Source organism: Solanum verrucosum, unplaced genomic scaffold (genome assembly GCF_900185275.1).
Source record: "Solanum verrucosum unplaced genomic scaffold, falcon-dt-bn FXZP01000182.1, whole genome shotgun sequence".
NCBI lineage: Eukaryota > Viridiplantae > Streptophyta > Magnoliopsida > Solanales > Solanaceae > Solanum > Solanum verrucosum.
Window position 1 is genome coordinate 6,907,529 of NW_026020378.1, and position 124,657 is coordinate 7,032,185.

General features: G+C 31.3%; 6 protein-coding genes and 3 pseudogenes across 6 annotated transcripts; 6 read left to right on the forward strand and 3 right to left on the reverse strand.

Moving 5' to 3' along the window:
• The first annotated feature begins 951 nt into the window (after positions 1-951).
• LOC125838659 (uncharacterized) lies at positions 952-2,922 on the forward strand (annotated as a pseudogene).
• Positions 2,923-3,002: 80 nt separating this feature from the next.
• On the forward strand, positions 3,003-3,952 carry LOC125838660 (uncharacterized). The gene is made up of 2 exons (XM_049517704.1): positions 3,003-3,407; positions 3,524-3,952. Exons 1-2 carry the CDS (start codon positions 3,003-3,005, stop codon positions 3,950-3,952), a joined length of 834 nt encoding a protein of 277 aa, XP_049373661.1.
• Positions 3,953-4,721: 769 nt separating this feature from the next.
• LOC125838661 (uncharacterized) lies at positions 4,722-8,652 on the reverse strand (annotated as a pseudogene).
• A 6,285-nt stretch (positions 8,653-14,937) lies between these two features.
• Positions 14,938-26,140, forward strand: LOC125838845 (peroxisomal fatty acid beta-oxidation multifunctional protein-like). Its single transcript, XM_049517876.1, has 17 exons — positions 14,938-15,028; positions 20,628-20,699; positions 21,540-21,599; positions 21,741-21,797; positions 21,879-21,946; positions 22,044-22,125; positions 22,212-22,267; positions 22,395-22,691; positions 23,133-23,219; positions 23,332-23,506; positions 24,031-24,152; positions 24,287-24,450; positions 24,527-24,781; positions 24,943-25,064; positions 25,162-25,283; positions 25,391-25,539; positions 25,970-26,140. The coding sequence occupies exons 1-17, from the start codon at positions 14,938-14,940 to the stop codon at positions 26,118-26,120; spliced, it is 2,130 nt and encodes a 709-aa protein (XP_049373833.1). The 3' UTR covers positions 26,121-26,140.
• Positions 26,141-47,109: 20,969 nt separating this feature from the next.
• LOC125838839 (peroxisomal fatty acid beta-oxidation multifunctional protein AIM1-like) lies at positions 47,110-52,864 on the forward strand. The gene is made up of 18 exons (XM_049517868.1): positions 47,110-47,224; positions 47,609-47,680; positions 48,877-48,939; positions 49,024-49,080; positions 49,170-49,237; positions 49,324-49,405; positions 49,492-49,547; positions 49,649-49,936; positions 50,128-50,214; positions 50,337-50,511; positions 50,612-50,733; positions 50,880-51,043; positions 51,162-51,416; positions 51,546-51,667; positions 51,839-51,960; positions 52,063-52,211; positions 52,323-52,461; positions 52,560-52,864. The coding sequence occupies exons 1-18, from the start codon at positions 47,128-47,130 to the stop codon at positions 52,572-52,574; spliced, it is 2,133 nt and encodes a 710-aa protein (XP_049373825.1). The 5' UTR covers positions 47,110-47,127; the 3' UTR covers positions 52,575-52,864.
• Positions 52,865-53,717: 853 nt separating this feature from the next.
• Positions 53,718-58,590, reverse strand: LOC125838843 (uncharacterized). Its single transcript, XM_049517873.1, has 13 exons — positions 58,362-58,590; positions 57,393-57,469; positions 57,230-57,310; positions 56,896-57,024; positions 56,734-56,820; positions 56,279-56,332; positions 56,057-56,147; positions 55,910-55,980; positions 55,756-55,825; positions 55,549-55,601; positions 54,835-54,928; positions 54,610-54,707; positions 53,718-53,922 (listed from the first exon to the last, which is right to left on the reverse strand). Exons 1-13 carry the CDS (start codon positions 58,444-58,446, stop codon positions 53,833-53,835), a joined length of 1,080 nt encoding a protein of 359 aa, XP_049373830.1. The 5' UTR covers positions 58,447-58,590; the 3' UTR covers positions 53,718-53,832.
• A 5,889-nt stretch (positions 58,591-64,479) lies between these two features.
• On the forward strand, positions 64,480-66,929 carry LOC125838662 (uncharacterized). Its single transcript, XM_049517705.1, has 3 exons — positions 64,480-64,598; positions 65,089-66,488; positions 66,571-66,929. Exons 1-3 carry the CDS (start codon positions 64,480-64,482, stop codon positions 66,927-66,929), a joined length of 1,878 nt encoding a protein of 625 aa, XP_049373662.1.
• Positions 66,930-66,944: 15 nt separating this feature from the next.
• LOC125838664 (uncharacterized) lies at positions 66,945-68,949 on the forward strand (annotated as a pseudogene).
• A 22,871-nt stretch (positions 68,950-91,820) lies between these two features.
• Positions 91,821-96,545, reverse strand: LOC125838665 (L-gulonolactone oxidase 3). Its single transcript, XM_049517706.1, has 3 exons — positions 95,868-96,545; positions 93,783-94,038; positions 91,821-92,668 (listed from the first exon to the last, which is right to left on the reverse strand). The coding sequence occupies exons 1-3, from the start codon at positions 96,543-96,545 to the stop codon at positions 91,821-91,823; spliced, it is 1,782 nt and encodes a 593-aa protein (XP_049373663.1).
• Between the last annotated feature and the right edge of the window lie 28,112 nt (positions 96,546-124,657).

Below are 124,657 nucleotides of genomic sequence, written 5' to 3' on the forward strand. Positions count from 1 at the left end.
TTAAAACTACCCCACTGAATTCATTATTGTAGTTACGAATAGTCCAAAATACCCATTTAAAATCTATCGAAAAATATTTTATGAAATAAAAATCTCTAGTACTCAAAACAACCAAATGAGTCGTTACATATTATTAAACTCTACCTAACATATTGACTTCACCAACTTAAAAATACATATTTTGTTGTGTTATAAAGTCAGGAGCCATTTGAGGTACTATGACGTTACTATTGCAACGTAAGCCAATCAGATTGAGTCCTTATCTTGTCTATCAAAGAAAAAAAAATAAGTGGTCATCTCATCTTGTCAATCAAATCTACTTTTTTTTATTGTGATTCATTTTTTGAAAAATATGTTTGGCAGGACACTATGTTAGTACGAATGACACAATCTTATTTTGGGGTGGGGGGGGGGGGGGGTAAGGTCGTAATTAAAGGAGGCGGGTAAGGGTGTTGCTGTAAATATATTTTTTCTTGCACCCAAAATGCCCTCTAAAGGTACACCACTAAAAAAAAGTCTTAAACCACTAGATGATTTCAAGAAATTACATTGCCCAATAATTTTTGTAGAGATTAAAGGAATCTCATAGTGTAAGATATAAATTACATCCTATCCCAACTAATTTACATTTTACAAAAAATCCCTTAAAAAGGTAGGCGAATGATACCTAGCTACCATTCTGATACATTATAATAACTGATACAAGGTAAACAAATTATTGTTGTGCTAAAAAAGGAAAAAAATGTAATAATTAATTCTGTTAATTTAACTAGCTTGATTTTACGCCTAACTGATCCTAAACAATCCATATCTTAATAGGTAATCTACTCAGACATTACAAATTTCAAATTTCAAAATTATATCTTCTACATTGAAGAACAATTTGTGAACATCCATCGATTTAGAAAAAGTGAGAAATACGAATAAAACTCTAAATTTTGCTGATACAAGATGAATATATCAATTTTACTGATGCATTCAGGAACTTGGGTTAGCGAAGTGAAATATGAAAGTTACAAAAGTGACGAAATTGTTGTTGGACAATCAATTTCATTTTTGAATCTCAAAGCAGCAATTTCAGCCGAGTTGGATATCGATGTATCAAGGAAAAACATTGAAATCCGTTACATCGTAGAAGGTACTCATCTCCGATGAAAATTAAGAATGACATAGGTGTTAAACTTTATTTAGAAGTGAAAAAAGTGAGCCAGGATTTCCAATGTATCCATTATGCATTGACACAAGTGAAAAGATTGGCGGTGATGTACATAACTTTGATGGAACATGCGGAGAAATTACGTGTGTAGAAGGCACATCACAGGATACAAAAGCTCTTGTGGTGAATCAAGAATTTGTGATTCGTATTATATTCCAGAATTGGAAGTTACAAATTACATAATTGATTCAAATAGTATAGAGATGAAGACAGGTTAGTTATATAAGGATAAAACAACACTTGTAGATGTGATGGCGAAATATAAGATAAAGAACAACTTTCATTGCAAAGTAAAGAGATCTGATAGACAAAGGTATGGGAGTATTTAATTTGTTTTGTGAAGAAATGTGTTTGGATTCTTTAGATCTATAAATGGTGGTACCATTATTTTGTTTTAATGTATGATACATTATTAATTAGAAAGTCTTTGATTTTGATTTTTGTTTAGTTTGTTGAATATGATTTGTGGTCGATTGATAATGATACATTATTTGTTGACACATTAAGTTAATAGTGTTGATACGTTAAGATAATACTGTTGAAACATTAAAGAATTTAATCGCAATAATCATGTAGCCGATATATTCCAAAATTTTGTGATACATGATTCATTATTTATTTATTTTTTGAATCTGATAAAATATAATTGTGTTGGTCGTTAATATTGTTGATACATTGAGTTAATACTATTGATACGTTAAGATAATACAGTTGAAACAGTAAATAATTTAGTCCCAACAATCATGTAGCCGATACATTCCAAAATATTGTGATACGTGGATAATTTTTTTTTCTGAATCTGATACAAAAAATACACTAAATTAATTGTGTTGGTCTTTGAAAACTATTGATACATTAATGTACATCATTCTTTGATTACTTTGAACATTAGTGTTTTATATATTATAACATGTAACTTCTAATGTATTAATATGATGAAAAAAATTGTACAACTATGTGTTGGTATGCTTTTCGGATGATTGTGGTTGAAATATGAAGGCTTCCTGCAGAAAAAAATCTGATATTTTCAAAGTTAGATACTTCAATAGTGAACATACGTGTCCAATTCGGGATAGGGTACTAATCAAAGTCCAAGCAGCAGTCGGGTTTGTAAGTGGTATGACTGCTCCCAAATTGGTCAACCATAAATGAATTCATACTCCAAAAGATATAATTGCTGATATTAGAGAATTCTATGGGGTTCAAATATCTTACCAGCAGGTATGGTGTGCTAAAGAACGTGCACTAGAAACGATAAGGGGTAAATCATCTGCTGGATATAGACAGATGTCGATATACATATACATGCTAAATACTGTGTATCCAAATTCTTATAAATGGATGCAGAAGACTGAGGAAGATAAATTTATGTATCTGTTCGTAGCCTTAAGACCATTGATTAGGGGGTTCGATTACTGCAGATCAATAATTGTTGTCGATGGTGCACATATGAGAAGAGATTACAAAGGGACATTTGCATCAGCAAGCACACTTGATGGGGGCAGGTATACTTTTTTGTAGTTGTGAGGTGTTTGTAAATGTTATGTATCAAATGAAATAATGTGTGTTACTCTGTAATTAGGTTGCATATTTCCATTGGCATATGGTGTTGTGGACATTGAAAATGACTGTTCGTGGACATGGTTCTTCGAACAATTCAAAAATGCATTTGGAGAGCGCAAAGAAATGTGTGTTGTATCATATAGGAATGGAAGTTTTATGAAGAGTGTAAGGACTGTGCTCCCAAATGTACCTCATTATGTATGCATATGACATCTTTGGAAGAATGTTTGAGGAAACTTCAAAAGGAGCAGAAACCCTAAGTGATCTATTCTACTCTATGGCTAAAGCATACAGAAAGGAGGATTTTGATAAATTGATGGCTAAGGTTGATAAAGTTGATCACAGGGTTAAGGAGTACCTTGAGGATGCAGGGTATGAGAAATGGTCGAGAATTCATTCAACAGTAAATAGAGGTAGAATGATGACTTCGAACATTATGGAATGTATCAATGGTTGTCTTGTTGAAGCACGACAATTGTCTATATTAGAATTCTTGGAAGAAGTTAGAATTCTATTTGGTTCTTGGCATTGTAAAAACAGAGAAATAGCCTCTTATACAAAGGACACATTGGGGAGAAGATTTGAGGAGGTGTTGATTATAAACGCGTCTAAAAGTTCAAAGATGGAGGTATGTGTTATGATATATTATTTTATATTATATGTATCTAATTCGGTGTATCATTCTTCTGTTTGAACATTATTTCTTTGAAATAATTTTATAGTTGACTTTTTTAATGTACGCAGGTTGCTCCATCATCTGAATTTTTTTTCTTGATTTATGAAGCTGGAAGAAGATACATTATTTGTGTTGAGCAGAAAGTATGTTCTTGTGGAAGATTTCAACTAGATGAGATACCTTGCGCACATGCAATCGTTGTTTTAAAGGAAAAGAATGTTAAAGATATGCATCCATATTGCTTTGATTACTACAAGTCTAATGCATTAGCAAAAACATATGAGATTCCAATGGTTCCAATGCCAGATAAAGAAGATTGGTCAGCTCCTGAGGATGTGGTAGCAGAAATTGTGTATCCACCTAGATACAGACGATTAGCTGGACGACCAAGAAAAAAAAAAAAGAATGCAGATGAAAAGATTACAGTGAACACAAATTCTTGTGGACAAGAAGGTCACAACAGAAGAACTAGTACTTTCTTCCCAAAAGAAAAGTGAAATCATCATAATGTTTATATGACATTAATGTTTTTGTTGAATAATGTTTCACGTAAACAGTTATCAATGTTATTAATCAGTATTGTTGTTCAAAAATAATTAAATTGTATTGTTTACATTTGTTATTAATCAATATTGTTGTTCAAAATAATAATTTGTTATGATTTGTGTATCAATGTTAATTCTGTTAAATAAATTTTAAGGTGCAGTTATAATTATAAATAAAATGTTGGGTAATGTATAAGCTAATGTATCATATACATTAAATAATAGATAATTTCATTAATATATCATATACATTAAATTATATAACGTTTGTTGTATCATATACATTAATTGGTTACTGTATCATTTACATTAAATAATACACAACCTATATGTTAGCAATAAGTTATTATGTGTAATAATTTATATGATACATACATTAAACAATTAAGTTTGTAAACAATTTATTTAACAATAACTATGAATCGTGTATCATATACTATATGTATTATGTTTCATGTATAATATTAATTATAAATAATAAATCATATACGTTAAATTTTCAAAAACCTATGTATTAGTAATAGGTTATTATATCTGATTACTGATAAGATACATAATAACAATGAAAAATATGTATCGATATAGTATATGTTATATACTGCACTTTTTCTTTATGTAATGCAATAATGTGTCTGTAATTTAACTTTTTATAAGCAAAGTATATTGGTCCATACAGTATCAAAACACACTAAATAGTTGTCTATGCATAGATACTTAATTACTACACTATGTGAACCAAATCTTCTTCTAGTGGTGGTGTGACTACACCCTTAGGTTTTGGTGGATCATCATTCTCACTAACGTATGCACCCTTAGCCTTCTCGCTATAACTCCACAGCAATGCTACATATCTTTTGCGTAGGTGTTCAGGAAGGAAATCAACTAATGATGTTTTGATTTGGTCGCTCAGATACTCCGCAAATATAGCAACATATAACCCACAATCTCTACAAAAAATGCAGAACATCATTTATAAACTTAAATCATACATGATTCAAAAACAATAAAAGAACAATACTTATAGGCAATCACTATTTTGTTGCTTAATGTCTTGGGCAAATTCAACCATGAAAGGAACTTGTGCCTCCAAAAGTGAACCAGAATTATTGTCCTTGTACGCATCACAATCACCAAAGTTTGTTCGCTCAGTTTTTTCAAAGAATCCACTGTCCATGAGGTAAGAAGGAAGCATTTTATACAATATTTTTATCTCGTGCAGAATTGCTTATCACTCTGTTTTTCAACTCAACAACAGCTAACACCCAATGAAATTGTCCACCACAATTAACCGAGATGTAAACATCGTCTACAAGATTCCATGGTAAAGCAGCTGAAATTTCAAACCCTTTGATGATGTTAGGATTGACCTCTTATATACAGATACAGGTGAAGCGCGATCAATGTGTTCTTGGGTACTAATAAGATCATCATCATTTGCCAGGTAATACCTTTCATAGGTATTTTTAATGTGTGAGATGAACAAGCAGTTGACTGTTGTGTATTTGTATTGATTCATGCTGCGGAGTTTTGATTTTTTTTTAAGATAGTAAAAAACAACATCGATGTGATATAAAAAAAAGGATAAACAGAATTAGAAACTTGTAAAAAAGGTCTAATGGAAGAATTGATATATTAAATCATAATCTAAGCAAATACTAATTTGATATTTTGATGCTTTATTTGAGTGTGTTCAGAAGGATATTTTGTATCGTGATGTTCTATACCAATGTATCTGATACACGCTTAAAAGTTTCATTAAGAATTTACCTAATCAGTCCAACATTTATTTTGTTGTGACATGGCATAGAACCAGTTCTTGTTAATTGGAAATGCAACAACAAAATCCATTATCTCAAATTCAAAAGAAGATGCTTTTGATCTGTATTTATCCTCCGATGATTTCTTGTGATAATGTTTGTATTATCAATTGGTTATATCAAAATAGGTTAATCCAAACATTTACAAAATATATGTATAAAACTTACTTATTAGCATGATTTTTGAGAATCCCCCTGGTTAACCACTTCATATACTCATCAATTAGTTTAGACGAAGCTTGATATGTAATCCCACATCCTTCAAATGGGAAATACAGACGAACATCGTCATCCAATTTCTCTTTTCCCTTGTCGCTTGACCCAAAAGAAGTCACGTATGGAGATTGAATAATTCTTGAAGGCATCATATTTCTAGGCGTAGGAGTCTTTGAATTGCTTCTAACAACAATCTCGGTGGTTGGAATATCAGTGGGTAATTGACTATCAGATAACAAATCATGACTGCTAGTTAAATCCTGTGGATTGTAAACACAATGGTTTAGCAGGAATAGGAACTTTTCCTAGATCGGATATAAGTGCATCTATTGATGCTTGAGTTGAGGGCGATATTGTTGTTGATGTGGAAGAATCCTGTATAGTATGATATTATAATTTTTTTAGTAAAATTGCATATTATGAATGTTAGTGTCATGATGCATAATTGATAAATTTACCGATATATCAACTGTTATTTTATCAGACACAAAATGACGGATATTGCATTGAACTGTGTCAGCACCATCTTCATCCATGATTACTTTATTTAAATCTTGTGGGGCTTGATGTACTTCATCATCCTAAATATAAGCATGTTGTATGTATCAGTTACCCCTTATACTAATAATGTATCATATATATATATATATATATATATATATATATATATATAAAAGAGGATAATGTATTAAAGAAAATTATAATGTATAAAGTTTTGATCATACTGATACCTTCTTAGGATCATTTGCTTCAGTATCAACATGAGTACTTTCATATGTAGGTTGGAGTTCTAAAACATGCTTCATTTGTTGTTGGTTACTGATGGTATGATCAATTTATATTTGATTTTTCAATAATAAAAAAAGTGTTAACATATAACTTAAGTGATGAATATAAAGTTGAAATATATAATTGTTTAATGAGATAGAAGATTCGGTGAATCACCTTAACTATATACATGACTTATTTGTGCTGACACATATGATTTTGATTCTTAATGCATACTTAATGTATGAGGTATAACGACAATTACAAACAATGTATCAGATACATACCTCTGCATTGACATTAACTTTATGTCCACCCTCATTAACAGACACACCAACCTCACAATCAGCTACACCAACCGCATCAGCAAGATCAATTCATATATGTGGAGATGGTTGTTTATTGCTTGATTGAGGATCGACATTGTTGTTTTCCTTGTGTCGAGATCGCATCAACTGTGAGTGGTTTTCCTTTATCAAGATTACAAGTTCCTCAAATTTCTTGTCAACCTATCAAAAAATTATTAAAAAAACAACTACAATTAAAGTCAATATAAAGAAAAAATAATAAAATCAAAATAATTACTTATGTAATTCTTCAAATGATCTTTCAGTTCTTTAATATCTGGAACTACATAGTTGACTTTTTGAGCATCTGCAGAACCGTGTACACTAGCAGCCGGTGTTGGAGGACCATCTAGAATAGAAAATGGTTGATTTAATGACACATTGGATTGATCTGGCTGATTGAGTTTGACACCTTTATTTTAGGTGTATCCCCTTTCTTACTTCTTTTTTGTGGTGGTGGAGATGATGTATCAGACACTCTAGATGATCTCCTTAACAACTGTTCAAGAGGTCTTGTGGAGAAATCATCGAAATCAGCAATGTCATTCAGTTGAACTATTTTGGGATTGACAGATGTTGTGGGGGGTGAAGAAGAAGGAGCGTGTTCATCTTCAGGTAAATCAAAGGCTGCAAGTCCTCCGGTGTTGGCACAATGTTTGAATATGCATTCTGGAAAACAAAATATTTTTTAATATTAAGACACAAAATTATGTATCCTAACACAGAAAAAAATGATTTTAAAAAGACAAACTTGCAACCTTACAACTATATACTTAATTATGTATGAAATGTAATATAAAATGGGATTCAATGTTACCTCTTGAAAAATGCTAGACATAAGCATTTCAAACTTTGGCTTTAAAGCCACAACCCTCAAATTGCAAATTCTAGCGATGACATCCCGTTCTTTGACAATAATTTCAGGATTTAATTGGGATGCACATTCGTATGTCTATACGTTAAGTGCATAAGGCATTCCATATAATCGATACAACTATTTGCTAAGACTGAAATTATGTCGGAGTGAATTCATGAGCTTTTTGAATGCAATCTATCCCCAAGGATATACTTGATATCTACCATCTTCAACCATTAAAAATTCATTAACAGATATTGAAGAATCACCAGTTTGAGCCAAAATGAATGTATGGAGAAAGTACAAGATAGCCATCTGGAGTGCATCTTGATTGTTCTCCCAGTTGCCCATCAGAAATCGTTGGACTAGATGATTCTTGCTTATACTATTAACTGCACCAGGAAAATATTTTTGGAATATCCTACAGGGAGTTGATTCTGGGTAGTCTTTGATATTGCCTTTACATTTAAGACAAGTTATTATTGCAAATTCTTTGATACCAAATTTCAAGATACCCTCGTTTGCATGCCTAATATGCAATACCTTTGAGTTGCCTTGTTTTAATTCTAACAACAATAAACATTGACTAATTTGACCCTGAAAATTACATTTAGGGATGTCTAAATAGGGTCCAAAAATTGTAGCTCTAAACAGTTCAATTACATCATCCCCTATAGACTTCTGAAACTCCTCCAAAAAATTTGTGTTAAAAAGGACACCAAACCTTATGGCATGTGTTGGTACCTTTTTTATAACATATTTGATTGACTGCAAAATGAAAAGAAAAATTATACTATTTATAATGATATCTTATGATACATAAATAAAAACACCAAATCACACTACACAACAAGTAATGATACATAATAAAAACAAGTTGATACATAGAAAAATACATGCTACCAGACTTTAACAAAGTCGTATATAAAACTTGATACATTATACAGAAGGATGCCCTATCTGATACATCAAAGACTTTTTTGTTAAATATGACAAAAATCTTTTTCATATTGGGGTTTGTCATGTATCATTTTTTTCGATACACATATAAAACAAGGGTTTTATAAGTGTCGACTAAATCTCAAATCAGTAGATATCAAACTAAGATAGGGTTTTTGCATGTATCATGATTTAACCCAATAAACAATATAACACATCTAATTAATGTATCAGTCAATTTCAATCTAAGATAGCAAACACAATACAAATCGCAAACAAGTTTAACAAAGATTAAAAACACATACTCTAGGCAATGAAGGTCTGGAAATAGCGGGTGCTGCATTTCTTCCCCCTTTTTTTTTTTTTGGGGGGGGGGGGGTTTGCAACCTTTGGTTTAGACGATTTTGGCACATATTTGGTCGACTGATTCATCAAGTTTAATGGGTCATGCAAATTTTTTGATCTAATTTCTGCCCAATTTTCATCATCAGAGTCGTATATTGTTCGATTAGTATTAGAAATATTTGATGTAGGTTCTGGATCCATATGTATCAAGAAGAAAAAACTGAAACAAAATAAAAAGGAAGAAGATGAAAATTACTATGACAGACTTTAGGAGAGAGGACGGAGAAGACGAAGTTTGAAAATGGTTGGATTGAGAGAGGAAATTTTTGAAAATGAATTTGGGATAATGATTTGTAACTAAAAAGATATTTGAGTGAATTTAGGGAGAAAAAAAAGGAGTGACATAAGGAGTGGTGAAACGTGGGATGTAAAAGTGAATCATATATCTGGCAGATTTGATATTTAAGTGAAATAAGCTATTTAAGTAATTTTAAAAAAAAATAGGGGAAAATAGACAATAAGAAACTTAAAGTTGTGTATTTAAGTTATTTTTCCATAATTTTTTCTTTGCAATAAAAACACAGCCTAAAAAAGCATTTATTTATATTCAATTCAATACTCTATTCACACTCTTTCTTCCAATTTTTTTTTATCTTTAATTGTTGTTTATTCTTCCATTCTTCTTCCTTTTTAATATCCCTTGTTTTTAATGGAAAAAAACAAGGTATATTCGTTAAATTTTAAAAACATTCTTTGAAATAATATTTATTAATTTATTGATTAATTAATACCTCTACAAAATGATAATATTTTATAATTTCAATAATTATATTTGTCTGTCAAGACCAACCCACCGAGCCATGCGGGCACCTACTCTATCACCTAAGTAGGAGAACCCTCAATTCCCAAACAGTTAAAGACATACGGAAGATTAAGAAAACTAGAGATAAAATAACATTCATGAGATTTTTATTAAATAAAGAGTTTTTCCACCGCGCCCATTTACTTGGTCTGACATCGCCAGAGCGGCAGAATTCCCGCTGAAACGAGGCCGGTGTGGCAGAAGCTCTTCAGTTGTGGCGAGGGATCGAAATCAGTTTAGAAGGGGGAAATGGAAATGGTTTCCCCATTTCCTCCTATTCTTATTCCAAAATTTCCAAAACTCTCTCAATTGCTTTGCTCCGATCGTCAATCTCAAGGTAATGTTCTTGCTCCCTACTCTTATTGCTTCATTACTTACTTAACTACGATTCCATGACACCAAACGATTGGTTAGAATCACTACAAAAATAGTGTGAATTACATGGAGATTTTTCTGGGGATTAGTATGAAAATTCGGAAGAAACTTATTTTCCTGCAAATTTTTATACTAATTCCCAGGAAAATTCCCATGTAACTCACAGTTTTCTTGTAGTGTTAATGACCTTAGGGTAGTTTTCAAAACCATGAAAGTAGTTTGCTTGATTTGCTAGAAAAACGTAGCATGAACACTTTCTTTATGTTCACAACGTCTCCACAACGTTCTGAGCGTAGGGATTTTGTGGAATACGGTCGAAACAGTTCCGAAATGGGTGGGGGAAGTTGAAAAGTTTCTTGAGTCGGATTCAGGCATATCATTTAAGGGTTGTATTGCTAGAATAATTGTATATATAAGTATTAGGGTACTTTGGATACTCTGATCTGATGAAAAATTTATTTATTTTTTGAATGGGGAGGGTCGGTGTACAAAGTAGGGTAAGAAAAAAAAATTGAGGAAAATAAGTTTATTTGAAAAACATTTAAGTTAATCAAACATGAGAAAATTAAGAAACATTTTCTAGAAAGAGAGATAAAATGAGTAATTAAAGAAGAAAGTAAATAAAAAAGAAAAGTCAAAGGTGGTTTTATTTTTTTGGAGGCAAATTTAGGTAGTTTTAGAGCCAAGAGGTTATTGTTGTCATTTGCACAATTCAATCCTTCCATTTAGTTTTACTGTTCATTTTTAGTCTGTTTAAAACAAAAATATATCTTGTCCATAAAGAAAAAAATGAGTAAGTTGTCCTCTTATCTTGTCAATCAAATCTAGTTTTCCTTATTGTAATTTGTTTTTAATCTGTTTAAAAAAAATAGGGATAATGGTCTGAAAAATACCCAACTTTGGTCGAATTTGTTGTTGAGATACTAAACTTTCATAAGGACCTCTTACCTCCCTAGACTATTTAATACCGTATTTTTTACCCCCTGGACTATTTAATAGTGTATTTTAAAGGTATATATATGCCCACGTGGACACATTATTATTTATAATTTTGCATTATTTTTTATGTCCACATGGGCAAATATATATGTTTAGAATATGGTATTAAATAGTCTAGGGAGGTAATAGGTTCTCATGAAAGTTTAGTATCGCAACAGGAAATCCGACCAAAGTTGAGATATTTTTCAAACCCTTATCCCAAAAAAAAAATATATCTTGTCAATAAAAAAAGAGAGTAAGTGGTCCTCTCATCTTGTCAATCAATTCTGTTGTTCCTTATTGTAATTCATATTTAGTCTGTTTAAAACAAAAATATATCTTTTGTAAAATTTATTTAATCTTGTTTTAATAATATTTTTTATGAAATTGAAGCCAAAAGGACAATAAAATAGATCAAAAATTTCAAATGGACAAACAATTTAATGAAGAAACCAAAAGGACAACTATTTTTTTTTTATGTCAATAAAAAGAACACACAATTGATATAACAAATAAGGGTAAAACGTTGTCAAATACCCTCACCACTTACTTTTATTTGTCTATTATATTGGGAAAAAAATTGCTTTTACTTTTCACTTTTAATATATCAAGAATTGTAAAAAAATTAAATTACTCATAATATGAATATTATATATAGAGTATGAATATGAAAATATTTTACTCTTAACATTAATTACTTATTTCAAATTATATACTATTTAACATGATTCTTGGCTTATTTATATCATAATAATTAACAATTTTAAATATCTAAAAATCATATTAAAATATTAATTGATTATCCAAATTTTATTTATATTACATAAATTAAAATTAAAATAATATAGTAATATTAGACTCGTGCTAACACGGATATCAATGCACTGTCTCCGAGATTATCTAGTTGTTGAGGTTTCGTTTTCAGCCACGTGCGTGTACGGTTGTATCCAAAATGTTGTGGCTGCAATTGCACAATAGTTTGCCGCAAACACAAATATATTTTCATGCATTATAGGGTGTCGACTCACGCGGCAGACTCAACAACATAGGTGTCGACTCACTATTTTCTACTTATATTATTTCTCTTTAACACTTATAATTTAAAAAATAAATATAAATCATCAATATCAGAATACTTATTATGTGTCAAGAAAGTTCAAGGTTAAGACAATAAATTTTTTGAATTCTCATCACCACTAAAGAAATTAAAAATATTTTCATATGTTTTAATTGGTTCAAATCTATTTTGAAGTGAAAAAATAGTTTGATCTACTCTATACATATAAAGCAATCAACTCTAAAAGATCCTTTAAGGGACTTTGTGATTTCGTTATCAATATTTCCATCAAATTGTTTCTTACGAAATTTAGATTTATATTCATCGCATATGCAATTTCCTTAGTATAAATCATAGCACTCATTGTATATATAATTTTTTTTAAAAACAGTGACATATATTATAAGTAATTGTTTTTAAAAAAAATGGGGACCCCCAAGTGATGGCTTTAGTGTTCTAGGGGTTAAGACGACCTTGTCGACTCACTCTAGAGCGGCTTAAGCACGTTAGTAATCTAAAGTAAAAGATGAATGGGAAATTTTACATTTTTGAAAAAAATTACTCTTTTTGTCGTAATTTATATGATATCTTTCATTTTTTTGGAGTCAAATAGTTTAAGTTGATCAGAAATTTGCGAATGAAATCTTTAAATTTAAAAGTACTATAAATCACAATAATTTAAAATTTAAAATATTTAAAAAATATATGAAAACTTTACGGTCAAAGATAGACTTGTTTAATCTCGAAATCAGAAAAGTGCCACATAAATAGAGACAAAAGGAGTAACCTTTTTTAAAAAAATTTGGTGGTCTACTCTATTAAACTTTTAAGATGTAGAGTTATTAGTATAATTCTAAATATATAAATTTATGGCTATAATAAACTTCATATTTTTTTTAAACAAAAAAATTAAAGCTTTTATTTAATCGTGACTTTAGACCACAAAGAGTCGCCTTAGGGAGTGATTGTTTTTTTTGTGTGTAAATTAATGCAGACACGTAGAAGGGAACTTTTTCTATAAATATAAGCATGTGATGCAATATAATTTTGTGATTGAGCACCTTTATATATTGATTGAAGGCCATAATTAAACAGGTGCAGTCCCTTTGTCCTATTTCATTTTTTAAAATTATTTTCTCACTTATACCTTCATCTTATCTTAATTAGTGTATACGTCATATAATATCTATTGACCTAAGTTAACTACTTAATTGTCTTCTGCAAAATAAATTATATATGTTAGTAAAATCACCAAATTCTATAGCTTATTTTTCAAGCTAGGCATTAGTATGAAAGAATTATTCTGTTTTTACCAGAAATCTGCATGGTTCTAATATATATCTCAACTCCATTCTTTCATTCTTTGTCTCTATATTTATTTTGGGTTTAATTACTACACTCAAAATGATTTTTAATAGTAATTAATTAATGATAATAACTAAATTACCATCAAATATGTTCTTTTTAGAGGTAATTACTAGCGACAATTATATTTTAGCATTCTTCGTAAATGTCAGTAAAGTCTGTAGCGATACTGAATGTAATGACAATTAACTAATGTCGTGAAATACTTTAGCATTCTTTGTTAATATACATATTTATTGCCGCTAAAAGTTATTTCTATTGTAATGAATTAGGTAAGACTTTTTTAAAACAATATTATTTAATACTTATAATTAAATATGGGATGGATATAATTTTAAATTTTATATCACGATAGACAAGATGAGATTATTTAAATGGTAAAATAATCACCTCTATATGGATTCAAGTCACCAATAAACAAAAAGATGATAGCTTTTGGAGGGGATAAAATAAAAAGCTCTTGAAGAGGGATAAAATGAAAACTATGTCGCAATCAAAATCAAGTTAAGAGTGTAAAATCTCCGATATTAATTAAATATTATTAGATTTGATGTCGCTATATATAGGCTTTAACATCATTTATAAAAATGTTAAAATGTAATTGTTTCTAATAATTGCCTCTGAAAAGAATTAACAGTGATTAAATTATTATCGTTAATTAATTATCGTTAAAGATTATTTTTGGTGTAGTGTATGCCACGTATATTCAATTTAGCAATTTATCTTTTCAAGCAATCTAAATCTGTAGCTGTAAATTCTGTGGTGATTTGTTTGTACTTTTTAATTGGAAAGATAAGTTATTATTTTTTACTAATAGTTGGAAACCAACAACCAATTTTATCCATTTACTTTTCTAGCAAAATAAAGGCTAGCTAGCTGTAGCTATAAATTACTAATTATGTGATGGAGTAATTAGTTAGTCTTTTTATTTGGAATTATAATAAAGTAATTTTAATTAAAAGGTGGAAAGCACAAATTCATATATTTGAGTTTCAGAATTTGCAGAAATATAATGGCCCAATTAGTGAGCATGGAAATTGGAAAAGATGGAATTGCAATTATCAGAATTTGCAATCCTCCTGTTAATGCATTGACAATTTCAGGTAATTAATTAATTTATATATATATGCGCGCGCGCGCACTAGTACTATAATTAATTTTCACATTATTTGCAATTAAAATTATTCATCCAAAATTATATTCATCCAAAGTTATTTGGTGAAGAAAAATAATGATGCTTGCATATATGTGTGAACCTAACTAAAGAAGCTCAATCAACACCATGAATGAGAGATTTAGAAGAGAAGAGAAGAGAGGAACTTTTTATTTTTTGTATGAAAAATGTTAAGCGTACATGATGAGGAAGTAGCTACTTATATATTTCTGTAACTAACTTCCAGAAGGTAGTTATAACAACTTTTACAGAAAAAGACTAATCTACCCATTCTGTTGCTAACTAATATCAACCCTTAATGTCACCTACTTTATATCACAATACTCCCCTTCAAACTAGGTGGTGCAAAGATATCTAACACTCCTAGTTTGGATAGTAGGTGTTCATGTTGAAGTCTAGATAATCCTTTTGTCAACACATTTGCAGGCTGGTCACTTGTGGAAATATAGCTCACAGTGATTAGTCCTTGTTGTAATTTCTCCCTTATAAAATGACAATCGATCTCAATATGCTTCGTCCTTTCGTGATACACTGAATTTGCAGCAATTTGAATGGTTGTTTTGCTGTCACTATACACCTGCACTGGTAGTTGGACTTCAACTCCTATTTCTTTCAGCAAACCAAGCAACCACACTAATTCTGAAACAATGGAGGCAATGCTCATATATTCAGCTTCAGTTGAACTCTTTGACAATATCGTTTGCTTCTTTGCCTTCCAAGAAACTAATGACTGACCAACCTTCACCATGTATCCTGTTACAAACTTTCTGGTCAACACACAAGAAGCCCAATCAGCATCACAAAATGTTGTCACCAAACCATCTGAACTGCTGGATAATAATAAACCTTGTCCAGGTTGTCTCTTGATATATTTGATCACTCTTAGCGCAGCATCAAGATGTGACTTCTTTGGATGGTGTAGGAATTGACTAAGAGTTTGTGTGCTAAATGTTATGTCTAGTCTGGTCATATTTAGATACAATAACTTGTCAATTAGTCTTTGATACATTGTTTGATCCACAAGTGGATCCTCTATCTCAGCTTGTTCCTTCTTTACATGCTCATCATATAACTTTGATGTCAATTTAACATTGATGTCAATAGGTGTGTCTGCAGGTTTGGCTGTTGTCATGCCAGCTTCAGATATCAGTTCAAGAGCATACTTTCTTTGGTGCATCAATATACCATCAGTTGATCTAGTGAATTCAATTCCTAAGAAATACTTTAATTCACCTAGATCCTTCATCTTGAAAGCTTGTTGTAATGCTCCTTTTGTATCTTCTATTAGTTTTAGACTGCTACCAGTGATCAACATATCATCCACATACATAAGTACTATAATGATCCCATCTTCTGTTTTGTTAATAAACAATGAATGGTCATGTTGACTCTGCTGAAACTTTAGTTTGAGAAGTGCTTCAGTCCAACTTATGGTTCCACTGCCTAGGTGCTTGTTTGAGACCATATAGGGATTTGGTCAGCCTACATACCTTTTCCCTTTGACTGACAAAGCCCTGTGGCAACTGCATATAGATCTCATCATCTAGCTCACAATGTAGGAAGACACTAAACACATCCATCTAATGAATATGTCAATGCCTTGAAGCAGCAAGAGAAACAATAGTTCTAACAGTAACCATCTTCACAACAGGAGAAAAAGTTTCCTTGTAGTCTATTCCTTCCTGCTGACTATACCTCTTAGCAACCAGCCTAGCTTTGAATCTTTCCACTTCTCCTGTGGATTTATACTTCACTTTATAGATCCATCTACAACATATAGGTCTCTTCCCTTGTGGTAGATCAGTGATCACCCAAGTGTTATTACTTTCAAGGGCCTGAATTTCAGATTGCATAACATCCACCCACCTTTTATCTGTAACAACCTCGAAGTAGGTATCAGGTTCCCTTATGATAGAAGTTGCAGCAATGTAAGCTTAATAAGGAGAGGAGAGATGATTATAACTCATATAGTTGCACATAGGGTAGGGAACAAGTTTATTGAGAGTACATGAAACAAAATCCTTCATCCATAATGGTAATTGTTTAGGCCTAGAAGATCTTCTAACAACAGACAGTCTAGAATTTTCATCAACAGAATATGATGCTATAACATCAGTATCTACTTCAGGAACAGGTATGGCATGACTTAAGGCAACTCAGACTCCTGTTGTTGATCACCATAAGGATAATTAGTAGTAGGAACATAGGGAGACATCATGTGATCTAGTCTAGGACGCAGAACTGTAGAATCAGGCATGGAGTTTGGAAACACCTTTTCAATTGGACTAGACATCTGAGCAAAAGAAAATTGATCCTCTCTAAACAGTACATCCCTACTAATAAAAAAGGACATGTTACTTAGATCAAGTAATATATATTTTTTTTGAATTTCTGAATATCCCATAAGAACAACAGACCTGGATCTTGGTAGTAGCTTGTCAAGCTCAGTCAGTTGTTTAGCATAGCACAAGCATCCAATGGTTTTGAGATGAGTCAATACTGGTTTTCTACCATATGGCCTTTCATAAGGTGTCTCAAAACCAATCACACTACTAGGTAACCTGTTAATGAGGTATGCTGCAGCTAACACACATTGACCCCAATAACTTACTGGTATACTAGCCTGAAACTTGAGTGCTCTTGTGACCTCAAGTAAATGCCTATGTTTCCTTTCAGCAACACCATTTTGCTGAGGAGTATAAGGACATGATCTTTGATGCATAATACCCATATCTTTGAACATATTAACACATACAGAGTTCACAAACTCAGTACCATTATCAGACCTCAATATTTTGACTGCCTTCCCAAATTAAGTTTTAACATACACAAGAAACTCTTTAATAGAAACAAAAACAACTAATTTATGTTTAAGCAAAAATAACCAAGCCATTCTAGAAAAGCCATCAACAATGGTAAGAAAATACTTACTACCATCAACTGTAGGTACAACATAGAGACCTCAAACATCAACATATATCAAATCAAAGCAGGCTACAATTTTAATACTACTCATAGGAAATGCTAGTCTTGTTTGTTTGGCATAAGGACATATAGAGCATTTAGACAAAGTACATAAATTTTGTTAATTCACAGCAAACATCCTTGCAAGAACTGCAAAAGATACATGCACTAATCTTTGATCCCATAACTCCATGTCTACTGGTTTTATATTGTTGACAGCAAATGCACATTCCTTCTCACTGCTGGTACTTGCATTTTTATTTGTTCAGTGCAGCTTTAGTAAGTATAAACCACCCTCTTCTTTACCAACTTCCTTCACCTTTCCACTATAGAGTTCCTAGAAAACACAAAAATTAGGAAAGAATGTGACAGAACAACCTAACTCCTTTGTGATCTAACTGACTGATAATAGATTATATTTGAAGTCTGGAACATGTAATGCATTACTGATGATACTTCTGGCTGATAGGACACATGAACCAACATGAGAAACTTGAGTGGTAGTACCATTTGGAAGATACACAGGTTTCAATTCTGGAAGCTTTGACACTGAACCTTTCACCATCATATCTAAGTTAGAGACCATATGATTTGTTGCACCTATATCAATAATCCATACTCGACTATGATCAACAATAAAAGAGTCCTTACCTGTAGTACTAGCAGTAGTGCAAGTAAAAACAGTAGGTGCATTTGACTTCTATTGAACCATCTTCAAAATATGATCATACTGATCCTTTGTAAAAGTACATCCCTGCAGTATCTGTTGAACCTCTTTCTCAGCTTTACTAATTTTGAGGTTGACATTAGATCCCTCAGAAGAATGTTGTTGTGGATTAGATGGAATTCCCCAGCCTGGTGGGGGAATGTTGGTGTTGAGACCATATGTAAAGTTGGCCTGAGCTGATGGATACTGATTGGAGTGATTGCTAGTTGGGGAAATTGATCCCCCTTGCACCTTTCTTTTTTACTTAAGATCATGAGGAAAACCTACCACTTTGTAGCAAAACTCTTTGTTGTGACCTTTGCATTTGTAGAAATCACATATTAATATTGAATTCCCTTAAACTTCTAATTCACACCTGAGCTATTACTAACACCTGAACTGCTACCAGCTTTTGAGTACATAGCAATAGATGGATCTGAGCTAATAGAAGTCATTCCCAAGATAGTAGTACAATTCACCACAACCTTTTGACATTCATCCCCAACTATCATAGAGTACACATGATTGATTGTTGGTAATGGATCTAGCATGGGAATTTGACTTCTAGCTTGCTGATACGATTCATTTAGTCCCATCAGAAACTGATAAACCTTCTGCCTGTTCATATGAGTTACAAATCCCTTTGAAACCTCACAGTTACAGCAATGAGTTGGTACTAATATCTCAAACTCATCCCACAGAGTTTTGAGTCTTGTGTAATACTCAAAGACAGATGCAGTACCTTGTTGCATAAATGCAATATCTTTGTGCAAGCTATAGGTTCTAGAACCATCTACTCGATCATGCATCTCTCTTAAATCAGTCCAAACATCAAATGCACTAGAGGCAAAAGCAAGTCCACTCAATAACCCTTTAGATATAGAGTTTAGTAACCAAGACAACACAGTTGCATTCACTCTTTCCCAATGTCCCCACAATTCTACACTATACATCTCTTTCTTAACAGTTCTATCAATTAACCCAAGCTTATTCCTTCCTAACAATGCTAGTCGAATAGATCTACTCCATAACATATAATTTTTTATCCCAAGCAGTTGAAACGAAATCAAACTAATACCACTAACATCAGCAGGATTAAGAAACAAGGGATGATTGTAGTCAATACCTTGACCTTGCACAGAGCTACTAGTTTGAGGAACAAGTGGTGCAGATTCATTCTGAGGTAAATCAGCAGAGCTACTTCCAGGTGCCATTAATGATCTACTTGAGCTTCTTCTCGCGGAAACAATTAACTAACAGTTACCATAAGATACATAATCCAGCCTTATCTCAAGCTACGATTTGTATCCAATTTTGATACAACTCTATGAATCAATCAATTGATTCTTTGATCCTTTGGCAACTACCAGCTTCAGATCTTAATTAGACTGAAGCATGAAGCTCTGATACCATGAACGTAACTAAAGAAGCTCAATCAACACCATGAATGAGAGAGATTTAGAAGAGAGGAACTTTTTTATTTTTTGTATGAAAAATGTTAAGCGTACATGATGAGGAAGTAGCTACTTATATATTTCTGGAACTAACTTCCAGAAGGTAGTTATAACAACTTTTACAGAAAAAGACTAATCTACCCTTTCTGTTGCTAACTAATATCAACCCTTAATGTCACCTACTTTATATCACAACAGTGTGATTAAAAGTTTTATTATAACTCATGCATACTCCCTCCGTCTCCGTCTCATTTTAACACCGTTTTAGCAGTATTAAAAAGAACTACTTCTTTAATGTTAAGAATATAGTAAATAAAAAACGATTGCCAAACTTTAGTTTTGAATTTAATTGCTAATATTCATTGCTATATAGAAGTATTAATTTTTTGTGTCTTTTGGAACAGTGATAGGTGGTTTGAAAGAGCAATATGAAGAAGCTGTAGAACGAAACGATGTCAAAGCTATAGTTTTAACTGGTAATTTATTAATACTATAATAATGTGCATGTATATACCTTTTTTTCTTGGGAAAATGCATATTAAGTTCCTATTACCCCCTGGACTTATTTTATATGTAATATTCTACCCCTTTTTGGCCTACGTGGCACTATCTTGTGGGCCCAGCGCATGTTGACAAAATTTTCAAGGATAGTGCCACGTAGGCCGAAAAGGGGTAGAATATTATAGATAAATTAAGTTCGGGGGTAATAGGACCTTAGTAAATGTTAGGTGTGTCTCTGGGATTTCGGGTATAGGCTGGGGGTACTTATGCATTTTTCCTTTTTACTTATTTAAAGATTTCATCTCATATTTGATTATTATACACTACTTGATTATTTGATTCACGTATAATACTACTGTTTTAAACTAGACTCTTCTCGCAAAAATAATGGCATTTTGCCATGGAATTTTGTAACTTTTCTTTTAAAGTTGAACTCTGAAAAATACATTTGGTCATAATTTTTTTTTAAAATTCAAAAAATGATGTCATTTTTTTCCCGCTCTATATTGCTCACAAAAATGAAAAAGAATTCTAATTTATATTCATGATCAAATATAATTTTAATTTTTTAATTTTCTTTGTAAAATAGCTATTTTTTTTTCAATATTTTACAATGAATTATGACCAAAGCTCTAACACTTGGGAAGTACTTTAATTCGGACACGAAAGTGCAAAGCGTGTATTTCCTCAGATCAACCCAATAAACATTACATAATTGAAAATAATTTAATTTTTATTTAGTCCATATTAAAAAATATTTTAGTAGTAGTAGTTTTTATGATTTACAAATTTATTGGAGTCTTTCAACATTGTAGGAGATGACAAATTTTGTGGTGGGCTTGACATCAACATCATTCAGAAAGTTCAAAAGAATGGTATAATCATAACTCAACACCTTCTATTTTTATTTTTATGTATAACTGTGGAGTTCGGGTCAGTTCGAACATAACTCAAAAGACTTTGTTGTAGTAATTTATATTGTAAAATGACAAAATCCTTTTCTTGATCTGTCACAGGGGACACTTCATTTCTACCGGATGCATCGGTTGAACTTGTGATTGACACAATTGAAAGTATTTAACACAATATACATTGATTTCATTTATTCTCAATATATAACTTTATTTGTCCTGATTTTGGTTATTGTAATGTAGATGGTAAGAAGCCTTCTGTTGCTGCTATTCAAGGATTTGCCCTTGGTGGAGGTTTGGAATTGGCTATGGTTTGTTATTTTTGCCTCAAGTTGAGTTTCATGGTTTTACACCTTTGTAGCTTTTAGTATTTAACCTGATATGTTTATTATTGTTCTTTTTGTTTAGGGGTGTAGTGCTAGAATAGCAACGTCGAGGGCTGAACTTGGTCTACCTGAACTGAAGCTTGGACTTATTCCTGGTTGTGGAGGTAAACATGTCTTGTTTTATTATATATTAGTGTAGCTTGTTGATATATTATTGCTATTGTTGATAAAGTCACACATATGGTTGAAGGCACTCAGCGTCTTCCACGGCTTGTTGGGACATCAAAGGCTATTGAGATGTTAATGGTAAGCCAGATTACATTCCATTGATTAACTTGTTAGTTGGAGTTAATAGGTTGTCTAATATTGGGAGTTTGTCCTTTTTCCTTTTCACCTATCTTTGTACTAAACACTAGTTATTATAATGTGACAGTCATCCAAGATCATTACCTCAGAAGAAGGGAAGGAGTTGGGCATTATCGATGATGTGGTATCTTCTCATGAAGACCTCTTAACAGTTTCTTGTCTCTGGGCATTAGATATTGCAGAAGGGCGGATAGCCCGTACTCATACACTTCAAAGGACAGATAAAATTGAACCTATACATGAGTCATCTGCTATCTTGGAAGTTAAAAGACAACAGGTTTTGAAGACTTCTCCCCATTATAAAGCGTGCCTTGATGTGATAGAAGAAGGTATCATTTCTGGAGGATATGCTGGAGTTTTAAAGGTGAGGCTTAAAACACACAACATAAAGTTCTTTCTTAGCATGCAAAAACTTGTAGCAAGAAATATGAAAGTTCAAGTTTATGTGCTTAGTCATTTTTATCATCCTCTACTTAGTATGGAACCAATTACACCGTTATAAAATGAGTGGAAGTTTCAACTAATAAGTGCAAATTCATTTATTATACATTCACAATCTAAGTTCTAGTCGAGCAAGGGAAGTAGAAATGTTGTCGACTTGTTGATATAAATTTGTTTCCTAGCTGTCTTTTACAGGATAGCTTTTTATAGTTTCACTTAGGTCTGCTAAATGAGTCCTTATTTTTTTCTATTTCTACTATTTTCTTTGTGGTTAGTTTGATTGTCTTTCGGATATTTGTTTTGAGATTTTCTGGTATGGTTTAGTTTGTTAGTTCTCGAGTTAATGAGTTTCTGCTATTTGTAGGAAGACAAGGTTTTCAGAGAACTAGTACTCTCAAAATCTGCTAAAGCTCTGCTGCATGCTTATTTTGCTGAACGTGCAACATCAAAGGTAGAATCTCAATGTTATTAGTTTTTTGTAAGCCATTCCCTTTTAATAACTACTTTCAAATGTTGTGTTGCCGGTCATCCTTTGATGCAATTGGAACTTCTACTATGTACAGGTACCAGGCATTACCGACTGTAAGCTTAAGCACCGGAAAATAGAGAAGGTTGCTGTTATTGGTGGTGGTTTAATGGGCTCTGGTATTGCCACAGCTCTTATACTCAGTTCTATACAAGTCATTCTCAAAGAAATCAACTTCGACTATCAGCAAAAGTCACTTAAATCAATAGAAGGTACCTTTCCCACTTTCGGAATGTCTTTTTCATATTACACAGATATAAGTTGTAGTAATTTACACTTTTTGGTGGCAAAGTGAAGCTTTTCTGTTAATAACTTGAAGTGCAAAAATGTAAGGACTTAGAAAACAATGAAAATGAATCAGCACTAAATATGTTTAGGAGTTCATTCACAAGAGAAGAAGGGCATACGAAGCACAAATATCTAATAGACAATGTCGATCAGGCTTTGGATGCTTCAATCAGGACTTGAAAAACCTCCATTACTTTAGTCGAGCTGAGAATTCATTTTTGGTTGTTGTGTTTGTTCATTTATCCTGAAGCATCTTAGGGGATTTTATTGCTCTCCTCTGTTTCTTCTTTGTATATGAGAATTACGAGCTGTGATATCTATGTATAGTCTTGAGACAGAACGTAACATGTTACATTTCCTAAGAAGAAGAACAGACTAATATAAAATATTGCATTTCTTCCATAATATAGCATTAAACTGTTGCTGATGCATATAATTTGTGCCACAGTAAATCTCCAAAGCCTGGTGAAAAGAGGAGAGTTGTTAGAGGAGAAAATGAAGAAAGCTTTTTCCCTCCTCAAAGGTGTTGTGGACTATGAAGAATTCACAGATGTAGACATGGTCATCGAGGTTACTCATCGGATCCATACTACTCTTTGTTTAACTTTGCATCAATGCATTTTTATGTTCAATGGCCTTGATTAGTCTAAAATCAGCTATAACTTTTACAATTGTGGAAACCTTCATCTCCTATTCTCTCTCAGGTGGTAAATGAGGAAGTATTGTTGAAGCAATCAATTTTTGAAGAAATTGAGAAGATCTGTCCTCCTCATTGCATATTCGCGTCAAATACATCCACCATTGATCTTAATCTGATTGGAGCAAGGACAAAATCACAAGATCGCATTGTTGGCACACATTTATTCAGGTATATAACCTACTTCAATTTAGCTATCAGATTTCCTTGTGTTCTACTGAATTTTCTGACTTGTCTACTTCTGCAGCCCTGCTCATGTGATGCCACTCTTGGAAATTGTACAGACGGAAAACACCTCTAAACAAGTAATACTCGACGTTCTTAAATTTGCTAAGATCATCCAAAAAGTTCCTATAGTGGTGAAAAACTGCACCGGTTTTGCTGTCAACCGGACATTTTTCCCATACATGCAAGGAGCTGAGATATTGGCAAACTTAGGCGTTGATGTTTTCAGAGTTGATCGAGTTATCACTGAATTTGGCATGCGAATTGGACCTTTCCAGTAAAATCTTCTCTCCCAATTCTATCTCTTGATATTATGTGATTCGAGTGAGTGCTTAAAGTCTGTATCAAACAGTTACAGTAGAAATGGATGGTAAAATGAGACATTGTAATTTGGCTGCTATAGTGTCTTTCCGATAAATACTCATTTTAATATTGCAGGCTTTTCGACTTGTCTGGATATAGTATATTTCTGGCAGTAGTCAAGGAGTTCGCTGCAGCATTTCCAGATCGCACTTTCCAGTGTCCATTAGTTCAACTTATGATGGCAAATGGTCGTACAGGCATGGATGATATATTATTACTCGCATTCAAATTACTACTTATTTCATAATATTCTTAGCAAGGGCTTGCTTTAGGAAACTAATTTTAGAAATGCAGGCAAGAAAAACGGACGAGGCTACTACTTATATAACAAGGGAAAGATCCCTGAACCAGATCTCTCTGTGTTGCAAATAGTTGAAGAGTCTAGAAGACTTGCTAGCATTATGCCGGGGGGAGAGGTAAAAAATGTGTCTTTATCTTCTTGTGATCCTTTTTCGTCGTGATCATTATCTATGTAATACTTCACTGAGTACTCTAACATGTTTGCTGTATTGCAATTCGACAGCCAATATCTGTGACGGACCAAGAAATTGTGGAAATGTTATTTTTCCCTGTGGTCAATGAGGCGTGCCGAGTAATTGAGGAAGGAGTTGTTGTGAGAGCATCAGACCTTGATATTGCTTCTGTCCATGGGATGAAGTTCCCTTCAGAGAGGTATATATATGACTATAAGAGCTCTTTATCAATTCTTAAGATTGTAGACTCAGGTCAAATGTTTGCTTGTATATTGCTCAACCTTAGACTATCATCAATCGATTGCAATAATTTACAAAATATTCTCATAAGATTTTCAGTTTGCTCAAAAGGAATTTTTATATCGTAGTTTGAAAGGTCCATAAGTTGCATGTGGAAAAAAAAAAGGCATTTTCACTTCTTCATCAATGGATAGGGTGATGTGACGCGCAATGGTTAAGTAAGTAGGACTTAATTATGTTGTAGGAGTTTTGAGCACGACTTAACACTCATGCAGCATCGAGGACCTAGGACAACACCTATATCATATATCTAATAACAAAGTTGTTTATTTCCCATTTACATTTAACATGTTATTTAATTTATTAGCTTCTAAACTTTATGTTTGCAGGGGAGGTATTATGTATTGGGCAGATTCAATTGGAGCAGAGTACATATATGCAAGGCTGAAATATTGGTCAGAAGCATATGGTAATTTCTTCAAGCCATCACAATTCTTGCAAGAAAGGGCTACCAAAGGCATACCATTGGCGGAACTATAGCTTTAAATATTCGAAGACGATTGTTTCAACGTTATCAACGTTGTTGGGGGCTTACTATATGAATTCTTACCATCTATCTAGTCCTATTTGGATATGTTTCATTATAATATTCAATAATCTAGGTTGTCTAATTTATATAACTATGGGTAATACCATGCTGATGAATTTAATTAGAAGAAATTGATGTAATGAGTCTCACATTTCTAAAGGTACTCAATTTGGGATGATAAAGATTATTGATAATTTTGGGAAATCAGAATAAAATGTGTATTTAAAGTAAATTTTTAGGTGTTTTATATTCTTTTATTAGATTGTCGATTAATATTTCTTTTTGAGAAAAGGTACAAGTATCTCTTTCAGTTATATTCGAAGTTTTGACGTGGTATAGAGAACAAAATTCTTGATAGACGGCACACGTGTGATTTCACAATTTATTTATTTTTTAAAAGAAATCTATTTCATTTTTTTTCTTTTTTCTTGAGTGTTTTTTTACTGAAAAAGTCAAAAGTTGAGTGACTTTATTGATACAAAATTAAATTTAATTAATTTGCTAAATAATTTCATAAATCATATACATAAGTGACATTTTGAGATGTGCACTCCAACAAATAGTCATTTTAAGGATTTCATGGCAATAGTTTTCTTTGGATTGTTTTTGGTTATTAGCTTATAATTTTTTACGTTTTTCCTTTATTTTTTCTCCAAAAATTAAAAAGAAGAAGATAAAAGTGCACAAGATATTTTTTAAAGCTTATTCATATATAAAACTATTCCCAATTTTAAGGATTTCATGGCAATAGTTTTCTTTGGATTGTTTTTGGTTATTAGCTTATAATTTTTTACGTTTTTCCTTTATTTTTTCTCCAAAAATTAAAAAGAAGAAGATAAAAGTGCACAAGATATTTTTTAAAGCTTATTCATATATAAAACTATTCCCAATTTATATAACTTATTTTTCGTTTTAGTCAATTCTAGAGAAAATGATCTGAAGTCCCTCCAATTTATACCCGAAATTCCAACTACACACTCCAACTTCACGGGTATCCTATCACCCCCCTCCCCCCCAAAAAAAAAATATTATTTGTCTATTTACTACACACTTGAGTGTTGACCCGTCATAAGAGATGAGAACACCTCCTCTAGGCGCGTGAGAAGAGGCAATACCCTTAAATTTTGACGAAAAAAAGTGTACTTATCCAACAGTCATCTTCCCCAAGTTAAATAAACCATTTTCCTTCTTTTCCACCATTAACCCTTGTTCCTTTTTTAAAAATTTCACGATTTTCTTTCAATTTAAGGTAGGTTTTAGTTGTTTATGTTCATTTCTAAATCTTGAAGTTAGGGTTTGTAATCTGCTCTAATTTCTTATTTAGAATCTCTAGTTTGAAATTTTAATTTTCTCGAAATTCGTTAAAAATGACAAATGAAAACTTGAATAAGCTTTGTATGGATAAATCAGGCCCAATGCTCAATGCTGTAGTGAGATGCAAACATGAAATTTTTCTGAATTTGCAAACTTCTTGGTCGAAATTAAATCTGGGAAGAAGATTTAACCTTTATTAAATCAGTTGATAAACTACGTAATCAAGTTGAAAATACACACAAAATGCTCGATCATCACCAAAAATGCTTCGATTCGAATGGAGAAAAGGAGATGAAAAGCTTCTCTTTGGGGTTTCTTACGTTTTTAGGACAGAAATGGAGAAAAATATAAGAATTGGTTGTTGAAGTGGGTGGGGACCTGCGCGTGCAAACACGTGAGACAATCTATTTGGTTTATATGGATAGGGCAGCACTCAAGTGTGTAGTAAATAGACAAATAAAATATTCAGGGGGTGATAGGACACCCGTGAAGTTGGAGTGTGTAGTTGAGATTTCAGGTATAGGTTGGGGGGACTTTAGACCATTTTCTAGTACATTTCTATAGTTAATATATAATAATTTAATTCTAAAATATTCATTTTACCTTTAATGAAATAATTTACAGTCATATAATAATCACAAATTTTTTTTAAAAAAAGGTTCTTTTTTAAATTTTATATCAATTCAAACTAACTTATATAAACTGAAACGAAGTTCGTATAAATTAAAGTATAATCAACTCAATAAGAAAGCAAATGTGAGGCCAAGAGCCAAGACTATGACATGTGAAGTTATGCCATGTAATAAAGTATGAATTATTATTAAATTCACTCTTGAACTTGTCTCGAAAAGTCAGTTATACGTTTAAACTATCATGACGATCTATTACACACCTTAACTGTTTAAAAATAATAATTTTTACACCCTAAAATTGACGTGGCAAAAAATAAAATAAAAATGAAAATGAAAAACGCATTTGACAGTAAATAAAGTAAAAAAATAAATTAAAATCTTCATTTTACTATCATCCTACCCCCACCCAACACCCCCCACCCAACACCTCTTCTTCTTCTTCTTAGGCAACCATCTTCTTATTCTTTATTTTTTTCCATCATTTTTTCATACCCAATTTCCATCCACCCCACTATACCTCCACCAATATCCTCTCCCTCATCCCTCCCCCATCATATCTTATTTTAATGCTTATTCGATTTCACCATTTTCATTATATTTGATTTTTCTCTTCGGCAGTATTGGTGGTTGATAAAATTCATGATTAAGTTTAAAAAATAAAATATAATGATGGATTTGTTGGCATGGGGTGACAAAGAAGCGGGAATTGAAGGTGGTGGAGAAGAAAAATTTGATTGACAATAGTGGTAGTGATAGTTGGTGGTGGGTTTGTACCTTTTGATGGTGATGATATAATTTTGGCGATGAGTTTATTTATGGGTGTCAAATTTTGTTGTGGATCTTTCTAATTTTAGTGGAGATAATGGTGATAGTATGATTTCGATGGTAAATTTGATCGTAGGTGGTGAAATTTATGGTGACTATTTTAATTTTCATGGTGAAATATATATATTTGGTAGTAATATGGCGGCAATGATAGTGGTTTCATGGTGGTGTTCATTGAAGAAGAAACAATTGAATGATTTGGAGAATTTTAGTTAAAATTTGGCATGGCATCTGATGTGGCAGCGACATGGCATTGGCACAAGTGTGATACACCTTCCATTGTGATAGTGGTGCTACACGTCTTAGAGGTTAAAAAAATTCACTATTTAGTAGCAAAGGTATAATAAATCACTATATTAATTTAAATATGTAACTGAAATTTCGAGACAAGTTCAAAAGTAAATTTATGCCTTTTCCCTTCCAAAAATAGAAATCTGTATATATCACTATCAGAAAGCTTAAAAGGACAAAACTTAACCAAAAGGGAATTTCACTATAATACTTTTTGGGTTAATACATTGCTCCCTAGCTAAGTTTGTCAATAAATTTATTTTAACTAAGCATTTAAACGCCTAATAAAATATTTCAATAAGACATTTGATTCAAATTTTGGGAACCTTTTTTGTGCGTATTCTTTAGTGTTCAATTACTTAAAATATGTCACATTCTTTTAATTATATGCATTAACGTTAATAAATTATTATAGAGGAATTTTTATAAATAGTCATTGTAATAAATTTAATTATGTTCTATAGCTATAGTTTACATATTTACGGATTGTAGCTACAGTTTAAGTTATCCCATTTGTATAATTCGCGAGTACATTTGCATAATTAAGTTATTTTTGTATAAACTCAAAATAACGAATTTATTCAAACACAAACATCTTAACTTTAAACAATTATACAAATTATATTATACAAATTTTGAATTATACAAACGTGCGAATGTTTGTAATTATCACTGAATGTTGGTCCAGGGGCGGCTCAACAGATTTGGAGACCTAAAGCGAAATTTCAATTAGAGGCCTAAATTTTTTTAAATGAGGCAATTATTATATGAATTGTTAACATTATTCTATAAGTATTAAGTTGACAAAATTGCTTATAAACTTTTTTTGGGTTTAAAAACACAAAAAATAAGTCAATCTAGAGAGGCTTGCAGTTTACTTTATTCAACACATTTTTACTATTGATTTACTATATTTTTGACAGAGTATTATTCTAACTTATCATAGAGTATAAAAGGGGTTTAAAAAATAATAATGTGACTGTTAGCGAAAAGAAGGTAAGAAGACAAAACAAAGTTTTCTTGATTTCTTCTATTTGATTGAGGTTAAGGAGAATAAAATAATATGATTTTTTTTTTAATAAAAGAGATACATTTATCATAAATAATTTTATTTTTTTTATAAAAAAAAAAATAATACATAATTTATTTTTGGTAAAATATTGAGTCCCCTTGAAATTGGTGGCCTAAGGCATGTGCCTTATTTTTATAAACATTGAGCCGGCACTATGTTGATCGCGAGTGATAATTAATTGAAACTATAGCTATGATGACTAATTAACAAGTATATGTTTGCTTAATCATATAATTTCTCCATTGTAGAACCTTAAGCCTTTTGCATCCATTTTAAATATAATTTTAAAAAAAAAACTTTTATACATATTCTCAATTCAATTTGATATTCGGTGAATATGTTTCTAACATCAAAAATTGAAGAATCGAAATTGGATAAATCGACGTACTTGACAATTATAAGCTTCTCGGAAATCGGTATAGAGGGTAGTCAAGTTTGGCTTCTGCTAGTGGGGAGAGTACAACTTCTTCGTAATATTAGGAATACAGTTAGAACTTTGTTTATAAATAATATTTGAGCGTTTGTAATTACAATCGAAATTGTTAGAACATGTTATTACAAATGCTCAAATATAATGTTGTAGGAAATATATAATATAACATGATATTTGAGCGTTTGTAATAACATGTAATCATAAATATTTTTTTATACTCCTTTTAATTCTATATGTCGTCCTTATTAAAAATAGATAATCCTTAACACTTGTCATATCATAAAATCAATGCATAAATGCACTATTCTTCCTATTTTACCTTTGAGATTTACTCCCTCCGTTCAACAATAGTTGTCCACTACATTAAAAATAGTTATCCAACAATAATTGTTCAATTTTAAAAATCAAAAGATAATTTACTTTTTGTATCTATTTTACCCTTGTTATAGTATTTATCATCTGACACATTTCTCAAATCATTATATTTAATAAAGTTAAAGGATAATATAGTAATATTACCCTATTATTTATTGTTTCTTAAGATATGTGTCAAGTCAATAGTGGACAACTATTGTTGGACAGATGGAGTATTAGCTTTGAAATATGCATTTGACCAACATAGAAATACTAAGTAAATAATTTATGTTCATTGGTCAAAGTAATTAATTAAAATAAATTAATTCATTTTCATGATTGAAAACTTGACTTTAAGAAAATACTAAATAAGGATACAATAGTAAACTTACCTAGTTTCTTAAAGGACGTGAAATCTAAAATTGTGACAATTTAATAGGAACAGAAGGAGTATAAAAGAAACATAAAAATATGTAATTTATTACTCCCTCCGTTCCTATTTAGTTGTCACTATTTTAGGTTTCACGCCCCTTAAGAAATTAGATAAGTTTATTATCGTACTTTTATCTAGTGTTCTCTTGAAACCAAGTTTTTAATAAATGAAAATAAATTAATTTATTTTGATTAATTAAATTGACCAATGAATATGAATTATAGTTAATTAATTTTTCTATGTTGGTCAAATTTGTATATACTTTCAAGGCTAATAACTCTTAAGGGTAAAATAGGAAAATGTCATTTATACTTAGTAAGAACGATATGTAAGGAACGGATGAATAATTCATCACTTTCATAATATTTTTAATATCTTATTCATGAATTATAATTTACCATTTAATAAAATCATATAAAAATACTAATATACTCATGTCATGTGTGCCAAAAATAATAAGACTAATTTATGGAATCTGCACGGACGTTACGTATACAGCCAATCAAAATGTCACAAATCTTAAAGGACGTATTCAGGTGACAAGACAAATACATCTGTCACAACAACCATAAATTTTTGAGAAAATCAATTTGTATTTAACCAATAAATATTTAAAATTATTTTTGAGCATTAATTAATTAGTGTTGTTTTGATGAGTTTTTACTTCTTCTTTTTTAACTTACGGAAAACGATTTTGCTAATATCTAATTTATTTATTTTTACAAATTTTAGCTATTTATTCTTAAAAATAAATCTTTCCTCTTATTTAATTTAAATAAAAACATAGCTTGAAATTATGTTTTTTTTTTTTAGTTAGGTGGGTTGAGGATCAAAAAATATCTTTAAATACTTTTTTTTTATTTTTCGAGATTGAATTGATGTTCAGTGGAGAAATTCCCTTTTGCTTTCTTTTCTATTTGAATAATAAATAATATAATCTTGAACATGTGTTGATTTAAACTACTGACTTTTTTCCTTTGATGACAACTTTATTGACGTGGACACCTGATCAAAGTTTGCTAGAGGGAATCTTATCGACTTCCATTATGTTTTTAAATTTTAATGATTGATATGGTTTGATTGGTTTTTTTTTTTTAGCTATACTATATCAAATTTTCACTTACTTTATTGTGTATATTAAAATTTGAATTTCAAAAGTGTATCAATTATCTCAGTTTTTTTTGGTATTGACATCGTTTGAATATTTTCTTTTTGAAAGCACATCATCTAAGAGTCATACTTTTATTTAAAACTTACCCTCTATCAATCTTTCAGTTATTTTACTGTGTATAATTAATTTTTTTGTTAGCGGTACAAGTTTTTTTCTTTTTTTTTATTTTTTAAAAGTACATCATCGAGTCGCACTTTTTCTAAATGCATAATAGCACTTTAATTTGACTTTAACTGATATTTATGTCTTTCAGCTTTGAATATTGTGTATAAATGAATATTTAAATTTGTATAAAGTTTAATAAATAGACACAAATATTCTACGTGACAATATGTGTCAAATACACTCAAACTTATTTGTAAAATGTCTCATAGGATGCATGTGTTGATTTGTGTCCACCTAAAATTAGAGGAATAGAAATCAACAAATACATTAATGTATTATGCCTTTATTAAAATATCTAACTGGTTATATAAAAGAATAACAGATTTGATCACAAAGTATATATTTCTCATGCATGACCAGTGACCACATGATACATTTCCTGTGTGGTGCACTCTGAAACCCTCCACACTTCAATATAATAGTTTTCATTCTATACGAAAGATGCAAATTGTACTAGGAAAATTTGTGCAACAAGCTTGATCAAAATAAGCTTTATCAAATGGCGTACCAACTAATAATCGTTTTTCATAAAAAAAAAATTAAAAAGAAATTTGGGGTAGGATAAAAGGAGGAGATGACAAGATGGAGAATTGAAACCTCACCAACAAAGTGAAAGATTTAGCGACTAATTTGATTTCTAAATTTGTTCACAAATATTTGAAAGTAGTAATTGTATTAGTTTTTACCTACCTAATTCAATATATAATAATTTAGTCTAACATGTTACTCGAGATATGATATCCTCACTGGTCCATGTTATATGTGATGGATTATTTGTTTGATTGTGTTTAGGTGAGCATATAATTATTACGGATCATATATAATGGTGGCCGGTGGGGAATGTGCATCTTTAATTTGTTAAATAGTAATATAGAAACGTATAATTATCATGTTCATATTACAATAACATTAAATATATCCCGTGAAATTCATTAGTGAGGTTTGAAGATGATAAAATGTACTTAAATTTTATTATTACCTCTTGAAGATAAATAAACTGAATCCGAAAAACTCTTGGCTTAGCTGCAGCAACTCCCAAAATAAAGAAAAAGAAGACAATAAAAAGAATATAACAAGTAATAAGGAAAAGATTCAGATTAAAACACAAAATCTAAAAATTCTAATAAGTTTAATAAAATTAAGATTTGGAGATCTCAAGTATTCCCGATTGAATAAAAATTGGTCACGAGGGGACATTTATATCGATGAAATTTGGACTGCATTTCTAAAAAAAAAAAAAAGAGTAGAGCTGTCAATATGGGTTGATTCACCCCATCCGGGCTAATCCATACAGGCTTTGCAATTTGATGGGCCAAGCCGGGCTAGCCAATTTTTTATGTGGGCCAGGAAATGATCGACCTAGCCCACAAGTGTGTGGGTTACGGGCTTTGTCGGGCCAACCCTCTTTTCTTAAAAGTTTATTTTTTATAATTTTTTAAATTAAATTATAATTTAAAAATATTATCATAAATATTGACTAGTGTTACTACTTGTTAATCAAATACACAAATAATATTATCTATATAATATTTATTAAGTTTGATTTCAAGTAAAAACATAAATAGTTAAATAGAAATATTAACCTAATTGTTTTTCAAAGATCATAATAAAACACAAAAACTATGATAATATTCATAGGCTATGGCCTATGTAGTGATTCTCTAGAAATTTTAGGAACTTTATTTTATGTAGTACATATTTTATAAACATAATTTGTATTTAAATTGTAATATTTCAAACTTTAAATAGATTTTGAGTGTAGACTCCTATTAATTTTAATACTCTATTTTTTAATATTAATTTTTATTTGGTCCATGGGCCGACCCTATCAGGTTTGGTCTTTGTCCATGTTTTAAATACAAATAGCTTAGGTTTATATTAACGGAAATCTTCGTAAAATTAAATCTTTAACCCATTTTTTAAGTTGTTTCTCTATCCCCACCCTTTTTACTTCAAACTACTCTTATGAAAAGAACAATAACGTCAACGATTCAAAATAAAATTAATGAAGAAAGAAGATATAAGTCCTAATTTTATTTAATGGAGGATAAAATTAAGCATATAATTGTTGTTAATGGCTTGAACCTGCACTTGAATATTCTAATAAGTGCGGATTTTATTTAATTTATTAAAATTTCTTTACGTAAAATAAAATGAATAGAATAATTAAATTGATCTATTTAAAAAAAGAAAAGAATTGCAAATCTACCATTTTATAAATTTCAATTTCTGAAAAATTAAACAAATTTCGATCAATGAAGTCGTTGGAGTACAAACTTTGAATTTAATGGGTAATAATTTTTTTTCTTTTTTATAATAAAGTTTAGCATTATCAAGTCATTAGTAGAAATAATATGCTTCATTTTATCCTCTCTTGAATAAAATTATGACTTATATTTTCTTTCCTCGTGAATTTTATTTTAAATCGTTGAGGTTAAGGTTCTTCGCATAAAGTTAATTTGAAGAAAAAGTAGCAGAGAGAGAACCAACAGAAAAAAATTGCTAAAGGATTTAATTTTTCGTGACATGGATTCTGTTAATATAAACCTAAGCTATTGGTATTTTAAAAAATAGACAAAGACCAAACCTGATAAGTTTTAGAATACTTAAAGGACTAAAATCAGTAAGTTTATAGTTAAGGGACTAAAACCGGTAAGTTATAGTTAAGGAACCAAAATTGATAATTTTTTAAATAATTAAAGGACTAAATCTGTTAAGTGTATAATTAAGGGACCATTTTAAACCTATTTCTATAATTAAGGGACTATTTATGTCATTTTCTCCCCCAATAACTACCAAAATATCCTTTCTGAACTTTAAACTAGTTATTGAAGGTACTTGCGTATTATTGAATTTTACCTTTTATTGAAGGAAGACAAAGCGCTTACCCTAATTAAGATTTCAATTGTTTGAACTCCAATGGTATTAAAAAATACAAAATAATTTCTTTTTATCTATACAAGTCTTATTGGTTTAAGTTATCTAGTACGTATATTGGTGAAAATTAACGAATATATATATATATCTAGTCAGGCGTGTTCAAGTTGGGTTATACATCACTATCATCATTAAAATAAATGTTGATGGATAAGTAGATATTATCTATTAGTACTTTTTAACATTTGCACATTACTATAGGAGGGATATTTAATTTCAATATATATCCCCAGACCTAAGAAATGGAAAATATATAATGGTGGGAAAATAAAGGGTAAATCACATAAATATGCTATATTAAAAAAATATTTACCATTTATGTCAATATAATATTTCTAACTAAATATAACAATTTTTTGAAATTAAGAAAAATGTACCGTCGCTTGCCTCTTTCTCGGCCCTTTTTCCTCTTCCTCTTTATTTTTTAATTCTTCTTCTTCATCTTTCTTTCTCTATAATTATTATCTTCCGACTCTTCTTTTCTCTCTCTTTTTTTTAACTTCTTCTTCTTCTTTCAAATTTTCATTTAAATAACAAATCAATTTTTCATAATTCATTATTTTTACCCAAAAAATACAACGAATAAAGAAATGGAAAGATGAAAATTTGTACAAAATCATGTTTTCAAGCAGAAATTTCAAATCTCTAAAACTACAACAACAAGAGTTCACCATTGATGGTCATTATAAAGATTCAAATTTTGAATTCATTATTTGAATTTTACGAATTTGTGATTAGTTTGGATAGGATGTTCCTACAAATTATTGAAAATGTCGTATGGAATTTATATCTCAATTTCAAGAGGGTTTGGTTAAGTTTATAATTGATTTTAGGAGAGATATTAGATTGAAACTCGAAAAAAGTGAAGTTTATGAAACTGTATCGCAATTGTATTAAAGTTGTATTAGATATGTTTCATAATTGTATTAAAATCATGAACAATACATTTATAATACATATTACAAACTTCACTCTTTTTAGTGATATCAACCAAAATAATTTAAGCAACACACTCTTAATACATTTATAATATAGGAACAATACATTTGTAATACATATTGCAAACGTCGTCTTTTTCTTAGTGGTACAAATCAAAATAATTTATAAGATATATATAATACATGTTTTTATTCATGAATAGTACATTTATAATACATATTGCACGCTTCACTCCTTTGTTAGTGATACCAACAAGAATAATTTAGGTAATACACTAATAATATCTTTTTAAGACATCCACATTACATTTTAATACATATTGCAACCGTCACTCATTTTCTTAGTGATAAATTAAAATAATTTATAAGACACATCTAATATAAGTTTTATTCATGAGCAATCCATTTATAATACATATTGCAACCATCACTCATTTTCTTGGTGATACAAATCAAATAATTTATAAGACACGTATAATATAAGGTTTATTCATGAACAATACATTTCTAATACATATTGCAACTTTACTCTCTTCTTAGTGATATCAACCAAATGATTAATACATGCACACTACATTTTTAATACATATTGCAAACATCACTCATGTTCTTAGTGATACAAACCAAAATAATTTATAAAACACATATAATACATGTTTTACTTATGAATAATACAAGTTTAATTCAGTCTATAGACAATTATCTTGTCTTTCGTTAGTTATGTTTTTTTATTTATTCTTAATTTTCTCTTCTAATTCAACTTTAATATTGTGTAATACACTTTTAATGCAAATTTAATTCATTTTGTAGTTTATTATTTGTTGCTATTAGATTACTTGTTTAATTCATTATTGATATAAGTTTAATTCACTCTATAGGTCATTGTCTGGTGTTTCATTAGTTACATTTTTTATCCATGCTTAATTCTCTTTTCTAATTCAACTTTAATATTTGTGTAATACACTTTTAATACAAGTTAATTCATTTTACAGTTTATTGGTTGATTTGTTATGATTAAATTACTTGTTTAATTCATTATTGATACAAGGTTTTTTCAGTTTACAAATCACAGAATGCTCTTTCATTTGCTACATTTTGCATGCGTATTTAATTCACTTTTAATTCAACTTTAATATGTGTGCAATATATTTTTAATTCAAGTTTAATTCATTTGGCAGTTTATTAGGTTTCTTCATTTGTTACGATTAGATTACCTGTTTGCTCTTTAGTTTGGATAGGTTGTTCCTACAAATAATTGAAAATATCATTTGGAGTTTAATATCTCAATTTAAAGAGGATTGGTTAAGTTTAGAATTGATTTTAGGAGAAATATTAGATTGAATCTCGAAAAGGATGAAGTTTACGAAACTATATCACGTTTGTATTAGATATGTTTCATAATTGTATTAAAATTGTATTAAAATCATGAATAATACATCCTACATTTATAATACATATTGCAAACTTCACTCCATTTTTAATGATATGAACTAAAGTAATTTAGGTAACACACTTATAATACACACTCACGTTCTTAGTGATACAAGCCAAAAATAATTTATAAGGCACATATAATACATGTTTTATTCATGAATAATATAAGTTTAATTAAGTTTATAGATCGTTGTCTTGTCTTTCGTTAGTTACGTTTTTCATTCATTCTTAATTATTTCTTCTAATTCAACTTTAATATTGTGTAATACCATTTTAAAGGAAGTTTAATTTATTTACTTGTTTAATATTAGTGTAATACAATTTTAATCAATTTTGCAATTTATTAGTTGATTCTTTACGTTTAATTACTTGTGAAATTCATTGTTATACAAATTCATTCCGTTTACAGATCATAAAATGCTCTTTCGTTTGCTACATTTTGCATTCATATTAATTCTCTTCTAATTCAACTTTAATATGTGTGGAACACATTTTTAATTCAAGTTTAATTCATTTTGCAATTTATTATGTCTCTTCATTTGTTACGATTAAATTACTTGTCTAATTAATTAATTATTAATAAAAATTTATTTAGTCTACGAATCATTGACTATATGAAAGAAAATAGAGAGAGAGAAAGGGGAAAAAAGCAAGAGGGAGAGGGAGAAAGTGCAACAAAAAGAAAAAAGAAAGAAAGCAAGAGAGAAAAAGCAGCAGCAGAAAGAAAACAAGGGAAAAAGAACAATATGAAGAAAAAAGGGGAGAAAGAGCGAGAAAAAGAGATAAAAATTAAAAAGGCGAGAGAGAAAAAGGAGAAAGAGGCAAAAGAAAAAGACAAATCTAATAAAACATATAATATTGTTATATATTGCTATAAATATTAATAATTAAAGAGTATATTTAAAATAAGTAATTATTTTTTTAAAAGGATCCACTCAAGTAATTTTTCCGAAAATAAACTGTACGTATATGTACATTATACAAGTCAACCTCGCAAAAAAGACATTATACGAGTATTACGGCCCATATATATATATATATCGTAGAGGTCACTTGTTAGTGAAAGTTTCTTTCTAGGAAATTCTATATATGGTTGAAGATGATAGTCAAGTTTGGATACCACTTTTTCAATTTCCAATACATCCCCCATTTCCATAATTGCATAGTATTGTTTGAAGTACTACAACACCATCAAGACATTTTTTTAAAAAAACTTTAGACTAGTCAATTAATAAAGGTACTTGACATCTATTTAGATTAAAAAAAAAAGTAATTAAAAGTGTATTTTCTCTGATAACTTAAATATTCAAATGAGATGGTTCATACATTCAATCAGGGTCGATTCAATAAAATTGAGGGCCTAAAGCGAAATTTAAGAGAGGGACCGTTATATTTTTTTTTTTCATCATATATACTTTTATTTAAAATCTATTTTTCTAGTTTTTTTAGATGTAAAGTCATTATTAACTATTTTCTAATCAATTTTTTTTAATAATTACTTTTCAATGGATAATATAGCTAATCTATTCAAAAAGCTCTCTTGAGACATTGTTAATCTTAAATAAGATTTAATCAATTTTAGTTTTGAAAAACTTCTTTCAGCTGAAGCAATGGTTAAAGGAACTTTTAACATTATTCTTTAAGCAATATGTGTATTTGGAAAATAATAAAGTCTTTTTATTTGATTGAGTATTTTTATTAGATCATTATTTTTTACTTGTATTATTTCTCTGAACACTTTTAATTCAAAAAATAAATCTAAACCATCAATATCATAATGACTATTATGTGTTAAAGAAAGTTCAAGGTTAAGACAATGTCTTTTTTAAATTCTCATCATCTAGTGATCTCAATTTACCACTAAATAAGAAATCAAAAATATTTTCATATGCTTCAATTTGTTCAAATCTATTTTGAAGTGAAAAAATAACTTGATCAAATTGTTACTTTATGTTATCAATATTTTCATCAAATTGTATCTTACGAAATTCAGGTTCTATATTCATCTCATATGCAGTTTCCTTGATAAAAATCATAGCACTCATAGTACATATAATTTATTTTTCAAAAATAACATTTATAAGTAATTTTTTTTTTTAAAAAAATGCCCCCTCCCCCACCAAATATGGGGCCTCAAGCGATGACTTTAGTGGCATAGGGGTTAAGACGACCCTACATTCAACATCGTATCTATGGAGGTAAAAAATGTATTTGCTTGTGCAAATTTCGATTATTACATTATCAGAGCTATACTTGTATTTGCTCTTGATTCTTCTGATGTTGGGTTCTCACTAGGGGTGTCAAATGGGCGGGTTGAGTTGAAATTGGAGATATTAAAATGGGTTGGAAAAAAAATCGGGTTGCGTCTTGACCCACCCAAGTTTACTTTGGGCTCAAATGGGTTGGGTTCAAATATTAGGCTAAAAACGGGTTTGGTCTTGACACACCCAATTTGACCCGATTAATCTCAATAATTTTAACATAGTGATATTTAACTTTTATAATCAATTCGAATTTCAGCTCAAGATTTTTTTTAAAAAAAAGTAACAAATGGATAGATAAACCTTAAAAGATGTTAAATCGATAATAATTCATACCTTTAATATAGGAGCATATCTTAGTAAAGAGTTTTAAAATGGGTCGAAATTAGAGATTGAATTGGGCTCAATTGAGGATTCTCTTAAAATGAGTTAAGCTTGAATGAGTTGAGATTGAACCCAATTCAAATTATCTTGAGCCCAACCATTAAAATTCTGAGAGGGTTATCTATATTTGAGTTCATTTTTGACACCCCTAGTTCTCACATTATATATGTTTTTTGCACTTTAATTATCTAGGTCTTTGAACCATGATCAATGTTAAGGTCCTACATCGGTCGAGAGAATGAGTGGCATATCGTTTGTTTATATGGCGCCTTAGATAATCATGATCACCTAATGATTTGGATTTTGTGGTTCAGTTACATCCAAGTCCTATTCTCTTTACATATTATTAATATAAAGTAAAATTAAAGACAGAAGTAGTTAGATATGTATTATTGTCTCTTTTTTAAAACCAATTTCATAGGAGCTTCCACCTTTTTGCTCTTTTGTTGACTCGAACTCACAATAAGATTATTGGAAGTGAGGGGTGTTTACCATTCGAGCAACTCCGCCCTGTCTCACCTTAGAAGATATATCGGGTGTTTGACCAAAGAAAAATAAATTGAGTTCACACACAAGCTAAGGGAGTGTTTTGAGACATAATCTAATTAGTAAGAAGTAGTTAGAAGTGTATTGTTGTCTCAAAACGCTTAAATTTTAGATTATCATCATGGTTCACACCATGCCACCAACATCTCATTAATTAATTACATTTATTATATGCTGTTATATATTATTTGTGTTCAAAGTGTGTGTTAAAGAAAAAGTTCCATTAATGGAATTTGTCTCAAAATGTAAGGTCAAAAGACTATTCGTGATGAGCAGTACCATTTTTCATGTTATATTTTTTTTTATCAAGAACAATTTGAGAAGAGGGAATCAAGGTAGAACAATTTATAAATAAGAATACCAAGGAACAATTCGTAGCAAGTATACAGTCATCTAAAAAGTAAGTTTTAATTTGATTTTCATTTTTTTTTATAGAGAGTAAAGAGAACCTAAATAGTTTTAAAAAAAAATCAATTAAAGAATGTGGCGATTTTTATTTGTTCATAATGTGAAAATCATCGGAATAAAGTACTAACAATATATGGCCTTCAAGTAGTGGAGTTGTTACGCCGGTGATCGATAGCGATGATAAATAATGCACAAAAAAAATATAATGTGTACATTTTTGAAATATTCATGGCAAATATGAACAATTTGTCATAATTCAAGAACGAATTGACCCTTTCTCTAGTAAAAGAAAAAGTTGAAAAGCTCAATCGTTGACAAATAAAAGTGTATATATATATATATATATATATATAGTTGAATCAATTAAATATAGGATATATAGAAGTATATTTAATCCTAATTATTAAAGAAGTCTAAATCTGAACCATTACACAAATCAAAATTTAAATATTTGTTCCTTTTTAATAAGCAAATTAAAAATAAGAATCTATATATGGTATCCAAAGGGTAGAATTATAACTCCATTAATTTTTCTCTATACACCTGATACAGACAAGTCTCACAATAGTTGGCAATTGGCACCAATAATTCATAGATCATAAAGAAGAGTCCCAAAAATTAAAAAAGTCAAAGGAGCATATTTTTCTTTTTAATGAACTATATACTTTTTTTAATTAAATTTTGCATAGAGAAAGTAGGACCAAGCTTATTAATCTGAAACTTCCTACTTTGTTATTAGCTTGACTTTCCTATCATGATGGCAATATACTCTCTCTCTCATAATTTTTAGCGTCTAGTGGATATATTTTTTAGATGTTTTTTTCTTCATTAAGTAGAGGTTTTGTTTATTGAACTGAAAATGAGGGATACTAGGTATACTATAAAGATACATTTGGTTTAAATTAGATATTAAAGTGAGATATACCTTTTATTTTAAATTAAATGTTAACCTTAACCTTTTTAAAGAACTTTGGAGGAGGACAAATGTATCATTTTGGTATTTGATCCTGGGATATCAATTTTGAAAATGTTATTAATTCCGTATAGAATGATGGGATAAAAATAACATTATAATTATGATATAATTAGTTATGATATTGTTTATCTTAAAATAAGAAATTCTACCAAACGTGACAAAAGTTAATTTTGAAGAACCAAAATTTCAGATTTAATATGGGTCGATTAAATATTCTTTCATTCATTTCCATTTAATTTCAAAGTGGTAATCCCTTATTTCTCAAACCAAATAACCCATAAAAAGTGACCTATTGATTGAAAGATTTTCATTGGTATATATCACAAAATCAAAATTATTAGTTGTTTTCACTGTTTTAAAAGATTTTGTTGAGACTCATCTTGAGGTGGAGCTCGTATGAGGCTTAGTTCTGTAAGACTTACGCCCTACGCGCTTGATTGTACACCCAAAACACGCCCAATTCAACGCTCGGGGCTCGCCTAATATAGATCTTACACAAATTATGTATTAAATTCTTTAGTTAACATTGTTGACCCTCATAATTCTTGAATAAATGAATTATACTTAATAGTTTTTAATCAATAGAAATAAGAATATTGAGAGTAACTCAAATAACAAGTTGTGGTATCACATATTTACTATTTGGTAGCATTGTGAGGGTGATTTATGTATTACGTAACATTTCTTTTAAAAATACATAGCTAGACTTTACTTTTTTACTTATCATTGGTCATCATGTTTTTGTCATATGCCTCAAAATTTCCATATTTTATTTAGCTATTTAAATGTAATTTTAATTTTATTCATGATGGAGTGATCTTTTTATTATAATAATAATAAGTTTTCATTATTATTTTCTTTTAGGGGTAGATCATATAGTATGATAATAATAATATATTTTTTAGAAATAATGATTCTTTTATTATTAGAAAGTTAAGATATTAGATTATTTATACTTGTCTAATAATGTTAGAAGTTTTATTTTCTATGAGTTTCTTTATCATGTATGTAATTATTTCAAACTATTGATGTATTTTTATAATTTTGTGTTATTATTTATTTTTGAATTAAAAGTATTAAAAACAATAATACAAGTAAAGATAATGAGTCGATTCTATGTTGTTGAGTCGGCACCTATAATGTACGAAAAATATATTTGTGTTCGCCGCAAACTCTTGTGCAATTGCAGCCACAACATATTGGATACAACCGATAACGCACTCTGGCTGAAAACGAAACCTCAACAACTAGACAAGTCTCGGAGACATTGCATTGATATCGTGTTAACATGAGTTTAATATTTATCGTATTATTTTAATTTTAATTTATGTAATATAAATAAAATTTGGATAATTAATTAATTTTTAATATGATTTTTAGATATTTAAAGTTGTTAATTATTGTGATATAAATAAGTCAAGAACCATGTTAATTATAATTTGAAATAAGTAATTAATGTTAAAGGTAAAATATTATCATATTCATACTCTATATATAATATTCATATTATGAGTAATTTTTTTTTAAAAAACAAATCTTGATATATTAAAGTGAAAAGTAAAAGCAAGAAAATATTTTCAATATAGTGGATAAATAAAAATAAGCCCAGAGTGCATTTGACAACCTTTTACCCTTTTTTGTTATATCAACTGTGTGTTCCTTTTATTGACATAAAAAAGATGTAAAAATAATTGTCCTTTTTTACTTCTTTCATTCTTTATATTTTGTTCTCAATATTATCAAATTATATAAAAAGAGTATTAAACTAGATTTGATTGACAAGATGAGAGGACCACTTACTTTTTTTTTTTTTTTTTTGATTGACATGATATATTTTTGTTTTAAACATACTAAAAACGAATTACAATAAGGAAAACTAGAGTTGATTGACAAAATGAGAGGACCACTTGCTCTTTTTTTTTTTTTTTGTTATTGACAAGATATATTTTTGTTTTAACCAGACTAAAAATGAACGGTAAAACTAAATGGCACAATCGATTTTTGGCACGAATGCCGGGACATGGTGCAAATGACAATAATAACATTTTGGCTCTAAAATCACCTAAATTTGCCTTCAAAAATATAAAAATACCTTTGACTTTTGTTTTTTATTTACTGTCTTTTTTACTTTACTCATTTCATCTCTCTTTCTAAAAAATATTTCTTAATTTTCTCATGTTTGATTGACTTAAATATTTTTCAAATAAACTTATTTTTCTCAAATTATAATTTTTTTTTCTTACCTCACTCTGTACCCCGACCCTCCCCATTCAAAAAAAATAATTTTTTTAAAATTTTCTTTTTTTAAAAAAATTAATTTATTTTGTCCTTACCCCTCACCCTGCCCCTTCCCCACAACCAAACTAGGCCCTCCCCCAACAAAAGAAAATTAACAACCAAAAATTTTATTTTTGAAAAATAGTTCAAATTTAATTTTTTTCAATTCTTTACCCTATCCAACTCTTGACTATCCCTATCCCCGCTTTCCAAAAAAAAATAAAAAATTAAAAGTTTATTTTTGAAAATTTTCATTTTCTTTAACCCACAACTATCAGCACCCCCCCCCCCCCCTTCCCTCCAAAAACAAAAAAAAATATTTTTTTATATTATATGTTGTAAATTAAAAATTTAAAGATCCATAGGGCTTACATCCAACGTCTCGAGGCTTACACCTCTCTCTATGATAAGTAAAACGTTCCGCCACACGCCCTCGCCTTTTAAAACACTGATAATTGTTATTATTATTATTTTTAGATAAAAATTATATGGAGCAACTCATAAGACAATTTATATTAATTTTAAATATATGTAAATTTTACATTTAAAAATTAAGAAGCAAACTTTGAATACACAATAATAAAGTCTAGATGAATGAAGCCGCCAAATTATAGATGAGGGGCAGATATATACTTGTTTATAAATTTAAAAAAACCACATGTGTACATCTAGAGAAAATAGTGTAATTAATTGGAAAATTTACACGAAAACAATTACTCTATTAATTTAATAAAGTAGGCGTACGTATGAATTTTGTACTCCCCAAGACCCCAACTACTTCTATCATTATGTACTAATTAATAATTAATACTCCTAACTATTTTGAAGTATGTCATTCATTCATTCATTCATTTTGAACTTTTAGTTGTTAGGGACAAAAAGTTAACATATCATTATGTATGTATTATTTTAATCAAACACTGTTAAATCTGATTATAACATAAGTGGTGCTGGTGCAGTATACAAAAATCGTTTACTATTCTTCGCACACATGGGAAATTATTAAACAAATAGGAGAATATAGCCCTTTTAGCGTTCAATAATTTTAAATTCTAGATCGGCGTGCTAGGCTCCACGACATGTTAAGTAATATCAAAATTTTAATACGGAAGTATTGAAAACATCTCTGATCTTGGGACAAATTTTAGTTTTATCTCTGAACTATTGACACTTTTAAAAATACTCCTCTACTTGACTAATTAAACTTAGATATACCATCGATTTGTCACATGACATAGCAAGTGGTCTCAAACTTTTGTAGGAGCATGAGACTCTTGATAAAAAACCAAGGGAAGTGTTGAAAACTGTACCTCTAGACTTGACGAGAATTTAAGGATGTATTTCACTCATGTTGCAAGATTGAGGGTGTATTTAAGTTCAATTAGTCAAGTTAAGGAATGTTTTTAGACCGTCAATATTCAAAGATGAAACTAATAATTCACACCAAATTTTGAGGTGTTTTTAATATTTTTCTCAAATTTTATTTATATATATAATATATATTTTCTTAAAAATATTATAATCCTTTTAGAATAAATTTTTTTGATTCCGCCAAGGTTCTTGATAAGACAAGTGAAGGCTCAGTCTATATTGGTAGCTCTGCCAATAGATTGGTTGGCTATTTATTTTTTTTCCAACTTGAGTGGCCCTCTTCTTCCCATATAAATAGAGCACTCACTCACATAACAAACTCGTCCTTGATCAAATCACACAGCTTCCACAAAAAATTAGAAGGCACAGGTCTACTTTCTCTTCTTCATTCATTTCAAAAACACTTGTAGCCTTGCTTACTCCCTCTTTTTCTTCATTTTGAAAATAATAATAATATATATCCTTATCGTTCGTTTTTATTTGTTCATAAATAAAATTTTACACATTCTATAAGAAATAATAGTAAATGATACTCATATTAGTTAGTGTATATAGTCTTTATATGGACTTGAGTAATGATTTGAAATGAGTGATCTGAAGTACTGGACAAGTAAAAGCGAACCGAGCAAGTATTTTGTAGTGTCAATACATGTTGTAAAGCTATTCTAATGAAATAAAGAGCTTACCAAATTTGTGTTTTTGAATTATATATAGGAAATTACTATATATAGAAGAAATGGCAAATAAGGGTTCTATCAATATGGAAATTGGGAATGATGGTGTGGCTGTTATCACTATGATTAATCCACCTGTTAATGCCTTAACTCTCACAGGTTCTTTCCTTTTTCCTTCTTACTTTCAGTAAAAAAATTTCTAACAATAAAAGCCCGTTCAGATTGACTTTTGGCTTTGACTTATAAATCAAAACTATAAGTTAGAAATTCTAACTTCTGATTTTTTAATTTATTTTTGTTATTTTAACTTTAAAACAAGTGCTTATAAGTACTTTTTTTTTAATTTTATCCAAACGCTCTAAAACTGCTTAATAGCTATTTTGATTTAAAAACATCTAAAATAAGGTAATCCAAACAAAATATTTATCTTTATCTTCTTTCTTTTTTTCAGTGAGAAAGTACATTTTTGCTTATTTGCTTTTTATTTCCTTTGTTTTATCCTTCTGTTAATGTTATTAAGTGTGATTTATGAATATATAATAGCAATTGAGGAGTTGAAGAGATTCTATCAAGAGGCTATTGATTGCGATAATGTGAAGGCCATTGTTCTTTCTGGTAAGTTTTGCTCTCACAAAAAAATATACGTTAGTGTATATTTTATGTAAATTATACAATAATATACAAAAAAAATAATATGTTTTTGGCTATTATTTCGATGGACGGCTATACAATGTAGTTTTCAAAAGAAAAAATAAAAAATCCCATGCCTGAGTAACGATAGAATAGAATAGCATTTACGCTTGCTTCAAAATACTCCCTCTGTTTCAATTCATTTGACTACTCTTTAGTTTCAAGTGACTTTCAACTTTTCACGTGATATGTCTAAGACTGAAAAATTAAATGATATTTTGATACATTTGATATATCTTTAATGTTAGATCACAAGTAATATTCAAAATGTGTTTTTACTTTTTTTAATTTTGTGCCAAATTGAAATAAATTGAAATACGAAAACATTAATTAGACGTGATGATGGATCATTTTTGGTTTTAGCACATTGAATCAAGTCAATAAATAGGTCATGGCTCATGACCCAACTATTTTAAACTCTGGCAAGTTTTGCCACACTATTTGTAGTAATTTTATATTTTCTAATAGTCAAATTTAGTGGTCCCTTAAGTAGTGACTACCAGTTTTAAAAAAAGAGAGTCAACTATAGTGGACTTTAACGGGAAAATGCATAAGTACCCCAGCCTATGCCCGAAATTCCAGAGACACACCTAACCTTTACTAAGGTCCTATTACCCCCCGAACTTAATTTATCTATAATATTCTACCCCTTTTCGGCCTACGTGGCACTATCCTTGAAAAAATTGTCAACATGCGCTAGGCCCACAAGATCGTGCCACGTAGGCCAAAAAGGGGTAGAATATTACATATAAAATAAGTTCGGGGGGTAATAGGACCTTAGTAAAGGTTAGGTGTGTCTCTGAGATTTCGAACATAGGTTGGGGGGTACTTATGCATTTTCCCGGACTTTAACTAATATTTTCACATGGAATGAAAATTTACAATAGAGTAATCCTTTTGTTCTCTGATTATCTACAAAATTAGTAAAAAATATCAGATAATTGTTTAAAGTTAATGCCAATAAGCAAAAGTGTCAAACAGATTAGTATTGTAAATCTAATGTTCAAATTTGTTCATCATAGCTTCTATTGTTATGATATTTATGAGCTGCTAATGTCTTTGTGCTAGATTAACACTTCCATTTTAATTTGTTTGTCGTCCTCAAATTTGTATGTTTATAGGTGCGAATGGTAGATTTTGTGGAGGTTTGGACATCAGTGTTATGGAGAATGTTCATAAGCATGGTAAATTTTACCTCACTTATTTGATCAACTAATGTACGTACCTAATGTTGGCTAACCAGTTTTTTCCTAATTTTAAAATTTCAGGAGATATATCACTTCTACCCGATGCATCGATTGGTCTAGTGGTTAATAAAATCGAAAGTATGTTCATAATCTAAAGTTGGTAATTAATATGTAGTAGTAATTTGATTATGTAACCAAAACTTTGGTGATCATATTATTATATATAGATGGAAAGAAGCCTTCTGTTGCTGCAATTCAAGGATTTGCTCTTGGTGGTGGTTTGGAGTTGGCTATGGTTTGTTCACTCTGTTCTACTTTTTTTCATTTCATTATAATTCAATGTTTCTCAAAATTTAATTTATTTGTTTATAAATTGTGTAGGGGTGTAGTGCTCGAATTGCCACGCCAAAATGTGATCTTGGTTTACCTGAGCTGAAGCTTGGAGTTATTCCAGGATGTGGAGGTACATTTCTTTTATACTTATATGTTTATGATTTGGTAGGCCTCTCTGTTTTAAGTTTGGAAAACTAATTGGACATGTGTTATTAGGCACTCAAAGGCTTCCAAGGCTAGTTGGGACCTCAAAGGCTGTTGATATGTTGATGGTAAGTGTAGGTAGCATACGCTATGTAATCAGTCGTTGTACGTAGTTTAGATGGTAATGTAAAGATTGCTGAAGCTGAAGTTTTGTGTAAATATTGAACAGTCATCCAAGACTATAACTTCTGAAGAAGGGAAGGAGTTGGGTCTTATTGATGCCATTGTCTCTTCAGAGGAGCTCTTGATAGTTGCTCGGTGTTGGGCACTTGACATTGTTGAAGGCCGCCAGCCAAATTGTAATTCTCTTGAAAAGACGGATAAACTTGGACCTAAGGATGAGTCACTTGAGATACTGAAAAGTGCTAGACAACGTTATACAGTGCCTCGTTATATAGCCTGTCTTGATGTGATCGAAGAAGGTATTGTAGCTGGAGGATATGCTGGTGTTCTTAAGGTGAACAATCTTATGGCATTACGTATGTATTTTGCTTTGATATGTCAATGACTTCATATCTCTCCCCCCTAATCATTCAGTTAGGACATGGGAAACATTTATTTCCTATAGTTGCTATGGTGATTTCTACGATTTCCTTCCGAGTAACTTTGTTTGCTTCTTCCTTATAATCAATGTGTAACTAATTGCAGGAAGATAAGGTATTTAAAGAGCTAGTGTTGTCAAATACTGCAAAAGGTCTTCTTCATGCATTTCTATCCGAACGTGCAACAACAAAGGTCAGTTTCCGATAGATATTAGGCCATAAATTCATGTCTAATTAAGAATGGACAAAGAAATTGGAGCTGTTTCTAGGGCCTACTACAATGTAGTCTAACAAAGTGATAAATACAATTTACAGGTACCAAGTGTTACTGATATTGGGCTTAAGCCTCGGAGAATAGAAAAAGTTGCAGTTGTTGGTGGTGGATTAATGGGATCTGGTATTGCTACAGCTCTCATTATCAGCAACATTAGTGTTGTACTTAAAGAAATTAACCATGAATATTTATCGAAAGCTTTGAAATCAGTAGAAGGTTAGTATATAACATGTTGAATAACTTTGTATAATGTAATGTTCCGCATGTTGTTCTATTAAGTCAAGTCTGAATTATTGTTATGCTATTTGTGTTGCAGCAAATCTACAAGGCTTTGTAACAAGAGGAAAGCTGAATCAGGATAAGATGAAAAGGACTTTGTCTCTTCTTAAAGGAACTTTAGACTATGAAGACTTGAAAGACGTCGACATGGTTATTGAGGTAATAGTAATACATTTACCACCTCTTCCTCTTAGTTACCATGCTGAATCATTATTTTTATTTTCATATTGGATGTCTTTCGCGTATCCTTGTAGCTAATGCATATTAAAGGTATTTCTGATGAAATCTATGTCTCTCTCTTTTAGGCTGTTAACGAGAATGTGTCTCTGAAACAATCAATTTTTGAGGATATTGAGAAAGTTTGTACTTCAGAGTGCATTTTTGCATCAAACACATCTACAATTAGTCTTGATGTGATTGGGAAAAGAACAAGTAGCCAAGATCGCATTTTGGGGATACATTTATTCAGGTGAGGTTCAATTTTATACAGACTTTTTGCCTTCTGAGAGTATATACTATTACTGTTTCATGACTTATTCTGTTGCTTAATTATTGTTTTTCATTTTTGTTTCTTTTCATGGATGAAGTCCTGCACATTTGATGCCTCTGGTGGAAGTCGTGAGGACGGAAACTACTTCTCCACAAGTAATTGTTGATGTTATAAAATTCACCAAGATTTTGAAGAAAGTCCCCATTGTAGTGAAAAATTGTACTGGTTTTGCTGTCAACCGGAGCTTCTTCCCTTATATGCAAGGACCAGACCTGTTGGCAAATTTAGGCGTTGATATCTTCAGAATTGACCGCGTTATCACTGAGTTTGGCATGCGACTTGGTCCTTTTCAGTAAGTTTTTCTCTAGACTGAAAATTGTTCATCTTGACATGAGCATACACAATATATCTGCACCTCTGTGTATTTACACCAATTTTGTTCATACTTCATATTAACATTTTAGTATATTATGTTATGCAGGCTTCAGGATCTTACCGGCTATGGTATATTTTTGGCTGGTGTAGAAGAGTTTGTTGCTGCTTATCCAGACCGCGCTTTTCAGTCTCCATTGGTTCAACTAATGGTAGAAAATGGACGGGAAGGTACTGAACAAACACATTTATGTTTTCCACTTAACTCTTGGCTTGATAACATTTCTCAAATTCAAATTTAAGGAAACAGAATTTTGAAGGGAATGTAAGTTTCAATTTAAGAAGTTAAATGACTCCTTTAAAGTGGTCTGGTTTTCTAAATGTATATGTATTACGTCGTAGGTAAGAAGAATGGTAAAGGATATTACACGTATAATAAAGGAAGCAAGCCAGAAGCTGATCACTCTGTGCTACAAATCGTTGAGGAGTCTATGAGACTTACTAATATTGCTCCTGCTGGAAAGGTCTGTTACAGCTGATTAAAATTCACGCGTAACAACAATGCTATATTGTTCATGTTCGAGTGATACAAGGCTAACATGATTTTGTTATGTGTGATTCTGCAGCCAATATCTGTGACAGATGAAGAAATTCTAGAAATGATTTTCTTTCCAGTGGTGAATGAGGCTTGTCGAGTTATTGAGGAAGGAATAGTTGTCCGAGCATCTGATATTGACATTGCATCTGTCCATGGATTCAAATTTCCTTCAGAAACGTAAGTAGAAAGCAGAAATCAGGCCACCTCTATGTAGATAATTCATCGTCTATTCTGTACGTACTAGCTATTGAACATATTGTAATGACTGTATGACTATATTCTATGCAGTGGAGGCGTCATGTTTTGGGCTGATACCATTGGATGTGAGTACATATACTCGAAGCTAAAAGGTTGGTATGAGGCCTATGGTGATTTCTTTAAGCCATCAACATTCTTGGAACAGAAAGCTGCAAAAGGTCTACCCTTGGTAAGGATATTGTAACCATTCTTGTTCATCTTCATCTATATGTCATAGCTTATTTGTTCAATTCATTGACGTCCTTCGTCCTTCATGATGCATCGTAGGGAGGATCGTGTTGACCTAACTACAGATACTATCATAGAATCAAATGCAGAAGCAGCAGGAACGCGATCATGCTGAATTATTTGCTTGGAAATAAGGAGTGAAATTTGGTTTGCACTGGGATTAGATAGGAGTTTCATTATGTAAAATCAGTTAGTCAATTAGGCTTGATTTCTTTAACTGTTTCGAAATTCTTTTCCCTCAAGTTAGTTGATGGTAGATGTAAAAGAAGCCAAACTGTATGGTTCCAGTGTTGGCTCTATAATGTAATCATCTGAGAAAAGGTGAATGCAGTATCCCAAAGTTTCTCAAAGTTCCTTTTGTTCAAAGTATTCCCTTTTAATGTAGGCTGAACTTTTCCTAATGGACGAGTAGCCGAGCCAAAATTTTCACTAAGGGATTCAAAATCGAAAGAAGTAAACATGAAAACTAGGCAAAGGGGGTTCAACAGCTACGTAAAAACATAAAGAGTAATTTTAACCATGTATATCAACTATTCATCCAACCAAAACTAGTATTCTCTGTGTCCCAATTTAGATAGCACACATTCTTTTTTAGTCGATTTCAAAGAGAATGTTATCAATCTATAACTAGAAAAAAACTTAACATTAAATTTTTCCTATTACCCTTAACAAAATAATTTATAACCACACAAATATTTGTTTTGGACCACAATTTAAAAAAAAAAGTGTTTCTTTCTTAAACTTCGTAACTAGTTAAACAGTGTCACGTAAATTGGAATGGTGGGAGTATCCACGTGATGGCAGAAAATCCGAAACTGAAGATGATGGACAAATAGACAGAGTTGAGAAAAAAAGGGAACACCAAAGGCAACTTTCCCCTAGAACTATTAATGGTGTTAAACTTGAGTAGGGTTTCAATTTTACAAGAGGATCAAGTATCCAACAAGAAAATCATTAATAGTATGAGTGTAAGAAAATCATTAATAGTATGAGTGTAGGAAGCACTTTACCCAAATATAGAACTTTCCAATGCGAATTCGAATTTAGTTGGACTCTAATATATATATCGAAGTTGTCTTACACTGAATTATGCCAATGTCACCATAAAAAAAAGAACAATTTGGTTTGTAGACATCCATTTTCCTTAAATTCTCAAACTTCTCTGGAGAATTATTCTTCTGTCCAAAAATACACCCCTCGTGGAAAACATAGTCGTCATAATATAAAAAGAAATGGAAGTCCAAATACAAGCAAATAATACAAATTGCAAGCTTTAGCAGCTATCCTTCAAGATTTTATTGTACACTGGTGATTATACTTTAAGAAATCTGTCAAACCAGTCACTTGCTTCTTTTACCATCAATGGTGTCATTTGATGACCAATTCCAGGTTGCGCTATCAGCTGAAAATTATTAGAACAAGCATTTCAGAACCTAAGAAGATTGATCACCCAAAAAAGAAGGTAGTAAATTAAAGGACATGTTCTTCAGCAATGCTAGTTGCAAGAAATAGATATTTACTTCCAAGTTGCAACAGAGAAGTAAAATCCAAGAACTAAAAGACCAGTTGGTATTAGGAAAGCCATTATTCTAGAGATTTGATTAACTAATTCGGTTAGATTTTTACAAAGTGACAGTTCTGAGCGGATTGAAGTAAAGAGTATGAAAAGTCCGAAAGAACAAGTTGGAGACAAAGTTATCCCAAATGAAGTGAATGGAAAAGGGAAAAAAATTAAAAGGTCCTCAAAAGTAATTGAAACAGGTCAACCACGAAGGCTTATGGTTTAATGACATCAGTATGAGTCTCCCCACACAATAGTTTCGCACTACTCCTTTGAGTCTTACCCTTCCACTCCCTAGTTTCATAGAAATAACTTTATAAAAAAGGAAATTTAAACATGTTATTTTTAGATTCAAGTACTGAATTGCAGCAGTATCCACTTCATAATCAGTTATTTGTGAGTTCATACCATAATATGTTCATTTGGTTCCTTTAAGGTCCTCAAAACTCATACTTAATGACAGCTAAGTAAGGAAAAAAGTTTCTGTTTCTTTTCACAGAAAAAGCAGGCTGGAGGTAAGCTTTGTACCTTAAAATTCTGAGGACACTTAGTCTTTTTACAAGCTCTGAGAGTTCTTGATTCTGGAATTTCCAGGCCACCTAGTGGGCAACGAGGATCATCTCCCCCTACAATATTTGGAAAAGTAGACTTATCCTTTAAACAGCAAGAGAAGGAAAAGAGCACATGATGATTGAAGGGTAATAAATGTAACGAATTCTTTTGTCATTATTTAAGATATGTAGATTCTTGTACCATTTAAAATCAGTAACGGGCGTGGTGCAATAGTTGGAACTGTGTATGGTGCATCAAATTGAGACGCCAAACCCGGGGCAATCCTATCCCAGACCTGGTGAGATATGCTACTAAGTAAACATCAGATAGTTCCATGAAATACAACATTTGAGAAGCGTGCTATAGATTTTAACAATGTCCGATATTCAACTTATAAAGATAATCGCAAGAAGCATCACAAGTATAACATTTAGGACTATGAACTCAAATCTTTTCTAAATCTAAGATCAATCAGTTCCCATAACTCCTAAGACTGTAACACGAACTTGTACTACCAAAATAGTGATGAATGTTTATAATGCTGTCAGACAGACAATACCTGGAGGAATGAACTTTTCTATTTCAAGTTTTTGATGGAAGTGATTAATTTTACAAGGCTGCAACCACGACATATAGCTCAGGTTTGCTCCAATAAAACTTCCTTTAGCCTACCTAGAATGTAATAATATAAGACCACATACTGCTGCCCCTTCCCCCAAATTTAATCAGTAATGTACATATCCCATCCTATACCTTATTTTAGTGTATCAATATATAGCTCGGAGTCTGCCGAACCTCGCATCACATGAATGCCTCTTAAATAATCTTGAGAAGGAACAGGAAGACCACAGTATTTGAATTTCTCATCATGCATGAATGAAAAAAAAAATTAAACATGAAAGTTATCAGCCTAACCTTCTGAACCACTTCTTTATCAATTGCACTCTTGTCTAAATCAGCACGTGCTTCTGAAAACAAAATAACTAAAACAGATAAGTAAAGAACCCTATATGCAGCACTAAAGTAGCTGGTAACAAACAAGTGAGTCAGATGTGATGGGGAGCATATAGACAACAGTAAAGTAGCTGATCCAACTAATAAGGTTCTTGGAGTTGCGTTCACCTTCAAAGACAGCCTTGATACTGTTAACTCTTGCTTGCCACTTATCATGCTCAATTGCCCATCCAAAACCCTACAACCTCATTTCGATATTCTCATCATAATCTTGTATCAATTAAAATCTATCACTGATCCTATTATACTTAACATGAGGTACCTGAACACCAATTATAGGGACAACCACAGAATAGCGAGTGTCAACAAATGCAGCAAACCAAGCATGCATACCTGCAAGGCAGAAAGTATTTGAATCTGATGTTCTTTCAGATACTGTTATGTAAATTTCCTAATTCACTTGTCAAACCTCCAAGAGACTCGCCAGTGATTCCTATCTTTGATGGGTCAACATCTTCCCTCTCAGTAAGATAATCTGCCAGTTTTATCAAGTCCCAAACCTTCAAAGCTCAGCAAAAGATATGCTCAGAGCCCCATATATCAACTACTCATCATGGCAGTTCGAGAATAACAACAAAATTTCACCAAGCTTCTCAAATGGTAGAATTAGGTTAGTTTTTTTAATTATTACCGTATCAAATATGAATGGCATTGTATCTCCATTTTTCCATGATGACACTAGGGACTGTACTACAGAAAAGAAGATGTTAGCAAGATCAAGTCAACCATGTATAGTAGTATTCAAGCATAATTGATTGGATCACCATTACTTATTCTCATTATAAAAACCACTCATAAAAGAGTATTCTTATTGTGAAGCCAATTGTGAGAGAAAGTATTTCCCGTGTTTAGCTTACTCCCATTTGTCTATATTCAGGCCTTTCATGGGCTAGAGTTCAAACAGAAACTCCATCATCAAACAACCAAAAGCCAGCGGTATCATCTATTCACCATATCCATAACATGATTTAAAACTACATATCACAAATTTTGGATAGCCCACTGTTGCATAAGCATCCGGAGAGGAAAGTTCTTTTCTATATCAGCTAATTGAATATACACATAAGCAAAAGGCAAAATACTAACATCTCGATAGGTTGTGATGCTGGTCGCACGTTCTCCATGGTATCGAGAATCAATTGCAACAGCAATATATCCCCTTGAAGCATATCCCTAAAAGAAAAAATTATCCTTGATACTCCATTGTAGTGAGAACTCAAGAATATTGAAGAAAACAACAGATGTCACCTCAAGCAATGGCCTCAACCACTCTTTGCATTTGTTCGTGCTATGCAGGAAAACAATAGTAGGCCTCCTTTTCTTTTCACTTTCTTTCATGCTCAATACCAATACAGGCAAGAGCCCTTGCCCTCCTTCCTGCAAACAGTAAGAGAGTTACAGCTACCTAATTTAGTCATATCTCAAATAGATTATTACAAAAGTAACCACATCTCAGAAGTCAGAAGATCATCATCTAAATGCTTATTCGACTACTCAGGAGGTACATCGTTTAATAAACGGAATTTGGTTACACACTAATAAGTAGATTAATCGACGAAATATACTTCTAAAATCATATCACCTCAGTAGTCAGGTAGAAATTTTCCTCTTGAAGCAGTTCCTTAAAATTGGGTATATCTTCCTTTGGGCATGATGCCATTGCCTGTATTTTCAGATAAAAATGTTAAAATGAAGTCTCCGGAGTATAGAATTGGCAGTACAAAGAAATCATAGTAGTTTTGTACCTCACTGAAGGTTGGCTTTGGAGATTCCTGAAAGAAAGGATCCTTCACAGGTTTTCCCGGTATTACAGATAGTGGAACTGGAAAGAATTAGACCAAGCATTTACAAGCTTGTTAATTTAACATCCAAAATATAAGTAGGCAACAGGGAGGAACTAGACCAGACAATAAAACTTCTTAATTACCACCCAAGAGATAAAGAAATAAAAAGACACAACTTTGACAGTAATTCATTGAATCTACCAAGAGATAGAACTGATGATCTCAAGATGCACTCTTGCTACCAGAAAGGGCTACTACAGTACCGTTATTGTACAAGAGTTCAGCTTCATTATTCCTGCCAAGTAAACTACTAATGTCATCCTCCCATCTCTTCTCATCCTTGACAGTCATTTCTACTTCCTCTATCCTCTCATTCCACGAAACAAGATTAGAACAAAACTCTCCACCACTCACAATTTCAGTCTCCAATGAACCCAAGCTTAATTATCTTACAGAATTGCAACCATCTAATCAGATTTGCATCATTCAGCTGCTACACTTTTCTGTTCCATTCTAGTCTTCCGTTTCTAAATAATCCCTTCTATCAATTATTCCCCAGTTCAGTTCCAAAATCAGACCCCTCCTCCACACACACAGAAAAAAAATAAAAAATTAATGAACACTGGAAGTTGCCACCCATCCCCAAACCCAGAAAAATGGGTGGAAATGGTTAATTCGTACAGCAATCATACTAAGAACGAACAAAATGCGGAAAGAAAAAAAGGCAACTAATTTTGACAGGTTATTGCAGAAAAAAGGGAAAATACAAATGCTGGAATCGATTGACAATGACAGCACTAAATTGACTAAGAACTATGATTCAAAAAGTTAAAAGCTTGACAGTCATTATAGCAGTAAAGTTCAAATGCAATTTATCCCCAAAACTTCAATCGATTCGTAGACCAGATCATTAAAAAAAAAAAAAGAGACCTTCAGAAGGACGACGGCTACGAAGGACTTGGAGGAACTGAGATCGGAGCCCCGCAGCAGCGTCGTCTGTCTCCACCGTCGCCATGGATCCCGATCAGTTGAGCTGAAAAACAAGTCAAGATTTTGGACTAATAAATAGAGTAATTACTTGCTTTTATTTTTTTAATTTGCATACATGTACTGCAAGCGAAGAACAAAATTGGAACTTTCCAACAAAATGCATCTGTCCGAATCTTACTGTAATATGATCATTACAATTATTAAAATTATTATATGTTGACGCTATATGTCAAAGTTGGTTAGATTATTTTGGAAGACGCAGTAGGTTAGAGTTCGGCATCAAAATAGACATTTTTTGAAACCCTAAATATTAAAAGGATTTTGTGAAAACACATATCAAAATGGACCGTTTCCTTATTTACAAGGAAATTATAACTATTATTTTTAACATTGTCATCCCCGTTAACTTCAAATTTATCCAAAATAATATTATACAAACTTAGATCATCCATAAATGGATGAACTACAATTCTTTTTATTAGCTTGTCACGTAAATATATATATATAAAATAATGATTTTTTTCAATGATAAAAGTATTAATACTTGAAAACTTTTTTCATAAAATAAATTTTACTATTTATTTGATGTCGACGAGGACAACGATTCCTCTTTAGGTATGTTCAATAATAACTATGTTTGTTATATTTAGATCTACAAACATCACTGCTAAGTACTAATTTAACTATATAAATTACAATCACGAGAGTCAATTTTTATTTTTTTTAAATATAAAAAATTTATTAATAACAATCATAAAAAAATTTCAATAGGAATAAGTACAATTAAGGAAGGCTAGACCTTACCTTACCAATCCTAATGAGGTACCTAACCTCTACTAATTAACAACCATGAAGAAAATACGAGCTAGAGAGAACTAGATATTCTATGATCATCACCAAGTTTATAATACACACTATGATGATATTACAAGTGAGGATTCTCAAGTAATGAAAAATCATAAAGGCCAAGGAGAAAGTTGAGTTATCAACCTCAAACTTCCTTTTACGAATGTATGAACTAAACAAGATAGATTGGCCTTCTAAAGGAACCTGAAATATGTTTCTCTTGTCTTCTTCTTCAAATATGTCCAATAACAGTTGATAGTGCATCACTTCTTGGCTTTATTGAATCGTGTTGAAGTTATTGATATTGTCATATGATTTTGCTTTGCAAGTCGTATCGGTAGTTGCCTTGGAACAAATTCCTCAGTCACTTTACCATCCCAACTATGCTTTAATTTCTTTCATGCTTCGTTTTGTTGTTGCGTTGTTGCCTAGGAGAAATATCTGCATTCCTAGCTGCAATTGCAAAACAACAATCCAGCATTTCCTCTTCCTCACCTTCCTCACCCTGATCAGAGATGTCCTCATCATCTAGGTTAGCAAACTTATTTGGGGACAAAGTACTACTACCACAAATTTGAAGTTGTTTGTTAATGTAATCGGTGCAAGTGAAGCCAATTTTTCAATATTAGAACTCACCAAACGATCACTTAAGATTGCAGCAACATTTGTTGATGGTGACAAACCTTGCGAGGGAGTTACTAACTTGGCACTACTACGCACAAAAGCATGAGCTGTTGGGCTCAATTTCTTTTGCATAGGAGGAGAAGTGACTTGTTCCTCCTCTTCATCTGCTATATCTATCCATCTCAGAGTACTTGTCGCACATTGTTTTTCCTTAGAAATAACTAATTCATTAGTAGAGTTAACTTGAGATGAATTGATCTCATGCACAAAATTATTCGTAAGAGCATCAAAAGTGTTAAAACACATGACCTCTTGTGGAACAATTTCTCGAGCACCTGAATTCGTAGTTTGACTATCTACAACTTGTTGCACTGTGTTACTAATAGGCGAACCAATTCCAATACTTGGAGATTTTTTCTTCGTCACCACAGCCCATTTAGATTCATGTACCAGTTCCACTCTCCCACCTGTACTCTTGGCATTCATCAAGGCAATTGAATTAGTTTCGACATCACTTTCAAAATTTTGATTGGCATTGTCGACCTGCGCGTCATGTTGTCAACCAAACATTCAATAGTTTCAACACCCCGAGCATCATGTTGCGGTCCATCTGCCACTACCTTTGCATTCACGGGATCTAATGCCAAATCAACAGTTGTGTTAGTTGCCAATGGATGTCCTGATTTTCCAATAAGCACTACATCACCTCTGGTTACATTTAGTTGATGCCCATCATCTATTGTCGACGCCACGATTGTAGCTGGATTGTTTTGGCCCTCATCATCAGTGTGAACTAAAGTAGAATTTGTAGTCAAAGAAAGCTGATTTTCATTCAATTTTTTCTCTAATGTTTCAATAGCTCCAACTTTATTCCCTGATGAATGAATATCATCAACACTCTAAGAATCAATATGCAAAAAACCAGTTTTTCGACCTTCGTTATTAATGCTTATTTCTCTGGTATTTTTAACGCCAAGTTTCGCACCAGTAACACTTTTGTTTTCAACAGTGTTGCTATTTGATTGCTGTCCAAAATCAACTTGCGACTCTAGGACCAAAGTATTTCTAATGGTTAAACTTTGATCCCCTGAAGCTGATTTGTGCGCAACTGCTTTGCCTAAGAGTTGCCCAAAATTTTCTTTATTTTGGCACTCCAAATCTCGTGCCACAACTACTTGATCATGGACATCACTTTTATCAACCACAAGGAATTTATTTTCAGCCCTCTTTTCATCTAATATTTCTCGAGCATCACCTTGATATTTTTCTATCTCAGAGCCTACTTGCGATGCTTCTTAGTCTCTTCTTTTTGAAAATTTTTAATTTATTTATATTAAATTTTCGTGAGATTTAAGAGCATCATTATATATGAAAAATAACAAAGATATCACATTTAAAAAAAATATATATTGGGATTTGTTCAATTAGGAATGAACTCTGGAAAAAAAAAATTAGTTCATGAACTAAGGCACATATTTTGTTATAAATTTTTTTAGGGTTCTTTCGTGATGAGGCGAACTCCAATCTTTTTAAACAAAAAGATGTTGCAGTTCGTTCAATTCCAGGCAAACTCTAATATATATATTTTTTTTTAAAATTGAACTAACTAAGACAAGTTAGAACTTTTACGTATCGATCTTTTTTTTTATGAAAAACACATAGGGTTCGTCCATAATTGGGCAAATTGTAATTTATTTATTTTTAGAAAAAAAGGATTTGTCGAACTTTGAACCCTATTATATTCCTCATGGGATCGATCCTAACCTTTGTTAGGTTCTTTATTTGGTCAACAATCGCTTTATACTTCTATTAGAGGTGTAATTTGAGCGTATTAGTATATAATTGATATTGGTTGGTTCGGGTATCGCACCTGATTTATGTTAATTATTTTGTTAGGGGATAAGGGTTTGAAAAATACCTCAGCTTTGGTCGAATTTGCTGTTGCGATACTAAACTTTTATGAGGACCTATTACCTCCCTAGACTATTTAATATCGTATTTTTTACCCTCTAAACTATTTAATAGTGTATTTTAAAGGTATATATGTGTCCACGTAGACACATTACTATTTATAATTTTGCATTATTTTTTATGTCCACGTGGGCAAATATATATGTTTAAAATATGGTATTAAATAGCTAGGGAGGTAATAGGTCCTCATGAAAGTTTAGTATCGCAACAGCAAATTCGATCAAAGTTGGGGTATTTTTCAGACTCTTATTCCTTTGTTAGGTGATTGTACGAGTGAACTAGATTTATTTATTTGTGACAATGTTGGACATATTTTGTTGTGGTTGTTATGTATGTCATGGTGATGAGTTACTTGTTCGTATTTCATATATTTGCAGTTGGTCGATGATCCTATTAGTACATTATTTTTTTGAGTATTGATATTGTACTTTTTTTTTAAGTACATGACATATTTCAATTGTTGTTGTGTGACCTTAGTTGTGATTTCCATGTTTTCTAAATCTAAAGTTGATTTGCTTTTTCCGGGCTGCCATAGATCATATTTTTTCTCTAATCCATTGTTCGGACTTAGATTTTTCCTGTTTTGGGATTGCATCCCTATATTCTAGGCGATGTTAGATGTTTTGATACACGACTTTCAGATTCTAAAAAAATTATTTCCGCACGTTTTCCATCAAAACTTATGAATATTTACTTTAATTAATGAGACTACTATTTTAATTGTTTGTTAAGTGTTGGCTGGAATAATTGATTCTCGTACCAAAATTTAGAGTGAGACCTTTCACAACCGTTTAGATCGTGACAAGTATATATATATATATATATATTATAAATTAAACCCCTCTTATTTTATAAAAAAATGTATATAAATCTTGGAAAGATATTATTAGAAAAAAAATGAACAAGTTGCTATAATAATATAATATAATTAAAGGAGAAATCATAAATTACACAAATATTGGATTCTTATTATCCTAAATAATTTATTGTTATTATTATTATTATTATTATTATTATTCCTTATTTTCAAGAGTACCCCACTTATATTTTTTACTATTCTTTTTAGCAAATCAGTAATTATTTTTTTCCTTTTCTAGTTTATTGATTTTCATTTACCTTCCCATTATGTAAAATATTAGGGTTATTTTTTTCATAATATTTACTTCTTCTTTTTCATTTTGTTTACAACGGCCGCATATATTTAGGAGTTTTATTCCTTATTTTCTTATTAAAAAATAACTTTTCACGTGTCACATACCACTATACTTTTGTTTGACTAGGGTTTTGGCAAGTTAGTGAGTGACGTGGCCTCTCTTGGTTGGATGAGGATTGTTTTGGTCAAATTCATGAAAATTTTGTAAAGAAATAAATGCACGCAATTTTATATATAAAATTACAAAAGATTTAATGTCTTAACACTTCAGTTTTTCTATATAAATATCTTCTTTGTGTCTTTTAATTTCATATTATATTTATCCTTAAAAGTATTTCCGTCTCTCTAGAGGTTGATTTTTTTTTTTCTTAAACATTAGGGTTTTCTCTTTAATCCAAGATCCCTTTTTGGGTGTTTTTAGTTCTTTGCTTTGGGTTAAGAAGTGGTTGTTCTAATCTGAGATTTCGATTTAGGTGAAAGGTATGATTTTTTTCTCTTCATCTCTGATTGTTTTTTTTCTTCATCTATTTTTATTTTTTTTGTGTTTGATTTGCTTTTTGTTTTTGTTGGTTTCTTTACAAGCTGATTTATTTTGTTCATGACTTTTCTTGAAATGAAGTATTTTTGTGATGTCATTTTAGGTGCTATCTGCCTGGGTTTTGTTTTGCTTATAATTTTACTGTGGTTCTAGTTAAATTTTAATTTTTTTATTTGTGGAATTATCCTGTGAATTTATCGAAATCATCGGAGCCATGGAAAATCCTAATTTGACTTTTGATTATATTTGATATGAATTTAGTGGTGTGTGATTTAGTTATAATATTTTTTATGTGAATTTTAATTTTTTTTGTGAAGCTTTGTCATTTTTACCTTTTAGTTAAGTTAATTTGCTTTAAAAACACTTAATTATCTTGAAAATAATTGTCATATGTCTTTTTTTTTTTTTTTGGGTTAATGGATTATTTTTGGTAAACTTATTTTTTAGGTTTTGTTATACTTATGATTTTTGTTCAAGCTTTGATTTTGTGTTTTTTTACCTTTTCAATTTTAATGAATTTACTTAGAAAGCTCTAAAGTAGCTTGAAATTAATTGGCATATGTTTATATTGTTCATTTTAAAGGTTCATTGATCTTGTTCAGGCATTTGTCTGATTGTAACGCTTGTTGATTGAATGATAAGAAAAGCTTTAATTTGAGAATTAAGATTCATTAAAGACTTTCAAACTCAATTCACTAAAATGAAATGTGTACTAATCATATCATTACTATTGCATTAAATGTATTAGATTTGTATCATATAATTTTGAATTTAGAGAAGCTTAAAATTAAACACATGCTAATCTATATATATATATATATATATATATCATTAAATATATGTTTGAATTATGATACAAACAAACATTTATTGTACATATTAAAGTATGATTATAATTGGATCTTATGTATTTGTTTTTGAGTTAGATGGAGACATCAAGTGAAGGAGATACTCATGATGCAAGTGATTCAAAATCACCTATTGATCTTAATCTTCCATTGCCAGTACGAATGAATGGTGGGGATTGTCAGCATCTTTCGATACGGTTAGTTTCTTTTGTTATTTTTTGTACACTAAATTAGTTTTTTTTTTCCTTTTTGTTCGCTTAATTAAGTCATCTAAAATCTTTCTTTATGACATAATACTCTTTTCATGATATTAGTGAACACATTATCATCTTCCTTTTTCCCTACATTGATATTCATGTCTAGATAATAAATAAAGAATTATTTTGTGAAAAAAGATCCAATTATCTCTTCTCTATTAGAGGATTGATTTCTCATATACTTACTTAACTATACTAATAATTACTACTTCAGAAAATCATCTTTCTTTCTTTTTTCAATAAAAAGTGACTTATTTTGGAGAAATAACTAACAGTTGAGTGCTCACTTGTGAAATCAATTCCTCTTTAGATTGAAAAGGAAATAAATCAATATATTTATTGGTGAATTTCTTTGCAATACAATCAATAGGTTGCTGAGATGTAAAAGAAAGACATTATATATAATCTATTCGCCTTTTGAATTAAGCAGTAACCCCTCAAAGCAACTTCCTACCGAAGAAGTTTCAGAACATACGTGGTGTTGGTATGCTGATTACACTCATAAGATTGGAGTTGATGGAAGTGTAGGAGACAAAATTGGACTACCTTCTCTTAGATTGAGAAAGGAAACAGATCAAACATCAAAAGGAGGTGATGCAAATTTAAGAAAACATAGTAGGTGGGATTTGCAGGAAGATATCACAAATGTTGCAAAGTGTCGTAAAACTCAAAAAGTGCGGTTGATGACCGAATTGTTGAGTGGAAAATTCAATTTGGGGAGAAGCTCTATGAATGCTAAACTAATTTCAGCGAATAGTATGTCCATGGAGCTAAATAGAGTTGCACCACCTATGGATAAGGGTATGAGGATGGCGGTTTGTCAGTCAGAAAATGAGTTATATCAAGAGAAGTTACGTCAAACTCTAAAAAGCTTCACAAATGCTCAAAAACATGCTAAAAATGACCCAACTCAAAGAAAGAACATTCCATATTGGCCGACTATACTGAAGGACAATAAAAGTTGTGAGCCTCTCAAGGTGAATGGGGTTGGATCAAGTGAATCTTTACAGAAAGAAGTAATTTCGTCTGGAAGACAATCAAATTTGGTTCAATTAGATCAATCCAGGAGAAATAGTTTCATCAACCTCAACCCAATCATTGACCTGAGTCATAGCTCAATACTACAAAGAAATCAAAGATCTTCAAAGGTCACAGAAAAAAGAGCATCAACTTATATGCCACCAACAAGTAATATGAGGATGTTTAGAAATTGGAAGGAAGTAAATTATCCCCAAACCCAAAATGGAGTATTTCCATGGAGAAATTCAGGATCAACCAATTTTAATCCATCTTATGCGAATGATGGATTGCTCAGAAGTAATACTGCAACAACACAAGTTAAGGATCAAACAACTAAACTTCCAAATTCTGTGCAAGTTTCTTCTCCTGTCTCCATCAAATGGGGGTTGCACAATATTGAAATATCAAGTCCAATAAAATTTTCTATTGCGCAAAACACAGCTTTTCAACCTTACAAACTACATGAAAATCATAAATTTGGAAAAGTTGTTATTAGCTCAGTTCAAAAAGGAAAGACGGTAAGTGACCTTAAAAGTACGAATTCAATGAGAGCTGAGGACAAGAGCATCAAAGGTATGAGGTCTTTGAATCCTTTTTCCAATGAGGGCATGTTAGCAATACAATTGTCTAGATATCAAGAAAGACATTTGACCCCTTACAACATCCACCCACCGTTTCTCTTGCATGAAAATCCATGTATCTACAATGGATCATTCTTGCCTCATCAACAATTGAAGGAGTCCTCTGGTATTTATATGAGTGATTTTCCTGAAATTCAAAGCTCCCGACAACATGTTTCTTGCTTTAAGGGTAAACTTGAATTTTCCACATTTTCATATAATTTGTGCATTTACTATTGGCTCAATCAAATAAAAGACGATTGATTTTACAGATCAAAGTGTATCTCTTGGACTCCAACAGAAGAAAAGAAAGGCCCATGCACTTGAAAAACTTGGAAGAAGAAAATTGCAGCAGTCTACATCTTCAAGTGGCATTCTACACAGTGCTAGAAATTCTGGTTCAAAAATTGATATGATGCAAGATGATAATATTTCCAAAACATTAGACATGAGGAGCTATTATACCCCTACAACTATATTGCCTGTCATTAGAATTTCTAAAGAGAATCCTCCTTGTCTTTTTAATCAAAATCCTGTTGATATTGCGAATGCTGATGATGAAAGGTACTTCAGAACTATTGAGGATCAAAGAATTCGGGACAAGAGTTCTTTGCGGGAAAACTGGAGTTGAAGTAAAGTCGGATGGATGGTAGATGCAAAGGAGAAAGGAAAGGCAGGGAAGAATGCTGGTTGTTTGTTTGAAATATTAATTCTTCTAGGGATATAATAGTTGTTAATTCAACTACTGTCACCAAAACATATATCTTTGTTCGTTTCGAACTTAATCTTATACAAACGGTTTAATGAGACAAATCAACTTTGATGTTCATCTTTTGTTTTTCTGGTATATGCATAATGTATTGACTCTTTTCTGTTAGAAATGTTTTAGGTGACTCTTTAAACTTCTTCGGTTAGTGAAAAACACTTGTTGAATTTTGTCGGCTATTATTTTAGTGCATGCTACTATTTTAGTGCAAAGTGTCATGTTCCATCACTTTGCTTCTCAAATTCGGCACCGAAATAGGGAGAAGAATCTAGAGTTACAGAGAGGCTTATGGAGAACTCTATAACCCCTTGGATATTTTAAGAAGACTTTGGAATTTTCTAGAAATTGTAGAGAATTCTAGAATGTGGACTAAAGTGTAATATTGTAGAAACTTGTAAAGTAATTATTATTTACACTTAAGCCCTTAGAGAATAGTATAAATAGATGGCCTCCCATTTGCAAAATCATCCAACAAAGTGTAAGCAATCTTTCACAAAGCAATACAAAACCTTCTTTCAAAGTTCTCAGATCAATCCAAGAGAAATAGTTTCACAACCTCAACCCAATCATTGACCTGAATCATAGCTCAATACTACAAAGAAATCAACGACCTTTAAAGGTTACCAAAAAAAGAGCATCAACTTATAAATTTGCATTAAAGGAATTATCCCCAAACCCAAAATAGAGTATTTCCATGGAGATGGTTACAGAAAAAAGAGCATCCACTTATATGCCACCAACAGGTAATATGAGGATGTTCATAAAAGGAATTATCCCCAAATCCAAAATGGAGTAATTACATGGAAAAATTCAGGATCAATCAATTTTAATCCATCTTATGCTAATGATGGATTGCTCAGAAGTAATACTGCAACAACACAAGTTAAGGATCGAACAACCAAACTTTCAAATTCAGTGCAAATTTCTTCTCCTGTCCCCACCAGATGGGGTCGCACAATGTTGAAATATCAAGTCCTGTAAAAATTTCTATTGCGCAGAACACATCTTTTCAACCTTACAATCTACATGAAAATCATAAATTTGGAAAAGTTGTTATTAGCTCAGTTCAAAAAGGAAAGACGGTAAGTGACCTTAAAAGTACGAATTCAATAAGAGTTGAGGACAAGAGCATCTAAGGTATCAGGTCTTTGAATCCTTTTTTCAATGAGGGCATGTTAGCAACACAATTGTCTAGATATCAAGAAAGACCTTTTACCCTTACAACATTCCCCCACTGTATGAAAATTCATGTATCTACAATGGATCATTCTTGCCTCATCATCAATTGAAGGAGTCATTTGGTATTTATATTAGTGATTTTCTAGAACTTCAAAGCTCCCGACTACATGTTCCTTGCTTTAAGGGTAAACTTGAATTTTCCACATTTTCATATAATTTGTGCATTTACTATTGTCTCACACAAATAAACGACGGTTGATTTTACAGATCAAAGTGTATCTCTTGGAACCCAACATAAGAAAATAAAGGTTGATGCACTTGAAAAACTTGGAAGAAGAAAATTGCAGCAGTGTCTACATCTTCAAGTGACATTCTACACACTACTAGAAATTTGTTGATGCACTTGAAAAACTTGGAAGAAGAAAATTGCAGTAGTCTACATCTTCAAGTGGCATTCTACACACTACTAGAGATTTTGGTTCAAAAATTGATATGATGCAGGATGATAATATTTCCAAAACATTAGTTATGGGAGCTATTATACCCCTGCAACTATATTGCATGTCATTAGAATTTCTAAAGAGAATCCTCGTCTTTTAATCAAAATTTTGTTGATATTGCGGATGCTGATGATGAAAGGTACTTCAGATCTATTGAGGATCAAAGAATTCGGGACAAGAGTTCTTTGCGGGAAAATTGGAGTTGAAGTAAAGTCGGATGGATGGTAGAGGCAAGGGAGAAAGGAAATGTAGGGGAGAATGCCAGTTGTTCGTTTGAAATATTAATTCTTCTAGGGATATAATAGTTGTTAATTCAACTACTGTCACCAAAACATATATCTTTGTTCGTTTCAAACTTAATCTTATACAAACGGTTTAATGAGACAAATCAACTTTGATGTTCATCTTTTGTTTTTCTGGTATATGTATAATGTATTGATTATTTTCTGTTAGAAATGTTTTAGGAGATTCTTTAAACTTCTTCGGTTAGTGAAAAACACTTGTTGAATTTTGCCGGCTACTATTTTAGTGCAAAGTGTCATGTCCTGCCACTTTGCTTCTCAAATTCGGCACTGAAATAGGGGAGAAGAATCTAGAGTTACAGAGAGGCTTATGGAGAACTCTAGAACCCCCTAGATATTTCAAGAAGACATTGAAATTCCCTAGAAATTGTAGAGGCTTATGGAGAACTCTAGAATCCCTTGGATATTTTAAGAAGACTTGGGAATTTTCTAGAAATTGTAGAGAATTCTAGAATGTGGACTAAAGTGTAATATTATAGGAACTTGTAAAGTAATTATTATTTACACTTAGGCCCTTAGGGAGTAGTATAAATAGAGGGCCTCCCATTTACAAAATCATCCAACAAAGTGTAAGCAATCTTCCACAAAGCAATACAAAACCTTCTTTCAAAGTTCTCTTGTCTTTCTTTACATTTTCATAGCGATCTAGCTTCAAAATGCTTACTTGATCTTATAAGACCGTGAAAGAATCATGAGTAAGTTGTCAAGTGTCGCACTGTGCATTAATGAGACTCTAAGTCTGTGACAAAAGGCTCTGTTCACTCAAACTTTAATTCAATTAGGGATATCTAAAATTAAATTTTGATGTCTATGCATGTATTTTTAGTTACGACTCACAAATCTTTTGCTTCTCGGGTGGTGTCGAACATTGTTGCTTATGTTGTAGGATATATCTGCTCATAGGGTCTGACCTGCTTCCCGCCTGAAAGAATCATTCACTAGCTAGTCGGACTAGTGTGAGTCTTAACCGGAGACATATTGAAAACCATGTCTTTCGAACAGAACGCAATATCCATCTTCCAAATAAAAAAGGGACTCGTTTAGAAGAAATATTATGTGCGGCATGTAGAGCAAATGTAAAGCATAGTCGGATTGTCCACACAACTCTTTCATAAAAGCATTATCCCAGTTTGTTTCATTTGCTTTCAAACCTACTAGAATCACTATGATAGTTTTTCTGGGATCAAAAACACTATTTTATTAGATCTTTTATCTATTCGATTGACCCTAAAGCTAAGAAAATTGTCATACCTTCGACTAAGAGTATCTTCTCCTATAAACTCTTCTTGCATACTTGACTTCTAAATTAATTCTTACCATAACTTGAGATCAATCGAGTACCTTGTAATTTACAAAAAAAAATAACTTCTTTCCCAAATCATAACTTTTCTTTTTTTCACTCTTTCTAGGCTCTAATTAACTAGGTAATGAACTATTTTTTTTCTATAAAATAAGATGGTGACCAGATTTAGATTTTAACTTTCTGAAATCTTTTATCTCTATATATGTATTAGAGATCAACATAAATAAGATATTCTGATGTCACTGTTTAAGTTTTAACCCCATTAAGAAGATTTTTTGCAAAATAAATTCGCAATATATAAAGTATTCATAGTAAAACTCTAAATAATCATTAGCATGAGAGGAGGTAAAGTATTATTTATCACTATACATGAACCCATTTGATATAAGTATTTCAAGTGCTGCATTACAATTATTTTGAAACCATGAGTATTTTGTGATTCGAGAATATCAAACATTATTTTTTTCAAGAATAAAATATAATGAAAATAAAATGTGTTACGAAGAGGGTGTTTGAATTGGCTTAAAAGTTGGTCAAACCTATTTTTAAGTCAATTTTTGACTTCTGAAAGTGTTTGACAAATATAAAAAAAATAGGGCAAATTGTGCATTATAGCTAAATATTAATTCAAAATAAATGTTATAGCTACAGTTTCATTTAATTATGATTCGTAGCAAACACATTGTCATTCTGCCCTCTCTCCCTTGAATCTCGCTCGTCACTCTCAATTCTCTCCCTCGCCTATCTCACTTTTATACAAACACAAATGTATATGCATTGTGTTTGTGTTTGTATAAAGCGAGATAAACTGTATATATATATATATATATATATCCGTCCTATACACTTATAATTATACTAATACAAATCTTCCCCTACCCAATTTTCTTTTGTCTTTCTCTCTCGCTTTATACAAACACAAATTATACAAATACAATGTACAACACCTTGTTTGTATAAAGCGAGAGAGAAATTTGATATACAAATACAAGTGCTTTAACTCAATTCAATTGTATATTAACTTGATTCAATTGTAAACAAATTAATTTTTTATGCAGATATACAAACACAATCATTGATACATATACATATTAGTTACATATATACAATTATCGAACCAATATACATATACAATTCACCTCTCTCCACTCTCTCGCTCGCCTCTTTCCTCGCTCTCCTAATCTCGTCTGCCACTCTAGCCTAACACGAAGAACATATACATATACAACCGTAATTTTCATAGACACAAATGCCTAATTTATACAAATCAGATTCTAGAAAGCAAACTATGTTTGCTATGGAGCTTTGCAAATAGCAAAATTGTAGTTATAGAGCACTAATATGATTTTTATGTTTGTTATTCCTAAAATTTACTCAAAATAGTAACGTAAATAAGTCAAAAATAACTTAAAATAAGTTAGGAAGTGTTTGACAAGGTCAAAAGTAACTTAAAATAAATTTAAAATAAGTCAAAAACCAAAAGTAGGTCTCCATGACTTATATAGATTATAAAAGTTAGGAATATAATATTAAGGACAAGTAAATTCCTTCTTATATTCTAACCAAATTAGTTAAATTATTTCCTTCTAAGATAACCGATATTTCCACCATTGTTAATCTCGGGAAGTTTTTTTTTATAAGAATTTGCAATAAGATATGATTTTATTTTCACTGTGACCGCTCTACGAACGAATTTTCACTCTACATTCGTCTTCAAATTATTTTTTTAAAAAAAAAAAAAATTTAAAATTGCGGATACATAAAAATCGTGATTATATATATATATATATATATATATATATATATATATATATATAATATCATTGACTAATGAGTCTGAATAAGAAACATTAATGATACCACAAAAAATTACATATGTTATTATAGTATCATTGACTAATAAACAATTTCTGAGCAAGATACCTTATGGTACTAATACAATTTATATATAATGATTTAGTATCTGTTAAGTGAAATTATCAGCTTTAATGCTACCAATACAATATATATATACAATGTTTTGTATCAGTTAAGCGAAATATTATCAGCCTTAATGATACCTATCCGATTTAGTATCAGTTAAGCGAAATTAGTTTGGGTGTACCCTTCTCATTATACTTTGGTACAAATTTATCCTTAATTTTAACGAAACGCCACATGTCAAGTTCAAAATTAAATAATCTGCCCCAATTTTAAATACCCATTTTGTTTTAGCAAACCCCGTTTAACCCGACCGGACATATTTTATTAATTTTTCACCTAAAAGAAATAAGAATTAAACGTTCACAAAAAATATACTCTGTCCATTTTTAATTGTCATGGTTTCTTTTTTCAGAGTCAAACTATAAAAAATTTGACTAATATTTTACGATGTATTTTTTCATCATATTGATATGCAAAAAATTGCAATTTATAGTACTTTTCGTATAGTTTTTGAATATTTATTTTTTTTGTTTAAAATATTGAATTAATGTAATGCAATTTAACTTTGAAAATTAGTCAAATTGACTTACGAAAAGCTTAAATGACAATTAAAAATGAACATAAGGGTATAAATTTCGAAGAGGGTCAAATATTCGGGAAAAAAGACTGTTCTAATACGTATGAGAATGAAGATGCTTGTTACTGCATTGGAATTGAAGGTGCTCCACATGATTGAGTGAACATGTTCAAATTAAGAATGTTGAAATTTATTTATTCGTTTTTGACGATCGTGGGACCTGGTCAGCTTTTGTGTACTTCGACTAGTTCTACGAGATATATGTCACCTTCTACTAACAATAGGTACCAGATAACTTTGTCCATCAAGGCTAGGACATATGGAAAAAATCACGTAGTGTTTTTTATTTCTATTGAATTTTAAACCTGAGACGATATGATTCTCAATCACTTCATTCAAAATTATTGAGAAGCAGAAACACAAAATATTCTGTAACTGAATGACTACAAAATAATTGAGATGAAGGATGAGTTAAAATAGTATAAGTTTAGTCACATTCTAAGCAAATGAATATGTTACATGGTAGTACAGGACTTGTCAACAAATGTACAAACCTATCTATTTAACTAAAAATGTTTATTATGTAAAAAATGTTTAATTATGTGGTTAATTGCTAGAGTGGAAATAAAGAGTAAAATGCATACTCTTGTGAAAACTGTATCACTTGTGAGGAGTATAAAGTTGTATCTTTGTATGGAGTATATATAAGTTACTATAATCACCTTATTCTAACAATATGAATTAATAATGGGCTAAAATGGAGACATGTTATGGAACTAACACTATTTTCAAAGGTTCAAGGGTGAGTTGTAGTGCATTTTGGCCTTTGATGTAATTGGTTATGGTAAGACGATGGATTCAAGTTTCATCACATCAAAAGGGTAAAATATCGGGTTAAAGTGAGTCCAAAGTCAAAAAAGCCATTTTAAAAAACTAAAATGCCTAAAGGGCCACTCTTTTTTTTGAGAAAATTCTAGGAATGACAAACATAAAAATCATATTAGTACTCTATAGTTACAATTTTGCTATTTACGCTTCATAGCCAAATTATGTGTGCTATGGATAGGGGTGGACCCACGTGGGTTCCAGGGGTTCACCTGAACCCCCTCGGCAAAAATTTACACCGTATATATAAGTTAAATTTTCTGTATTTATATGGATATATATATATATATATATTTTATTTATTTATTTTTTTTATTTTTTATTTTTTTTATTTATTTTTTCAAATCCCCTTAAAGACAGAGAAATTGATAGCCGAGCGGCAGGTCCATTGAAATTAAGCTGCACGTCGAGGGTTTGAATCCGTATGTAAGTGTTTTATTTTTTTCTTTCTTAGTTTCAATTCTTTTATTTTATAAAACATGCTATAAGTGTGGTTTTAAACCCAAAAAAATTCAAGGGTCCGCCACTAAAACTATATACTACTACTTCCTTGAAATTTTGTTTTGTTGGCTTATTTGCACGTATATACTTTTATTTTTTGAACCCCCTGAACGAAAATTTTGGGTCCGCCACTGGCTATGGAGCATTTGATTTGTATAAAACCCGCGGATTTGTATAAAAATTGCGGTGATTTGTATGAAAATTGTGTTTGTAAACGTATATGTACTCTATGTTAGGATAAAATGGTGAGCGAGATTTTTTTGTGTGCGTGTGTGTGAGTGAGAGAGAGAGAGAGAGAGGAGAGAGGTGAGCGAGAGAGGGCAGAGAAAATTGTGTTTGTATACGCATATGTTCTCTATGTTAGGATAAAATGGTGAGCGAGATTGTGTGTGTGTATGTGTGAGAGAGAGAGAGAAAGAGAGAGGCGAGCGAGAGAGGGCAGAGAGTGGAGAGAGATAAATTGTATATGTATATCGGTTAGATAATTGTATACATGTGACTATTATGTATATCTATCAATGATTGTGTTTGTATATCTGCATAAAATTTGAATTTGTATACAATTGAATCGAGTTAAAACATTTGTATTTGTATATCAAATCTCTCTATCGCTTTATACATACATAAATTATACATCGTATGTGTATAATTTGTGTTTGTACAAAGTGAGAGAGAAAGGCAAAAGAGAACCGGACAAGGGAAAATTTGTATTTGTATAATTATAAGTGTATAGGACGGAGAGATATGTATTATATATGTATATACAGTCTCTCTCGCTTTATACAAACACAAACACAATTTATACATTTGTGTATTGATAAGTGCTTATGTTTCTAGATGTTTTGATAATCTCCTCATAAGTGCAAGGACCTGGTCCTCTGCAGAGTATGAATACTCGTCCAATGGTCAAAGTGCTTAACAACTATAAAAGCTGTCCGCATCAGAAAGTTGGTGAAGTTGCAGAGTACTCCACCAATCAGAAGCGACGAGGGTGTTTGTACATTGGATAATAATTTTTCTTGTCCAATATATTGAACTTACAAACAACAAAAAAATTATTCATTCAAAGAGAGACATTTCAATCTTCAAAAAATAGCAAGACCTGATAGAGTGCTTCATTTGCTACATGTACCAACTGTTACTTTGTTTGCTTGTAATAATGTTTATATTGTAGGATTCGTATCACTTGTGAAAGAAATGTTTCAATCTTGTGTGAATCATTGTAAGAACTAGGTTAAGGGTAACTCAGTTTCTTACTCTAAAGTCTATATTAATCGGTTAGGATTACTATAGTGGGCAGTGTTGTATCTGCTCTGGCTCAGCTAAGTGATAGGAGGTATTGCTTAGTGTGGAGATTACCAAGCTAATCTCATTTTGTAAACTGGCTTTTACTTTTGCTTGGAGAAGATTAGTGGAAGCAGTTTGAAAAGTCTTGTTGAGAACAGGTCGTGATTTTACTCCCTTGAGCAAGGAGGTTTCCACGTAAAGTTGTGTGTGCAATCTTTACTTTCAGCACTTTATTTATTTTCTGTTATTGTAACTGTGATGAGGACCTGGTCCCATCTAGACTAGTGGACGCATACATTCCAACATGTTTGTATAAAGTGAGAGAGGTGAGGGAGAGAACTCAGAGTGGCAAGCGAGATGCAGGGGAGAGAAGCAAATGACAAGAAGTTTGTTGTGAATTAGAATTAAATGAAACTGTAGTTATAGCATTTATATTTGAATTGATAGTTTGCTATAATGGCAATTTTCCCAATTTGGTTAACACCAACAAAAGAAAATATCCAGAAGGAATGGTTGCTCCACCCAATATGGAGGAAGGTCAGTTGTCTGCTGGGCCACCATATTTTAATGGCCAGTACTATGGATGGTGGAAGAATCGAATGCATGACTACATCAATGCTGAGGACACTGAGCTGTGGGACATTATTCTTGATGGACCTTATATTCCTATAAAAGAAGTGAAGGATGGAGAGCTCACTACTACTATTGTCAAAACCAGAAAGGAGTATAACGAAGCAGATAGGAAGAAGATAGAAAAGAACTACAAAGCAAAAAAGATTTTGGTGTGTGGTATTGGAGCTGATGAATACAATAGAATCTCTGTATGTGAGACTGCCAAGGAAATTTGGGACTGTCTTCAAACTGCTCACGAAAGAACTAAGCGAGTGAAAGAATCTAAAGTTGTCATGCTCACCGCTCAGTATGAAAACTTCATTATGAAGGAGGGTGAAACCATGTTTTAGATGAACTCAAGATTCACCTCTATCACTAACGAGCTCAGGTGCCTGGGTGAGCCTAACCCTGTTAGCAAGCAGGTTCGCAAAATTCTTAAGGTGCTTCCTAAATCTTGGGAAAGCAATGTGGATGCCATAACAGAAGCTAAAGATCTAATAACTCTTCCCATGGATGAACTGATTGAGAATCTTCAAACTTACGAGCTAAACAAGAAACAGGGAACAACGGTGAAAGAAGGAAAGAAGGAGAAGTCCATTGCCTTGAGAACTTCTCAAACTGAGGTGACTGAAGATGATGATAAGATAGTGTATGTCACTAGAAGATTTCAGAAGATCATAAAGAAGCATGGAGGCTTCCAAAAGAAAACCCCTACTAGCAGAACTGTTTCTGCAAATGATCTTTGCCATAAATATGGAAAGCCTGGTCAGTTCATGAGGGACTGCCCCAGTCAAAAGCAGGAAACTCATGACACCAGACCTCGCAAGAGGGACCTTGTCCCAAACAATGCTCGGAGGAAGGTTCATGCTGATCAGTTGGTGAGAAAAGCCTTTACTGTATGGGGAGATGATTTAAGTGAGCCAGAAGAAGATGCAAAAAGCCATGAGGATGTTTCAATGATGGCCATTGAAGATGATGAAAGTGTTTTCAACTCCATTTTCTCCTTGATGGATAAATCTGATCATGAAGAAGATCCAGACGAGGTAACTCTTTTTTATCTTAAGGATGATCTAGATACTTTTCCTGTTGAAAAATTGAGGAAACCTTGTTGCCCTGCTTATTGATTCTGTTGATGAATGAACCACTGAAAGCTTAATGTTAAATGACAAATTAAGTTTGTGTGAGGATGAGAATTCAGCTCTCATGTCTCAAGTTTTTGAAATGAGTGTAAGGATAGGTACTCTAGAAACTAGCAACATAACTCTTGAGGAGGATCTTGGTACTTTAGAGGGTAGAAAGAGAAAGCTTAGCATCTTTGAGGAAGAATTGGAAAAAAAGCTTAAAATTTATGAGACTAAGCTAGTTGCTTCTCTTAAAACTAATTCCCAAATGAGAAAGGATCTGAGTAGGGTGAAGGAGGAGCTAGGCCACTCTCTAAAGTGGACTGATTCCTCTAAGATACTCTCTAACCTGTCTAATCAGAGTTTCAATGGAAAGAAAGGGTTGGGATGCAGACCAATAGAACCTCTATATAATCCTCATAGCAAATATGTGTCTGTATCTGACAGTCTGTTGTGCACTCATTGTGGGCGTAATGGTCATCTAAAAGAAAAGTGTGAGACTCTGAGAAAAGAAAAAGAAAAGCATGTGAAATTTGTCAGATCTGAAAGCAATGATAAACGGGAACACAAGGGACCTGGTCCCTGTTACCATTTTAGCAAGAACACTTTACCTCCATGGACATGAAGGTTTCTCATTAAACCTTTTGACAGTTTTTGGGAACTCCGTTTGAAGTGGGTTCCTAAGTCTAATAAGTGATTCTTGTGCAGAAGAGAGGGAGCAATCAATACCGGTACATGGATAATGGATGCTCAAAGCATATGACTGGAAATACTCTAAACTTTCTCTCTTTGGAAGCACACCAAGGTGGTGGTGTGTTATTTGGCGGTGGAAAGAAAGGCTTTATTCTTGGTATTGGCAAGATAGGAAGAATTGCAGATCATTCCATAGACAGTGTACACTATGTGAATGGTCTGAAGTTTATTCTCTTAAGTGTGTCTCAAATTTGTGACAAGGGAAATAAAGTCAAGTTCATCTCTGAAGGGTGTGTGGTTACAAACTGTGCAACTAAGAAAATTGTGATGTCTACAAAAAAGAGTCAAGAATAAGTATGTTGTTGATCTTGATTCTATTGAAGGAGACAACTTGTCATGTCTGAGTGCTCAAATTGATGATGCAAATCGTTGGGATAGACGACTGGGTCATGTAAGTACCTCTTTACTTAACAAGCTTGTTGTAGGGGACCTGGTCTGCGAACTACCAAAACTGAAGTTCTCCAATGACAAAGTCTGTGACGCCTGTGCAAAAGGCAAACAAACAAGATCTTCTTTCAAGGCAAAGAAGGGTGTGAGCACTACCAGACCTTTGGAACTTCTCCACATGGATTTGTGTGGACCTGTCATAATTCAAAGTAGATGAGGTAAAAAATATATTCTTGTGATTGTTGATAATTTCTCCAGGTACACCTGGAATATGTTTCTGCGGAAAAAGAATGAGACTGCTGGAATTCTGATTACTTTTGCCAAAGCAATTCAACTGAAGGTCAACTGCAAAATTGTTAGTATATGATCTGACCATGGGACAGAGTTTGACAACTCTCAAATTGAAAGTTTTTGTGCTGAAAATGGAATCAATCATAATTTTTCTACACCAAGAACTCTTCAACAAAACGGAGTGGTTGAGAGAAAGAACAGAACTCTGGTTGATATTGCAAGGACTATGTTGATTGACTTAGGGCTGGCTATGAACTTCTGGGCAGAAGCAGTCAACACAGCATGTTATGTTACTAATAGGTGCCTTATCAAGTCTATGATAAAGAAGACACCTTATGAATTGCTGAACAACAGAAAGTCTTCAATTGCCCACCTTAAGCCATTTGGGTGCAAATGCTTTGTGCTAAATAATGGAAAGGATGATCTGGGTAAGTTTGATGCCAAGGGTGATGAATGTGTGTTTGTGGGATACTCCTCCACTAGCAAAGCTTACAGAGTGTTTAACAAAAGAACTCTCTGTGTTGAAGAGAGCATTCATGTGACCTTTGATGAATCTGAGAAAAGTGATGATCACAATAGAGACAATGAGATTGAGGAGTTGATCAAGGAAAGGGAAGACAATGACAACCTAAACCCTGGAAACAAACATGTCATAAAGGAAATTGCTGCAGATCTCACCAAAGTACCTGGTCCCTCCGATACTACTCAGGAGGTTCCACTCCAAAATCATGAAGATGATGATGCTGAATCTGATACTGAAATTGAAGTGGAGTCAGTCAGAAAGTCACGATGGAAACATCAATCCTCACATCCATTGGACAATCTGATCTCTCCACTTGATCTGGAATTCAAACTAGATCCAGGATAAGAAATCTAGTTTCCTATTCAGCCTTTATGTAATCTATTGAACCAAAGAACATAAAGGAAGCTTTACAGGATGCAGATTGGGTACATCTATGTAGGAGGAATTCCATCAGTTTGAGAGGAGCAAAGTTTGGCACCGGGTCCCCAAACCTCCTAACATAACTGTGATTGGAACACGATGGGTCTTCAGAAACAAGCCTGACGAGCATGGAACCATTACTAGAAACAAGTCAATGCTTGTAGTGCAGGGGTACAACCAAAAGAAAGGGATTGACTATGATGAGACCTTTGCTCCTGTAGCCAGAATAGAAGCCATCAGAATCTTGATAGCATTTGTTGCTCATATGGAATTTAAGCTCTTTCAAATGGATGTCAAGAGTGCCTTCTTGAATGGGAATCTGAAGGAAGAAGTGTATGTCAAACAGCCCCCAAGCTTTAAAGATGCAGAACTGTCAAATCATGTGCTGAAGTTAGACAAGGCTCGGTATGGGTTAAAACAAGCTCCTAGAGGTTGGTATGAACGCCTGTCAAAATTCTTTCTTTCAAATGGGTTCAAAAGAGGTAAAATTGATAATACTCTGTTCTTGAAATCCAGAGGAAAGGAGTTGTTGATTGTGCAGGTTTATGTGGATGATATCATTTTTGGAGCCACTACAGATTTACTTTGCAAGAAAATTGCTGATCTGATGAGCAGTGAGTTTGAAATGAGCATGATGGGAGAACTCACTTTCTTCCTAGGCTTGCAAATCAAACAGTCCGTTCAGGGTACATCTATATGTCAAGAGAAATACATCAAGAAACTGCTTCGAAAGTTCAATCTGATTGAGGCAAAAGTTCTTGACACTCCCATGAGCACAAGTGTGAAGCTTGACTTGGATGAATATGGAGTTGAGGTAAATCAGACTATGTATAGGGGGATCATTGGGTCACTCTTGTATCTCACTGCAAGCAGACCAGACATAGTCTTCAATGTAGGGATGTGTGCAAGGTTTCAAGCTGCACCGAAAGAGTCACATCTAAAAACTGCTAAACGAATACTGAGATACCTGAAGGGAACTCAAGACCTTGTCCTCTTCTACCTAACAGGTGACTCACTTGATCTAATTGGTTTTGCAGATGCTGACTATGCAGGGTTTCTTGTAGATTAAAAGAGTACATCAGGCATGACACATTTTTTTGGATCTTCACTGATATCTTAGGGAACAAAAAAACAGAATTCAGTTCCATTGTCCACTGCTGAGGTGGAATATGTAGCTGCTACTTCATGTTGTGCTCAACTGTTGTGGATCAATCAACAATTGGAGGATTTTGGTGTTCTCACTGATACAATTCCTTTAATGTGTGACAACATCAGTGCAATGAATATGGCCAAAAATACCGTACAACACAAGAGAACAAAGCACATAGATGTGAGGCATCATTTTCTGAGGGACAATATTGAGAAGCAAAATATGGTGATGAAACTTTGCAAGACTGAAGATCAATTGGCTGATATCTTTACAAAACTCTTGAGTAAAGAATGTTTTATTAAAAACAGGGTGAGACTGGGGATGCACAAGATTACCTGATTCTTTGACAAGTTTGCACAAAAATCTTATATTTTGATTATGTTAAGAAGGGTAGGTATCTATACTTGTTTAATGTTTGTCACTTAAGAATTCGCTTCTGGTACCTTAATTCAGGTATACACTCATGGTGTGTTTAGCTGAAGGGAAGATCTAATCAGACATGCAGAGTTGCAGACTGAAAATGGGACATGGTCCTTACGAGGTTAGTATCACTTACACTACACTGTCTGCCTGTTAACATCAATGTTACGCGTCCCTCGCCCATTCATCGCGTCAGTTTCAAGTGTCTTTTCACTTTAAAACCAAAGGTCGCTACTGTTGGGGACCCGATACCCTTTTAACTCTATCTAAAACTAAGTATTTAGAGAATCAAATTCTTCAAATCTTTTTAGTTATTTCCTTCTGATTCTTTAATTATTTTTCAAGTATCTTCTTTCCTCTCCCAAAATGTCTAACTTCGTCTTTTCTTCCTAGACTCTTATCTCTCAAGAAGTTGAAAACCCTAGTTCCTTCAACTTCTTCATACCCCCTTCAGATGAAACTCCTTCGACTCCAGTTTGTGGAGTTGGTGAAACGAGTGCCATAGCAGCAAGCCGAGTTCAAATAGAAAGGGCCAGGAAAAAGAAGAGGAAATGTATTGAACCTGAAAGGCCTACCTCTACACATCTCCCTATCAGATCTAGTGATACTAAGTCATAGGATGTTTCTACTTATGTGACTAAGAAAAGAAAAGAAAGTGAGAAAGAAAGGGTTAAATCAAAAGGAAGTCAGAAGAGCGCAAAGAAATCCCCAGTGAAAAAGGAGAAAATTAGAAAATAAGTGGCTGAAAAATCAAAACCCGTAAAGGGACCAGGTCCCAGGGTGCAAAAACAAGGTGAAGAAAAGGAAATGACAATGGAGGAGCGGATAATGGCAATGGAGAACCGAAAGGTTTTGAATGGCAGAGTCTCTGACCCTGACATTCTAACCAAATTTGGCATGTCAAATCATTTTGATGCTATCTCCATTCAAGATTGGAACCATCTCTTTGAACCACCAGTTCCGTACTTGCACAAACCTGAGGTGTATGAATTTTTCTACAAAATGAAACTTCTGGAATGTGGTGGAATCGCGACTACTGTTAGGAATGTTGAAACATGTTTGGATGAAGAAATATTGGGGATCATTTTAGGGGTTCCTGTGGAAGGAATTCGAACGATTGAACGTTCTAAACCATCCAGTGACTTCACAAAACTTGCCACAAAATGTGGAGATGTCAAGATACAAGGTTATCGAAAAAGTTTCTCAAAGGGGAATATCAGTTGCTTTTTGAGTTCATAAACAAGGTGTTAGTGCCCAGAACTGAAAAGAGAACAGTGGCATCTGCTACTGATCTTTTTTCTCATGAAGAAGCTTGATTAACTTGAAGAGATCAACCTCCCTGCCATTATGCTGGAACACATGCACAGGGTAATGAAATGGAAAAAGGCAAAATATGGGATTGCATATGGTTACTTGTTGAATTTTTTATTTAACCACTTCGAAGTGCCTTTGGGAAAAGGGGTACCTGGTACCACCAAACAGATGTTCACTGCTGCTACCCTGCTAGAATGTGAGTGTGTTGAAGAAAAAGTTAGGGGCAGATCTCAAGTGGTAGATGTTCTAGAGCAGCATGTTGCTCTTAAACGGGAAATGACTGATCTCACTGGGATTCTAAATGACAAGGAGGTTGAAATCGCTAAACTGAAGTCTGAATTACAGTAGGTGGTTTCGAGGGGACCTGGTACCAGTGATAGAAATGAGCAGGTGTTGCAAAAGTTGAGGGATGCGAATACAATGTTGCTGAAGACAAATGTCTCACTCAGTGAGGAATTAAGGCTCTCAACAAGCAACTTATCAAGGATCATAAAGATGCAAATGAGCGCTTGTCTATGCTTACGTGCACCCTCAATCCCCTTCCCTCTCCGTCTTAAACGTGTCTTATTTCCCTAGTTTTTCTTTTCTCCTTAACCCATGATTCAAAAACTCTTGTGGATTTATGTTGTTTTAACTGACTACAGTGGTGAGTATTTGTGATCTAATGTTATTTATGTTTTTGCCTTGTTCATATATGGTTTAATATTCTCTTTATGCTTACATACATATGTTCTGTGTAGGCCCAAGGCCCTGAATTCTTTATTGTCTTGCATTTAACTTGAATATGTTTACTGCTTCACCTTTTCAATGATGTCAAAAGGGGGAAGTTTGTTGTAAAGGTCGGCTGTGGAATCAGGGGCATTGAACTAAGGGGGAACATTGTTGCATTGAACAAAGGTGGAATTTGTTGTGTATTTGAATGAATGTCTTCACACTCACGTGAGGAGTTATTGCAGGTTGTTTGTCATCATCAAAAAGGGGGAAATTGATAAGTGTTTATGTTCCTAGATGTTTTGATGATCTCCTCACAAGTGCAGGGACTGGTCCTCTGCAGAGTGTGAATACTCGTCCAGTGGTCAAAGTGCTTAACAACTGTAAAAGTTGTTCGCGTCAGAAATTTGGTGAAGTTGCAGAGTCTCCACCAATCAGAAGCGACGAGGGTGTTTGTACATTGGATAATAATTCTTCTTGTCTAATATATTGAACTCACAAACAACAAAAAGATTATTCATTCAAAGAGAGACATTTCAAGCTTAAAAAAACAGCAAGGACCTGATAGAGCGCTTCATTTGCTTCCTGTACCGGCTGTTACTTTGTTTGCTTGTAATCGTGCTTATATTGTATGATTCGTTTCACTTGTGAAAGAAACATTTCAATCTTGTGTGAATCATTGTAAGAACTAGGTTAAGGGTAACTTAGTTTCTTACTCTAAAGTCTATATTAATCGGTTAGGATTAGTATAGTGGACAGTGTTGTATCAACTTTGGCTCAGCTAAGTGATATGAGGTATTGCTTAGTGTGGAGATTAGTAGGCTAATCTCATTTTGTAAATTGGCTTTTACTTTTGTTTGGAGAAGATTAGTGAAAGCAGTTTGAAAAGTCTTGTTGAGAACAGGTCGTGGTTTTACTCCCTTGAGCAAGGAGGTTTCCACGTAAAGTTGTGCGTGCAATTTTTACTTTCAGCACTTTGTTTATTTTTTGTTATTGTAACTGTTCTGAGGACCTGGTCCCATCTAGACTAGTGGACGCATACATTCCAACATATTTGTATAAAGTGAGGGAGGTGCGGGAGAGAACTGAGAGTGGTGAGCGAGATTCAGGGGAGAGAGGCAAATGACAAGAAGTTTGTTGTGAATTAGAATTAAATAAAACTGTAGTTATAACATTTATATTTGAATTGATAGTTTGCTATAATGGCAATTTTCCTTTTTTATTTAACTAAAACTGTCAAGTTGCTTAAAGTTGAGTGAATTGTCCTTAATTTAACCGACTGTCAAACAACTATTTATCTGATGAATTTTTTAAAAGCATTTCGCTTGGCCTTGGGCGATTGATTCCCTAAAAAAAAATTGGGAAAGAACTTGATAAGTCTCAACCTCACTAGTCACCTGATTATTTTTTCTTTTATAGATCCCGATATAATTCATAACATCAAATTTTACATTAAAATAGTATTAACATCATTATTGTATAAACCAAGTCAAATATATTATACTAAATTTTACACTAAAAAGGAATATTCATTTTGTATTCTTTTTTCTCTACTATTATTATTATTTTTCATTTTATGTATATTTTCAAAAATAATACTATATAATAATAAAAAAAAAAATTGTGTAGCCTTTTGGTTCGTTACCTCCCGCCTTAGCTGCTATTTGCTTTTCTCTTTTGCTAATAAGAAAATTTCAATCGCCTCTCTTTGTTTTATCATAGGATATCATAGCAATAACAATAATAATAATGTAGAAGTAAACGACAAAAGAAAAAAAAAACTTCCAAGAATTTAAAAGTAAGAGAAGAAATAGCAGTTCAATCACTATATAATTGTGATATGAGAACCATCTAATCTGAAAATGTTGATGCCATTATTATTTGAATTTAAATTATAAGTTATGTTCAAAACAAAATTAAGAGCTAATCGCTCAAGAATGAGCGACACATTTGCCCAAAAAAATAAAAAATAAGGGAATCAATCATTGCCTAGAGGCTAGCAATATACTTTTGTCAGTTAGTCTAAAACAACTATCTCTACTCGATTTCGTTTAATACATACAAAATGCACTAGCACAAGCAGTTAGAACTATTATGTTCCCATAATTAAGATAAATTATATATAATCTTGTGCTACAATCCTACCGATTGCATGTTCAATTTACATCATAGATTGTGAACAAAAAAGTTTATACTTATAAGAACCGATGATTTAATCCTCTGTATATTAACCTAAACTCTATACACTGAATCATCTATGTATAAATAATCAGACACCATAACGAATATATGATTTATTAAAACTAAATATATGATTATTCTATAATAAATAATATATCTAAACATATGGTTAATAGTATATATCCCAATAATTAAAACAACCCATTACAGCGTTCCTTACATGGATGTTATAATATCTCTACTTTTCCAACATTAACTCTTATTAGAAATTGAATCAAATTCAATAGCCTTACGATCGTTGGAATAGGCTGTCATAAGTCATTCTGATGTTGTCATAGTGATCTATATATACTTGTCCAATTCTTTGGTGAGTAGAGAAGATACCAAGAGAAAAAAAAAATTATTCCTCCCACATTCTATCGATTTTATTTCGTAATAAATCTTTGTTGGTTTTTATATTTTTATTTTATACTAGAAGAACTTGTTAAATTTTGAAATATATATATATTGAAAGAATTATCCTTAAAAATAGTCATTGATATGCCTCAAGCTATGAAAATTTACTATTTTGCGAGATTTCCAACAATATCTCAATTCTTTTTGTCGAATAAGTTTTATTTAAAGAAGGTTTTCCATTGAAGTGATGGTTTTGAAAGTGTATTATTTCTTTAAGAAATTAAAGTAGTCACTTGAGAATTATATTTGGTGTTCTAAGTCATCTCATTGAATCTCTTATCAAAAGAAATTTGTGATCTGCAAAAATAAATATCCTTTAAATAATTTTTGTTGATCGAGAAAGATATAAGTCACCCATGAGTACCTTAATTTTAGCATAATCACATTAATCAACCTATCTTGACTTTAATATTTTGGATAAATTATGCTCGCATTAACTCTAACCTAAGCCTTGTTGATTTGCTTAGAAATGTGATATATTTTTGACAAAAATGCGTCAGTACCACAAATTAGGAGGGTGCACTATTTGAATTAAACAAAACCTAACCAAATTTTAATTTGGATTGATTTTTTATTTGATTTTGGATTAATAATTTATTTTGTTTAGTTTTTTTATTTGGTTTCGAATTTAGAAAAATAAAACCGATAAATTTTAGGTTTAGAATTTAGTTGGAGTTAGCCTCTTTTGTTCTTTTTGGTTATTGTCTTACATTATGATTAATTTATATTTGATTAATATATATATATTACAAATATAATTGTCATGTTATTAATGATTGACCTAACCGAATAATCAAATCGAAAAAGCCGAACTTAATAGAGAAAAACCAAATCAAACTAAATCAGACAAAATTTATTTTGGTTCGGATTGAGTTATACTTTTTTAAAATCAACCGAAAAATCCAAATCAAATAGTATAAAACCAAACCAAGAAATCTAACGCACACCCGTACCACAGGCAAAACCATTTATTTATAAGAGAGGACCAAGGACCGAACCACACGCATTGTCAAACACTCAAACTTGATTTATAAAATTTTGTTACACTTCTCTTTTTATTCCAGGGGAAAAACTCAAATATTGTCATCAAACTTTGAAAAAAATGCATTAATGAGTTATGTCATCCGTTAAAAGTTTGGCTCATTTATGCTTTTTTTATTTGAGAAAAGGCTCATTCATGTCATTATTTGTTGACTGAGTGACGCTATAGATGAGCCAAACTTTTCACGGATGGCATAGATAAGCAACTTTTCTCAAAGTTTGATGGCATATTTGAGCAATTTTCCCTTTAGAAAATATGATTTAATTAATGACGTGGCCGAATCATAATTGACCACGTATAAAAAATAATTTGATAAAATCGAAACTATTTTCAATTTACAAATTACTTATCATGCACTCCGCATCTTTTTCATGTTGCGGGTCGTACCAGCTACCAACAGTGATCGATTGTGCCATCTTTTGCATCTTGTGGATATCGGAGACGAGGGAGTCCTGGACCAGCATGTCTCTTTCTGTACATATGTTAGCTTGTCTTTCGCCTTTGAGACGGCTTGTTATTGTCCACTTTTAGGACTTGTATTTGTTCTTACTAGATAACTCTGTACTCGTGACTTCCAGGTTCTAGGAGGGTTTCTATTATATATAGCTTTTGGTTTGCTTTTTGTTTCTGTCTTTTTTTATTGTTAGTATTATTTCATGTTTAGTTCTGCTCTTATACATATTAATTACTCGTGTTTTGGGTACGGATTGACTTACTAACTGACGAAATATGGTAGGTGTCATCATGACTCAAGGGATCGGGAGAAATTTTTTTAAAGCGACAAAAATAAATTGCAATTATAAATAAAATATGAAGAAATATAGTTTTATTGATCAAGATTGTGAGTATAATTATGTCCTCCCTCGATTCTTTTCTCATAAGATATCCATGATCCAAGGGTCATTAGTGGCATACCGAACTAAGATGATTTGGATTTGATCTCTTTATGAATATTCCATGAATTTGCGGAATATTCAAGATTTTGATCTCTTTATGAATATTCCATGAATTTGTGGAATATTTGAGATGCCTTTTCAAGAGAATATAGTACCATTTATATGGGCATGAACTAAAGTTTAGGATTTAGTAGCTTATGAGAACTAATTTAAAAGGGCCAAAAATACCCCTGAACTATTCAAAAAGGTTTTAAAATACCCCTCATTCACCTATTGGATTAAAAATACCCCTCCATCCACCTTTTTGGTCCACAATTACCCTTAAAACTAACAATCTTTTATTTTTTAATTATTATTATTATTAATTATTATGTGACATCTTTCTATTGGATAAATTTAAATTACAACCCACCAAAAATTTTCCTACCCATTTGACCCATATTCACATTCTTTGACCCAAACCAAATTTAAAAAAATCATCAAAATTAAAAGATTTGATCTTCTCTCCCCTTCAAACCTAATAATTTATTTTCTTTCTCATCATCAGATACAACCTCAATCAATGATAACTAAAATAATGCATATATTCATATCAGTGATCAACCAAGAACTAGCGAATTTAATACCAATTAGAACTAAAAACCTCTTCTTGATTGTGTTTGAATTTGGTCAATGCCACCATTAAAATACAGTCAAATAGAGCTTTTTAGTGTAACTCCACTATGAAAAGTTGAATCGTTTGAAAAGGGTGTGAACCAAAAGGAAGAAATAAGAAGACCCAATTCAGGTTACCTCAATGTCACCATGAAAACACAATCAAGAACAACTCTTTTAGTGCAACTCCACCATGAAAAAATGAATCTTTTGAAAAGGGTGTGAACCAAAAGGAAGAAAGAAACAAGACCCAAGTCAGATTACCTCAATGTCACCATAAAAGCACGATTAAGAAGAGCTATCTAGTGCAACTTCCCCTTAAAAAATTGAATCTTTTCACATGGGTGTGAACCAAAAGGAAGAAACAAGAAAGACCAAATTCAAACACAATCAAGAAGAGCTTTTTAGTTCTATTGATATGACCAAATTCAAATACCAATATGTCAATTTCAAATTTAAATACTAATTGACTCAATCATTAATTTTATCTTGAAATTGTTGAATAAGAAAAGAGAAAAAAAGAAAATAGGTTATTAGGTTTAAGGGGAAGAGAAGAGATGATCAAATCTATTGTTTTTAATAAAAAATTTAATTGGGTTTGGATCGGATATGGGTCAAATGGGTAGAAATTTTTTTGGTGGGTTGAAATTTAAATTTATCCAATAGAAAGATGTCACATAATAATTAATAATAATAATAATTAAAATATAAAAGGTAGTTAGTTTTAAGGGTAATTGTAGACCAAAAAGGTGGATGGAGGGGTATTTTTAACCCAATAGGTGAATGAGGGGTATTTTAAACCTTTCGAATAGTTCAAGGGTATTTTTGGCCCTGTTCCGTTAATTAATATAATAATGTAATAAAAGATTACTTGTCTAGAATTCACAAAAATAAGAGTAAGCATCTTTAATACTAGATGAGTTTTAGGCACGTTAAAAATATTTGTTTCAATTAAGAATATGATTACACATACTTTTTTGAGACATTTAAAGAAACTCAAGGATGCGGTGACACACCTTGTCCAAGAATATAGTTAACTTTCATTAATTTAAAGTACGACTTATAGACAAAATTATTAGGTCCGACGTGAAGAAGGTAATTATGTCTCTAAATGTCAAGACTAAGAATGCACTTATGCATCTAGGTTGAGACAAAATAAAAAGTTCAACAATAAAAATGTGAACAAATCATTGCCTGAAATAATATATTCAAAAATAATCTAAGTATAAGTCTATAAAAGCAACCGTGCTAGAATCACAGGACTCAAGGGATGTCTAATACTTTCCCCTCAATCAACATAGTTCCTTACTTGAATTTTTAATATTTTTTTTGGTAAGTAAATTACTTTATTACCAAAGAGACGTTTCAAAACAATACACAAAAACTGACAAATAAAGCCACCTGTGGACAAATTCCCGAGGTTGGCATTCTACTATTCCTCACAAACATCTTTCCTACACTTACATCAACCAAGTCTACATTTTACGTTTCTTAAGAATAGAAGTTCAATTCAGCCATTTTTGTAGCCAAGCTAGTCGTCATAGAGCCTCGCACTTGCACGTTTTGAATGATCAACCTCGTAATTACCCCCTCAGTCCTTTCCTTTTGGTTGAAGATCCTCTCTTGCCAAATATAATACAAACTGCTTGCTAATGCCATTTTGTATACCACAACAGCTGCACTATTTCCTTTACAGTAAGCAATGGCCCATCTTTGTTCTTCCTCCCATCCTGCTGCATCCCTTAGAATCCCCTGCCAAGTCAATATTTTATTCCAGATCATAGCAGCAATCTGCCATGTAATTCTATGAATAAGATAAAAATCCATTGGGGGGCTCCAACATTATTACAGACAAGCTTCCTCTATCTCACTTTCTCATATTCACCCCTCATGAGCCTTGTATAGATCACTTTCTGGATAGAGAATTTTTCCATATGTACAATATCCTCCTCTTGGTATCCAACTGCTTCTAGATATTTTATCGCCTTCAAGCACGATGCTTGTGGAACTATAGAGACCCCCATAGTGTATTGGTCCTCCCATAGTATGTATGTATCCAATGCACCCAGAGTTTGCATACATTCCATAAAAGTTTGCATATTGCAGCCTTATTCCAAACTTGTACATCCAAAATGTTTAGCCCACCAGCTGCTCTTGGTTGACAAAGTTTTTCCCATGCAATAAGTGCTTTCCTGGATATCTCTTTCCCCCTTCCAGAGAAAACTTCGACACATAGCTTCAATAAATGCTATCAGCTTTCGAGGAAAAACAAATATTTGTGACCAAAAACTCTGGATTCCAAATAAGACACTCTTAATCAGTTGTAGTCTATCAGAGTAAGCCAAGAACTTTGTAGTCCAGGATGCAATTCTACCTAGCATTCTATCAAGTAAAGGCTGACATTGGAGAATAAATACTCCTGAATTTCTAGTTTGCAGACCAAATAAAAAGTCATTTTATTTTGATTAGAGATTAAAAAGAATAGATGACTTGAAACATTATAACTCAATTTCAAGTGGTGACTCCAACAAATAAATAAAAATAATCTCTATTCAATAAAGTCTTAGTCCATATTAAGAGAATTTTCAATTGAACCCAATTTAATCTTCAATTTCAACCCGTTTTAAGACTCCTTATTTGCAATGATGTAATGTATGTTCTATATTGAATGTATGAATTACTATCAATTTTATATCTTATCTATCCATTTGTAACTTCCTTTTTAAAATTTTCTTGAGTTAAATTCAAATTGTGATCATAAAAAACTTAAATAACATTATATTAAAATTATTGAGATTAAGCGGGTCAAATTGGGCGAGTCAAGACCTAACCCGTTTTAAGTTCATTTGAGCCCAAAGTAAACTTGAGTTGGTCAGGACTCAACTCAATTTCTATTTCAACCCATTTTAATATCTCTAATTTCAACTCACCACGCATATTTGACACCCTAGGTACAATAATGCCTAGTCTATCTCAAAATTTGTTTGTGGCCATGAGTTTTTCTTGTTGGGGGTGTAATGACATGAATATCAGTTAATTAGCTAGATCAAATTATGAAATCTAAGATTGTGATTAGGAATTGGTCGATAATGAGGCTAAGATAATTCTTAGCAAGCATTTAGGTTGAAATAAAATGAACGAGTCTATATATTGTAGTTGTCAAGCAACATTAGCTGAAATATAATATTTTAATGACAAAATAAAAAATATATGTATTTAAGACACAGTATTTAGTGCTACTATTACATAACTTTCAGTTTAGAATTATGAGAAAATTCATGGAGGTGTTTTCGAGAGTCGATTACATAAATAAAGTAACCAGTCACTTAAAATATGTCATTTTTCATTTATTTAGACATCAATTTCCACTACATAAAATGTTTATTCAACTTGTTGAAAATTGAAATTGATGAAAACCTACACACATGTGCTTGTTGATAAACAAGTCCTGGCTTACAAAAATACCCTTTTGATGGACTACAATGCCTATCTTCTGAACAAATACACATCCCTTCTAAGGCACATCCATCACCTTTAAAATCTTCTTGTTTCCCAAACAATATTTCATCAGACCATTCACTAGAAAACATATTTTTAGGATCCAATTGTACCATTGCAGCAACAAACTTGTTAAATTTTGGATACTTTTTTTGTACATCAACAAATGCTACATTCCTATTTTTAGCCCAATGTGGCTTAGCCCCATACTTTAAAAATGCCATTTGTTCAATTTCCTCCCAAATATCTTGATTAAATCGCGGGGTCAAGGCATCACTAGCGCGATAATAGTTAAAATCAACGACCACTGAATCTTCCCCTTGGCCTAAATATGCATCCGAGGCCTTGATAAAACGAAATAGAAATCCGTTATATATGTCAACCCCACACATGTTCTCTGGCTTGACTAAATCGCGTAATTTTTTAACATCACGTATGAAATTTCCGAATTTAGAAGATGGGAGTATGGCTGTGGATTCATAGAAGAAGAGTCCATTGATTGTTGGATCCCAAGCACATGTGCTAGTGATGTCTATAGAGGATGAGTATAAACAAGAACCTGAAGATTGCATTTTGCCTTGATGGCCTACTACTGGATAACCAGTGAAGATTAATTTGTTGTTTTTTAATCCATTTGCTATCAATTTTTTGTATGCCACGAAAAAACTTGCCATTGTGCATTTTCCACCAACGTTTCTTGTATTTTCAAACCCCTTTTCTGCAAATCAAAAATAATATTACTATGAGAATTAGTTTTAATTTTTCACTGCACAATCAAATTAAATTGAAACAACACTTGAACCTTTCATTAGGTTGAGGCTGTCAAATGGGCGGATTGGGTTGAAATTGAAGATATTAAAATGGATTGAATAGAACTTGGGTTGGGTCCTGACCAGCCCAAATTTACTTTGGGATAAAACGGGTATAAAACAGGTTGGGTCTTGACCCGCTTAATCTCAATAATTTTAATATATTCTTATTTAAGTTTTTAACCACAATTTGAATTTCAACTCATGAAAAAAAAATTAAAAAAAGTTACAAATTGATAGATAAATCCTAAAAGATATAAAATAGATAATAATTCATACATTCAAAACATACATTAAATCAATGCAAATAAAAAGTATTAAAACAGATTGAAATTGGAGATTAAATTGGGTTTAATTGAAGATTCTCTTGAAATAGGCTAATGCTTGAATGGGTTGAGATTGAACCCAATTTAAATTATCTTGGGCGGGTTACCTATAATTGGGCTCATTTTTGACACTTCTATGTTGAGGGATTTAAATGTTTGATTTTGAAAATAAGATGGGTTCGGCCTAGTGGCCAATGAAGTAGGGCTGAGAATCATGAGGGTGCGGAGAGCCAGAGACAAATATTCTAGGTGATTTTTTCCCATCTATCAACTTGTTTTTTTGGGGGGGTTGTCCCCACTGGTTTGCAAAAGCAATGGGAGACTTGCTCCATAGAACCCCCAGAGACTTTCGTCCCCAATATTCTCTATGGGAAAAGGCGCTCAGGTGCGCTTAAAGTCTTATTGCCTATATCTTATCTTAAGACGAAGTCGCCACACCCAGCAAATTGAGGTGAACAGACTGGACCGAACCTTCCTACGTCAAGAGTTTTTGGCTCTTCACAAGAGAGCATTAGGTCGTAACATCAGAAGACTGCACCGTTATTAGTTATTATTATAATGATATAATTTATTTGTATGGTTAGTCATCAGTGACATATATCTCGTGGAATTAGTCTAGGTATGCGTAAACTGACCCGAACACCACAATTATAAAAAATAATAATAATAAGATGGATGTATCTGAGTGAAATAATACCTGCGGCTCGAACAAATTTGGAGACCAAAATAGGATTAGATTGAAATCCAAGAAAATCATTGAGAGCATCACCAGGTGTGTTTAAGGGGACTCTATTATCATATCTATACACAGCAATTTGTCTAGAAGGGTACCATTGAATATCACCAAATTCATTTTTCCTTGCATGTTCCATAAATTCATCTTCAATACCACTATCATTTGTGAAATTTAATGTTATACTTCTCTTGAATGCTGGCTCCAATTGAAACGTCACCTACACATTTACAAAGTTAATACTATAATGTTTACTAGTATTAAAAATAAAAAGTTCAAAATTAGGTATTTATGTACACATTTTTTAAAAATTTATCTAATCGTACGTATTGACATCCATACTACAAAAACGAAATGATACACTTGATTGAAGTTAAAGTTAAGTTATTCACCTAGATAACAAAGAATCAATTCCCACTAAAAATAATGTTTTCCTTTAGTAGCCATAAATAATGACATGATCCCAATCATTACATACTATTTAGAGACAAGTCAAAAATCAATTGTGTCACTAGACAAATTTGTAATGGTGGGGATTTCAATTATTCTTAATTATTTGTAAAATAAGAAAGATGATCGGTACAACAATATTACAAAAAGCATCTCTTACTTTGTTTTTGTAAAAAAAAAAAACATTTCTTTTAAACTGTTTAGTTTAATGTAAATAACTATATTTTGACTAATTTTACTTTTTCTCATATCATAAATTCTTTTAGTTAACTAACTAATAAAAAAAGTGTAAATTAGTAAAATTATAATGATTTGCATTTAAAAAAATCAAAATAAAGAAGATTTTCGTAATATTATAAACCATGAGCAAGATTAAGGGTGTGTTTGGTATGAAGGAAAACATTTTCAAAAAAATCATAAAATTTAATGCTTATTTTCAAAAAAATGTTTTTAACTTCAATTTTTTTACCCCACCCTCACCCCTATCACCACATCACCCCCAAAAAAAAAATAGTAAAAGTTGTTTTTAAAAGATATTTCTAATTTCAATTTTTTATTTTTTTACCCCCACCCCCTTAAAAAAAATTAAGTTTGTTATTAAAAAATATTTTCAACTTCAAAATTTTATTTTTTTCACTTCGATCCTCGACCCCCCACCCCCCGGCCTCCCCCCTACCAGCTCCCACCCCCCTCCCTAAAAAAAAATTGAGTTTGTTTTTAAAAAATGTTTTCAACTTCAAAATTTTATTTTTTCACCCCTACCTACGACCCCCCACCCACCCCCAAACACAATTCAAGTTTATTAAAAAAAATATTTTCAACTTCAAAATTTTATTTTTTCACCCCTACCCTCAACCCCCCCCCCCACCCACCCCCTACCAGTCCCCCTACCCAAAAAAAAATTTAAGTTTGTTTTTAAAAAATATTTTCAATTTCAAATTTTTAGTTTTTCACCCCCTACCCTCGACCTAGCCCACCCATCCCCTACCAGCCCCCCACCCCCAAAAAATAAATTTAAGTTTGTTTTAAAAAATTATTTTCAACTTCAAAATTTCATTTTTTCACCGCTACCCTTGATCTCCCCCCCCCCCAACCCACCTCACCCACCCTACCAACCCCCCACCCCAAAAAAAAATTAAGTTTGTTTTTAAACAATATTTTCAATTTCAATTTTTTATTTTTTCACCCCTATCCTCGACCCCCCGCCCCGACCCACCCACCCACCCTACCAGCCCCCCACCCCCAAAAAAATTTAAGTATATTTTTAAAAAATATTTTCAACTTCAAATTTTTATTTTTTCACCCCTACCCTCCCCCTCCCCCGGCAGCCCCCCCACCCCCATAAAAAAATTAAGTTTGATTTTAAAAAATATTTTCAATTTCTATTTTCTACTCTAGTAAAAATAAAAGATATTTCTCAAAACATTTTTCACTCATAAATCAAACACTAAAAAAAATTTCCGCAAAATATTTTCTACTCACCAATCAAACATGAGAAAATAAATAAAAAATCTACTTGTTTTTCAAGAAAATATTTTTAGAAAAACATTTTCCTTCCTACCAAACACACCCTAATATGATAGAAAAATCATTTCTTACCTTAGAAATGATGCCAAGCAATCCAAGAGAAACTTTAGCAGCATTGAAAAGTGGATCTTGTGGTGTCAATTTAATTATTTTAGCATAACCTTCATTTTCATTAACCGGTACAATAAGATTAAGACCAATAACATGATCATGAATTGCTCCTCCTTTGCCCCACCACGAACTACCGTGAGCCCCCGTGCTAATTACTCCGGCAACCGTCACGCCTTCCCAATACGTAGACGCTACCAAACTCAATCCCGCTTTTTCTATCGTATCGATAAGTTTACGTAGTCCAACTCCACCATCAGTAGTGACCGTAAGTCTTTCCATGTTAATATCGATCGTAGAATCATATTTTTCGGTACTTATGAAGAGGGAATTTTTTGAATTACTAGGACATGCTAGTTTTGGAATTGTGTGTGAAAATTTCGTGACGATTTTGACCTTAAGGTTGTTTTTGTTTGCATTGGCTAATTCTTGACGAAGTTGTTCTTCGGTTGTTGGATAGACGATGTTTGGGGCGTGACATGTTTGTCTATCGCCCCAAACACCATAGGAGTTGGAGAGTTGACAATTTGAGTTAATGTCATTGCATTTAATCGGATTTGATGGTGGCATAGCAGAGGAGGTTGTAAAAAGTGTGGCTGTTGAAATCCATAGGACAAGGCAAAGCCACAAAAGATTGGTCATTTTTTAAATTTGAAATCTTGGGTTGTAATTAATGATGGATGGGTGTTTATAAAGATGAGTGATGCTTCAAAGGGAAGTAGAGAGTTGAGGTGGGTGGGTGGGATTTATTGTCATTTAGTATTTTTAGTTTGACGATTGTTCTTTTAATAGATGATCTTTATTTATTTTTCCTTAAAAGTTAATTTATGCTAATTAAGTATTTTTTTTCGTCCATTTTTAATTGTCATGATTTTCTTTTTTAGAGTCAAACTAAAAGAACTTTGACTAACATTTTATGATTATCTTTTCATCACGTTGATATAAAAAAAATTGCAATTTATAGTACTTTTCATATAGTTTTTGAATATCTAGAATTATTGTTTAAAATATCAAATTAATGTAATTTAATTTAACTTTGAAAATTAGTTAAGTTGACTTTTAAAAAACGCAATATTATAATTAAAAGTGGATGGAAGGAGTATAATTTATGAGATAATTGGTGAAAAAATATAAATTTATATCTCATAAAAAAGTTTTGAAAAATTAAAATTAAAAATCAAAGAAAAACACAAAATAATGGTAAAAGTGAAAAGGACCCCCATTGAGTAAGAGGGGATGTATTTGAACCTTTTACGTAAAGTCCAAATAAATACATATTTACGATGAATAAATAAGTCCTGCTGGCTTAATTTATATATACGGATCAATAGTGGGAAAAATGGAGTACATATATGATATCAGCCTTTTTTTCATATTAACTGTTGAGAAAATATTATTTATTATCTCAAAAGGAATTATTATATTTATAATTATAATTGTGAGATAACTAATTTTAATACTTGAATGACCATTCATATTCTAATATTTTAGTAATGAGTTGTTACTTTTCAATTCAAACTATTTAGAACTAGGTAATTTGTCCGCGCTTCGCACAGTCATAAATAATAACTACATTGAACTTGCACATAATCTTTTATTATCGCCAATTACAGTTTTTTAAAGCAATACAAAATCAATAACCTAGAACTCTCGCACTAAAGAAAATTTTGTAAGGAATTCAAATAGGAAAAAGTCATATTGAAAACAAAAAGTGTCCCCACTAAGATCTTCAAATTTAAGCTTGCATATAAGATAATTTTCTTGATTATGATCCAAACTACCATAAAAATAATAAATGTGCACAACCTTTGTTGCAATGCTAAGTTGTGGGGACTCTCCAAAAATCCGACACACATTCGATGAGATCTTTGAAGAGTCGTAGTAACTTAGTTTAACTGATTTAGGTTGTTATTTGTACTATCATGTAATGCAATGTTCATACATCAAAGGGAGAATAGCTTCATATTTCATAAGAAAGAGAAAAAACAAATATAAACACAAACAGATTAGAGAAAAAGTGGCTCAAATTGAAGTGCTTAACGGTAAATAATTGAAGAAATAGCAAAACACTGACATGCAGTAACTTCAAATTTGGAGCTTTCTCTGAGTCCCACTTTCTTCTCAAATTCCGCCATGAAAATTTCTTAAACAAATAGTAACAAAAAGCATCATTTTCTCCATTTTGACAATTCTTCACATGTCTGAAACTCAATTATTCTTGCTCTTTGTCTGAAGTTCATTTCTTCCGTTTTTATTCTCAAATTTTGCCATGAAAATTCTTGAACCCATTAAAAAAAGCCACTCTTTTAGCTAAATCTGAGAATTCTGCACTCACATTTGAATAACAGAAACTCTGTTTTTGCTTCTTTTTGTGACGTTCCCAAATCCCCTTACATTACAAAATTGAAATTAAAAAATGACATGCAAACAAGGGATAAAAACTTTTCAAATTAAAAAAAGTACCTTTAAGCTAAATTATCAACATAGAAAAAGACATGAAACTCTCTGTATCATTACCCACTCCAATTGTCCTTAAGATAGAGGACCCATAAAATTTTCAGAAATAAAAAACCTAACCAACAACTAAACAGAAGGAGAAGAGCCCTCCAAAAACACGCCAAAGAAGGAGCAAGAAAATTCATCCATTTTGCAGATAGGATTAAAAGTACTTTGACAAAAGAGAGATGCAGAAGGAAAGAGGAAAGCAGAAAGAAGCAATAATGCCTAGAAATTGGGACTAAAAAGTGAAAATGAAAAGCTTACACGTAGTTCTAGCAATTGTCAGTACAATTAATGTTTCTTTTAGTACAATACTACAATGCAATGCAAAGTTGGTCTTTTCTTGAATTGAAATGGACCCAATACAGGGTACAACTTGCATTAAATCAGGTACAATTAGTCACTGCAGTGTTGGTCCTATAAATAAGAGAATATTTATATGATTATAACAGATTTTGAATAACATCCTTAACTTTTTAAATTGCTACAATAGATTTCTTGAGAAAATGGCCAAATAACCCCTAATCTATAGTCGAATTCTCAACTACACACTTATACTTTACGAGGGTCATATTACCCCCTTAAACTATTTTAAAGCGAAATATAAACAATCCTAAAACCAGACAACCACATTCTTTCCATGTAGTGTGTACCACGCGTTGCCAGTTGTCAAATATCATATATATATATAAAAAAAATTAAGAAAAAACGTAAGTATATTTCTTTTCTTCATCATCTTCTTCCTCTTCACTTGTCCTAAGTCATGCTTCAAATTTTTTCACTGTAACTCCCCCAAAACCTTTGTCTCTCTCCACCCCATTCCTCTCTAATCACTCCCCACTCCCACCTTCTATAACCCACAAATTAAGTATCAATATTCATCAACAACACCACAACAACTACTTTATTAGCTATTTAAACTTCCATTTTTACCTCTCCCACTCAAATTCTTCAATTGTAATTCCAATTTCAAGCTCGAAGTTCTCGCTAATCATCTTAGAATTGAGGATGAATACACCCTTTTATTTATTTTTTAAATAGTGGAGAATTTACGCCTTTTACACTTTAAAAAATCACTGAAATATCGGGATTGGATAGAATCAATTGATTGTTGCTGCTCAACTTCGTGAAATTCTTATTATGTGTAAGTTAGATTTCTTCATCGGACGTTAATAAAGACAAAAAATAAGATCTGAAGGTTGATAAATTTTACCTCAGCAAAAAATTTAATGACTTTAATTTATTTTTTTACTACATAAATAATAGTTTTTATGATTATTTGGTGATTTTGATGGTTAATGGATGTGAGTAATAGTAAGATAAATTATGAAAAAGTATTAGAAGATGGGTGAGGAGATGAGGCTGCTATGGTGATAATGGTTCAACAATGGTGATGGAGATTTATAGGTAGGGTGGGTGTTGATGAGAGAGAGCGAGAGGGGGGAAAAAGGAAAAAGGAAAAAGGAATGAAAAAAGTAAAGAAAATAAAGTTAAAGGCAAAAGTTGAAAAATGATATTTAACAAAAAGTTAAAATATTTTTGAAATATTTTTTTTATCAGTTCTTTTGTCTCTCACATGCCTTTAAGAGAGTGAGCACACTCTCTATGTCATGTCAGCACTTAAGGGTGCATTTATTTTGCTTTAAAATAGTTTAAGGGGGTAATAGGACACTCGTAAAATATAAGTGTGTAGTTGAGAATTCGATTGTAGATTAGGGAGGCATTTGACCATTTTATCTAGATTTGAGAAAATGGCCAAATAACCCCCTAATCTATAGTCGAATTCTCAACTACACACTTATACTTTACGGGGGTCATATTAGCCCCTTAAACTATTTTAAAGTGAAATATAAACAACCCTAAAACTAGACAACCACATTCTTTCCATGTAGCGTGCACCACGTGTTGTCAGTTGTCAAATATCACACACACACACACACACACACACACACACACACACACACACACACACACATATATATATATATATATATATATATATATATATAATTAAAGAAAAAACGTAAGTATGTTTCTTTTCTTCATCATCTTCTTCCTCTTCACTTGTCCTAAGTCATGCTTCAAATTTTTTCACTGTAACTCCCCCAAAACCTTTGTCTCTCTCCACCCCATTCCTCTCTAATCATTCCTCACCGCCAACCCCACTCCCACCTTCTATACCCCACAAATTAAGTATCAATATTCATCAGCAACACCACAACAACTACTTTATTAGCTATTTAAACCTCCATTTTCACCTCTCCCACTCAAATTCTTCAATTGTAATTCCAATTTCAAGTTCTCGCTAATCGTCTTAGAATTGAGGATGAATACACCCTTTTATTTATTTTTTAAATAGTGGAGAATTTACGCCTTCTACACTTAAAAAATCACTGAAATATCGAGATTGAGTAGAATCAATGCTTGTTGTTGCTATTATGTGTAGGTTAGATTTATTCATCGGACGTTAATAAAGACTAAAAATAAGATTCGAAGGTTGATAAATTTTGCCTCAGCAAAAAAATTAATGACTTTTATTTAGTTTTTTACTACATAAATAATAGTTTTTATGATTATTTGGTGATTTTAATGGTTAATGGATATGAGTAATAATGAGATGAATTATGAAAAAGTATTAGAAGATGGGTGAGGAGATGAGACTGATATGGTGATAATGGTGATGGAGATTTATAGGTAGGGTGGGTGTTGATGAGAGAGAGGGGTGGGGGGGGGGGGGGAAGGATAAAGGAAAAAGAAATGAAAAAAGTAAAGAAAATAAAATTAAAGGCAAAAGTTGAAAAATGATATTTAACAAAAAGTTAAAATATTTTTGAAATATTTTTTTATCAGTTATTTAGTCTCTCACATGCCTTTAAGAGAGTGAGCACACTATATGTGTCATGTCAGCACTTAAGGGTGCATTTATTTCATTTTAAAATAGTTTAAGGAGGTAATAGGACACTCGTAAAATATAAGTGTGTAGATGAGAATTCGATTATAGATTAGGGAGGCATTTGACCATTTTCTCTAGATTTGAGAAAATGGCCAAATAATCCCCTAATCTATAGTCGAATTCTCAACTATACACTTATACTTTATGGGGGTCATATTAGCCCCTTAAACTATTTTAAAGCGAAATATAAACAACCCTAAAACTAGACAACCACATTCTTTCCATGTAGTGTGCACCACGCGTTGCCAGTTGTCAAATATCACATATATAAAAATAAAAATAAAGAGAAAACGTAATTATATTTCTTTTCTTCATCATCTTCTTCCTCTTCACTTGTCCTAAGTCATGCTTCAAAAAATTTCACTGTAACTCCCCCAAAACCTTTGTCTCTCTCCACTTCATTCCTCTCTAATCACTCCTCACCCCCAACCCCACTCCCACCTTCTATAACCCACAAATTAAGTATCAATATTCATCAACAATACTACAACTACTTTATTAGCTATTTATACCTCCATTTTCACCCCTCTCACTCAAATTCTTCAATTGTAATTCCAATTTCAAGCTCGAAGTTCTCGCTAATCATCTTAGAATTGAGGATGAATACACCCTTTTATTTATTTTTTAAATAGTGGAGAATTTACTCCTTCTACACTTTAAAAAATCACTGAAATATCGAGATTGAGTAGAATCAATTGATTGTTGCTGCTCAACTTCGTGAAATTCTTATTATGTTTAGGTTAGATTTCTTCATCGGACGTTAATAAAGACTAAAAATAAGATCTGAAGGTTGATAAATTTTACCTCAGCAAAAAAAATTAATGACTTTAATTTATTTTTTTACTACATAAATAATAGTTTTTATGATTATTTGGTGATTTTGATGGTTAATGGATGTGAGTAATAGTAAGATAAATTATGAAAAAGTATTAGAAGATGGGTGAGGAGATGAGGCTGCTATGGTGATAATGGTTCAACAATGGTGATGGAGATTTATAGGTAGGGTGGGTGTTGATGAGAGAGAGCGAGAGGGGGGGAAAAGGAAAAAGGAAAAAGAAATGAAAAAAGTAAAGAAAATAAAGTTAAAGGCAAAAGTTGAAAAATGATATTTAAAGTTAAAATATTATTGAAATATTTTTTTATCAGTTCTTTTGTCTCTCACATGTCTTTTTGTCATGTCAGCACTTAAGGGTGCATTTATTTCGATTTAATTAATCATGAGTTTTACACTAACTAAAGTCAAACTTATAAATAAAAAGGAAAAAAAAAAATTGGCCAGAAAATTTGGTCAGAATGATATTTTACCTATATTATTTTAATTTTTTGAACATTTTTACCATTTTAATTTTAATATCTTTTAACTAAAAAAATGGAAAAAATATCAGTTTATTTTAAAATTTAAAAAAATATTATAGATTTTTTAAAATCTGGTCAAATTTTATGACCATTTATCATTACCCAAATAAAAACATGCATTTGAGTATCAAGATGCTCAATTTTGACATTTTTTTGTTTAAGTATTTCTAGAGTTTTCATGTTTCTTTTTTGTGTATTTTTTGTGCAGGTAGTATACATTCTATATATACTAGATATGGGACCCCGTGCTAGCACGGGGCCCAATATATGTTACTGTTTCAGTTTCAGTTTCAATTTATGTGGTACATATGAAATTTGAAGTTAATCAATTTTTTAGTATGTTTTTATATATTTTAAGTTGCTAATTATTTTTATTTAGAGTATGTTTTACGTAAATATATTATAAATCACAATAATTAACAAGTTAATATAAAAAGAAACTTATAAAAAATTCATTGACTTTTGAAATTTCATTTGTGTCACATAAATCAGGACAAAGCGAGTAATATATATGAAAATTATATAAAACGTACTATAACTCACAATAATTAGCAACTTAAAATATCTATATATCTATATTTCTTCCAATTTATGTGGTATAGATGAAATTTTAAAAGTTAACAAAAACTTTTTATATGTTTTCAAATGTTTTAAGCTATATTATATTATGATTTATAATACTTTTTACATAAAAAAATTATTTATATAAAGTATAAAATAAAAAATTTTAAAAATGAAAACATAAATGTCAGCACGATTCCAATCTATGCTAATTTCTATGTTTTAATTATTGTAATACCGATTGAATTTGGAGAGCCAACTAAATTTTTTTAAAGGATTTTTTTTATAAATTTTATGTTGTTAATTATTATAATTTATAATATTTTATTTATTTTAAACCAATATATGTTTCTCTCTGTCTCAATTACATGACACATATGGAATTTGGAGAGTTAACTAAAATTTTAAAATATGTTAAGTTGTTAATTATTATACCTTATAGTACTATTACGTCATTTTCAAATAAAATATGTAATTTTTTAATTTCAATTTATGTGTCATTGATATAATTACATATATTAAGTAATAAAGAATTAATGTCTAAATTATGTGACACCTATGAATTTTGGAGTGTAAATCAAATTAGTTATATGATTTTAAAAAAATAAAGCGGTTAATTATTACAATTTATAATACTTTTGATATATTTTTTAAATGATATATATATATATATATATATATATATATCTTTATGATATTGATATTAGTATTATAATAAATTAAATTTTATTATTTTTAAATTTATGATCTCAATTGTCAGCCTATGCCACATTATAAAATGTTTCAAAGTAGATATCAGATTTACAAAAATGTCGATGCCAGCTAAAGTAATAAAATAACATCTAAGGGTATGAACCTATATATATATATATATATATATATATAAAGCTGAATATAGACAATATGATGTGGCACCTCTCTATGGCCAACATTTCTATTCATTTTTTTCTCCTTTTTTTGACATTTTATCTTTGTTTTGTATTTTTTTTATTTGTATTGTAAAAAAAAAACTGAAAGTATTTATGTCATACCTAATTAATTATGCCCTTTATAACATCCATTACACTAATATAGATTTAAGTAAATGGAATGGAAGATGAAAAGATAAAAACTATTCATTTTTCATAACTATTTATAATTATTTAGCCTATAAAATAAAATAAAAATAGTTGAGCATTTGTAACAATAAGAACAAATTTCTTCACTTTGGCTCTTCTTCTTCTGACGATGATGATGAATATATGGTATCAACTTATGTCTGTCACGACCCGGGAGCACCCCCTAGTCGTAACCGGCGTACTCGACCTCGAAGAGGTCTAATACAAGCCTCTTAGCATTCATTCATTGCATGGACACCAAAACCATAAGGAATTAAAAACTTTCTTCACACACGAAGATACTTTCAATAAATAGCAAGCGGAAGACTTTCTAGACTTTATACAATATGTCTCAAAACCATCTAATACCTGAATATAACATTGGGACTAAGCCCACTCAAAACTTAAGCAAATACTAGAGAGACATAAAAAAAGAACATGTTGGTTATTGCCCTCGAATCTATGAGGACTCACCAAGTCTTCATCTTCAACTCTTAAAAACCTAACAAGTAGCCATGACATATCACCATCTCCAAATCCCTACACTTTAGTCAAAAAGCGAAAGAAAGGGGTTAGCACAATTAAGTACTAAGTATGGAGACCATGCAAGAAAATATGCACAACGGACATTTACAAGAAATGTATGCTTTCATATCCTTTGATAAAACGTTTCCGTTACAAGTATAAGAGACATAATACAAGTCAACATTAACATATAAGACCATAGCTAACCATACATATACTTAACATAAATCCATATACAACCCATGCTTAACTTTAGAAGGACACATGTCATTTTATTACCATAGGACCTCTACCTAATATAACCTTAAGACACACTTGAGTGAGACAAGAAGTGACCGCCCACACAATCCTCTTCAAGCACACTTAAGTGTTCCCCAAGATTACCTTAGATAAGGACTTTCTAGGCAAAGTGCATAATCATACCCGATAGATAGCATATTAATGAGATGATATGTATAATGATGCTTACATAAAATAAATCATATTTAGTGGGGCGTAGTACATGTGTGGTGAGTGACCATCAATATAGTATTTCCAAGGCCTACCACCCCCTTGGAGAGGCGAAAGAGGTACAAACCCCTCAATGTGGTTACCCGGGCCTACCACCCCCCGAGCTAGGGACCAAGGTACAAACCCCTCGATATGGTTATACGGGCCTACTACCCCCCGTACTAGGCAACCAAGGTACCAACCCCTCGATATGGTTATACGGGCCTACTACCCCCCGTACTAGGCAACCAAGGTACCAACCCCTCGATACGGTTATACGGGCCTACTACCCCCCGTACTAGGCAACCAAGGTACCAACCCCTCGATACGGTTATACGGGCCTACTACCCCCCGTACTAGGCAACCAAGGTACCAACCCCTCGATACGGTTATACGGGCCTACTACCCCCCGTACTAGGCAACCAAGGTACCAACCCCTCGATACGGTTATACGGGCCTACTACCCCCCGTACTAGGCTTGGTCGACTCACAACACTATATTGAGAAAATCATATACATGTATCCCTTTCATCATCATTTCAATAATTATATAATCATCCGACTCATAGGATGTACATTGGACCTTCCATTTCCTATGAATTCTATAAATGGCATTTTATCAAACACATGGTGGGCTATTGTTCATGTAGATAAAATCATGTCTTTCAAGAGTACTAAGTCCAACCAATTTCGAAATACATATAAATCAGCCCACCAACAACATACATATATATATCAACCTTCATAATTTGATCATGGAAGCATGAAAACCATAAACATCACATAATAATTCCATTTCATGATAATATGCAAAAATAGACCCTAATAGAATGTGTAGTAGTAATTCCATAATTCAAGAGTTCATAAATGATCATAAGGACCCATATTTCGTATCCATAACAGTTAAATTAGAATTTTACATAAACATAAAAGTTGTAGGTATACGAGTTAGCTTTCCAAATCATATTTATTCACCGCAAACTAAGTTCTAGAGTAAGAGATATGCCTAAAATACCAAACACTATCCAGCTCAAAAATAGGTTTCGTCACTTACATCCGAAAGGAATGCCATATCCTATCGATTCATATTCAACAAAGCTTCTAATGTATCAAGAAGAGGCACCTAAGTCTACCAAGTCAAGACACACATCACATTATAAAGATCCTTCACATTCCATCATCGTCACATATGAACAATAATAGAGGACACACTTTCAATCACAATACAATAACACTTTAAACAAGATCACCTTGAGATCACATGAACACCTTTATATTCACAACATGATTGCCTTTACTTCATTTGATTCTCATTCAAGTCCTTCACATCCCATTCACATATATGATATCATGTCAACACTTCAATTCCTCATATAATGCCTCCAAGGCCATAAACACAATACATTCAATAAGTAAACACCTCCACCATAAGTGGATCACACATCAATCTATCACAATTCTATATCAATTCTACCTTAACAATGAAGTTAGGTCCACTTACCCTTTTTCCCAAGCCACAATCACCATTCCTCAACTCTCCAACAATTCACAATAGATAAGCATAGATAATAATAGAAATCAACTATTCAACTATACAAACTAAGCTAAGCATAAGCCCATAATCAACATGAAGACCAATTCACAATTTTGCCCATTCAAGGCTAACATCCACATCCTTCAATTCAATAACAATTCTTAACAAATCAACATAGATAAATACATACATGAACAGCCCACAACAATTTACACAATAATCGTCCATCAAATTACACAAAATCAATACACCCACTTTAGGCCAAATTTAGAGAATTTGTAAAGGCATGGGTTCATGAAGATTTCTTTCCTAAAACCATCAATAATCATTTATAACAACATAAAACATCATTGGAAATCATTTAATGCAAGGACCCATGCTTAGAATTCGAAATAGGATTTTGGTGTATTTGAAAGACCTTGAAAACCTTTTGATTGGGCTCCTTGAAAGAAAGAATGATCAAGGATAAAGGATCCCCATACCTTTATCTTCAAGAACCAAACGAAATTGGTGAAGAAATCAATAGCCACCATCCACCCTAGCTCCATCTTTCACCTTGAGCTTCCTTGGGGTTTTGAGAGAGTTTTTGAGAGAGGGAAATGATTTTAGGGATGGGAATTGGATTATGGTATCTAGGAAATAATATAAGTCCTTTGAAAAAAAAGGTCCAACACTTAGAAAAGAAAATGAGGCGGGTGAACAGTAACCCCGCATACTGGAAATTGCCATTTCCTACCGGACAGATTTTACGAAAATGGGCATAACTTCTTCGTTCGAACTCCGAATGAGGTGAAACGAAGTGCGTTAGGTAGCTAACTCAAAGGGCTTTCCATGCATATATTATTGGCCACCCAAATAATTTGTGTGCTAGGAGATATGACCCTCCAAAGTAGACCCTCGAAAAAGGCTTCACTTGGAAATTTCGGATTTTGATACGGTTGCTCTAAAATTTGGGTTAGACCCATTTCCCACTCAATTTGACCCCCTAAACAAGAATATGAAGTCGGATTTTCGAAAAACGAAATGGACCTTTTAATACACAGCTAAACAAGTTTCCGGTAACTTCCGAAGCACATTTTTAAGAACTTTTTGGGTCAAATTCAATTATAACCATTTCATTAAGTTCTCGACTCCAAACTCACATGTGAGGCTCTAGTTTCACTCTATCATTTTTCGGGTCGTTACAATGTCGTTAAGATGTCCATCAAATTTCTAGGTCATGTGACTTTTTTAACAAAAGAGAAAGAGAGAATATCTCATGATTCTTGTGAAGACATTAATGTAAAGAAAGAATCATGTAACAAAAGTTTCTCCTCAAAATAAAAGACTTTTTGAAAAAATATTTATTCCTCCTACAAGGAGAGAAAATTCATTGTGGTTGAGAAATTTATAAGAAGGTGGATTAGTGTTTCAAAGGGTAAGAAAAATTATTTGGAGAAAAATCATTCTATTTATAGAATTCTTATCAAATTAGGAGGAGAACAAGCAAAAAATTATTTTGTGATTTGAAAAGAGAGAAAATTAGATATTATTTCTTTCAACCTCATTATTCTTCTAATTTCTTTCTTCTTTTATTTTGCGTTGATTTTTTGTATCTTTAATTAAAGTTTTTTTTTGTTATTTATTTTTAACTAAAGTTAATATATATTTTCTTAAAAAAGAATTTAAAAAGATGATCATATTTAGTTCCTTTCCTCATCAATGCTATTAATCTCATAATTAGTGTTATTTATATTATTTTCTTAATTAATTTTTTTTCTTTATTTAATTATTTATTTGAAGAAATTAGTTATTATAACTTTATAAGAATTACACATGTATTTTTACATAATTGATTTGTCATTTTTAAATTTTTTGGATCATTCTTCATCTTAAAGTTTCTATCTATACGTAACAATAAAGCTAAAATAGAAAATGTGGGGTGACACCTTCTTAGCAATAAATATTTATTTATTCTTATCAATGTTTCTGACATTTTTTGTTATTTTTTCCTTCAAATAATTGTTGCCTCGATTTTTAGTTTTAGTTTTATTTTTTTTAGCATTTTATAATTTTAAAAGACTGAAAAATTCATATTGAAAATTTATAAAATATAAAAAATAATTTATTTAACTCCTATCATCATCAATATTATTATTAATTTCTTTTACTTCTTTCCTTTATCTTTATTTCATCATTAATGTAATTTATATCATTTTCTTAGATATATATATATATTATTTTATTTTTGTGACATTTCTTAGAAGCTAGGATTACTATTTATTTCATTTTTAAAAAATTGAATTCTTTTGTCATACTAAATACAACATGTTTTATTATAATTACATTCAATATATTAATCAATATGTTGTACGAATGAAAAGAAAATTATCATTTCACAAAAACAAAGGTTAAAATATAATTTATTATGATTAAGGAAAGATAAAAATATTATTCCAATATCCATAACCATATTTAATACATTAAAAATTAATTGAAAAGCTGTAAATGGAAAAGGAATCACCATTTAAGGAATCATTATTTTTAAATTTTTGGATCATTTCTTCTTCTAAAAGTTTCTATCTATATGTAACAATAAAGTTAAAATAGAAAATGTAGTGACACCATTCTTAGTAATAGATACTTATTTATTCTTATCAATTTTTTCTGACAATTTTGATTATATTTTTCTTTAAAATAATTATTGCCTCGATTTTTATTTTTACTTTTAGCATTTATTTTTAATTTTAAAAGATTGGAAATTTTATGTTAAAAATTTAAATAATAGAAAAAATGATTTATTTAACTTTTATCATCATCAATACTACTACTTTATTTGACGTTTTTTTCAAAATCTTCATCTCATCATTAATGTTATTTATATAATTTTGTTAAATCACTTATTTTTTCTTTTTTAACTCTTTTATATATTCTCTAATTAAATAAGAGGGAGTTTATGATGGGACATTGTGATGTCCAATCATAAACTCCCTATATAATATATAATATATAATATATAATATAATAAATCATTTTTTCTACTATATAATATATATTTATTTTTCTACTATAAGGGAGTTTATATAATATATAATAATATAATATAATAAATCATTTACAAATGACTTAAAATATTTCATATTTAAATTCTCTTATTATATAAGAGGGAGTTTATGATGGGACATTGTGATGTCCAATCATAAACTCCCTATATAATATATAATATATAATATAATAAATCATTTTTTCTACTATATAATATATATTTATTTTTCTACTATAAGGGAGTTTATATAACATATAATAATATAATATAATAAATCATTTACAAATGACTTAAAATATTTCATATTTAAAGGATATATAATAAAATAGGTTCACTCTCAAAATTCTATCCGGGTCATATATATTGGGACAGAAAAAATAACATATATCATTTTAAAATTACCAAAAAAGTATTATAAATAATAATAATTAACAACTTAAAATATCTTAAAGACATTTTAAAAGGGTTAATTTTGTAATTGTAATTTCTACTATATAATAAAAGGGTGTTTATATAATATATATTCTACTATTATATAATATCATAATAAATCATGATAATTTCTAATTTATTTGTCTTAATTTTTTTTTATATTTAAAAATTGCGTAAAAATACTATAAATCATGATAATTGACAACATAAAATATTTCAAAAATAAATACATATAAAAAAATTTGATTAATTCTTGAAATTAATCTATCGTTAAAAATTATGTATAAAATACAATAAATCGTGATTTTGACCACTTAAAATATTTATTGAAAAAGCAGAAAAGTATCAATGTCACATAAAATGAGACAAAAGTAGTAATATGTATTGTTTAATGTGAAATTATTGAAAACTACGTAAAATGTATTATAAATGTTAACAATTAACAACATTTGATTGAATCTTTAAATTTTATCAATGCTACATACATTGAGACAAGTGGAGTAATATATATTAAGTATTTAAAAATTACATACAACCATACTGCTTTCTGTAGGCTTCGAATTATCGTGGTCATTTTTTTAGGCTGATACAAGTTTTGTACTTTTTTTTTAATATTATAAATCGCAATAATTAATAATTTAAAATATTTTAAAAAATATATTAAAAATTTAGTTCGTTTCGGGAATTTTATTTATACTATATAAAATGGGACAAAGGAAGCAACATATATCATTTACAAATGACTTAAAAAGCATTAAAAATTAGAATAATTACCAATTTAAAATATTTAAAAGCTATATAATAAAATAGGTTCAGTCTCAGAATTTTTTCAGGCTCACATATATTAGGACAGAAAAAATAACACATATCATTTTAAAATTACCAAAAAAGTATTATAAATAATAATAATTAACAACTTAAAATATCTGAAAGACATTTTAAAAGAGTTAATTTTGTATTTTTATCCATATCACATAAATTAGGACAAAGTGACCAGTAATGTTGGTTATTTGAAAGTTACATCAAAATATTATAAATCACAATAATTAATAACTTAAAACATTTTTTTAAAAAAAATTAAAATTTGGATGACTCTCCAAATTTTATTTGTGTGACATAAATTGAGACAACAAAAATAACATATATTGGGTCCATTTTAATTTATTTGTCTTATTTTTTTTTGGGTTTTTTATATTTAAAAAATGTGTAAAAATATTATAAATCATGATAATTGACAACATAAAATATGTTTTGAAAAAAAAATACAAAAAATTCCACTCATTCTTTAAGTGAATCTATCGTAAAAATACTATAAATCATGATAATTGACAACATAAAATATTTCAAAAATGTTGTATGTGGATAGTCTTATTGTGCCTTGAATAGCGTCAAATAAAGTACAAGTTTGTGATAAAAAACTTATTCCTTTATCCACGCAAACAATCGCTTCAAAATCTCCGTTATTAGCCCCAAAACATACCATTTATATTATTGGGCCCGTGCCCGTGCATAGCACGGGCAACATTACCTAGTATATATATAAAAGTTGGATATGTAAATGATGATGTGACATTTCTTAGAAGCTAAGATTACTATTTATCTAATTTCTCAAATTTTTGAGTTCTTTTATCATGCTAAATACAATATGTTTTATTATAATTACATTCAATATAGTAAACAATATGTTCTAGGAATTAAAACAAAATTATCATTTCAGAAAAATAAATGTTAAATTATAATTTTATTATGATACAGGAAAGATAAAGATATTATTTCAATATCCCATAACCGCATTCAATACATTAGAAATTAATTGGATATAACTGTAAATGGAAAATGAATCACCATTTAAGGAAAATAAATATTTGCAATACCATAATAATTAAGGAGAGAGTAAGATATTATTTTAATATCCTAATTCGGAACTTTTAATCTACTACTACTCAATTAAAAAGAAAATGCATTTAATAACATTAAAAAGTTATTAGTTTAATATGTTTTCTCATTCTACTAATTCAATTCACTCAAACTTAATTTTAAAGATAAAATAACAGCTCCATTTTAATTGTTATCAATATATTTCAAAAATATTTAATTTTTAATGATCGCGCGAAGTGCGACCAAATTCTCTAGTTTAAAACAAAAAGGTAAAATTTAAATGGGTCTACAATAGAATTCCTAGAAATCCAACTTGAAAAATTATGTTAAAAATGGAAAATAAAAAGTGAAATAAATTTAATTGAGAGTTATCCTTCGTCTGTCCCATTTTATGTGACACTTTTTATTTCTCGAGAATCAAATAGTTTAAGTTTGATCGTAAATTTGCGTATGGTATCTTCAATTTTGTAAAAATGAAATTTATATATTTGTAAACTACGTAAAAATCAAAATATTATAATTCATAATAATTAATAATTCAAAATATTTTAAAGATGTATGAAAAATTTAAGATGAAAGATAAACTAAAGAGAGTAAAAGGGGAGAATGGAAAGTAGAAAAAAAGGAAAAAAATGAATATATAGAGAGAGAAACTGAGGAAAAAAAGTAAGAAAAGTAATTATTCATGTGGGTTGTTGTATATGTAGAAAGACACGTGTACAATTAATGAGTGACAATGAATTTTATAGTACAATTTGAAATGCTTTGTGTACAACTTTGTAGTGTCATGTTCGTCCTCTAAAGTCTCACTTCTAATAAAGAGTAATATAAATAAGAAGTATAAAATAAAGTTGAATAATTTTACAATATAATTTCTCAATGTTGGATGATCTTTTGAGATATTTACTCGAAAATTAAGAGAAATTTAACGATTTTGAAATTATAAGACTGTAAGGGGAAAATGGATCAATCCATTGATAATATAAAAAGCATCTATGTGTTATACATAGTACATGTGTCTTTGTGATATGAGTGGGGTAAGCTTAAGAAAATTACATATTTGTCCTTGTTGGTCCTTCCTAACTCCCTACATAGTACATGTGTCTTGATATGAGTGGGGAGTAGTACTTGTGTAATGAGGTGGGCCCCAATACAGTACAACTTGTATTACTTTTGGTACATCTATTTGATGTTGTGTTAGTCATTCTAACTCTCATTTCTAAATAAGAGTAAAGTAATATAATATATATATATATATATATATATATATATATAAAAGAGTTAAAAAAGAAAAAATAAGTGATTTAAGAAAATTATAGAAATAACATTAATGATGAGATGAAGATTAAGAAAAAAGGTCAAATAAATTAATAGTATTGATGATGATAAAAGTTAAATAAATCATTTTTTCTATTATTAAAATTTTTAACATAAAATTTCCAATCTTTTAAAATTAAAAATAAATGTAAAAAAAAAATCGAGGCAATAATTATTTTAAAGAATTTACACGCCAAGTTATAATTAATACTTATGTATCATCAATGCTAGTATAATACTTGTTGAATAAGGTGGGCCCTAACATAGTACAACTTAGATGCTAATAGTTGTTGAATAAAATGGGCCCCATAGTACAACTTAAATTACATTAAGAACAACTTGTTGGAGCTATGTTAGTCCTTCACAACTCCCTCTTCTAAATAAGAGTAATATCTCTAAAGTAGAAGAGATGAGATATCTTTGCACTTTACCATCTTCAGATTCTACTTTATAAGACTACACTAAATATATTTATTATTGTTGTTGTTCACTATCACAAACAGAGATCTTCGCTACCGTGAACCAATTAAAAAATTGTGTTAAGTCCCCACGCGTCTATAAACTTGGTCCAATCTGATTGGCTATTCAATATCTTTCACTTTTGTATAAATACCTATATTATAGTTCTTTCTCATCAAACCACGTCTACTATTTAGGCAAATTTTATTTTCTTGATTTGCCTACCACTGATTTCTTCCATTGCTTTCTAAATTTTTATTTAAATCTCTGAATGGTTATACATTTTTTCTTTTTAATGGTTTTCAAATTTTGTCATCTGATAGTGAAGAATTTATCGTTCAAATTTCTTTATTATTGAAATTTTGTTGTCTGTAATCACCATTTGTTTTTTAGGGTTGTTTTGAATTTAAAACAAAAGGGTAAAATCTAAATGGGTCTACAATACAATTCCTAGAAATCCAACTTGAAAAATTATGTTAAAAATGGAAAATAAAAACTGAAATAAATTTAATTGAGAGTTATCCTCCGTCTGTTCAATTTTATGTGACACTTTTTATTTTTCGAGAATCAAATAGTTTAAGTTTGACTGAAAATTTGCGCATGGTATCTTGAATTTTTTTAAAATGGAATTTATATATTTGTAAACTACGTAAATATCAAAGTATTATAAGTCACAATAATTAATAATTCAAAATATTTTAAAGATCTATAAAAAAATTTAATATCAAAGATTAACTAAAGAGAGAGTAATAGGGGAGAATGGAAAGTAGAAAAAAAGGAAAAAAAAACGAATATATAGAGAGAAACTGAGGAAAAAGTCAGAAAAGTAATTCTTCATGTGGGTTGTTGTATATGTAGAAAGACACGTGTACAATTAATGAGGCACAATTAATTTTATAGTACAATTTGAAATGCTTTGTGTACAATTTGGTAGTGCCGTGTTCGTTCTTTAAAGTGTCAACTCTAATAAGGAGTAAAATGAGTAATAATAATAATTCTAATAAGGAGTAATGAGTAATAATAGTAATTGCAATGTTAGTCCTTGTAAGTAATGAGTAATAATAATAATTGCAATGTTAGTCCTTGTAATTGTCATTTATAAAAGTTAATGTACAATTCTTTTTGTACGTTGTACAACTAATTTAATGCAGTCAAAAGTTAATGTACAAAATTCTATGCATGTTGTACAAGTAATTTAATGCAATGTTAGTCCTTCTAAGTCTCATATCTAAATAAGAGTAATTAACTTATATATTTGATAAAAAATATATTCTTCCTCATTTAATAGATGTAAAATTTGTGAAGCTTTATTTTTTTCACAATCTTCATATTATTAAAATAAATAATAATATTACGATTAAACAACAGAGTAAATATAAAATTAATCAAAAATATTTAATTTTAATGATCGTGCAAAGTGCGGCCAAGTTCTCTAATTTAAAACAAAAAAGTCAAATTTAAATGGGTCTACTATAGAATTCCTACAAATCCAACTTCAAAAATTATGTTAAAAATGGAAACTAAAAAGTGAAATAAATTTAATTGAGAGTTATCCTTCGTCTGTCCCATTTTATGTGACACTTTTTATTTTTCAAGAATCAAATAGTTTAAGTTTGACCATAAATTTGCGTATGATATCTTCAATTTTTTAAAAATGAAATTTATATATTTGTAAACTACGCAAAAATCAAAACATTATAATTCATAATAATTAATAATTCAAAATATTTTAAAGATGTAAGAAAAATTTAAGATGAAAGATAAACTAAAGAGAGTAAAAGGGGAGAATGGAAAGTAGAAAAAAAGAATAGTTCATCTTTTTGGTGGGCCTCAATGTACAATTTCTATAGCTTTTAGTCCAACTCTTTAGTGCAATGTTGGTCCTCCCAAACTCTCATTTCTAAATAGGAGTAAAATAAAAAAAAGAGAGAATTGGAATAGTGTAGACATTGAAAATTGTAGGGAATTATTTGTATCTAAAATATTGAAACACATGCAATCCACATGTTGATTCAACAATAAAGTAGGCCAAACATATATAGTACAATTCATAATCCCTTTTGTACAATTTAATAGTGCAGTGTTGGTACACCTCAACTCTCACTTCTAATAAGTAGTAATATATATTCTCTTATTATAGAAGCCAAGAAGGATGAGGACGAACGCAGCTACAAATAGTTGTACAGAAAGCAACATAAGCTGTACTTTTAAAGTAACAATAGTGTAAGGTATATTGTCAACGTGGGCATATGCTATTGGATTACTGGTTTCTTTGCTCTTCTATTACAGACACATGTATTCTATAATTCAAAGTGAACCCATTATTTTTACCTTTTTAGTACACGTGTAGGAACAGTGCATATCTTATAATTATAAATTTTTTTGTACCAAACGTTGAGAAAGTTATATGATAAATTTGGCGTTCTTTTATTGGTAAATGAACACGTGTATCATTTTTGTTACATGCAATAATAACATTATTACTTTAATTCTCTCAACAAATTTCATCTGTTTTTTTTTTTGGAGTTCTTTGTTCTTGCATTTCGATTGAATTTTTGTGGTCTTATAATTTTGTAATTTTGCAATTTGTCAAAATATATTTTGGATGTTTGTATTAGAAGGTAAAGTGTATTTAAACTTAGATACGAAGGATTAATAATACATAAGCCAACAAGGGTGGGACTATCACAGCAAAAATTGATTGTACAATAAGCTATATAAAGTGTACTACAAACTTGGGCTTATTTTATGTTCTTTTGCCATCAACAAGTGTCCACTATTTCTTTTTACCAGTAAATCACCACTACTTAGGTTTCTCCTACTCTTTCCACTTCTCTTTTCTCTTTCTTTCATTTCCCAATAAATTTCACTCAAGAGGGCGAGAAAGTATTTAGAAAGAAGCCACATCTATTTCGTCTTGAAGCAAAATTGGGTCTCGCTGCTTGAAACTTGAAAGTTTAAGAAGGTCTCTTTCTTATCCCTTGTTTTTTTTGGTGCAATTAATGATTTATATATATATGAAGATTATAGATGTAATTTTTTTTATTTCTATTTTCCTTTTTGTAAAGGGGATTTTGAGGAAATAGCTTCTAAATAAATACAAATTCTTAGCATAGAAAACTGTTAAAGAAGATAAAGACTATGTCTCTTGCTTAAACTTCAAAAACTTTTGTCATCTTAATCACATTAAGGTATTTGTTAAATTATTGGGTTATTTTGTATTACTTCCTGTTGAATTTTCTGCATGAACTTTTTCGATTTGCGTATGTTTAGAAATAGATACTCGATTTCTAGCTTCCCCTTAGAAGTGATTTTTTTAAAAAAAATTCTAGGATAGAAATGTAAATATTACTATAGTTTTCTAATTGAAGGATGTTATTAGGAGTGGGATATCAACAGATTTGTATTTATGAATTTCTCCACTTAATTTCTATTTGAAATGTGGGAATATTTTTTTTTAATTTAATCCATGAAATCATGTGGGTCTATTTCATTGGTTTTTTTGGGCCCATATATTGAATACATATATGTGTTTTTTCTCCAATAAAAAATCTGTGTGACACATTATACCCACGCGTAGAACACCAGTTGTTGTAAGCATCTACAAGGTGGAAGAAGAAATACAAAATCTTATTTCAATGTGCATTCTACCTTCAATTCCATCTCCATGCTACACTGAGCTATCTCTTGATTTTTCATGATACTGAACTCCTATTATGCAATTATTTTGCAGTAAATAGATGTTGACAATCAAATCTCACTATACTGAATTCTAATTTTTAATTTCTATTACAGGTGGAGTGTAAATTTCAAAATTCAGACTCAAAATATGACTATTGATACATCGTCTCAATTTAGATGACACTAAAATTCAAAGCATCTCAGGTGGCTTCCTACTTGCTACGCTCATTGATTTATCATGTGAACTCTTGACTATTGATTTTCTCCAGCAAACTTCAATTGTAAGTTCCTCTCGCCCTCTCGCTTATCTACTTCTTTTTTACTCTCTTTGGTTTATTCTCTATTAAATCTCTGCATTAGTAAAATATAACTCTTAGCAAATTTATTTTACATTAAGTTGGGTTTCTAAGAATTTAATCGCTCTAACATATTGCATATGGATCAGGCGATTGAAAGTTCTCCAAATGAACATAAAAATTTTGGAGCTCAAGGGGAAAAACATGAGAGGGCTGCAATGAAGCTCCTTTATAGTGTTGCGTGAGACACAAATTGCTAGGTAAGGAATAAATTTTTCATGAACGGTGCAAATAGTTATGATTAATTTTGCATTTCATAGATGGTTGTGATATCTAAATAAGGTCTCAATGTTGTTGATAATTCTCCTCTGTATCTAATATTATGAAATGACGTTGGATGAGTTTATCATTGCTTTTTTATTTATTTACGAGACATGTTTGACAAAATTCCCAGTGAGAGGTGTACTTCAAGTAGAGTTTCTTACTACTTATCCCAAAAAAAAATGTATCATTTAGAGAGATAGGCGTAATGACATTGCAGCTGCTGAAAAGCACGCATTCTAAATCTAATTAAGAAAAAGAAAGGTCTTCTATTTCTTGAACAAGTTCCGAAGATGTATTAATCTCCACTATGGATACACATAATTAATAGTTAGGATTAGTCGAATCTTATGTGTACACCTGATGAAAAAAAAGCTACATCTTAGAAAACCTCACTGTGTTATGTTGTCATGATCAGAAGAGTTTCTGCTTTGCTGAATAATTATGCATTTCACTGAAAAACTAGCCTAATATGAAAAGACAATTTGATATCCTATGACCTCCACCATTTTGGTATGCAGGAAAACCTTGGCATAGCAGATAGGTGAGTTTCAGATCTTTTTTTCTTGTAAGATATTAAGAGCCTTGGGAGTGCTCTTTCATATGGTTCTATATAAGACTTTGCTTGGTTATGTAATTATTATTTTTTGTAGTATCGATTTGTTCAAAGTAATCGAAAATGCAATTATGAATATTAACTTAGATATATATCATTTTTTGGAACTGTAAAAGATTTTATGGTTTATTTTTCGATGTAGATTGGTCAAGGGAAATATGGTTAACATTAACAAGGCTCACGGCCTTCAAATCAGGTCAATTGTTACAGTGAATAAAGTGAAATTTGTCAATGTGAATTTGGTCGGAGAGTGTTTGCTTTACTGCGAAGGAAATTATATTATTTTTGTAGACGGGAGCACACTACGTTATAAAATTTGAGGCTTTTGTCTTATCAAGTATTTCAGGTAACTTAAATATTGTGTGTGCATTCATGGAGTGTGGTCTTACTGGATTGGCAGCAACATCTAAGTTCATTGGACCGCAGGTACTTCTTCTGCTTATTATTTGACAATTCTCAGGGATGAGCTGACCTCAACCTAATGCTAAACATTTATTTTATTGCATATACAACTATTACAGAACTATCTCGATGGCAAGTCCAACTGATTTTTCTTGTTAAATCTTGAGAGCACTGTGATGCAAGTGAAAATGATGCTCGAATGGGTTGGAGAGTGAGTAACAATAGAAAAATAAGAAAGTTTAAATATTTACGATTTGGATATATTATTCTAATAAAAGTCTTTATATGTGGACATGCTAAAAGAAATACCTGATCAAATTCCACATTCAACTTTTCTAAGTGAATTAGGCTAAACTTTGACACTAAAAGTTAGATAAATCAATAATTATTTAATTTTCAATAGTTTTGCTTTACAGGAAAGTAGATAGCCATTTGTCTTTGATAAACATCTTTACTTTGTAAGAGTAATAACAAATTAATGTCAAGAGCATAACTATTCTTCCAAACCATTTAATATGTCTAGAATAAGTTTTTGTTATAGCTTAATTTTCTGTTCTGTTTCTTATATTTTCTTATGTGCTGAAGAAAATGTTTGACAACAAAGGACATGTAAATCAAAGGAAAATGAATTTTATCCAAATAATATTTCACATGTACAACCCTCCAAATATATATATTTTGCAATTTTCCTTGATATTTTAGTAGCAATTTTCACTTCAGTTCTTTCTAACATTTGAACTGTTAATTTGAATATTTGCAGACAAGATCTCACTGGGTTCGAGCATCTTTTATTTAAGGTCACATGATATCTAATGTATGGCTATTACTCATTCTGGCTAATGACTTTTGCTAATTATCAAACATTGTAGAGGGAAGCCATAGGGCTCATGTGTGTAGACACTTTGAACCTTGATCTGACATTTTATTCAATATAATGGAGCTTAAAAACTCTGCTCTATTTTTCAAGAGCATACCAATTGCCTTTTGATTAATGGTCGTTAAAACAATGTTTCAGGTCGTCAGCTAGCTAACTTTTGTATGTTCTCAATGTGAAGTGAAAGTGAGATTATGTCTAATAACTACATGATCGAAATCGGTTTTATTATCTTATATTACATATTTGCAGGTTACCATTATTTAGGAGAAAAAGTTCAAGCTTTTCATGCTTAAAAGTGTACCTTTCACATGTATTTTAACGTTCAAGTCAAAGATCGTTTTAGATGGATGCAAATGGATTTACATTTACGGTGTACTTAGTTTTTCAAAATTCATGTTTGTGTAATTATAACCAAAGTGATATTATGAGAATATATTCCCTATAATTGATTACGTTTGCACCCTTTATTTGAACACCCTAGCGAACTTACTTACCCATGTACAAAAAGAGACTAGCTCCCGTTGGACATGTTGGGCCCGTGCATAGCACGGGCTTTTCTAGCTAGTCCAATAATAAGGGGCAAAAGTCGAATGAGATTAAGGGTTCATCAAATCATCTTTGATAAAAAATTAATTATATATTAAATTTTGAATTTCTCTAATATTTTCATGTGTGTTTATTTTTTTATATTATACTCCCTCTGTCCCTAATTACTTGTCCACTTTTAAATTGACACACCTATTAAGAAAATAATTATTGACATAGTGCGTTATCATTTTACCCCTATTAATTATGAAGTGGATGAATTAAAAACTTAAGATTTTCGAGAAGTTCTACATTTTTCAATGTAATTAATTGAGGATATAATAAATAAAAATATTTTGTCCTTTCTTGATTTGTCAAAATGGACAAGTAATTAGGGACAACTAAAACAGGAAAAATGGACAAGTAATTAGGGACAAAAGAAGTATTTTTTTACTATTACGATAGGTTTATGACAGGATTTGAATTTATTCAATATTCAATTATGTGGCTATTTAGGATATGCGTACCTTTTAATATGATACGCACTTCATTGACTCGGAAAGAAGCAATTTTTTTGTGTAAATAAATAAAAACATGCATTTGAGTATCAAGATGCTCATTTTTGACCTTTTATTTTGTTTTAATAATTCTAGATTTTTCATGTTTTTTTTTATGTGTTTCTTGTGCAGGTTGTATGCATCTAGTAATAAGGGCCAGGAGTCGAATGGAATTAAGGGGTTCATCAAATCTTCTTTGATGAAAAATTAATACTCCCTCTGTTCCTAATTATTTGTCCATTTTTTCTTTTATAGTTATCCCTAATTAATTGTCCATTTTGACAAATCAAGAAAGGACAATTTTTTTTACCTATTATACCCTCAATTAAATGATTAATTATTTTGAAAAAGATAGAACTTTTCATCCACCTCATAATTAATAGGGATAAAATGGTAAACTCACTATGTCATTAATTATTTTCTTAATATGTGTGTCAATTCAAAAGTGGACAAGTAATTAGGGACAGAGGGAGTATATATTAAATATTGAATTTCTCTTATAATTTTACGTGTGTTTATTTTTTTATATTTTAATTTTTTTAATAAAGAATTTGATTTTACTATTACGAAAGGTTTATAACAAGGTTTGAATTTATTCAACATTCAATTATGTGGCTATTTAGGATATATATGTGTATCTTTTAATATGATACGCATTTCATTGACTTAGAAAAAAGCAAAATCTTTGTGTAAATAAATAAAAACATGCAATTGACATTTGAGTATCAAGATGCTCAATTTTGACTCTTTTTTGTTTAAATATTTCTAGAATGTTCATGTTTCTTTTTTGTGTATTTCTTGTGCAGGTTGTTTGCATTTGATAATCAGGGACAAGAGTCCAATAAGATTAAGGGGTTCATCAAATTTTCTTTGATGAAAAATTATTATATATTAAATATTAAATTTCTCTAATATTTTCATGTCGGTTAAAATTATAGTTTTTTTAATAAAAAAATTGATTTTACCATCACGATAGGTTTATGACAAAGTTTGGATTCATTCAATATTCAATTATTTTAATATGATATGCACTTCATTGACTCAGAAAGAAGCAAAATCTTTGTGTAAATAAATGTTACCATCGCCCTAACTCCTACCCAAACTGTTGTATCCTTGTACGTACTGCTTACCTCTCAATGATTTTAAAAAATACGATAAGATATTAATAGTATAAATTTTAGGAATACAATCTATCCCTATTTAGTTTGTAATTATATTAATATCTGAAAAAGTAAACAAATCGGATACATAATATGTAGCTCGGATACATTAAAAACTAGCTCGGATACATTATAAAATAAATCGGATACATAATATGTAGCTCGGTGTAACGACCTGTTCCCGTCGTTATAGAAAAGCCAACGGGGGAAAATTTGGGGCAGGAAAACTTTTTCGTAGTATTTGGATTTTCCCAACCTAGTCCAGATTTGAACGAAATCGGAGTCTTTGAGGTGTAGGGAAATCTGGTAACAATCGGGTGAATCATTTATGATTTTGATTGCATGAGTGGTTAGATAACTCGTTAAGGAATCCGTACGACTTTACGAAATTGAATTCGGGTGAGTAGAACTCCCGGAATCGATCTTAGCATAAGAGGTATTTTCTTAGCGTCGTTGTTTAGAGGTGTGTTGTGAAATGGGGATTTTGGAATTCTTTAAATAGCTCTCTGTTTCGTTCCAGCCGCTTTAGCGCTGGATTGTGCCGCTCTTGGGGGCCGCTACAGCGGGATGATGGTCGTTGTGGCGGGCTCAACGCGACTTAAGGTCGTTAATAAACTCCTAAACAACCTTATTATGCACTTTTCGACTTTTAGAGCTAAGGAACGAACCTCAGGAGACTCCTACTCGTTTTTCACCATTCTTGAGGCTAAAGGTAAGTTTTTCACTCTCCGAATCCATTTTTTGATTCGTAGAACGTAATAGAATGGGTGAATAATGATGGGGGAAGGTTTTGTTATAGATTCTATGGTGGAAACAACCCTAATTTGGATAATTGGGATCATGGGTTTGATCTAGGGTTCATATATAGAATTGTTAGTAATTCGGGTAATTAGTGATTGTTTATTGATCATGTATTATATTGATTATTTGTAGACCAAGAACAAGTGGAACGAATCCGGAAAGGGAAGGATCAAGTTTCTTAGGGTTTCAAGCTTGTTTCGAGGTAGGTGATGGTTGTGATTCTACGATTGTGTGATGTATGTTTGTTCTTGCTTGCTTCATTATGATACTTGTATATGTATGAATGTTGCAACGTTGATCACACTTGTTGCAAATGAGATAGATGAATGATGATTGTCATGAAATCATGACCTAAATGTATGATTTTGATGATGTACTTGTGATTGTGATTGTGGTGTGTTGAATGGATCGATTGCCACATTTCGACATAACTAACTTGGATCAGTTGCCACGTTTCGGCATAACTATGGGATCGGTTGCCATGTTTCGGCATAACTATGGGATCGGTTGCCATGTTTCGGCATAACTATGGGATCGGTTGCCACGTTTCAGCATAATTATGGGATCGGATACCATGTTTCAGTATGCTAATTGTTTGGGTTTGAGTTCCATGAGAGGACCAATGATTTGATATAAAATGTGAAGTTGTTTGTTGTTCGTAAATGTTGTTAATATTGTATATGTTGATATATATGCATGTGATTATAAAGTTGTCTTGACTTGCTTATGTTACACTTAGTGGGATGGCCGCGTGATCCTACCAGTACACTGTGGTTATGTACTGATACTGCACTTGCTCTTATTTTTGTTGAGTACAGGGCATCTTCAAGCGGCTACTGACAGACCTCGCTTAGGAGATTAGTGATCGTTCGAATTCAAGGTGAGCCAATTCTTTCGGGATGCCATGGGTTCTCTTTCGTCTATGTCCACCATTTCTGGACTTAGACTATGTTCTAGTTAGTTGATTAGTTCATTAGATTGGAGTTGCATCCCTTCTTGTTTAGACTTGTTGAACTTTAGATGTTTTGGTACATTGACTTTCAGGTTCTAGGTGTTACTTCCGCATTTGTTTAGTTGATAGACTTTTGTTTGGAGTTTATGGGAACTCCCTAGCTATTTATTTCCTTAGTATTTTACTTGCTTTTGTAACTTAATTGCCTTAGTTTTTAGATTAGTTGTTTGGTTGTAGTAGTGGTTCTCCCACAGGAGTGTTAGTGTAGGTGCCAATCACGATGGTCTGGGTCGTGACACTCGGATACATTAAAAACTAGCTCGGATACATTATAAAATAATTTAGAATTAGAAGAGAAATAAGAGATTTTAGAGACTTTTAGAAATAGAAAGGAATATTAGAAATAAGGGAAACATAAGAGTGTATTTCAGTAATTTTTTC

What these genes read in the sequence shown, in the direction of transcription:
- LOC125838660 (XM_049517704.1), top strand. Translation starts at nt 3,003, where the DNA reads ATGTTTGAGGAAACTTCAAAAGGAGCAGAAACCCTAAGTGATCTATTC. An exon ending in CTAAAAGTTCAAAGATGGAG is followed by an intron (nt 3,408 to 3,523) that starts GTATGTGTTATG and finishes TAATGTACGCAG; the next exon opens with GTTGCTCCATCATCTGAATT.
- LOC125838845 (XM_049517876.1), top strand. Translation starts at nt 14,938, where the DNA reads ATGGCCCAATTAGTGAGCATGGAAATTGGAAAAGATGGAATTGCAATT. An exon ending in GATATGCTGGAGTTTTAAAG is followed by an intron (nt 22,692 to 23,132) that starts GTGAGGCTTAAA and finishes TGCTATTTGTAG; the next exon opens with GAAGACAAGGTTTTCAGAGA. An exon ending in ATGAAGTTCCCTTCAGAGAG is followed by an intron (nt 25,540 to 25,969) that starts GTATATATATGA and finishes TTATGTTTGCAG; the next exon opens with GGGAGGTATTATGTATTGGG.
- LOC125838839 (XM_049517868.1), top strand. Translation starts at nt 47,128, where the DNA reads ATGGCAAATAAGGGTTCTATCAATATGGAAATTGGGAATGATGGTGTG. An exon ending in AGTTATTCCAGGATGTGGAG is followed by an intron (nt 49,406 to 49,491) that starts GTACATTTCTTT and finishes ATGTGTTATTAG; the next exon opens with GCACTCAAAGGCTTCCAAGG. An exon ending in TTGGGGATACATTTATTCAG is followed by an intron (nt 51,044 to 51,161) that starts GTGAGGTTCAAT and finishes TCATGGATGAAG; the next exon opens with TCCTGCACATTTGATGCCTC.
- LOC125838843 (XM_049517873.1), bottom strand. Translation starts at nt 58,446, where the DNA reads ATGGCGACGGTGGAGACAGACGACGCTGCTGCGGGGCTCCGATCTCAG. An exon ending in TAGCCGTCGTCCTTCTGAAG is followed by an intron (nt 57,470 to 58,361) that starts GTCTCTTTTTTT and finishes AATTCTTTCCAG; the next exon opens with TTCCACTATCTGTAATACCG. An exon ending in ATAAAGAAGTGGTTCAGAAG is followed by an intron (nt 54,929 to 55,548) that starts GTTAGGCTGATA and finishes ATATCTCACCAG; the next exon opens with GTCTGGGATAGGATTGCCCC.
- LOC125838662 (XM_049517705.1), top strand. Translation starts at nt 64,480, where the DNA reads ATGGAGACATCAAGTGAAGGAGATACTCATGATGCAAGTGATTCAAAA. An exon ending in TGTCAGCATCTTTCGATACG is followed by an intron (nt 64,599 to 65,088) that starts GTTAGTTTCTTT and finishes TGAATTAAGCAG; the next exon opens with TAACCCCTCAAAGCAACTTC. An exon ending in ACATGTTTCTTGCTTTAAGG is followed by an intron (nt 66,489 to 66,570) that starts GTAAACTTGAAT and finishes TTGATTTTACAG; the next exon opens with ATCAAAGTGTATCTCTTGGA.
- LOC125838665 (XM_049517706.1), bottom strand. Translation starts at nt 96,545, where the DNA reads ATGACCAATCTTTTGTGGCTTTGCCTTGTCCTATGGATTTCAACAGCC. An exon ending in TGCTTGGCATCATTTCTAAG is followed by an intron (nt 94,039 to 95,867) that starts GTAAGAAATGAT and finishes GTAAATGTGTAG; the next exon opens with GTGACGTTTCAATTGGAGCC. An exon ending in CAAATTTGTTCGAGCCGCAG is followed by an intron (nt 92,669 to 93,782) that starts GTATTATTTCAC and finishes TTTGATTTGCAG; the next exon opens with AAAAGGGGTTTGAAAATACA.